We start from the raw sequence: 144,179 nt of genomic DNA, 5'->3' as shown, positions 1-144,179 counted from the left end.
CCACTTTCAGCTTGGCCTTCTTACCAAAAGTCTGAGGGCCTGATTCTCCTTTGCATCAACCCCCATCTTTGCAGACAAAGATGCATAAAGTAATAATACAAACGAAGAAACAATGCAGTCATTCAAGCTCCTGCTACCTTATTGGCAGAGCCCGTGGGACCTGAGTTCCAGACCGGCAGGGCTTTACCCACACACACACCTGCCCCTCGGTGCTGGCAGGGAGAAAGGGCACAAGGCCAGCTGTGTGGGGCTCCCGAGATGTTCTGGGTGTTCAGCCTCTCAACGCTAGAGAGGAGATCCCGGGAAGGGAGCATTCTGTCACCTGTCCTGGGGCACGAGAGCACCTGCGGACGCCCGGACACAGACACTGCAGCGCCCCACACGAGGCCAGGAATCCATTCCTCTCCCCTTGTATTCATCCAGCCACTCATTCCTCCACTCTGCGGGCATGTGGCAACTGCCCTCTCGTGTCCCCTCCTGGGCCGGGCTCCCATGTAGATCCAGGGAGCAGTGAGACAGTCCTTTTCACGAGTGGCCCCCAAGGCCAGAGGAAGCAGAAGCTTGAATAATAGAGCTGTGGCGACAGGATACAAAGCAGGCCCCGGAGCGGTCGGGGTCCCGGGGCTGTGCTGTGGGGACAATTTCCCACCCTGCGGGGAGATCTGCTCCCCCGCATCCTGCGGGTGCTGCTCAAATCCTCCCTCGGTGCTGGAGGCCCTCCTGACCACGCCCCATCGCCCCCTGCCCTGTCCCCTGACCCTGCCTTCTGTCTCTTCAAGGTACTTCTTACCACCTCCTAGGCTCATACTGACTGATTGTCTCGCCCAGAATGGCAGCTCCATGAAGGAGGGAACCTTGTCCTCCTCTCCTCTCCGGGGAGTTTGGCCCAGAAGCTGCTCGGTGCCTCTTTGTTGAAAGAAGGAAGGAAGGGAGGGAGGCGGGGAGCGTACCGTGACTCACCAGCCCTGGCAGATCTGAGAAGGCCTTCCAGGTGGAGGTGGCCTGGGGCCGGGTCTTACAGCAGGAGCAGGATTCCCCTGGGTGGAGAAGAGAAGACAGTCAGACAGAGGGAAGGGCTTCTACAGGGTGAAGGAGACGGGAAGGAGCCATAGCCTATGTGCTGAGAGCTTGGAGCAGAATTGCAGTGGGGGGAGGCTGGAGAAGATGGGGGATGGGTCCTGAAGGGTCCTGAGGGGCCGAGCCATGTCCCCGAGCTGTAGGGAATTGTCTAGAGCAGTTCAGCAGAAGACAAGGGAGGGCGGGGTGTGCTGGAACAGAGAGATGGAGCCTGGGAGGGAAGCTTATTGGCAAAGAACTAGTTGATTTAGCAGCTTCCAGACAGTGCCAGCAGGGCAGGAGGAAATTCAGGGGGCCAGGGGGTCCAAGCACAGAGGTGCAGCCCAGGTAGAGCCTGGGAGGCTTCATGGAGGAGACACACTCTGTGCGGGCCCCCAGACCACACCAGAAGGAAGGAGGGCTCCTGCCCGGTGGGTCCTGGGCCTCTTGATCAGCAGGGTGAGAGGCAGGAGGAAAGAGCCGGAAGGAAGGCACCAGAGCATGCTCTCAGCAGCTGACAGCCCCCCTGTGGGCACACTCACCCCACACCAAGCTGGGCTTGGGCTCAGTATCAGGCCAGGAAACCCCTGTGTAGACGGGCCCACGTCCCCAGCAAGCCTACCCCTCCCCTCTGCCTGGGCTGGCCTTGAGTATCCTGGGCACCCCCCACCCCTTGCCTGGTGCCATCTCAAGGCTGGGCACTTGCCCCAGACACAACTCTGCCACCCACTCGGCTCCGGGGCCTCTTTGGCTCTGTCCCAGGCCAGGCCCTCCTCCTGTTTGGAGGCCACTGGGGTTTGGGTCTCTGGGCTGAGCGGAGCCTGAGGGGAAGGGAGGCAAATGGTCTGGGTCGCCTCTGGGCTTGTATAGCCCCCTCGGCTGTGTTGCTTTCTCCATCCCTTCCTTCCCCCTCCCCACCCGACACAGGAGAGGGGCGCAGGATTCACCCCAACACCAGTCCCTTCCCTCAGGACCCACCCACGACCAACATGAGGCTCTGGAGGCCTGGGGAATGACACAAACTCCGACAATTAGCAAACCCACGGACGTCACCCCACCCAACTTTGGGGAGTAGGGGAGACACATCATCTTATATATAGCACTGCTCCTTATAGCTCTAAAGTCACTTTTTGGTGCAAAAACATTAAAAAAATGTATTATGTATGACTTGATATCACATTTGATATATTTAGATAATTTTTCAGAAAAGAAAACCAACAAAACCTCTCCGGGAAAAAAGAAATTCCCTTTCTCCCAAATGTGCAGGTTCTTCTCGGTGCCTTCCTGGCTCTTCTCTGGATTGCAGAGAGGTCGGGCCCCCGCTCCCGGCCCCAGGAGCCCGGCTCTGGGGACAGGCGAGCAAGCACTCTTCCTCGGGTGCACACGGCCCACCGAGAGGTGTCAGATTGATTAACTTCTCGATGGTAGAGAGCTCCCTAATGTTTTTCTTTGCAATGTCTCGGCTCTAAACGATCGTGACCCAAGGCAATTTACAGTTACTTCCATTTTTTTTAATGAAGTCTGATTTAATAGTCGGAATGGTTAATGGCCTCGTCTGTCACACATAATAAAACAGAGCCTAATTGTATTTTAAAAAGGCCCTTTTGGTATGAACAGAAGCAACAACTTGATTGCATTCCGAGAGAGGGTTTTGGTGTGTGCTAAGATGGCTTCCCAAGGGCACCAGCCACGTCCCCCCGGCTTGCCACTCACCCTCCCTCCTCCCACGCACAGTGCTTTCTTCTACAGGAATTTCCCAATTCCCCGAGCCGGTTAAGGCCCGTGGCCATCCCGCCAGCTTCCCCCGGACGCCCATCATGGGCTCCCGGGACGTTACACACCCTGCTGTAATTACAGCCCTGCATGGGAGAAAATGGCCTGACACCCATTTTACACCTGGGAAAACCGAGGCTGGCTTGCCCGACTTGCCCAGAGCCCCAGGGTGGTGACTCAGTGTCTCTCGTAGCCACTGCTCTCAGGTCTACCCGCGGACATTCTCCGAAGGCCAGACACCCCCCTTGCACTCCTCCCCTGTGGCAGAGTGGGGCCCCTTTGAACCGGGTCGGGCGCCCTGCCCTCTCAGAGTCACTGTGGTTGACAGTTGAATGCAAAGCCCATGAGGAAACTGAGGCAAATAGCAACAATTCGCCCGAGAGCACGGAGTTTGTCCAAAGGCACCAGAGGTAAAATTTGGGGTCATGGAACAAATAACACACTTGCCTTTTATAAAATACAAAAGGAGCCTGGGAGACACTGAAGTCTGACAGGGGAGACCCCTACCCCCCACGCATCTGCTCTACGCGGCAACCTCTGTCCCGGGCCCTGCCCGCTCCGGGGGGTCGCTGTGCTCCCTGCGTGAGCCAGGCCTGGAGCCACGGGCACCGGGTACCCGTCGGCTGAGGCAGGTGTCACAGGCAAAGGCCTGAAGAGACGGTGCAGCTTGGCAGAGGGGGCGAGCTGAGACGACAGTGGGCGCACAGTGGCCTCTGCCTGGGGCTGAGACACAGTAAGAGCACTGGAGCCGGTGTCATGGGGCCACGGGGTGGTGTGCCACCACCCAGCCACGTGACCTCTGGCCTACGTTCCCCTCGCTGAGGGCCAGCCTTCCCACGGTAGAACACATCCTTGCCCCTCAAGCCTGCCCCTCCCTACCCCTGCTGTGGGGTCGTCCCTGTCTTCAGTGGGAGTTTGGCCAAGGGCAGATAAGGGTGCCGGCAGGCTCACAGCCTGTCTGGAGTGAGACCAGCTTCCTGTGGAAGACATGCCTGGCCGGGGGTGGGGGTGGGGGGTGGCTGGGCCTAACCGAGGCACGCACCCCTCCAATCCTGGGAAACGGGGCCTGTCTGGACAGTCCTACCCTCCATCCAGGTGCCTCGTTTAAATGCTGGTGCCCAAATGGAGGCTGAGGAGGAGCGCGAAACATGTGGGCTCTTGTCCAGTGTCTCTGGCCAGAAGGGTGGGTGGCTGCGAGCGTCGTCCAGGCAGGGCTGAGGCTGCTCCCCAGAGCTGGCTGGGCAGAGGGCCTGAGGGCTGGTGCCAGGACTTGCAGATCGTGTCTGTGGGCAGGGCCATGGCTGCAGGCTNGGAGTTGCACGTGGACGAGCCTTCTAGCCCCTTGCTGCTCCTGTGTGTAAGAAAAATATCAGCTTGGAGTCGGGCAGACCAGTTCCGCCTGCCCAGCTTCCAAAATGTGTGGTTTCAGCAGGGGTCAGGCCATGGAGGGGTGGGCTGAGCACCCAGGGGCACCCAGGGCCGCCCTCCCCCAGCCACACGGAGAGTCTGTGAAGAGCAGAGATCTCTATGCCTTCAGGGCAGGTAGCAAACAGGTGGGGAAAATGAGGAAGGAGCGTGTGTTCTCTCTCTGTCTCTCTCTCAGTCTCCAATCTTCAAGCTCAAAAGGACAAAACAAAAGTGGGCACCAGGAATGGCTGCAGCCGTGGCTCTGCTGGAAAGAAAATTAAAATGAGCCTCTGCAAAGAGAAAGCTTGATGATGGCTCTCACTGTTGCCAGAAGTTCCAACTGGGCACAGGGACAATTCTCCTCAGGGACACGCGAAGGGAAGATTTCCTCCCAATCGGCTCTGGCAGCCTTCCTGCAGCTATAAGTATAGTAAGGAACCTCGGGATGGGGCTGGCGTCTCCCTTCCTTCCCTTCCCACCCAGCCCCAGCCTCATTAAACACACCCTCAGTCTCCTCGTCCCCTGCCCCCTCTGTCGCCCCTCTCTAGCAAAATCCCAGGGCCGGGTAGATCGAGAGTCCATCCTCTCGGTTCCTGCACTCAGAGAGGGAAGAGAGCTGGAGAGAAGCACGCAAGCAGGCTGTATCAGTCAGCACCAGTCACGCTGCCTTAACAACCAAGCCCCGGCCTCAGGGCCCCACCACTGCAAAGGCGGAGATCAGAGAGAGCAGGTGCAGGTGCGCGGCAGGTGGCTCTTGCCCAGGGTCGTCTCTTCAGCATCCAGCTTGATGGAGCCGCCTCTGTCTAGGATAGAGCCAGTCTTGGGGTAGAGAGGGAAGGGAACATGGCAAACACACCTGATGTCACAGAGCTTCTGCTTCGAAGGGACACACGTCACTTCCCTTCCTAGCTCTCTAATCAGTGCAAGTCTTCTGGCCAAGCCTGATGTCATTAGCGCAGGAAAATAGAGTTCTCCCTCCGGGGGCACTTGTGAATATTTTTGAAAAAAAAAAAAAAAATACAGTCTACCAAACGGGCGGGGGTACGGTCTCTCTTGCAGACCATGCCACTCACCTGGAATGGACTTCCATCCGGCCTGTCCATTCAGTCCCCCACAACCTCCCTTTATCTGACCCTTCTCAAATGCCCAAGCTCCCCACTACACACAATTCCACTCCAGCCAATGACTGTCCTTAATTCACAGAAGAGACAGAAGCAACCAGAAGAAACCTCTCAATACTTTCAGCACCAAAGCGACCAACTCTGCATTCTCTCCCCTCCCCAGACCCGAGCCTTCTGTTTGCATCCAGAGACTCTCCCACTCGTGCACTAGATGCCAGCCCCTTCCCCGACTCTTGAATACCTCTCTGTCTCCCCGACACCCTCCTATTTTTCCTTCTCTGATGGCTCATTCTCCTTAGAATCAAACACCCGTGGCTTCACCTTCATCCAAACACCTCCCTTGACCCTGCCTCCCCCCCAGCTCCCACCTCACACCCGCTTGTGTTCATGGCAAAATTCCTACAAAATGCTGCTCTGCTCGGTCTCCAATTCCTCAGCTGCCCAGCTCTTCTCACCACCCACAGAAACCGGCCTTCCTAGGCACCCAGCACACTCCACACGGTTAATCCGATGGTCAAACTGTCCTCACCTTTCTCAGCCACCAGCAGTATTGGATACAGTCATTCTGTCCTCCCTGAACCGTGGTCTGAGCAACACCACCATCCCTTGTTCTCATTCTTCACTGGCCACTTCCACTCGACCTCCTTACTAGTTTCAACTCATCTTCCTGACCCTTAAATGTCAGAGAATCCGGGGCTTGATCCTCACACCTCCTTTCCATCCATACTCGCTTCCTCAGTGGGCTCACAGACATTTGGCATTGAGCGCCACCTGCATCCTGATAATCTTTACACTGACATCTCTGGGCCCATCATTACCCCTGAACTTCAGATTCACATATGCAGCAGCTGCCTGAACAACGCCTCCATTTGGACAAAGTTAAACATGTCCCAAACCAAAGTCTTGATTTTAACTCCCAAACCCACTGTGTCTACCCGCCGTTGTTGTGTTCACTGTTGCCTCAGTTGTTGTGGCTCCGTTCTTCAAGTGATTCAGGTCAAAAACTATGAGTATTCCTTGACTCCACATTCTTCAACTAGGCTCCTTGCTTCTGTCGTTGTCCTCCTCCAGGACGGAGTGATTCTTCAAGGCCATGTTCAATCTAGGTATCGTCTTCCCCAACTCCCCCAAGGCTTCCATTGGAAAGCCCAGTGCTCCCCACCCCCCATGACCTACAAAGGCCCGTGTGATCTGTTCTATTGCTACTACCTCTCTGTCCCTCCAGGCTTGCACCTCAGCCATTCTGATGTCCCCAAACTCCCTAAGCAACTCCCGCAGGAGGCCTTTGTACTTGCTTTCCCCTCAACCTGGAATGTTCTTCCCCCAGATACCCAACATGGCTTGCTTCCACAAGTCTCTGCTCAGTAGTCCCTGCATCAGAGAGGTCTTCCCTCATCGTTCCATATAAAACAGATTCTTCACAACTTCTATCACTTTATAGTCCCCTGCCTGGCATGATTTATTTTCACACTGTTTATCATATGTGCCCCCTCTTTTTTTCTGTCATCTCTCTCCCCAAAAGAGAATGTAAATGCCGAGCGAAGAGATCTTATTTGCTCTGTTCACTGATGTACATTGTATGCACCTCTGTACATTGATGTAGTCTAGAACAGTGCCTGGCATGGAGTAGGCCCCCAGTAAATATTTGTTGAATAAGTGAATGTGTGAATGAATCCCTGGGGGACACAGCAGGGCACAGAGACAGGAAGTAACTCACTCTCACGCAACACAGGGCCTAGGCTATTTTGAGACTTCTATTTTGTGAGACATTAAGCTTCTTTACTACTAAGGCTATTTTGAATGGGGTGTCTGTTCTTTTCAGCCAACAGCATCCTAATTGAATCACTGCCATATGGGTCACTGGGCAGGGAGCAAGAAGACCCAGGCAGGCGAATCCTGCCAGCAGCCAGGACTTGAGTAGAAGTCCATCCATGGCAACATGAGGTCAGGGAGCTGGCACTTTGGATATGGTTTTATGGACCTCTCCCCTGGGTTCACATCTAATGTGGTGGGACAGTGTCCCAGATTTCAGCTCCATTCTAGCAGTGCACCACAAGACCCCACAATCAGCCAGAGCTCTGGGTCTCTGGGTCCCTGGGCAAGGGGCTTAGAGAGAGAAAAGGTCACAGTAGAACTCTGGTACTTTCCCCCTCAACACCATAGAGCAGCCCCCTCAGCCCCGGCCCTTTCTATTGCAGGGACAGATCAGTGTTAGCCTCCTTCTGGAGAGAGTGGAGCCAGAACCAGGTAATCATAGGCCATCACTATGGGCCAGGCATGTTACAAGATTTTACCATTTAATCCTCACCAGGAAGGGAACATACAGTGTGGGTTATCTACTGACGCTACTATTCTTTTTTCCATTGTTAAACTTCTCTGTTTTAAACTCACTCTGATCAGGCCTTTACTGCCATCACTGCACCAGATAGACTCCTGTCATACACATCAATGGCCTCCAGGATGATAAATCCAGGGATGACTTCTCAGTCCTCACCTAACTTGACCTCACAATATCAGCAGTATCTGACAGGTTGACTGTTCACTCCCCCAACACCATATTCACGTCGTTTTCCTGTTTCCTTCCAGGCAGCTCTCCATCAGTGTCCTTTGCTGGGTTTTCCTCATTTTCCCCAACCTCTTGAAAGAGAAGTACCCAGAAGCTGCGTCCTTTTACCTCTTCTCTCTCTTTTCATACCATTTCCTTGGAGATCTCATCCATCCCATGACTTTGTATTTAGCCACTGCTATGGACTGAATCTAGGTATCCCTCCCCACTATCCAAATGCATGTGTTGAAGCTCTAAATTCCAGTGTGGTGGTATCTGGAGGTGGGGTCTTGGGAGGTGATTTGGTAATGAGTATAGAACCTTCATGATGGCATTAGTGACCTTATAAGAAAAGGAAAAGACCACAGTCCTCTCCCTCGCTCTCTCTTTTTTTTTTTTTTTTTTTTCCATGTGAGGATATAGCAGGAAGGTGGCCATCTGCAAGCCAGGAAGAGAACTCTCACCAGAACCTGACCCTGCTGGCACCTTGATTTTGGACTTCTCTGCCCCCAGAACTGTGAGAAACAAATTTCTATTCTTTAAGCCACCCTGTCTATGGTATTCTGTTATGGCAGCCCAAGAAGTCACCCCTATACGTGCCCATCCAGTGTTCTTCATCCCTTTCTACCTGGTATCATTTCTAATCTGGTATCATTTTCTCTCAGCCTGAAGAACTTCCTTGAGCATCTCTTCCTATGTGGGTCTGCTGGCAACAAATTCAGCTTTTGTTTATTAGAAAATGTCTTTATTTTGTATTTATTTTTGAGACCTACTTTTTCAGGATATAGAATTCTAGGTTGACAAGGGCTTTTTCTTTTAGCATCTTAAAGATCTATTCATGGTCTAGTAACTTATTTTTCTGACAAGGAGTCAGTCATCATTGTGCCCCTTGATGAGTGTTTTTTTTTTCTCTTGCTATTTTTAAGATTCCCCCACCCCATCTTTGGTATGCTGGCTTAGCAGGTTAAGTATGTGTATTTAGTACTTTTTTTCAAAGCTTGCTTAGGATTCACTGATATTCCTGCATTTGTGGGTTACTGGTTTTGAGGAAATTCAGAAAATGCTGGCTACTACTTCTTCAAATGTTTTTCTGTCATATTCTCTCTTTTCTCCTTGTGGAATTCCAAATACATGAAAGTCACACTTTTGGATACAGGTCATTGAGACTATCTTCTTTTTTTTTTCAATATATTTTTCTCTGGGTGCTTCATTTGGATACTGACCTGTCTTCAAGTACATAGTTGTATCCAATTTTTTAATTTAAAAATGTTTATCTTTTTATTTAGAGAGACAGAGAAAGAGAGAGTGAGAAGGGGAGGGGCAAAGAGGGAGACAGAAAATCCCAAGCAGGCTCTGTGCTGCCAGGACAGAGCCCAGTGCCAGGCTTGATCCCACCAGCCTCAACATTATGACCTGAGCCAAAATCAAGAGTCAGACACTTAACTGACTGAACCACCAAGGCACCCCCAATCTTCAGAATTTTTGATTGCATATAGGTATAATCCAGTTCTAGGATTTCCATCTGGTTCTTTTTGAGAGTTTTTTCCTATTTCTCCTGAAATTTCCTGTCTTGTTACCAGTTAATCCATCTCAAAAGACTTATCACATTTATTTTAGAGTCCTTGTCTACTGATTCCAATATCTGTATTATATCTGTGTCTGCTTCTGTTGACTGGCTTTTTCTTTGACTATGGGTTGTATCTTCCTATTTTGTCAAATTTCTTGTAATTCTGGACTGTATATTAGACATCATGATAAATTTATTATAAGGCTCTAGATTCTGTTATCTTCCTTTGAAGAGTATTGTCTGTTATTCTAACAAGGTGTTAAATTACTAGCAGATCATCTTAAACCTGAGATGGCCTAGTTTTGGTACCTACTTACAGTACAGAAATAAATAGTGGGTTTATTTCACTTTTGTCCTTAGTTGTAGAATGAATCTCAGTCCCAGGATATACCTTTACTCCTAAATCATGGGCTTTCTGGAATTTCCATGGAAAGTTTGACACCAAGGCCCCACTTACTTGAGTGCAATGGGAAGCTTAAGTTTCTGCTCCATTCTTTCACCTTTCCAGCTGTTGCTTTCCTTGAGGCACCTGGAGTTTTGAGCCCCACATGCACAGTTAAGGAGTCAGGAAAGGATTTGAGAAAAGTTTATATACATATTACAGGGCTCCCTGCCCTATAACTCCCCCTTTCAAACTCAATTTCCAGCTTCTCTAGAAGCCTCAGCCAATAAGAACTCTGCTTGAGTTCTTCCACTGTGTATTGTGTGGGCCAGTGAGCACCCTCAGGAAAACAATTGTATAAGCGTGGGTCTCATTTAATGTGTTTCACTTCTCTTAACGGTTGAATCTCCTCCAGTAGTTGTTTGCTTTAGGTCACTCTCCCATGCCTCCAGAGTTGTTATCATCATCAGCACAAGAGTTGGTCTGAGAGAAGCTACTCTGTGATTAACAGAGGCTGGGGGTTCAATCTCTTGGCTTTAGATACTAGCTATCATCTGACAACTCTCAAATTTATATCTACACCCCAATTTGTCCTTGATATCCAGACTTGTATATCCAACAGCTTCTGTAATGTCAAATGGGAATTTCAAACTATACATAAACGTAAGTAATCCCTTGGTCATTTCCCTCACAAAATTACTCCATGTACAGTCTTCCCCATAAGTAAAACATCTGATAATTGCATAAAAATAAAATGGAAAGGGAAAGTGGGTAGGAGTATAAATGAAACAAAAATCAGCCATGAGATGGTGACTGCTGCATCTGGGCGATGGGTGTCAGGTTGTCTGTTATTCTATTCTGTGTTTCTAAATGTCTGAAATATCATATAAGCAAACCACTTCTCACCACCTCTATCATGACCGTCCTGGTCCAAGTCCTCATTGTCTCCTGCCTGGGTTATTTCACACGGCTTCTAGCCTTGCCTCCATACAGATATGCACTCTCAGCTCAAAATCCATCACCAGCTTTCAGGCTTATTTGCCTAAAGCCCCACAAAGACCTTAGAATAGTCTTCAAACCTCATTGTTACCTCTCTGTCTTTATCTTACTCTTCTTGCTAATAATTATTTTGCAGAATGTCTCCAAATTGGAGTTTTTCAACTGTTTACCATGATTAGATTCAGGTTATGTATTTTGGCAGAAAGCTGGTTGTGGCTGAGCCTGGGGGGCAATGTGAAAAGTAGTGTGTCCTCTGTGGCCATCTGAACCCCTTATGCTCCAGAACTTCTGTGTGCTACTTCCTCTCAAGGATGTGTCTGAAGGGGACACCTGGGTGGCTCAGTCAGCTAAGCGTCAACTTTGGCTCAGGTCATTATCTCACAGTTTGTGAGTTCAAGTCCCACATCAGGCTCTGTGCTGACAGCTTGGGATTTTCTCTCTCTCTCTCTCTCTCTGTCCCTCCCACACTCGCTCATGCTCTCTCCCTCAAAATAAATTAATTAATTGAAAAAAAAACCATGTCTGAAGAAGAAACCATCCCAGTAAAATGCCCATGTCAGGCCCACAGAGGAGAAGGGTGTTGCCAAGGCCAAATAGCTATTGGTGACAAGTGGGTATGAGACCCTAGGTCTCTTGGGTTCCAACTCAGTACCAAGTCATTTCTAGTTATTATAGTCTTGAAACCAAATCCCACCTGCCTCTCGTCTCACTCTCTAGGACTTCACTTTTCCCCCGCCCCTACCTGTTCGCCTACGGGCAGCAGCACAGATTCGTGAACTCTTGGGTCTTTTCTCTTCAGTCTTCCTTTCTTTCCTGCTTCCCACTCCTGCCTTGAAACTCAATTACACCATCCCTCCTTCTTGGAGACCCCCCTGGTACACATGTGTGCCTGCACACACACACACACACACACACACACACACACACAGCACTAAGCTCTCTGAAGGACCACCACCACAGTATCTCCACCCAAATGACCTTCTAGGGTGACTCTTTACAGGCCTAGCCCCTTTCTCATACACCCACCAACATCCTCCTCCACCCATAAGGCTCAAAATTTGCCCCTCCTGTGTCCCCATTACTTTGAGTTCTTTTTGTTAACTGATCTAATAAATAACAACTCCACCTTGCATTGGTAATGCGATGTTTGTTTTATCACGGCTCTGGGTGAAAACATATGAGGCAGGCTTCTCAAGCTGTTTCCTTTCAGATCCACTGAGCACGGGTGCTAGGGCACTCCCTACTATACTGCCACTGCCCTCCAAGACTCCCAGAATGGGACCCAGATCTCTAGACTGATGCTAGTTTTATGTTGCCTATTCTAGTCATTCTTACTGTAATATTAAGCGAAGAAATCACTGGATTAACCCTGTCCCAGCCCATAAATATCTGCATGTGAACCAGAGACTTTGAAAGTCACTAACAAGGATGACTAATTATGGGAATGACAGTCACTTGGCAGGCAGACAGGAGTGTTTTTCTGGGACAGGCTTTCACCTAACTCCAAGGATATCAAATACATCTCTCCACCCTTCCTGAGGTGTTGCTGGCTTGAGGGGTCTTGGGACTTAGCTAGGATTTTGTACCCTCGGAGCCTTCTTGTATAGACTCTATCTTCCTCATGCACGGACAACTCTTTAATCCCATGACACCGTGTACTTTGACTTCAATGACGCCATGAGGAAAAGTTGCATGGATAGACCTGGGTGCAGGCAAATAAGAAGCCACAGACCTCAAGCTGGAAATAACTCCCTCTGTGCTCACAGCAGCTTGGGCCCTGGGCTCTATAGCCACCTTCCTTTGTTCAGTGCTTTATACAGGGTGGCCACAAAGTAACACAGGTGAATATACGTAACTAAAGGCTTTATTGATAATGTGCCACATGATATGTTCAGTGACATTCCGTGACATGTTTCATGTGCTATCCTTCATCAGCAACGCATAGCTCAATGTGCTGTGCAAAATCACAACCAACACAGTGCTCTAATGCGACATTTCCATCCATCCTTTACAATGTGCTTGTGATATATTGCCTCAGATAATTTGTATCTCTAATATTCCCTGAATAAATCTGTGGCTGTAGCATACCCTAAAAGAGGTAATCTCAAGAGAGCTCAATCTGGAAAAATGAATGAACGAATGAACAAATGAATATATAGCATTATCTACATTTTTAAACTTTACGGCCCCTTTCTAGTTTGTGAAGCACTTTTACAATCATTATCTGTTACTCGCGGTGTTCCTGTTCTATCAGCTATAGTCTGGGAAAAGAACCCAAGATTCGCCATAGAGGGTGCCCCAAACACAATAGCCCAAACAGCTGTTCTGTCCAAAAAGAGTAGAAGCTATGTAGGTTTTGCTTCTTCCTTCTCTGAACAAAGCCATGTCCATCCTCCACCCTGAACTTGAGGCTGCTCTGATCACCAACCAGCCCCATCTCCCCAAGGGAGATGACACTGTAGAGCAGGGAAGGATCAGGGAGCAGTGGGCAAGACTAAGGAGATGGGGGAGGAGGTGGTTACAGGAGGTCAGCTGGGAAAACTCAGCTGCTGATCCTCCTTCTTTCCCATGAAAACAGGAACCAAATCCCCCAGATGGCAGTGATGGGGCTGAGCAGAACCAGGAAGCTTCTAGCTCAAATCCCAGGTCTGCCACTTAAAACCGGGTGACTTTGGGGGAGTTGCTCAACCTGGTTGAGTCTCTATTTCTGCACAGCTCCACAGAGATACGAATGAGAAGACAGCCTCTGACCTCATGGAGCACAGGAAATGTGACTTGAGTAGAAGCTCTTAAATCAATGGATCTAATCTATTATTTTCCAATGAGAGAGAAAGGCAATGCAGTGTCAGGATTGAGAACTTAATCTCTGCCTTCAAAATGTCCTGGGCTCAAACCCCTACTCTAGCACTTACCAGCTGAGTGGCCCTGGACAAGACACTTGATCTGTGTGTGATTCAGTTTCCCCATCTGTGAAACGGGAATCTTACTAGGAGTGTTGTAGGGATTCAGGGAAATAATGTATGTAAAGCCCTTAGTATAGTGCATAGCTCACCGGTTACACCCAAGACTATCTACATATCTCAGTGAACCTTGTTTTCTTTGAAATATTTCTGGACTTCTCTTTTAAGAACTGATATCAGAATCAATTTACAAAGCACAGGGAAAACCAGTTTCATTGCTTCAGTTCCACCTTTACTGCTAACACCCAATAGCACCTTATATGGGAATCAACCCAGTAATTTGTGGCTATTTCCAACAGTCTGCCCACTGACCCAGTGCCCATAAAGAACGACTAAAGGTGTCGAGGGCAGCGCTCATGAAAGAGTTCTCAGTAATGTGTGCAATGCTAGCATCACCACATGGGAACAAATACTGTCCTCTGGCACCTCTGTGGCCGATGGTGGTCTGTGGGGTGGCGAAGTTCTGCATGACTATGGATATAGGCAGTTTTTATACTGTAGGCTCACAACTTATGCGTCTAGTCTCCCTAGTTGTTCCCACATCCCCACACTTGCCTTTATTCAGTTCCCTAAAGCATATGGCAGATGTCAGTTGGTAAAGGGATGTCACAGTTTTTCAGGCCAGAGGCCAGCGGCATCAGTGGGGATAGGGGTGGCATTGTATTATCCCTCCAGTCTGGAAACTGAACTGGGCAGAAGAAACCCGCAGGGGATTGTGAATGAGACTAGCAGGTATAGATTTGTGTACCCGTAAGGAATGGCCCACCCCTTCCCAGGGAGCCAAAGAAGACCCAGAGGCAGAAAGGCAATGAAGCACTCTTGTATCTGTGCCAGGTCTCCCAGACTTCTCTTCCCTCCAGGTCAGAGCTTAAGAACAGGCCAGTGACTCCCATCTTTTAAGAGCTTTGTTGGATGGCATCCAATGTTCAGCCTTGTCTGGCTGTAATTCTCTTCGAATCTTCCGAGGTCTACCCATTACTGAGAACTTCTCTGACCCTCTCCTTGCCTGATGATTAAACATTGAGAGGGATGGTATTTTTCCCACATACCTGTTATTTGGAAGGAGATTTCTTCTTAATTCTTCAACCCAAGAGAACAAGCTACCTAATTCCTTTTGGCTCAAGGTCTGAGACACACTTGAACATGGAGTTGAGTGGACTTGCTGCAGAAAACCTTTTAAAGAGAAGGCTGAGTGTAATTTAAATGTGTAATAGATTTCTATCCCATTTGCCAAAAGCCATCCTAAAGAGGGCTGATACAGTCTGTTAAATGCTGCTAATTATATAGTGGAAACACGTACCCTGGCAGACATGAAGTCAGAGGGCTCCCGTCATCCCGGCCACGTAGACCAGCTCATCTGAGCAAAGTCACAGAGGAGCCCCTGGAAAATACTACAGTCAGGTGACCAAGGTGTGTGGGATGGCTTCTTATCCTAGAAAGAAAGTGCCTGACCCAAGAATACTAGGAACATGAGAAGAAAAGTGGCCACCATTCCAGCCATGTCCCAGTTCATTCCAGAACCTCTTGGGCTTTCTTCTTTTCCACTCCTCCCCTTCTCCACCACTCACCCCTGCACCCACCTTCCCCCCATGCTCACATCTCCACCATCCTCTGCTGTGTTCTCAAGGTCAAATGCTACACCCTCTCTGTCTACAGTGGCCCACCTTCATTGCTCCTGCTGGGACCCTATGGCACTTCATGCCACAGCCCATGTTTTCGATCTTCTGATTCCACACTGCTTTATAACTTGTGTTGCTTACATCCATGACAGCATATCAAGACCCTCCCAAGCAGGTAGTGCCTTTCTCCCACAGGACCCAGAGTGCTAGGCACAAAATCAGTATTTAAAAAGACAAGTTGACCCATGAATATATTTGGTTTAGAAATGTAAATAAAATAACCCCAGGCATCAGCAAGAGCAGCCATGGTTCACCCTTGCGACCGTCGCACCGTCACCTGTGGTCAGTGCCATCTTCCTCGCACGTGAGTTGGGGGGTATGAATCATGGTTTTCTCGTGCCCAAACAACTTTTGGGCCTGCCTTGCTCTCTGAAGACAGTAATTATTGACTCAGAGGCTTTTCTGTCGGAATGAGCACTACCATCCCCCAAGGACCGGAGCACCAAGGGGTGTTCGCTAGGACCCCTCAGCAGTATCCACAGCTTCAGCTGAGACCGGTCTTACCTCTAGTCCCCAGGCCCAAATGTATGATAAAGAAGGTAATAACTGCTTGCTGTCTATTAGACAGCCTACACTGCTGTAAAAGAAACTATCTCTGAAATTCACAGACAGGCTTCTGTGCCCTTCAGGGACCACGTCACTTGTATGAGCTAAAACAGGTTAGTCCCCGGTCTTGTCCCTCTACACTGCTCCCACCTGAAATGAACATTTTAAGGCTTGACAAAACCTGTGATCACAAAAGAGAAAATGAGAGCAGCTCATCAAGATGGAATCCTGCAGAAGGAAAAAAAAAAAAAAAAGTGGTGTTGGGGGAAGCATACCAACATTTCGAGGAAAACAACTTAAAAATTAATGGGCTCTCAGGAAAGGAAGGCATCACAAGAAAATCAATCGGGCTAGGTTCTCTGAGCACCTGTCAGTTGATCAAAAATATTCACTGCCTGCCTATTATGCATAAGGCACTGCTGGAAACGCTGAAATGGACATGAAGATGTAGCATATATAGAAAAAGAAATGTTTGGGAAAAAAACAATTTTAGCCTCTGCTCTTAACGAGCTTTAACGTTAAGTGGTACAATCAAATCTAAACCACTCTTCTTGAAGGCCCCCTGTACATACACACTTGCTGTCAAGTTTCCTCTCTTAGGTGCCCTAGATGGTGTCCCCCAGGGCCCCCAGCCACCCAGGGCTCTCCGTGTGAGTTTCTGTGCATGTGTGCTCTGCCAGTTGCTGGTCTGGGAGCACATCATTTTCAACAGCAGTGGTTAGAGAAGACTTCACAGAGGAGATCAAACTGAAACTGGGTCTTGAAGAACGGATAAATTTGGAAGGCCAGAGAGCTTTCCAAGGCACAAAGAAGCTGACGATTTAGCTAAATGTCAGGTACATATAGGCCTAATTAGAATGTGATGAAGGCTCTCTCACCGGTATAAACAGATTCTGAAGACAGTGCTCAGAGGGGGCAACACAGTGAGGGAAGAAAGGAGAGAGGTCTGTGGTGGGGATGATATCTGAAGCAGGCTTTGAGGAATGAGTAGGGTGACAGCCAGCTGTCAAGGGCAGGGTGTTCAAGGTCCTAAGTAAGACCAGAACAGGCAAACAATGCAGTTCAAAAGAGCAAGTCCAGGGCAAGAATGTCTATGTTGGGCCAATATTTTGATAATCCTAAAGACCCCATCTTCCTGTGGATGTCTCCCCTGTCTGGAGTCTTTCCACTAAAGGTAGGCCATGAAGATTAACAATGGCAGGAAAGGAAAGGATATATACTTGGGTAGTTAACACTATTTAGCTGTGACCCTCAGAATCTTTTATATTGTATTATTCTTTGGCATCTCTAGAAAGATGATAAGGAATCTTGGGAGTCAGGTTTTATTGAAAATGAAATGGGAGCGTTAAATTATAAGGGCGCTGTTCACATACTAAGGTAAAGCTTGGATGACTCTACGTACAACTTTTCTCTAAGCCAGAGACAGAAGGAACTTAGCTCATATAAGATATAAGGAGAGCCCCTTTGTTAGGGAGAAAGTAGAGCGACTCCTAAGGCAGGGAGAGAGATTCAGAAAGGAAGAGTGGGTTGCAAGGAAGTTAAGAACACCTGTGACTGTGTCTTCATTGCTGAGGTCAACCCCCATGTATTTACGTGGGGGGGAGAGGGGGGGCGGGCAGAGCAGTAGAGACGGAGGGTGAGACGGAAGCTACATGGTAGGCTCATGGACTGCTCTTCTAGGCAGAACCTGGGAAAGGCTGCAAGCACTCAAGAGAAGTGCTACTTGTGTCTGAGACACACCCAAAGCAGCACGGAGGCACTACTAGCTCACCATTGGTAGAAGGAACTTTCTAGCTAGTCTGAGAAAATACTGTTGGCTTCCCAAAGCTTAAACAAGGTGTTCAGGACATCCCGAAGTTCCAACCTCCTCCTCCACCCCCCACCCCCAAGGGCCATGCAAATAAACAGTCTTAACATTGGAAAATGGAGGTCATTGAAGGCGAAGACCTTGAGATGAAAGGCAATGGCAGAGCTGTGGTCAAGAGCAGGACATGCCAACACATATGTGAACAAAAGCCAGGGAGCCACTTACATCACCCAGCAGATTCAGCAATGAGAGGCCAATGACAGAGACCGCAGCAAGACTGTCCAAGGACCTGAGCACAAGCATTGGAGAACCCACTTCCATAACCTCTACTCTCCCATCTGTTAGATGCCGTCTCAGGGAGGAAAAGAGGAAGAGGCTCTGAAAAGCCAAGCGTTTATTCTAAGGAGGCAGTCTGAAGCCCAAGACAGACTAAGGGAATGAGTTATCTTTGATTTGCAAGTTTAAGGCCATCCACCTCTTCCCACACCCTCCCAAGGCTTGATGGAGCTCATGAGGGATTTTAAATTAGTGGTATGGAATGAAGAAACTGCAGCTTTGTTTGCACAGTCTGAGTCTGAGCGTGTGGGAGGTGGAAAAGGAGCAAGGTCTGAAAACCCACAGGGAACGTGGTCTAACGCAGTGGTTTGCTGGCTGACAATCGCTTCGGGCTTTCTAAAAATGCAGATCCCAGCGTTTCAGTCAGAATCCTTGGGGGAAGGGGAGAAGGGTGTGGGGCAGGGAAGCTGCATTTTAGCAGCTTTTCTTGCGACTCCAATACGGAAAGCACAGTGATGCACTGGGCCAGGAATCAGCCTGGCACAAGACATCCCTGCTTCCAAGTCTGAGGGAAAAGACCAGGGCAGTGCCCAAGGGCAACCACAGCAAGCGCCGGTGGGTGCAGTAAGGCAGTGGAACAGGAAATGGAGCTGGCTGGGATACACTGGTCTCAATCCACTTGACGACACACAGATGTGACAGGAAGTAGCCATGCAGGTTGCAAGGGAAATCTTGTCTTCATTTTCCTGTTGTTTTTAAAACTGAGTTACTGAGGCTGTGTAGGCTGTGGGGCAAGTGGCAGCTGGCATGGAAATCTGGGAAGGAATTTCTGATTGGGAGCATTCTGGAGCTGTGCAGAACTAACCAGGGCTCGGAGCACAGGGCTCAGCCCTGCAACAAGACACCTCTTCTGAGCAGGACTTGGTGGTGAGGAGAAAGGGTTTGGAGAGTCACTGGGAATCGCAAGAGGTCACCTAAGAGACGGTAAAAGACACAGCTCAGCGTGGGGCTTCTCAGAACCTGGAGACAAGCTCAGCTTCCTTTGACAATTTTAGTTTCCACTCCACATTTGGTAAAGACAAAAATACCGAAAGACATTCTTTGGGGAGGGCAGTAGAGATGGGCTGGAATGGAATGAGATATAATTTTTTAACTGTACCTATGTATTGTTCAGAAGTTTTGGTTTTTATGAAAAACGTTCTTACATAACCATGTAGCTTTAAAAAAAAAATACCCAAAGCTCATGATCACGTTTTCAGATTATATGTGAAGGGTATGGTATTTCTGAATATATTTATAAGTTGGAAAAAATAAAAGACAAATCTTGACTTAGTAATTGCCTAAGCAATTTATCAAAACATTAACAAGGAAGTAATCGCAAATGTCTTAATGTGCTATTACTGATTCACTTGACATCTTGAATACTCTGTATGTCCAATATACTTTCTATACTCATATTTGAGCGCTTAAGGATAGTTGATCAATAAAATTCCACTGCACACTTTTATTTTAGGATCCTTAAGATAAAGGAATGTTTGCTGCCAAAAATACACTAATCAAAGTATATACAATTTAGATACATAAAATTAATCAATTTAGATACATAAAAAACCATGCATGAAATGCATGTCTAAATTTTTTCTATTTAATTTTAAATCCCAAATTTTAAGTAGACCAACACAGATCTTTTGTATTCTTCAAAGCAAATAAAAAGATATTACATGTCCATTATGGCTTGTGGAATGGATTAATGTATTTTAAGATTTTTCTTCTGATTTTCAATAGTTCTAACTGAATGTGCAGTTAGAGAAGCTTCAAACATTTCCTGTTACGTATATATACACATCCAAAGTAAAGAATGGAAAAAATACACACCAGCGTTTTTCTCAGACTGCTACATTCTGAATGAGTTTTGTTGTTGGGTGTTTTTGTATTTCATAAAAATAACGGGTATAGTAGAGAAAACAAAGATGTAAAAAAAGTCCCATCCACTGGGTTGCCAGGAAGACTACAAAATAACTTGAGTGTAATCAAAAGGAGTCGTGTGACCATTAACTGAGTGTGGGGAAGGGGAATCCATTTAAATATCTATTTCAGGAGAAATGTACTCAGTGCTCTGAAAAAAATGTGGCAAATAAATGCGGGACACACAAAAGCTGGAGGCTGGGGTCCACTTTACTTTCCAGGGCTACCAGACACAGCTGTTCCACCAAAGGGAAGCGCACTTCCTAACTTCCCCTGCAGCAGAAACCCAGGCTCTCCAGACAATGTTGGATACTTGCAATATAGAAACAGGACACGGATGATTGCAGTGTTTCCTTCTTAAAGGTTGGTGCCAGAGTTACAACATACCACGATCGGTCAAGCAGATCATTGCTAAAGCAGTGTTATTGGTGAAGTTCCCCCGAAGCACTCCACGCTTCTACCGGCCACCCTGGAGGACAGCGGGTACACAGACCCCATCACTGCACTTAAGAAGTCCCAGAAATGTTTGGGAAGTGGCGCTAATGAATGCAAGTGTTTATCATTAAAATTTCTTCTGAACTGAATGCTTCCTGTTACCTCATTTATGAGGTGGATTCTTCTAGTTCTGTACAAGCAAGGCTCAGAGTTTAGCAGGTGTTATTCCTGGTCATGTGACAACGGCAGGCGCAACGGCGACGAGGAACCTAAAGAGCAGACAGAGAACACATTCCTTTGGGTTTAATTCCCCTTCACGGGGTATGTGAAAACAGGCTTCTACGGAGTGCTCTGGGAATTAAAACACACTTGAACCAAACAGACCCTGGCTTCAGATCTCCAGCTTCTCCACGCTTTCCACTCCTCACCGGCGAACAAGCAGAACGGTCCGGCAACACAAAGCATGGGTGTGGGGGAGCAAGTGCGCTTGGGGCCCCAGTTCTTCATCCTTCCTTGTCACCTTCCCCTGTGCCATTTCACTCGGCAGTGCCCTTCCATTCTTACCCGGTGGCCACCTCCTGCGGACTGCTGATCAGCGGGGAGGAGGCAGGCCTGAAAGGGGCTGGTGGGCTTGGGCTCTGGTGCTGCTGCCCTCGGCCACCTCCACAGAAACATGCCTGGGCTGGCCGATGGAGGACGACAGGAACATAGAAGGGCGGAGTCGCTCCAGGCAAGGCCAGCTCTGAGATGAGCCAGGCAAGACGAGAAGACCTGCCCAGAGACGCCAAGCCTGAATCACTGATCAAACTCCTAAATTAATGCTTACCGCTGCATGCTATTGGACTTTCGTGGCTGTTATACATTACTTTGGTGGCAAGAGAGAATTGCTACAACAGGTTTTCATTCACGTGACACCTCAGGATGTGACATCTCTCCCAACTTTTCTGAGAGAAGGATCTGGGAGTAGAGACCCCGCAGTTACCCTCCGCTCTCCCGCAGACCATGAAGATTCACTCATCTATAACCGAGCACCCACTTTGTGCTAATCCTCGTAGCCACTCTGAAAAGTCACTTCCTCATTCCAGGGAATCTGAGGAAATGAGGAACTTGAGGTAGTCTGGTGACATGATTTATCTAAAATCACCGTTAAGTTGGCCGAATCAGGGTCCAAACCCAAGACCTTGGATTCTGAGTCTAGTGCCATTTTCCGTTACATCAGAAATGATAACCAAGGCTGCAAACTAGCAGAATGGTACTCTGTCCAATAAAGACAGAAAAAGTTTAAAGAACACAACTTTTTATTCCATCATCCAAGATAACTAAGTATTTGACCATTACAGCATTCCACCCCTTACTCAGCATTCTTGTTGCTTAAATGGCCCTTAAGATATTGCTATTCCCAGCTGAGAAACACCCAGACGACCTGAGGCTAAATCATACAGATCCTCTATTTCCCAGTTTTATCTTAAGGATTTTATGTTCAAGCCCCCTCCCCAGCCAATCACTAAATATGTAAGTTGTAAATTTGAAGATCAGTCGTTGCTTGGTGGGAATACTAATTAGGGAAAAAAAGCAACCCAAGCAAATATAAATTGGGGAATAGCGGAAACACAACATATGCACCAACTTTCAAAGGTGGTCTCTTAAAGAATGTAGTAACAAGCCAGATCCTAGGACATCGCTCCTGTTTGTGACTTCATTTCTTGAAAAATATAGACACAAATCAATTAAATGTTGTAAGATAAGGCCGTTTTCTGGGGGCTTATGTGCAGGGGGTGTTAGGGGCTGAGTGGGAAAGGGAGAAACGGCACAGAGGAGAGAACGAAGCTGACATTCAGCAGATGAAGACCGCACCACGAGATAAATTATATAGACATTGCTAGAAACTCCAAATTTAGTTTGCCAAATCTAGCTTGACTGTATTAACATATTTGATTTTATACTTATGTAAAATTTAAGCACCTGGGTACTGACATGGTAAGAGATGCTTTAGGTAAAAAGTAGTTAAGCTTTCAGAGTGTAACAGTCTGTCAGTGATTGTCACTTGAGAGTTTAAAAACTGACTTTCCTCTGCCGTGTACTTCCTTTATACAAGTATCTTGCAGTGGAAAAGTCCCCTTTGACAACTTCAGAGCATAGGAAGAAACCACAGTGGTTTGCAGGCCACTAATTCTGTTACAGATCAAAGCACTCAATTCTCTCTATAAAATTCAATTCTTTAGACAATGTGTTTGTGATTGACTAAGTACGTTTTTAAAATGTGGTGCCACACATGCTACTATTCAAGATTTTGATTTAAAAGTTGGGACGATGTAGTTTGTGGTTCTTGGGTAAAATGAAGACAACTAATCTGTTTTCTCAATATAAAACTATTTTCAATATAAAAAGGCAACCTAGACTACTTTTATTCCAGATGTTAAGCTAGGCTTGTTTAAATCGTTGTTTTTTTCCCACTGCAGCCCAAACATACTTAAGAACAGCAATCATTTGGAAGTGGGTCATCATTTGCATTAAAATCTTATTTACATGGCATTTATATTTAAAAGTGTGATCAAATATAGTTTACAGATCAGGTATCTCATGAATAATACTAACGAGATTTGAAATCAGAGTAAATTCTAGCTTAAGTTCAAGACAGGTGGTCTCAACAGAGAATTCCTGTCGGGCAGTGGTTAAGGCCTCTGATTGCTACTTTTCATCAGAAGAATCTACACACACACAAAATTCTGCATAAAATTCCAGAGGGTTCTCTAGATTAAAAATCTCCAGCTGTGAGCAAAAAGTTGTTTCAGTTAATACACACACACACAAACACAGTGTGTTTCAATTCCCCGTGCCCAAACCAGCAGCCCATCCTTAGCCAGGGTTATGCTGGGAATTTTACCCTTAGCCCCAGACTCCCTGCAAGGCAGCACAATCTCACCACAGATTATGAAAGTCAAGCTGTTGTAGTTTATCTATGGCTTTCACCTTCCAGATACATAGGCTCTATTATTAGATGTGGGCTTCCAGTAGCATCTATCTAGCTTGTGGCTGTCCATTTTCTGGTCACCATACTTCACAGTGGCTCAGGGATGTTATCCAGCTTTCCTGCACAAAGTCACAAGCAAGAGTCTGGCTCCAAGACCACTTTTGAACAGCTTCTGAAGTCCTCTCCATCTGTCCACATTCACTGCACCCTTGAATGTTGCTGTAGACGGTATTTTGTCCATGCTCTTATCACACATCATTCAGAAGCACCTTCTTCTTCCTCTGCGATCATCTTTCCTAAATTACTTTCAAAACTTTTTCAGCAATCTTATTACTGCATAGCATTAAGGTAGGTGTGGAGGCAGCCAACAAAACTATTGAAGACATAACACAGAAGCGGTGGCCAATCCCTATCTAGAACTCCATTTATTCCATAACCAATCATAAGGTCGTGTAGCTTGCCCTGGAGCATAGAAACACTGTACTCGTGTGCAGCTTCCTAAAGGCAGGTGTAGTCTGCTGTTTCTTACCACTGAACTTGTTACCCATATGTCTGATTCAATGCCCTTGCCTTCTAGTGATGTGGTTGATTTTGAAAATGTGGACTTCCTATGTGCAAACCAACATGTTTTTTTTGTTTTTTTACACAAAATAACCATCAGTGAAGCCAATTCTACAAATGTTTCCTTACCTATTTATCACAGAAGAGAACAGCTTTCATGTATGCCTTTGGCTTTCTCTTTGGGATTCCTACACTGGTGAACTTTTAATTTTCAGGTTGGGCTCACCTTTCTCTTTTGATGAAAAGGAGTCTGTTAAAAAGGAAGCTGGACAACTGCGTGGTACAAATATGTTCCTGAGTAGCAAATGAACACGGTCTTCAAATGAACATAGATCAGGTGCTTAAAATGACAGCACTGGAATACATCAGTTTCACAGAAAAAGGCCTGCTTCCTGAACTAAGGGGCTTTCGATCTATTTTGAAGCAAGGGAGGAAAAAGGATTTGGCAAACGGTGATAAAGCCCGAACATACAGCAAGCTTCTCCCCTGCTCTTCAGCCCTTTGATGAGCATGGGCAATTATGGACACGAGGGCTCCTGTGAAAATCTCCCAGCGCGGACGACCAGTGTCGCTAACAGGCTAAGGAGCCAGGAATGTTCCCAGGGTGAGGGGACAATGGAAAACCATCTCTTCTTGCCATCTGTCTAGTGCAGTGATGTAGTTAATGCTGGAAGATTCCCTTCACATGGTTTATAGAGTTCCAGGGAGTGGCAGCTGAAGTAGGATTTGTTTAAGTGGGTTTTGTACCAATACAAAATTGTTGATGAAACCGAGCTAGTTCCTAGGCTGTTTAACGCCAACCAGGGTAGTCTGTACTTCAGTATTTGAGGTCCCTTTTGTTGCATCCTAAAGCGTGTCTGTTTTAAATGATTTGAAGAAAGAAGTCTGTTAACCAGAGTGTTGATTCATCCTAGGAGCTGAGCTCTTGTAAGGCACAAAGGAATTGGCTGATCTAAAAAGTTTTTGGCGTTTTCAATTATTTAGCGACAATGTAACTAAAATTATGAGTAAACTGTGTCTTACTTAAGATTTTTCAATGGAATCTTTTTTAAAAGGTTTTGTTTTGTTTTTTGTTTTTTTGCTAGGAGTACATTTTGAGAGTAAACATGAATTTCACCTTGTAGTCTGTTTTTGTTTGCAGCACAGTTGATGAGTACTGGAGATCATGAATTGGGCACAAGCAGGCTGAAACTAAAATGCGTAACTTACCTGCACTGTGGGGTATGTGTTACGTGTGTGCTGTGGGCTGTGATATTAAGTGGTGTGTATCTGCCTGCCAGGGGAGGAGAATAAACTTTTTATATAGCACAAAACTTAAAGACAAAGACGAGCTCTTAGCATCACACTGCCATTATGTGAAACACACAATTTTTTTTTTGTTTCCATATAATTTGGGGTGTGGACAGCAAAATATAATCCCCTCTAAGAAAGATCAGTTTAAGATAAAATCAATTAAGACAATTAAGAATTAGTCCCATAATAACATGGTAAACAACTCAAATGGCTTTTTTTCTTTAATGCTAGGAAAAATGTTCACCTTTCAATGGTGAAAGTACTGTTAACACAGGTAGAGAGCAAACAAGGTAAAAAGTGAGAGCACATACAGACACACACAAATATATATAAAAATTGACCAGAAATCACAGGACATTTAAGCAATGTTTTCTTAAGTAGAACTATTTTTTTTTGTACTTTAAATAGACTAAAATATTTGGTGTGGGCGGAGGGAAGGAAATCAGTATTTCACAATTTTAACTTGAAAACCAGCTGCAATAAAGCCTCAGCTCATCGTTTAAAAAAGAAAAAATGGAACCACGTCGTACTTTTGACAACCATAGGATTAAAGCTTACAAAGAACACACCTACCATCTACGTCACAGTGCACAGAGGGCGCAGGCTCTGAGGACGACCACGGGGAAACGACGACAGACTCTGCATCCCTCATATACTGCATTACAAAATTAATGCTGTATTAGAAAAGTCTCACCTCCCGTGCTTGGCATTCTAGCTGGTAAGCACCTGAGGGGTAGGGGGCTATCACAACTGAGGGCGCCGCTCAGTCTGGATCCGGACACCCACTTTCTTCCCCTGCCAGTGGCCGAGGCATTTAGTAATCTCAGTATGACAGTCACTGAGAATAAACACTACATTCTAACTTCTTGAGCAGGGCAGTCTGGGGAATGTAGCAGAGGTCAGAGCATCAAAGGCCGTGTCTTCCCTCAAGCGAGAAGACATCCACACCACCACTCAGTTTTCTCTTACTGTGAAAAGTGTAAATTTCAGATTAGCATTAACCCCACAAGACATGATTTGTACTTCCATATACACACAGGCTCTGAAGAACTTAGCGATCTACTTGCCTCTTCTGTTTCACTAACCCCCCGGTTACCTTCCCTGGGGTTACTAAGCGTTAGTCTCACCACCACCACGGTGGTGCCATTTGCTGTTATGAATCTCACATTCCATCCACAGCAGTGACTAGAGGACACATATCCAAGTATCGGAAATGTGGACAAGTCCCGCCGCAGCTGAACTTAACTATTACAAGGTTTCAGGGAGGGAGGGTTAGCGGTAAGAACGCCTAGGGGACCGTTCCTCCTACTGCGCCCAGGACTCTCCCAGGTTTGGAACTGAGAGTCCTGCACGCAGAGAACACCTCAGTCCCAAGTGTCCCAGGGTCATCGGTCACCCTGAGGATTCCACTCACTCTTCCCTTAGTATCACTAGATAAAAGCTAAGAATTTTCAAGATCATAAAGCTACCTGTGAGGGCATCCACTAGAAAAAACCCTTGAGGCCACTGCCAGTGGCGGGCTCCCAGGAAGTCCACGGACTCTTTCTTTAATGGTGTCAATTACAAGAATAGTTGGTAGTACCTAAGCAAATTAGTGATCAATGTATAAAAGTTTCATTCATTCTTGAAACCAGTTTTCAGACAAATCCTCTAAAGCTGCTTCTGGTTTTGTCCAGTTATATAGTATTTCACTGACTCGCTCTGAGATTTTCAGGGCTAAATGAATAATTCAGTTTTATATGTCTTTTCATTTTCTTTTTTTAGGTGAAAACACTCTTTGCCAACTATTTCCCACATTCTTGCTTCATATATTGAAAAGAAGGCTGCCAACGGGAGATATTCCCCTCAGATGACGAAGGCCCGGAATTGTTAACTTTTCACAGCGTTCTGCCAGAAGGTCTGGCCTTGGGAAGTGATGGCAAAGAGTGTTCTCAGATAGGAACATTTTTATTTTGCCTACGACGCTGTGATCTAGGTCAACAACTGCACAGCTGCTTTCGGCATCGTCTCTAGTTTTTCTTGTTTTGCCCTCTTGCGTAAAAATGGTTAGTGTCGCAGCTTCACTATCACTAATAAAAAGATGCAAATATTTATGTCTTAAAGGTCAGGGTCAGAAAAGCAAAAATGAAGCCTGAGGTAAAGTTGGTCTAAAAAGTGACCAATTTGGGTTCTGCGTCTTGCCTAGAAACAGGATTTTAAAAATTAAATCCATGTAGATTACCTACTTGCTACATGTGATGACTTCCCCCAATTTAAATTAATCTGTGTATGGTAGTTACATAAACCGACAAATGACTACATTCTTAAAGCAGGTACATACATTCACCAGAAGAGCACCCTATTCTCACCAATGTATTTTTTTGTTTGAACAATCCAAGAACATGAAAAACGAAACGGACGTATTTCTTAAGGGACTTACTAAAAAAAAAAATGAAAATGAAAACCTCTTTGGAAGAGACTTTTAGTAAGACATCTATCCCTACAGACAGATGCTGAGAATCAACTTTCTGCTACGGCATTATAAAGGGTAGAACTTAATATAGAACCAGAAATATGGCAAGTTATCTAGTGACTAACAGTGTAAAATAGCCAAAAGCTTTAAAGCCACGGAGAGAGAGAGAGGAGTGTGAAGTGTGAAAAGCAAAATATATAATGAAGTATTTTTAGAGTTCTAAGACTTCACTTTTGTCCTTGTATCAGTATATTATGGAGTTCATGGTTCAATAAATAATCATCTTTAATTAGAAAGAGGAAATAAATCCTTAGCTCCTCAATGAAAATTCTGAAAAAACAAAGAGATTTCATGTTTTTGAAGGGTAGGAGAACATCATTTTGTAGGAATTTTTCTGGAGAAAAATCCTCAGGTCCTTTGTGTGGTGCTGACAACCCCTCTCACTCCCATCAACAACAGCGTTATTCTCCCAAGGGCCCTTCCACCTCCACCAGTGCTTGAAATGTGGGGTCAATCACGGACCTCATGGCAGCAAATCAATGGACACTGAAGTTAACTTAGGCTAACATACTCTGGTCAGAGGTCTGTGGATCAGAGATGACCCAAAGAACTTTGGAAAATCCGTTTCTGTTGAGCACAGCTAAAAAAGTCAGGTCTGAACCACCTTCGGGCTGCCCTTAACCACAGGAGAACTTCACTTAGTAGTGCTACCTCCCAGGTATCTTCAGCAGCTTGGCAATCTTAAGTCAAGAGGAAAATAGCAAATGGCAATCTAACATTAAAAAAACAAAACAAAACAAAAACCCTACTAGTACCTTTCAGAGACCACTGGACGTATAATAATTTAATGAATGGGTGTCTATCGTAGTTTTATTTGATGTTAATGAATTCCAGTTATGATTCTTAATTATCAAGATACCTAAAAATGGCATACTAACTGAACTGCCAAATCAGGACTCTGGCAGAATAAATAAATTACTCTGAAGGTCTGAAAGGAAAAATGTCTGCAAGCAAATTAAGGAACTCGCAGTGAGCTCTGAGATTTAAACAACAGAATTATTCAGGGATGTTAAAATGTAAGTAGATAAATGACCCCTTCTGTTAAGGTTTTCTTAGGAGTGTGTATGCATATGTAAATCCATATACACACATAATAGAATTTGTTTCCTGCTAAAAAGATTTAAGGCAGTTATGTTATGTATAAAGTTACCTATAATATCCAAGATAAAATCATTCCTATTCATGAAATTACATGAACACAACAGACAAGTTCTTACCATAAAGACTATCACGAGGCCGTCTAAATCTAGGATAGCTGACATTTCCTGGTTGAGGCTCTGAACACAGGAATTCCACTCTAAGAGATGATTTGTCCCTCAATCTCCACATATAAAAGGTAGTCTGAACAGATAAAATATTCATGAAAGCCTGAAAGGGTATAAAAGGAGCTCAATAGTAGGATTCTGACCACTATCATCATTACTCTTGATCGTACTAACAACCCAACACGCTCCAAGGTGGAAATGGGCTGGTGTTACAGGAAAATCATTGGCTGCGACTGCTGGAAAAGTTCCAAATCCCAAACATAATTTAAAATAGAATCTGTAATTCATGCTATTTACTAGTCACAAAGATATTTAACTAGAAAGAATTTCTCAGCCATCTGTAAGATTTAAGTGACTGACCAACTGGAATAGCATCAACCTCCATGGTGAAGAAATTAGGACCCTGGGTATGAAAAGCACCATCGTTTTTGGTCTTTAGTAAAGGTCAATGATGTCTGCAGATAAAACACGGTTGGCAAGAGGGCAACCAGCAAGATCACAGGGATATGTCCCATCATAAGAAAGGGGGGAAGAATACAATTCAGTTGATGAATTATTAAGAATTTAGCAAAGTGAAGCTCATGAAGGAAAGAAACTGGGCATAATTTGTCAAGTCTGAACATTGGTGAGCTGGATCAGAGTAAAAGATCACGTGTTGCTTATGTCCACAGACTACCTAGTTATCTAGAGAGACAGGGGAGATGGTGTGGAAGGGGGCAGTCTGTGAAATTACCATGTGCAGCCATTTAAAGCAAAAGGACATAAAGACAAATTTTAAGCAAAGTGAACATTCTCTTGTGTTACTTTATAACTCACCATCAACCAGACCAGGGAGAGTGCTGATTATTGAATAAATGTTCAAAAGCATTTTGCAGGGGGGGGTGGACAGAAAGATCTTAAAGGTTTATTTGGACAGCTTTTGGAAGAGGTAGAGAAACCAACTGGGTATATATAATCCTTTCCTTGATTTCAATTAGCAAGAGACCAGACTGACTGTTCTTCACCTTCAGTGTCTTAGTCTTGATTGAAACCGACCTAAAAGGCACAAATAAACTGAAATTAAAGTAATTTTAACCAAGAAGAAAATCTGACACATTTAAAGGCAGAAGAATCAAGCAAAATTGCATATGGTTTAAAGTTAAAAAACAAACCAAACTAGATATTAAACAATTTGCAATTATATACCTGGAATACAGAATTAAGGATACAGAATACGAGTATTTCGCTTTTGACAAACATTAGGCAGATTTCCTTCTGGCAAAGAGGCAGGTCCTGAGAGAAGAAGTAACCCTATAGCTTGAGGGCCAGGACTAAATCCCAGTCATCTTTTCTTTACTAAGCACCTACCACTGGATGAAGAGCAGACATCCACAAATGTTTACGGAATGAATGGATGGCATTCTGTATAATTAGTATAACTGGCGTTAGCTCAAACCGAGTGAGGAAGGTTCCCTGAAGTAGGAGAAAAGAACACAAACAGGGTTGTTCCAAAAAGTGGGCCGAGGTCCAGTTATGTGTCCTAATCCTACACAGCGCTTACACAGACTTTTGAAACTTTTTATTTTTAAGCAGTAAAACTCTTTTTTAAAAAGAAATCTATAATAGAACGCCATTACAGGACAAAAATGAAGCTGCCACTGGTTAGACCAAAGTCAGTGGGAACGTCACCGGCCTCTGATGCCCCACGACGTCCCTCTATAGACCCCTACGTGCAAACCACCATTCATCTTAGAAATGTGACAGAAAATATGTTCATTCAGTTCTCATGTGAAACAGAGAAAATTACCAGTGCCATGGAAGGGGAATTCTAAATAATGTTGCTAACTTAAATAAAGACAACAATCAACAGAGAGAAGAACTTATCACTCAGAAGAATGAAAACAATCCCAGTAAAGGGGGTGGGGAGGGAAAACAACAAAAACTAGGCCACAGCAGACAAAACAGAATGTAAACACAGCATCTCCTTAAAAAGCACGTAAAATCATCGAACAGCAACAGAGTCGACTGCTCGACAGGTGCAAGCTCCCAGTACTACAGGTGTTTCCGAAGAGCTGAGTCTCAGTTTAACGTCGCACAGAAGAACCCCAACACCGTCGCAGAGATGCAATCACTGCTGAGACGATACACTTGGCACTGCTTCACGGGACACAGCAGCGCAAGAGGAGCTGATTGCCAGGACTGCCTACCACTTTCAAGGTTGTTCTCTGTCCCTGGAACCGTTCCCCAACATCACCACAGGTTCTCAAGTAAGCTCAAGTACCCCGTGTCCTGGGTTATTTCCAGACGGCCCGACAGCGGTCATACCTGAACACATGAAGCCATCTGTCACAAAATAAGGCCACCCTCAACTATTACAAATTATAGACCCCTTCTGATCCTCCAGTTCCGATCTGTGTAGAGACTTCTATGTAAGCATTCATACTTAACAATGAGTTTCCCTTGAAATGAGCCTTCACATTTGATGCCGTTCTCTTTGCCAGGAACGCCCATCTCCCTGGCTTCCCCCACCGTCTGCTCCCTTCCCGCATCACATGTCAGCTCAAGCGTCACCTCCTTGGAGAAGTCTTCCCTGCCATGCTCTACCACAGTACCCTGTTTATCTCCTTCATAGACAAATAAGCTGAGCAAGGGCCATGGTAACTGGAGTCTCAGCCAAGGCAGGGACCAGATCTGTCTTGTTCACCTTTACCCAAGGCAAAGAAAGTTCCTGGAGTACGTAACAGGTGAACAGCTACGTACTTGTTGAAAGAATTAAAAACTCACCATACCAAGTTTACATGAGCACATACGTGTACAGACAAATATAGGAAAATGGGGTACATCTAATAGAAAACAACCAACCAAACACTGACAGTACTGAAAATGATACCTGTAGAGACAGCTAAATATGGTTTCAAAGAACAAGTACCAAAGATGTCTTATATCTTCAAAAATATGAAAATTTACTAGTAGGGGGTCAGGAGTGGCTGTTTCCCATTTCTAAAGTGATGCAAGCGAGAACTGTTAAAACTGCAGACTTAACGTTAGACACAAGGATTCTCTTCCACTGAGCAGGCCACCAGCAGAGCTCCCAGGATCTGTCAGAGCATAAAGGTCATTGGTTCTAATAGTCAATCACATATTCAGGATCAGTTAAGAACACCTCTGCTGTAGATAATTAAAAGCTAAAAAAACTTGCTAGTAAACTGCTTCTCCCTCAATTTTTAAAATTCTGAATTCATAATTAGGTAAAATAACATACACTTTATAAATTTAATACAACATACTTTAAAAACAGATGGCCCTTATCTGCTGATCGTACCTCAGCATCACTTTTGTGGGTATCGCGCCGAAGCAACTGCATTTACAAAAAGGTCTATTTCCTAATACAATCTGGAAACTAAGTCAGCGAAACCCAAAGAGCACTAGGTCTGCTACTGAAATATTTTAAAAGAGTCTTTAAAAAAGAGTGTTTATATCTAGAGCTTGGCTTTAAAAAAAGGATAAATATACTGAAATCACTGTAGCACATCCCTGAAAATAAGTATACTGCCATTTGTGTTTTTATGAGGTGCAAGGGTAAATCACCCGACTGCTTGGTCACGCAAGTCAATTACTGCCCGCTGAAATCTGTAAGACAGAGGGACTGACTCTGTGTGAGCTCGTGCTGTGCCCCAGAACTAACTGGCACCGGCAGCATCAGTGCCACCATTACTAGTGACAGGTGTCAGGCCACACAGTTTTGGTATCAGGGCAAAAGCGGGGATGGAGAAGAGGGCTGAAAAGATTTTCTGCAAAGTTTCCTTATGGTGAGAGTTAGCAGTAAATAACACAAAAGGACGGACTGTTTAAGACCCACTGAACACATTAAGGTCAAGGATTTCAAAAGTTAATCCACTTTTCTTCCCCCAAGAGTTTATTTTTTTGGTAAAAGGCAGAAAAATTAGTTTTTCTACAAGGGAAATCTGCTTCTAAATGATAATTTGAAAATCTTGATATATATTATATATTAAAAAAGACACACAAAAATAACGGAGAAGTGGGAATAACAGAATAGGTACTGTGACTTTATAAAGGCTTGCCTAAATCAAGAAGCAGCACACACACACACCTAATTTCTGCAAACTAAAAATGGATATAAACAGCACAATACTGTGATACTGGACCATGATGCATCACCTGTACACGTAACTACTACTGTTATTCATAAACCTTTGGGACACTCAGTTTTAGGCCCAACAAGACATCAGTCAAGTCTTTAAAGTCTTCTCTTTCTCCTTTATGGGAGGGTACTTCTAGACACTAATCTTCCCATCTAATATTCGAATATAGGAAACCGATTCCACAAGGTGCTTTACTTGACGAGGCCTCAAGTGCTGTTTTCTCTCTGGAATTTTTGGACAGTAAACAGTCCGCAGGGACCACACACAAATACTATGACAGAAGAGTTGTTACATGGAGTCTTTTGATGGCGCTTGCTTGGTGCCGAAGCTTTAGGACATGCTCGAACAACGCACTGAAGGGGATCCCATCTGAGTCAACACTTTGTCCAACCACTGCAGAGGCCCGTTCAGATGGAGTTCGATCCAGCAAGGAGTGCTTGTTACCGTCTGCCTTCTAGTTAAAAGAATACAAGAAAATCATTATGAAATTAAGAGAACATGGCTGTGTTTAGCTACATGCATTCAGAATTCAGACAAACTAAAAGGCTGTATATACTAAGACCTACATTCTTTTGCACCAGCATTCAGTCTGGATAGTGATTACTTTGAAAATGATTTAATCTTCAAAGTCTAACAAAATACTTCTAATGACTTTTTTTGTTTTGCTTTTAAAGACATGAACAAAAACATTCTTTTCTCTTCAGATTAAAATTAGGAGGGTGACCTCACTATTCACCATCCAAAATGAGACATGTTTAAGAGTAAATGAGGGGGGTTTGGGTAGCTCAGTTGGTTGAGCATCCAACTTCTGCTTAGGTCATGATCTCACAATGGGTTCGAGCCCCGGGCTCTGCGCAGGCCCCTCAGAGCCTGGAACCTGCTTCAGATTCTATTTCCCTCTCTCTCTGCCCTTCCCCTGCTATTTCTCTCTCTCTCTCTCTCAAATAAATAAACAAACATTTAAAATAAAAAATAGTGAATGTAGTTACTAGTAATAATCACACCGGGATAAGAGACTTCAACCAGAACTGCCCCAAGCAAACCAGAATATAGTTACCTTACTTACTACTCAGCTATAGAACAGAGAATACTCAATGGATTGGAACATGGTTCAAATTTCACGTGTACCACAACAAAACAGAACTCTGATCTAAGCTTATCAGTGAATGTTAAGAGTTGGGGTTCAGCTTTTCCCTGGCAAAGTCAGAGGACATCCCTGTTAGAAACACCATGGAGGCTTTTGAATAAGAAACACCTTTAGTACTTGGACGTAATGGGAAACTCTGGGAATTACACATTGTTCAATGACATCCTGTCACTTGCACATACTGACTTTAGTTCTTATTTATTATATACAGTAAGTTGGTGAGTCTGCTTGCTTCTTCAGCATGACAGCCCTTCAGACATGAGAAAAGGCCATTATTAACTCTTCATCTCCAAGCGACACACGCTTGATAGAATTTACAACTATACTTCAAAGGATGTGGTTTTCTACAGCAGATGGTGTCAGTGCCCCACTAGAAGCTTTGGATTTTTCAGTGTTCTCTAGCCAACTTCCAACCGCACGTATCGGAATTTCTGTGCCTGAGAACCTCTCTGCTCCTGCCACATGTGTATCAGACCGCAAATGCTAGGAAACTCACCTCCCTGGGAGCAGCCTTACCCAATGACAAGGGATTGGCATTTCAATGTCCAGTTTCCTTTCCTTCTGGGTGAGATAATTCTGTATGTTCATTACTATTTCCCAAGTTCTCCTGGGGGAATATGCTTGAATGACCCGCCCAATAGAGTAGCTGGCTTAAGAATGGTATTGGCTACCTTCTCTCCCCTACCTCACTTCCCTGTTTCCTCCTTCCTTACCAGTGTTTCCTCCATTTCCTGAACAAACTCCTTGCATTTGAATCCTTGTCTCAGGGTCTGAGACATATACTAAGACATGTTGATATGGGATCATTCCTAAAACATGACATGTGGAACATAATACAACAGTATCAAATCTGATCTGTACAGACTCACTGTCTGACTTTGACACAGTTACTACATTTTGGTTCATGCAGCCTAAAAATGGACCAACACATATCACAAAATTCACTCACTTTATCCATAAAGCAAAGGCAAGACTGACCCTTCTTTATCTTCCCTTCTATTCTTTCTGTTGTTCTCTACATAAAGTTTCTCCTGCCTTCTACCTCTCTCTCAGATCAGGCATCCTGCAGGATTTTGCCAAGATCTCTCTTAATTTTGATTCTGTCATTTGCTGACTTCTGGGTATTTTCTGTTTGTTTCCAATCAGATCATTTGTTACTAGATTAGTTTAAACTTAGGGAATAATTCTTAATCTGGGTCGCTGAATGGGGGAACAAGTAGGTTTAAGAAGGTTGTCACTATACTTATTTGGGCACAGGAATGTACCTGAGAACTTATTTATCCCATTCACTCACTTCAGTACCAGTCCACTCTACTCTGGCATATTTCTCAAGTACAAATTCTTTGCACATCTGTATTTCCTGTTCACTACATTTCTTGATTTTTTTTTTTTTTAATGCTGGCAAATATGCTGGTGTTTAAAAAACTGAAAGATAGTTTTAGAAATCTAACCATTAGATCTACCTCCTCAGCTCTAGCGTCATTAAGGATAAAAGATTCCTGGTAACTACCAACAGTCCACAGATATATGAGTATCTGACATTATTGTTAAAGGAAATGCTAAAGGAAACTACTGTATTATCCAAAGTAGATATATCTGACTCTGTACCCATAAAAACATATTATGTGTTACTGCTTCTCATAATTACAGATTTTAAATTCTCTCTGGGTTGATGAACAGCAGAGTCTGCCATGCACAAAGGGCAGTACCTCCCTGCACCAATTAAAGCTGTTGTTAGCAGGAGACCCACAGACATACATGGACTTTTCCCTGAGCTCTGCAGTTCACATTTAATCCAGCCAAATTTCTGCTACCATGTTCTGTAACAGCCTAATCTTTTGAAGAAAACAGATGTATGACCTGAAAGCCTGATATCAGATAGTAACCATTTGAATTTAATTTTTAATATCAACTCGGGCTGATTAAAGTCCAAGGCAAAAAGGAACTCAGCATCCTTTAAAGGCATCATATCTCAAAAGGGAAATGATTAAAACAAAAGAGAAAAGAAAAATACACAAAATTAAGTATTCTACTAAAAGAACTTGGGCAAAATAATGACAAGTCTTCTTTCTAGGATATAAACATTTAACACAATATATATTTTTATAAAAGCATTCAATTAGCAGACTTCAAGTCTCATGATCTCAAGAGGCACATACCTCCCAAAATTTGTTCAAGATAATCAGGTGCAAATGAAATGAAATACATTTTGAAGAAGGGTCCGAACTACTGGGCAGAATAAGAACCCTAGTACTACACTATATGAGTATCTTCATATGCAGGTGCTCAGTGAGCAGTATGAATGGGAGAAAGGCTAAGTATTTTACTTAAAATTCTAGCCTTAAAATATGCCAAGGGAAGTCTTCATTTTCACTGATGTGGAATCCAACCCACGGTTTAATTTGGTAATAACTTAATCTATCTTATCCCCTGATGACAAATTAGCTTCCGTAAAACTCAATTATGGAATTGTTACTAGTACCCTTGGAGAGGGTGCTAAGAGTCAAGGAAGGCTTTCATCAAGTCTTGTCTCCACCACTTAAAATGCATCCATGGGAAAATGATCAAATCTCTTCTAAGCCTGTTTCCAAATAAGTATTCATTTGAACCATTTTTTGCAATCTTATATATATTTAAAAAAAGATGACAGAAATTCTTAGCCATGCTGAAATGAATGAGGTACTACATGTAAAACATAGCACAAGACCATGGGGGANGGAAGGAAGAGTGGCGTGGGGGGTGGGGATGGGGAGGGATATACCCCCATCTATTATGGAATAAAGTTCCACCTCTTAACCTTATATTCAACTGGTCAACTTATCTGTCCAGCCGCCTTCTTCTTTACTTTCTATGCTCCAGTGACACTGAACTGCATTCTGTCACCAGGATCATTGTGTCCCAACCCTTCAACACCTAACTGAACTCCTGTGCATCTTTCAGAAGCAGACTATGGGCCAACTCTACCAGAAGAAGGCTTCCTGGAGCCTCAGTGAAAGCGCCTCTGCTTCCATGAACTGACATGAGCCTTCAAATATACCCTTTTGGTGGTATTTAACACCCTGCATTACGCTACAGTGCACGTCTGCACAGGTTCTAATTCTGTCTTCTGTAATGTCAGCACAGGAATTTGCAGTAGTTTTGAATGTAGTGACCTCCAACCCCCTTTTGTTATTTTGCATACGCTCTGCTGAGTCCATAACCTTAAGGAAGATAGATACAAGTGAACTCCAGAAGATACAAAGGATGGGGGAAAATAGAATTATACATTGTGGAAATTCAAGAACTGAATGTGTATTCCATACCGGTATTCGGCTCCCCACCCTTTCACAAAACTCATTCTTATGGTGCACATTCTAGTTAGTTGATACACGGCTTCAAAACCCTGATTAACAGACTGAGCCAGAAGAGCAGCAAATTCCTGGTTGTTGAAGATCTTCAGGTTACAACCTAGGATTGAAAAAAAAAAAAGTGTGAAAAGAATATCATGATCAAGAAGATAATTTTAAAGGGGCTACAGATCTTAAAATGCAAGGACGCCAATCATCTCCTGATTCCTAAAATTAACAGCAACTAGAGAAACTCAGCAAGCTGACACAACAGGTTTGTTGCCGCAGGCAGATGTTATCTGTACCTGGTGGGATTTTACACACTGTTGCCGGGTGCCAGCCGTATCTCTGATTGCAGTTGGGGCTCTGCACGAAGATTGCACTGTCACTTAGGCACTCTGCAAAAACTTCTCCGCCTATGTAATACAAGCGGACTCCTCTTCCTGAAACAAAATACATATGGGATGAGTTTTATAATGTCTCCTGTTTCAGCATGACTCTGGGGGAGTCTTCTTGGAGGAGTATTAAAATGACAGAGGTACTGTGATAATCTTTTCCATAGCAATGCTTTTCTGAGGTCTAAGGTCGAAACGTACCACTCTATATTTTTCCAAGTATTTTTTAAAAATGATTTTATTGATTTGAAACAATACATGCTTGTCAAAGTATGAAAACTATGTACAAAGGTACACATATAGTAAAATAAAAAATTTCATACAAATTTTATATTATTTTAAAATAAGTATAATAAATGGAGTTCAGTTTAAATGAATTAACTGTTTGGATAAATATGCCTTCGTTATAATAGACAGTATTTCCTTAAAGATCCCACTAATGTCAAGAAAAAAAGTGAATAAAATCCTCAAGAAGTTAGAGTCATTTACCCTTTTTAAAATTATGTATTAAGGTGACCACCAAATCCCTAGGCAGATAACCAGAAACAGGGGAGAAAAAATTATGCTGGAAGATTTTAATATCCTTCTTCAGAAGCTGACAAGTACAAACAAAACATCAGAGATATTAGGATTTAAAAAACCAACTATGAAAGGCAGAGATCTCAGAGAGCACCGAAGACTCTCACTGCTGGTGTGTAGACATTTTTTTCTATTATTCAAACACGAATCTAGGTGCTGCGGTTAAGGGATTTTTCAGATGTAATTAAGGTCTCAAATCCACTGACCTCAAGAAAGGGAGAGTCTCTTTTGGCGGGCGTGACTTAATCAGATGATAGCCATTAAAAAAGACTAGGCTGTCCCTGGCAAACGTGATTCAACGTGTGAGCAAGCAGGTTCAACAGCAGAGATTCTCGGCTGCTGACCATGAAGATGGAGGGTCCATGTGGCAAGGAATGCAGGTGGCCTCCACTAGCTGAGACCAGCCTCAAGCTGCCAGTCTGTGGGAAATGAGGACCTCAGTGCTACAACTTCAAGGAAGTGAACCCTGTCACAATCCTGTGAGCTCAGCAGAGGCCCCCAAGCTCCAGAGGAGGGCACAACAAAGTCAATGGCACAATTTCCTCTTGTGAGATGCTGAGGAGACGCCTAACCCATGCCTGGACTCCTGACCTGCAGACACTGTGAGATCATAAATCCGTGTTGTTTCAGGCTGGAAGGTGTGTGGTAACAGGTTACACAGCAAATGAAAACTAATGAAACATTTAATACATAAACACAGAACCTGATGTCCTGCTCTGTGACCACAGAATATCTGTAACACAACCAAACATATACCTGACCATGAGGAAAAGATTAAGTCCAAAAAGCAGAGATTTTCCAAGCTATAGTCTCTCATCAAAACCACCCAATAAGTTAGAAATTGAAAGTAAAAAGAAGATCCAATAATTTCAGCAATCTAAAATTAGGTAGAGAAGGAAACATGGTAGAGGAAACCTGTTAAATTTTTGTGCAGAACCCCAGTTAAAACCAGAATTATTTTAGTTAAGGTAGGGTGGGTATTCGGAAGCCTTCCTTACCCACCAGACACCTAAGATTATACAAAATTTATACATCAAGCAAGATTTGAGAAATTCCACACAAAGCAACGTTAACAGATCCCTTCAGCTACAGCACGTCTGCAGAATGATACTCGTTCTTCAGTGACCAGCATTCTTTCTCACAAGAGGTGATGGTTAATTCATTAGAAACAGAAGCAAACTATTGTTAAAAGAGGTTACTTTATGGAAACGAGAACTGTGTTCAGGTATATTAGTCAAACTTTTTCTACCTCACTGCCAAAAAAACTACCGGAGACTCAGTTGTTTATGTGAATTGCATCCACAGAAATTTAGCACATTATATATTAAAACTGCAACTCAAAAAAACCTATTAATTTGCTCAAAGCTCTAAATAATAAATCTATTACATACTGACATAAGTAACATGTTTATGAAAAATAACTACTTCCCTCCGTCTCTCCCCCCCCGCCCCAAATCAGTAAGAATAGCAATGTTTTACATTTTTGTAAAACTCTCTAATGTCTGGCTTAAGAGAGTTGGATTCTCATCAGATTCTACATGTAATCTCTTGCAAAATCACATGCCTTGTTGCTTCTGGTATATTTCACTGTACATTCATGAGTGAATGAGAGTGAAAAAAAAAAAGGCAAACAGCATCTCGGTACCATTATGAAAAGAGTTTGACCTCACAAACTTTCTGAAAGGGTGTCTGGGACTACCTAATTTTGAAATCCTCTGAATTATTTTTTGAACTATGTACTAAATAGTAGTTCTTGTTTAAAGTATCTTGCTTCAGGGGGTCCTGGATGGCTTAGTCGGTTAGTGTCTGACTTCAGCCAGGTCATGATCCTGCAGTTCACAGGTTCGAGCCCCGCGTCGGGATCTGTGCTGACAGCTCAGAGCCTGGAGTCTGCTTTGGTTTCTGTGTCTCCCTCTCTCCCTACCTCTCCGTCCTCTCCCACTCGCACTCTCTCAAAAATAAGCATTAAAAAATTTTTTATAATAAAATGATCTTGCTTCAGATTAATGGTGAGCAGATTCAATTATTTAATATATTATTCCCCGAAGAGGGAAATACTAGGAGACATCCACAAACTGAAAAAGTCACGGTTTGTTAAAATGATAATTCTGAAATCGGAACATGACAATTTTCTGACTGGTGGGAGGTGCAGCAAAGTAATTTTAACACATATTTATTGAAGGACGTCCTGGAATCAAGAGTGCCCAGTAAAGAGGAGCCAAAGGTAAGAGTTTGCAGATCTATGAGAGAAGCGAATCTATGAAAGCAGCAAAGCTGTGCACTCAAACTGACAAGAGACAAGGCAGGCGTTTCTGCACACGACCTTTAGATGTGGTAAACCGCGTGATGCTCACATTATGAGTATACGGCATTGGTTCTTCACGCAAGGTAAAAACACATACCTATATGTCTTCTTGTCATTTCTACGGTGGCATTTCGGTTGACGTTGGAGAGCAACCCTAGGCAGAACCTCTCTGAATTTGATGGATCTGTGAAACCGTCTACAGTGAGTGAGGGCTGTGATGCATGGAAGGTCTCTCCAACCCTCTGGTTTAATTCATAATATGCTATTGAACACCAAAATGCAGGCTCTGAGTAAGTAACTGGCTGCAAATCTGGGGAAAAAAACCAAACCCATAAAAGCAAGAAATGTTGTGTGAACAGTTCAAGCCAAGAAAAGACTGAATATCATCAGATATCTGCACATGCTCGATGGCAGCCTACATGGGCTGCAGCTCGGGAAACAGACTTAACGTCTACACCACAGACTCCAGTCTCCATTAGATCATACCAGACTTTCAATTTTTCAAATTTCCCCCATCTCATGAGGTCATCTAATCTTTAAACATCTTTTTTAGACTTTCTGGTGGGTCATGTTCTACCAGTAGTTTTATCCTAGTTCCTGTTCAAATGTAAAAACCATCACGGGTAAAGTGAATCAACTTACATAATAAAACTAATTTTTGGTAGGATAAAGTGGAATAAAGCTGGAGCAAGGACTGAGTCAAAAGCCACAAGAAGAAAAATTCTATCATAATCACAGAATACAAAATACGACATATTTTTGACATTGTCTATTTTAACATGAGATTCTCGGTGAGTTACCCTAGTTACAAAAATAGAAAACCCACGCATATACAAGAAACAGAAAGTAATAAAACACAAAAAGCATGTAAGTAGAAACAGAATATAGAATCAAAAGAATCTACATATTTCATGGGAAAACTAGGACCACATGAATTTAACTTCTATAATTTCGATTAAAAGACACAAGGAATATCATGAAAATTTTGTAGAATATATTCCTAGTGTAGAAGCTGAAGAGAAATTGGGAAATACTGAGGTAAAACGAAGGCCAAGAATAAACTGCACAATGTACACACACACACACACACACACACACACACACACAATCTCCCATATCCCATGCACATTTGTGGTGTGTGTGTGTGTACAAATAAATAGATATACACCATTTATATTAGTAATTGCTATTACAAAATATCATAAAATAAACCCCATATAAATCTAGCCATAATGTCATAAAACTTTCCATAAAGAATATGATTTCCACGGATAGAAAGATGTATTCCGTTTCTATACTCAGTGTGACAGCAGAAAACAGTTTTAATAGTATTAAGGCAAATTATCATTTTTAAAAAGCATGAATTTGAACAATCATTTGATTATTCATTGATATCTGTTTCTCATGTATATGAAAAATAATGATCAGAGAAGACATTTAATTAGCGGATATAGTAGAAAATGGTGAGGGAGGAAGTATTTGCCACTTACCCAAACTATGATTGACAGGGGAAAGAGTAGTAGGAGATAGTTCTGCCGGAGATCCTGAAACAAAAGGATTCAATTTTATAACAGATATGCAAGTACTTCCAGAAGTCCTGGCCAAATAATTATAAAACTGATTATATCTGGTTGTAATTATCACAAATAATACAGATAATTTACATCCTAACAATTCAAAATATGCAATTGCTATATGTGTATTCGATTTTAGAGGCTTCAATATATAAAACATATAAGAGGATGAACAGTCATAGCTTCTAGCCACCCAGTTCTCCTTCCCAAAGGCATTCAATGTTCCTAGTTCTTTGTGCACCTTTCCAGAAACAGTCTATGAACCGCACAAACACATGTATACTGTTCTGTGCCCTTCCACCATGATTTTTATTTACAGATGGTAACAATTCTGAACTTTGCTTTTATACTACCGTACTCTGTCAAGGATGTTGATGTTTCCTTAATTATCACTCTCCCTTCCTCCCTCTTTCTCTCTCTCTCTCTAAATATATATAAGCTGCATAACCTTACGTTATGGTGTATTATGATCCTGTATTCATGGATACTCAAGACTATTTTCAATCTTTTGCTTTATGAACCAAGATTACAATGACTGACCTTGTACATTTTGCATACTTTCAATCATACCATTCTCTTAAAAGAGAAACCTCCAGGTCAAAGGTTATACATCCACAATTTTGCCAAAACTGTCATCTATATAGACTGTACCAGTTTACATTCCCAGTGGCAACACAGTGAGAGGATTCTTATGTGTTACGACTGACAGGTGAAAACAGGGTTTTAACTAGTTTAAAAAAATTTTTTTTCTTATGTTTATTTTTGAGAGAGAGACAGGGTGCGAGTAGGGGAGGGACAGAGAGAGAGAGAGAGAGAGAGAGAGAGAGAGAGCGAGAGAGAGAGAGAGAGAGAGAGAATCCGAAGCAGGCTCCAGGCTCTATGCGGGGCTTAAACTCACGCCGTGAAATCATGACCTGAACCAAAGTCAGGACACTTAACTGCCTGAGCCACCCAAGCACCCCTTAACAAGTATACTTCTAATTTGCATTTCTCTTATAAAGACATGGAACAGCTTTATTAAACTTTTTTACACTGTATTCCTTTCTGTGAACAGTCTATTCTTTTGCTCACGTTTCTACAGTGGTGCTGATCACTCTCGCTGATTTACAGAAGGCTCTTTATGTACTAGGGATATCAGTTCTTTTATGATGCAGGTTACAAATATTTGGTCATCTGTCTTATGACTCTTCATAATTTTGATTAAGCAGAATTTTAAAAAAACTTTCATGTGTTTTAATTTATGAATCATTTTGGGGGGGTGTCCCACTTTGATAAAACGGTTTTGAGAGTTGGACAGTCCTGACTTACTCTTAACCTTAAGGGAATACTTCTAGTACTTACCCATTACGCAGGACGTTGACTTGGGGGTGAGAGATAAAATTCCTTATTTAGCATTTTGCATCAATAATCTCAAACAATACTGGTCTGCAGATTTACGTTCTAAGTGCAATGTTACACTGCCTCATGAAGACAATCTAGAAGCTTTGTGTCTTTTTTAAGCTCTGGAACAGTTTACATTTACATAGCGTTGTAATAAAGCATTTTTAGTAGTTTGATAGAATTCCTGTGTAAAATTATTTGTAGCTAACAATTTTCTAGGGTTTACCCTAAGACATTTCTCTTTTTCTTCTATGAAACTTCACTGTTAAGATAGCTCTATTTCTGTGAGTCAGTTTTGGTAAGTTATATTTTCTTAGCAATTATCCATTTCTTCCAGTTTTATGTAAACAGGTTAAACCTAATCAAGAAAATAAGGAGAGGGGGCACAACTACATAAAATACACAAACACAGAAGAAAAAAACAGAGTTATTCAGAGACTACTTCACTCATTTCCATGCAATTGCATTTGAGAGCACACTTGTTGTAACGTTGCTAAATAATTACAATTACAGAATACGTTTTGTTTTCTGATCATCTTCTATACATGTTTTGGGAAAGTTATGTTGAAAAGCACGACCCACAGACCCCACACTTCAAATAACACAGCAACAGAGCAGATGCAGAATAAGAGAGGTCAGACCACAGCCCTGCGCAGACCTCCCCTCCCCCACACCATTCTAACCTCGACAAAGTACCAGGCAGTACAGGTGAGACGGCAACCCCCACACAACAGAGGAGTCAAAAACTAGAGAACAGGTGATAATTATTTTTTTGAAGGCAGAGCAATCTTCCTGAAAAAAATCAAGTTCTTGAGTTCTTTTTTTGTACTTCGGTTTGAAAACTCTGTTGGCAAGTCACAACAGGTCCAACTAAGAAAGGTCAAAATATATTTAGAACAATGAACTAGAACTCACCGTTTCCTGAAGCTGGTATAAAATAAACAAAGCTACCATGAGAAATGGAAGCAACTGCCCAATTATTCATATCTTTCAACTATTGATTCCTCTATTAAATACCTGTCTGTCACTTATAAAAAGTGAACAGATTTAGAAAGAACGGTTCATTATAATGACTCCTAAAATTTTAAAGAGTTAAAATAAGCTAACAATTTAGAAACTTTTTTAAAGAGGCAAATTAACTGATAATTAACCAAATACTCATATATGCATACCGCAACAAGTCTGCGACTTCCAGTAATGAGAAGTAATGAATATCTTCAGTGTTCAGACACTGGTTTCCAGATGCTGAAGCATCTAGAAGAATCCTTGTGTATCTTTGCATACAAGTTTGCCTATAGTTGCAGGATACCTTTTCCAATAAGGAAATTTTAGATCAAAAAGAATGTATATTACATTTTTATAAGTATCAGAGTACCTCCCAAAATGACTGGTCCCACAACTTACGAGCTAGTGTATCTTCACACTGTGTCACCATCTTCTGACAGCTGCCTATTTGATAGGGTTAGAGAGGCTGCTCTATATTTTATTTTTTGTTATAAATAGCACATTTGTGTACTTCTGTCCATTTTTCTACTACCTACTATCTTACTTCTTGATTCGTAAGCAGTTTTAAATTTCAAAATCGGGCATTTGGGTGGCTCAGTTGGTTTAACCATTTGACTCTTGATTTTGGTTCAGATCATAATTTCACAGTTTGTGAGATCAAGCCCCACCACTGGGTTCTGCAGTGACAGCAAGGAGCCTGTTTGCGATTCTTTCTCCCCAGTCCCTACACCTCCCCCAGCCCCCGCAGGTGTGCTCTCTCTCTCTCAAAATAAATAAACTTTAAAAAAATTAAAATTTGAAATTGGTTATTAAGACTGGTCATTCATNATAAAAAAAAAAAAAAAAAAAAAAAAGACTGGTCATTCATTCGCAACTATTTCACCCAAGTTTTTCGTTTCTTTTGACATAGCTTTCAAGGTGACATTAATGTTTTAAAATCAGACATTTCTTTTTAGAGCAGGTTTAGGTTCACAGCAAAAGTGAGTACAATGAAAGTACAGAGAACTCCCACATACCCACACACACATACGACCTCCTCTGCAGCGAGCACCTAGCACCACGATGGTCCACTTGCTGCTAATCAAGGACACCAACACATCAACACATCACCTAAAGCCCACAGTTTATTAAAAAAAATTTTTTTAATGTTTTATTTATTTCTGAGAGAAACACAGCGTGACCAGGGGAGGGTCAGAGAGAGAGGTAGATACAGAATCTGAAACAGGCTCCAGGCTCTGAGCTGGCGGTCAGCACAGAGCCCGACGCGGGGCTCAAATCCACGAACCGTGAGATCATGACCAGAGCCAAAGTCAACGCTCAACCGACTGAACCACCCAGGCGCCCCCACTTTTATTTTTTAATATTTTATTTATTTCTGAGAGAGAGAGAGACAGTGTGAACAGGGGAGGTTCAGAGAGAGAGGGAGTCAAAGCCCACAGTTTACACTAACTAGGGTTCATTCTTGGGCCATTCTATGGGTTCTGACAGGCATACAACATATATTCACCATGTAGTCTCATCAAAAATAAAACTCCCCTGTGCTCTGTCTATTCACCTCTTCTTCGCCTCCAACCCCTGGGATATCACATATCATTGTTTGGTCTTTACAGTTTTCCCTTTTCCAGAATGTCACATAGTTGCAATCATAAAGTATGTGGCCTTTTATAGTTTGGCTTCTTTCACTTGCATTGTGCATTTAAGGTTCCTCTATGTCTTTTTGTGACTTGGTAGTTCATAGCTTTTTAGTGCTGTGTAATACTCCATTCTCTGGATATATCACAGTTTATTTATCCATTCACCTACTGAAGAACATCTTAGTTGTTTCCACGTTCCGGCAATTATGAATAAACCTACTATCCACGTCCGTATGCATCTTTCTGTGTGTCCATATGCATCTTTCTGTGTGTCCATCCACTTTCAACTCTTTTGGGAAACACCACTGAGTGTGACTGCTGGATCATATGGTAAGAGTATGTTTAGTTTTGGAAGAAGTGGCCAAAATGTGTCTTCCAAAGGGGCAGTACCGTTCTGCATTCCCACCAGCCATGAACGAGAATTCCTGGCGCTCCGCATCCTCTCCGTTCGGCATTTGGTGTCACCGGTATTTGGATTTTGGCCATTCTCACAGGTGTGTGGCGGTAACATTTTAAATTTTATTTATTTAAATTGGTTGGTATTTTTTCTGATGGTTTTAAACCTTGCATATTACTTGTTCAGATTATTTAAAAAATTCCTCATTGTCATGTACTAAAAATTATAGGGTTTCATTTTTAACATTTAAATGTTTGCTCCAAATGGAATTCATTTGGTATGAGATGAATTATATGTTTAGGATTTATAATTTTTTTGAGAAGTGTTAGTTTAGATTGCTTGAGCAAAATTAATGGCTAAAAACATAGTACTAATTTTGAGTATGTTAGCCAACCATAAATGAACAGATCTCACATGAAACAATAAAAATAGAATTATTTTCAAAAGGCACATACAAAAGGACAGTTAAAGAGGTCTTACGGGGATTTCACCTGAATGCCTTTGCTCTTCTATTACAGTAGAACCCTGAAGAACCGAAATTATCTACTCTTGTTTTTACACCAAACATGCTTAAAAAGCAAGCTTTGAAAAAAACAACCTAATTTACTGAATCCAGACCAATCTCTTCCACAAACCCTTCGGGAAACTGGGAATCATGGGGTACTCCTTCAACCTTAGCCCTACCTCATTACCAAGCAAGCCCTACCACAGCAGTGAATCTCATTTCTCCTCATGTCATGAAAGCAGCCAAAACAAGTCCAGTGCAGTAGTCAAGAATGAGGTATCTAGAATCTGAATTCTAGGTGCATTTTTCTGCCACTTTCTAGCTCTTTTTCTATGATGTTCACTGCAATGTTGTTTTCATTTTTATTCTTGGTAAACACTGAACCTTTTAAAATTAAGAGTATAATTACTACTAGATGATGTAAATTACATGGAATGTCTTATTTTTTTAACCGCTCTTTAACTTTTTATAATGAACACCCACTTATAGAATTCAAAATGTTGCAGCATAATTTCAGCTGTAAAATATTCTCCATTTGACATAGAATGGTTGAAATATTAAAGCAAAAAGGAAAAAAAAAGAAAGACATGTAATCTGTCAATTCCAGCTCAAAAAATTATGTTCTATGCATTTTTAAATTTTCAACAAACATAAATTCTGTTGATGAGAATAAAGATGCTTTTGTTTTCATTAATAACTTCTACATGGTTTCCCTTATAATTACAACACAGAAGATGGAGGAAAACCCTGACTCCTAAAATAACCGTGAGAAAATACTGGAAACACACACAAAATTCTATTTTCCTTTAGAGTTACCAAAAAGCTGGAGATTGGTTTATGAAGTTTAAGTGCACTAGTTTGCAGAGGGGGATGAGGTCTTCCTATGTAAGCAGAGAGCAGGAACAATTTTCATGGCTGAGAGCATCCACCAAGTCAGGACACAGACATGCATAGGACTGGGCTTGCCGAAAGAAAAACCAACAAACATTTTAATGACCACGCATGGGTAAGTGGAGTCTGAAAGCCCAAGCATGGATGTAGTCCTCTTCCCAACTCAATTCTAACCCACAGGCCGTTAGCAGAGTACGGGGGAGCACGAGGGGTTCGGGGCAGGGCTGGAAAGCAGCGAGAGACCCTGCAGCCTTGCCACACTCCTATCCGAAAACCTGCTGAGGGAGGAGGCTGCCCCCACCTTCAAGCTTGTGGTGATTTGACATTAATTAAAACATCAAATCATCATCCATCCAACTCAACTCCTAATCGTGTGGAAAAGATCAGCTCCTTAACTTGGCAACCAGAGAGAAAAGCGGAAGGCTTTCCAAGGAGAATACGATCGGTAGGACTCTCCAGCATTATTTCAGCGACCAATTAAAAACCAACATGAGGCATACAAGGTAGCAGGAAAAACTGACCCTTCATGCAAAGATAAAAGTCAACAGAAGCAGACCTACATGTGAAGCAAATACTGGAATTACCAGATATAGACTTTAAACTGGAAACTGTAAAACTGAAAAATAGATAATCTGAAATGAATTCACTGAACTGGCTTAAAGCAAACCAAAAGTTAGGCCCTGTTATACATCATTTGAATTTCAACAAAGAAGCCAAGGTCAATTAACAGAGAAAGAAACGTCTCTTCAACAAATGGCACCAAAACGACTGGACAAATGTCCAGGGGATGGAAGGAAGGGCAGAGATGGTAAATATGTAGGTAAACACAAAAGGTTATTTTTTAACCCTTTAAAGAAACCACCAGCACCACCTCGAAGTCTAAAGCAAAAATAACACACTTCAGGGTTTATACACACATAGGAGTAAAATAAAGAACAATAGAAGCACAAATAACAGAGTTTGGCGAATGGAATTAGTGCTGTAAAATGCTTACGCTGCACATGAAACTGTAAAATGTCACAACTTAGCAATCTAAGGAGAAAGTGATCACACTGGGATATACATCGTAATCGCTAGAACACTCTGAGAATACTACTAAGCAGTGCTGTTAAAAAGTCAAGAGAGTGAACAGAATGGATTCAAACACAAACATATTTGATGACTGTGAAAGAAGGCAGGCAAATTATACATAGAGGAACAAAAAACAGGGATGGGACAAAGAGAAAAGAAACAGCAAACTGGTAATCCAGACCCAATGATAGGAATAATTACATTAAATAAAGAGAGACTAAATATTCCAATTAAAAAAAAAAAAAGACTGATAGAGTAGGAAAGACAATGCTGTCCAGAAGAGACACATTTTAAACATAAAGATACAAACTCAAAGGATGAAAAGCTGACCATACAACCACTGAATAAGAAATGGTGATGTTAAAAGGAGACACATTTTATAACAAGGGTCAAATTCATCAGAAGGACATAATAATTCTAAATGTGTACCTGGCAATGACTGGGATTCAAAATACATGAAGCAAAAACGGACAGGCATAAAGGAAGAGAAGGACAAATCCAAAATCCAAGTCGGAGACATTAACACTCCTCTCCATGACTGACAGTACAAGCAGGAAAAAATGAAAGAGGATTAGGAAGAGCTAAACACCACCATCAAGCACACCCTAAGTGATATAGAGAACATGACATGTGCAGAACAGACATTCATTGCAACTATACATGGAACTCTTATCTACACAAAGAAGCCACACTGTGGCATAAAACAGTTGTTAGTAAATTTCTAAACACTGAAATCATACATGTTATTTTGGACCGTAATAGAAGTAAGTTAGAAATCTATTAAGTATCTAGAAAACTCTCACAATTCTAAAAAACCAGAGTTTAAAGAGGGTTCAGTTTTGCTCTAAATGGGGGTCCTGCGCCAGTCAGAACTCAGTACAAGCACTGAGAGAGGAGTAGATAGCGGGTAGGAGCCTGGTAGTTAAACCAACTTTTAGCACCTCATGAATCAAATATGCACACTGTCATTACAGGAAGTAACTGACATGTATCATTTGGAACAGGCAACATTTCCCCACGGAAACGGGATTAGAAATATTAGCTTAGGTTCAAAGCAAGACCCCAAAACACGGAATCCACTGTAGTTGATTCCGCATATTCTCCCCTTCTCAAATTTGACCTTTATCATAACCAATGATCATCTCCACCTCATTGCTCCTCCCCTGTGTCAGCCTTATGATCAAATAGAGATCTGTGCACTCACTGGAATCCTTGTGGCCTTCTGTGTGTCGCTTCTCTCAATATAATGTTTCAAGGTTCATCTTTGTTGTACCACGTATCAGTACGTCATTCTTTTATATGGTTGAATAATATTTCATCACATAGACATACCTCATTTAATTTATCCATTCATCATTTGATGGACAATTGGGCTGCCTCCATTTTTGGACTACTATGGATAATACTTAAGTGAACGTTGGTGTACAAGTTTAGTGTGGACGTGCCTTCAATTTTCTTGGTTACACATCGAGGAGTGAAATTGCTAGGTCATACTGTTACTCTATGTTTAACGTTTTAAAAAACAACAAACTTTTCCAAAGCAACTGAACCACTTTACATTCCCACCTGCAACAAATGAAGACTCCAACTTGTCCGTGCCGTCATCTTTTTATGAGTATAGCCAATGCAGTGGGGTGAAGCGGTACGGTACTGTGGTTTTGATTTGCATTTCCCTGATGACTAATAATGTTGAGCATCTTTTCCTGGCATTCATTTTTAAATGTCAGAGTGGCAGTTGTCCATGATGGGGCAAAAAGGAACACGACTGGTTCAAGAATACAGATCTTTGGCATACAGGCGTATTAGGAAGATGTATTTGGAAAGCCAAATATCATTTGCAGCAAGGTATGTGCATTAAGATGTACTGTTATTCCCAGTGATCATTAGATTATCTGCATTTCTTGGTTATCTACTACTCTGAACAGTTACAAGTATAATCTGCTATAGCAGAAGCTTCTTTATCTGGGAGTCTAAATAATGGAAAGATTTAAACAACAGAATTATTGTGAAAGCCAGGCCCCAGGCCCCCACTCCTGCCAATGCTAATTTGTTTAAAAATAACTTAGATTATCATAACTACAGAATGCTTTAGTATAAACTGTGTAGAAAAGCTGATGGCGTAATTTGACAGGCTGTGATACTAAAGCATCCAATCGTTAAGATGGCACACAGGGAGAAACAGAGGACACCAGACAATCACCATGTCAACACAACTACTTCACCTGCAACCTAATTCGTTCTGATGGCTTATACATTTTATTACAGAAGAACTGTTTTAAGGCTTTGACACATAACATTTATTACACACTAAAACTTTTTCTCCACTGTATCTGGAGTGGATAGCTAAAAATTAGGAATTCATTGAATCTGCTCAGGTACAAGGTATTTTGTGTAAACCATTTACTATCATGCAGAACTCACTCTTAAGTTAAAGGAGTACGATGGGGTGCCTGGGTGGCTCAATCAGTTAAGCATCTGACTTCGGCTCTGGTCATGATCTCACGGTTGGGTTCGTGAGCACAAGCCCCATGTCAGGCTTTGTGCTGAAAGCTCAGAGCCTGAAGCCTCTTTGGATTCTGTGTCTCCCTCACTCTGCCCCTCCCCCACTCATGCTCTATCTCTCTCTTCCCGTCTCAAAAATAAATAAACATTAAAAAAAAAAAAAAAAAAGGAGCACTGAAAAGCTGATCCTCATCCCTCACCTGCAAATTCCTCAGAAAATCTGTTACTGGGTTCATTATGGCTTTTCACCACAAACACATTTTTTTCACTGGGTAACTAAAACTTTAAACAGAAGTACAGAATACTTAAAAAGGAAAGTAGTTTAGTCCTCTCAAATTTTCATTTAATCTAAGGAGAGAAACCTGTAACAATTATTCTGCACAACATGTGTTAATTTTTCATTGACAACAGGGCTCTCCCTTCAATGGTTCAAATACAATTATATCAAAATAGAAGATTCATTTTTGGATGCATATCCCAACTTCTCTAAATTTAAGAGTTATAAATTAGGGGTGCCTTGGGGGCTCAGTTGGCTAAGTCTCCAACTTTGGCTCAGGTCAGGATCTCACTGTTCGTGAGTCCAAACTCTGCATCAGTCTCTGTGCTGACAGCTCAGAGTCTGAAGCCTGCTTCAGATTCTCTCTCCCCCTGTCTCTGCCCCTCCCCTACTCATTCTCTCTCTCTCTCTCTCTCTCTCTCTCAAAAATAAACAAACATTAAAAAAAAGTTATAAATAATTCTTGTGGATTCCAAATAAGGCAAAAATGTATTATCTCGCTGTTGAGGAATTTTGAAAGGTAAGTTTTACCTGTATCCATACTTTGGTTCAACTGTTGATCACTTGTTTCTCCATCCTCACTGATATATCCAGGAGGTGGCGTTTCTACAAAAGTTCAGAACAAATCAAGCACAGTTGCAATCTCATCTCACCACCTTTGTCCTGCTACCAAAGATAACCGAAGAGTCACTCTGAATAATACATACAAATATTATATAACATGATTATGAAAGGCTATTATTTGGTACTAAGGGCTGAAAATTCAGGTTTTGATCCAAATTTTATAGGTGAATCCTTAATGCCTACTTGTAATACGATCAAGCTCTTGAGGCATATTTTCTCAGCTATTATTTACATATCTGGCTCATTCCCATATGGATATTTTCTGGGGCAAGAGCCAAAAACAGAACTTCAAAGACACCTGGTTACTGAATCAGCATGCTTCAAAGTCATTAGTACCTACAATTTTTTTTTTTTTTTTAAACTAGTGGCCATCATGGATGGGTATACATAAGAGCTGATTAAAGGATGTAACACACAACATACCACACACATGAAATTTCAGATTACAAAGTAATATGGGCTTCACATTGGGTTCAATGGGGCAAGATACAGTAACATGGTTCAGGACTGATCTAGCTTGAATTACAACTAAAAGGTATATTTCTCCAGGAATTTCTAACCAGTAAATCCTGAGTGTCTGAAGCAGAAATTTAAATCCAAACACAGACTACTGCACAAACCTGAGGTAAAATACTCCCTGAAAATAAGAAAATACGATCTAATGTGTCATTTCCAAGATGCTTTATGAACAAAATGTTTACATTCAGGAGGCATCTGAAGAGCTGAATAAGCTTTGTATGAAATAAATACATTTATATAATTTTACCAAATATAACTTTAAGGAGGACAACTAAGTTTAAGTGATTATCAACAGTTCAACATTTACATGGCTGGATAGTTATAAGCAATTCAGGATAACGTAATTATCAAAATGGAGAGGGAGAGAATGTGGGTTAAAGGGCTCCTTTGTTTAACCCTTTACACTCTCCCTTCAACAAGCTAACTGTAAATTTGAACTGAAGTTTCAACTCTTCATTAAGTGTCAATACCCTAAAAGTGCTATTGATGAAATTCTCAGAATAAAGTATCTTCAAATACTCAAGCAATAAAGAACACAAAAATAAGAATAATGGACATCAATATGCACTATCTTAAAGGTTAAAGCTAATAAAAGTAAACAGAGTTAAGCTTTGCCAGTTTAACTGTCTATGTCTCAAAGGTCTAAACAGGAAGAAATACTGAACTTTTAAATACCTTATCCTGTTTTACTTTTCTCCATTATTATCTATAAAATAATAAATAACAAAGCTATTACCATTTTGGAGAAAATACTAAAATTTCCTTTGAAGTGGAACAAAATGTGAACCCTTAGCTTTCACTGTCAGTTGGAGCTGTGTAAAGCCCCATTGTTCAGAAAAACAAATAGGTGTGATCCACTTTTGATTTTCTGCTTTGTAAAATAAACCAAATCTAAACAAAGAAAGAAAGGAAAATAAACCCAAGCATCTCCACAAGTAAAAACCACTAACCATTTTGATTATCAGCCTTCCAAATAATTACTGGGTAGGTGTCTTACAAGACTGTATGCTTACGTCCCGGTTTCCTAGTATTGTTGAATAATAGGAATTCCTACATCAAAGACTTAAAATGCGCCCCCCACTCTCCACACACATAACCACTTCCAGCCAAGTCTTTCCTTAGCAAGTGACCTGTTTCATCCCTGCCCTCCCTGCTGGTCTTCACATTCCCCCCAACCCCACCCTAGGCCCTTCCCTCCTAACTTCTCAAAAAGTGTGTTTCCTAGCAACCTAAAAAGCAGTCTTAAACCCTCCTTTGGAACAAAAGAATTGTAAAGAAATTATGCACATTAAAACAATCAGGAAACACTTTCTACCTTTAAAATTAGCTATTTTTAAAAAATCTTTAATGTTTTAAAAATTGTCAATGAAGAAGCATTATTCCATGAGACATATTAAAGAAATCTTTTTTTAAATATACCCGAAACTAGGTTCCTTATGTATTTCCTGCTGGACGTCCAAAATGAGAGTGGAATGGAGACATGTTATACAAGAAGAAAAAAAACGTGAGACACTAAAATATCCGATGTATAGCTCCACCCTCATTCTAATATTGTACCTTTCAGTTCTGCTGGGGGGTGGGGGGAACCCCAATAAACAAAAATGGGAAACACAAAGTAAGAAAGTAAGAAAAGCTAGAAAATACTAGCTCTCCTAAAAACAGTGAAAACTAAAAACGCATCGTGGAGTATCACTACATCACATAATACAGTAATTTGAGCAGGATTTGAGGACCATGTAGTTAAATTCATTCATTTCTCAGCAGAGGTGACTGAGGCCAAGATGAAAAAGAAATTAGAGGATTTATGATTTTCAGTAGTACAGAAGTGTAGCTACATCTGTAGGAACTCAAATATCGTATCTCCTGTAAGGCATATTACATTTCTCTTGAACAATAGCAAACTCTATTAAAATGATTATTTGGGTGATTTGCAGTCACACCTGCTTCAGGTATACCTTTTTCCTGAACCAGTTATTTCGCTTACATTCTGCATCTCTCTTAGCTTCAACAACTAAGACAAACTTACTAAGATCTTTTCTTTTCTGCTTCTCACAGTACTTTGATTAAAGCCACTGCAAAAGAAAATGAAATATAAAGTAAAACTTTTCTCCACACAAAAGTGTTTAAAGTATGAGGCTCATACATTTCACAAAATAATCAACCAACAAAGTAGATGTTTCTATTCAAAACCCAAAAGCATTTTTTTAAAGTCAAATCACAATTTACTAATACTTGAATGTTTGAACAAAATTTGTATCTATCCCAATTTTTAGGGGATGCAGAAGGTGAACGTACCTGGGATGTAATTACTCTGTGGCTCAATCCCCGCTGGGAAATTAGTGTTTTCTGGAATGGAGTGGGTGTAATCGTCCAGAGGAGGCAGCTCGGTCAGGATCTCAGTGTGCCGCGGCACTAACACCGGAGGCAAAACTGTAAGAGGAAAAGGAACTCGAGTTAATGGCAAAGGGTACAGGATGGGCACCAGGGAAGCACGACAGACCAGACCTTTATGAAAAAATTTCACACACATAAAAAAGGAATTAGCCTGCTTAATTTTTAGAATTTAGGGTACATCAATTTGGCATTATACTAGTTCTTGAGAAACTGACAAATCTGATTGGTTTTAATTTGCCATGTGGTCCAGAATCTAAATGTCCATGTTTCAATTTATCTCATACTCTGAGGAACAAGGATATTCCGGTAATATTATATCACCGTAAGAGTTCATATATCCCCGTTGGAGAAAGTTGTGGAAAGATCTGTGAAGTCAGATTTAGACCATTTCTGGAACGAGGAGCTATATATCCTTTTAAACATTTTCAAGTACACAGCTAAGTAAACTAAAAGTCTTGCTACGGATTTCACTAATGTGCTTAGATACAGACGATGCAATTAAAGTACTTCAAAAAAATACCAAAAGAACAAAATGACTGAAAACAGCTCAGGCAGCAGACGTGTAAAGAGGTGTACCAGTTTAGTTCCAACCAAACTGTGAATCTGGGGATTAGAATTTCCTGAATAGGGGTGTCTGGGTGGTGCAGTCAGTTAAGCATCTGACTTCAGCTCAGGTAATGATCTCGTAGTTCGTGAGTTTGAGCCCTGCGTTGGCTCTGTGCTGACAGCTCAGAGCCTAGAGCCCTCTTCAGATTCTGTTGTCTCCCTCTCTCTCTCTCTCTGCCCCTTCCCTACTCACGCTGATGCACACACAATCTCTCAAAAATAAATATTACATTACCAAAAAAAAAAAAAATTTCTTGGATATGTAATTTTGAGGTCAAATAGTATGCTAGCCCAAGAAACTGACAGCTCTTACCCTCAAAAGGTTTATTTTCCCATATTTGAAACATTTAAAAAGTATTTTTAATGATCACCAAATAATACACTAAATTTCAGGTAATTTCTTGGAATTCTGTACCAAAATTTCCCAGGGTCAATTACATAGGAGTGCCTACTTTACTTAAGTTCAAGTATTTAATTTAAAACAAGGAAAACGAATCTAATTTTTCTACCTGGTGTCTCAACTCTCTGGTAGTGGTAAGGGTTTACACATACTTCATCCTTTTTAAGGTTAAAAGCATATTCGCAGTTTTCAATGGCTTTGAGTTCATGGTGACTGTGAAGGTCAGGCCAGCGCCACAATCGGCAGTATATCACATGCGGCAGTCCTTTCCGATGAGACACTTGCAGGCGGCCATCCAGAGACCTGTCGAGAAGCAAGGGGAAAGAAACGTGGGAACTTTAAAAAAAAAAAAGTAGGTGCAGTTGACTGGGCTAAATTAATACAACAAGAGCATAAAGAAAGGAATGACAGACATTTAGTTAGTTTTAGTGAGTACAAGGAAGAAAAATGTACTATTTAATGGGTCTAATATAAAATTAAGCAGCAGCACTACAGATGTTTCTCATAAATATGCTACATAAATGGCTCAGATGTCAATGAATGGCTAACCACTCGGGAGGAAATTGATTTTTTTAAAAAAGGATCAAAGAGTATGCTCAAAAAACTTTTTGTCAACTTCTATCTTGAGTAAATCAAACTCTTATTTAGGGATGCTTTGAAGGGCATTAATACTGTAGGTGACTGAGTTATCAACAAAAGGAACTAGTGGGAAGAATGGTTAAGTACCAACAATGATGTAAAGTAACTTACTCAAACCAATGTAATTCATTACCCAGTTGTGATTGTTTTGAGTACCAAGGTATATTCCTACAGCTCACACGTATATGCAGATGGTGATGAGTATGATGGGATGAAATGGACAAATACCAATATGCTCAAAAAGAGAATAAGGTGACTTTTAAAAAAAGAGAACATAAAAAATGAGTTAGCCTCGCGTAAACTGTGATAGAAGGGGTTTGGTAAATATCTACGTACTTATTAGTATAAAGAAGATGAGTTTTAGACGATAGCAAGAAATTTAGCAAAAACTCGTTAGGTATCTACTTGAATATTAGGCCAACAACAGATTATAATCTAATCTCAAAATCAAATGAGAATATAGTTATTATCAAAGTTCCTATTCTTTAGGGGATGCAGTAATTTAAGGAAGATTCAAAACTAGAATTTCATTGATCAAAACAGCAGCTGACACATTTAATATATATCATTAATACTGGCATGCAGGTATTTTAAATGCCATGCCTTATTTACATTAAGGAAACATCCTAGGCAAAATGATAGTGAGCAACCCATTACAGGTCTTCCAAAACAACCCCCCCGCCCCAAGATTGCTAGGATTCCATAGAGGGCAGAATATTCACCTGGTTTGTTCAGAGAAGCTGTAAAGGCCTGCTGTATCCCACTGATCTATCGTATTTGGTGTACTCAGTCCCCAAATTTCAGAGCAAGTGCTGTGCATAAATTGAAAAACAAAAAATTGATGTGAACATGGAAGCATGGTTATTCAAAATACCATGATGTAAAACATGGGAAATGCACAGAATACTTCCTTCACCCAGAAAATATATACATCGCTTCACTTTTTCACAGGCTTTTAGTGCTGGTTTCTATATTTTCTATATGAAGGAAGCCAATAAAATGGAACATGTGACTCCAGATAAGTTATGATTATGTTTTAAAAATGTGAACACCAATGCTCTCTAGCTTAATGAAATCATACCTATAATGCCCTTTCCAATTTCCACTACTCACAACAAAAGGTCTAATACCTATGCCATTAGCCTTACTAACAGTGCATTATTTTACAATCTAGTTCAACAACTTATCTAAAAATGGATGTCAACTGGTCTTTTTAATACAGGAAAAGTTTCACTTAAATTAGATACATATTCACAGTTAATATTTTCACATTATTTGTCTGAGAAACTCACATATTCAGTTTTACCATAAGTTATTATTGCTCTCTTATTACTACAAAGGAGAAGGAAATGCATTTTGACGTTATTCTAATAGAGCATAATACCACCTTAAAAGTTTTGAAAACCTGTTGTGAGGACTAAAGATATGTGAAAGTACCAAATTCTTAAACGGCAGTATGAATATAAAATATCTGCTGTGTCTAGTTTTCAAAAATATCAATGCACCTGAAAGACACAGGCCAGAAAGATCTCAAACTTTTTCTTCATCTCTTCCACATCTCTTTCCAGAACATCAGCAGCTCAGAGATAATTTTTCCCTATTTTCCCTAGCACAATGTATTTCAAAGTAACTTCTTATCTGTGGGAGGTGGGGAAGGAGAGCTTCAAAGGCAGTCTGGAATGGAACTCTTCACTGGTCAACAGGTCAGAAGTGGTACTTTTACAGAATCAAAACTCAAACTCCATCTCTCTCATATTACAAAATCATCAAAATTTCCAAAGAGGAGGAAGAATCGTTTCAAAACAATTGTTGAAAATAAAAATCAAACAATTAACTCCAGGTGCACACTGCTAATGAGCTAAGTGAATCAACATTTCAAAAGACAATGGTGAGAAGTGCTGTCTTCCTGTGGCCGAAAACACACCCCCCATGCAGCAGGGCTCCAGGGGCAAAGGACACATTTCAGGCCCTGCCTTGGGGGCCACAACTTTTACAAATAAATTTTTAGATACTCCCCACCACCCTTTTAAGATACTTTACACATTCTCACGTTTTTTAGGAAAAGTCAGAAAAAGCCAAGAAACTAGAAAATAATTTAAATCTTTTTTTCCCCAAAGATGTACTGACTATAAAACCCATGACCATACATGGTTCTTATATCTATCAAATATCTATTGAAAACATAGAACACCATGTAGTTTAAATCGTAACAAAATCACCTACATTCTAGAGTGTTATGAAATCTGAATGTAAACCACAGAAGGGAAAGTATACAGCTTACTCTTCCGCCTTTGAAAATAATCCAAGGAGAATGATGAACAAAAGATTAGATTAAGAGGCTATTCTGCTCTTATGAGAATAGAATGACAATTTCACTAAAGGAATTCTGACACTGACACAGAACCAGAATCTAAAAGAGAGAAAAGCTTAAATTGTGCTTTTATTCAAGGCTTGAAATAAATCAGAAAATGATAAACGGTCCTTGTTCAGAACATGCAATCAATCAACAGGCAGGCCAACCCAGATCCCAAGCCTAACTCAGCCACTTCCTAACTTGCCTCACAAGGTATATTCATACAAGCCTCAGTTCTACTGTTTGTTGTAATCTCTCTCTCCAAAATTGGAAAGTTTACTTAAAAATAATAAATTTGCTTCTAGCTAGTAAAATTCTTGCTTGTTTATGTAAGAAAAAGTATTTTTTAAAAGAATCAATTTATAACAAAATACATGAAGCATCTGGAATAAATGTAAGTATAAATGTGGCAAAGCTACACAAAGAAACATTTTAATTATTACTAAAGAACACAAACGCAAACTAAGCAAAGAGAATACCGAGTATCTTCCTATTAATGAACACAACATCACAGTGACATCAATTCTGCCAAATTTCTTATTTGATGCAATCTCAATAAAAAGCTCAAAGTTACTACAAATATACCAAAATAAGTAAGAATGACCAGGAAAACTTTTTTTAAAATGTTTTATTTATTCTTGAGAGAGAGACAGAGCACAAGCAGAGGAGTGGCAGAGAGAGAGAGGCAGACACAGAATCAGAAGCAGGCTCCAGGCTCTGAGCTGTCAGCAGAGTCCAATGCAGGAATCGAACTCACGAACTGTGAGATCATGACCTGAGCTAAAGTCAGACGCTTAACTGACTGAGCTACCCAGGAGCCCCAACCAGTAAAACATTAACAAAGAAGAGTACAAAACTCTGAAAGACATTATAAATTCTCAATGGAAACTGTATACAATTAGCAAAAGAGTACACAAACAAAATAGAGGTTCTGCCTACAGAAGTCTTAATTAGGCAAACCTTCCTTCAGATAAAAATGACAGCTTCTGAACAAAATATCATAAAATCAACCATTTGAAAATAGTAGCGAGAGGGGCGCCTGGGTGGCTTAGTCGGTTAAGCGTCCGACTTTCGCTTAGGACATGATCTNTAGTAGAGAGAAACCAAAAGGACCAAATCAAAGGAAAGTCCACCTTTGCAAGAAGGGAAAGTGGATGAGATGCATTTATGTGCCTCCATATCCAAGGGAGCTAAGCTAGGCAGGGCAACTAGACCTTATGCAGGAAACCACAGTTTTACTGACTCACACAAACGATCAGAGAATGGATCTAGGGCTGCCAGAGAGGCTGAAAAAAGAAGGGGGAAAATCCTGTAAAGAAGAAGCCGTGGGGGAAAAAAAGAAATCAAAATATGAGCATGAACTCTGCCCAAATCCCCGACCGGCTTCTCAACTACATACATGGGGAGACTATGCAGCCTGCCAAAAACATGCACTTGGAAGTCTGAAAACCCCAAGTCCTAAAATCTCTCTCAACTATTGCTTTTATATCAGAAGCAGGCAGTTCAGACTTTGCGGCCAACCAAACCTATCTGCTAGAACAAAAATCAAAACTCTTCAGAAGGTAACAGAATTTAGTCTGTACAATATTACATCCCAATAACCAGTATAAAAGCACAAATTACTAAACATATGAAGAAATAAGAAAATGTTACTCCTTAGTCAAGAGAAAGAAGAGCTGAAAGAAATAGATCCTCTAAATCCTGAAACAAGGATTTTAAAGTAACTACTATGAATATGTTCACAGACGTAATGAAAAGACAGGAATCTCAGCTGGGTGATGAACACTATAGTAATGAATCAACGGCAATTCTAGAACTGCAAATTACAAAACTGGAAATAAAAAATGAACCTGATGGTTGGAGAAGACACAAGCGTCAGTCAATTTGAAGACGAGGCAATAGAAATTATGAAAGCAGAAGGAGCAAAATGAAAAAGACTGAATAACAAAATGAACAGCCTCAGTAACATATGCAGTTCCGAGAGGCAGCAAGAACCAACCAGAAAAACCATTTGAAACAATAACGGCTAAAACATTTTCAACTTCAGTGAAAAATTAAACCTATACTTCTAAGAAATTCAGTGACGAACAAACAGTTTAACTACAAAGAAAATCACACTTGGGCACATTATTGTCAAAATGTTAAAAAGATAACAAAGCAAATTTTCAAAATGACGAGAATTACAAAACTCTTGGCACAAGAACTCCATCTCAGCTCCTGCACTTAAGATGCTTAGCTAAGCTCTAGCAGGGCTTCTAGGAGCAGGAGGTCAAGTCCCTTGTAGGACACAGAGCCTTTGGAGTTTCTGTTTGGAAAAGGTCAAGGCAGACAAAAGAATTTACCATTTGTTCCAGCCAACACTTGTCCATAGGCCCCTGGCTTCCTTTTTAAAGCATTTATTTTAAAAACTTGCACTTGTCAATCCTTTTCCTGTCTCTTTGGGATGTATTATGTACTCCTACAACTCAGGAGTGTCTTTCAGAAGGACCTGAAATCCATGCCTTTGAAATGTAATCAGTCATCAGAAAGGACAGGGCCTCTGTCACCAAGGCTACCCTCAAAGAGAGGGTAGAAGCCTAACTTGAGAAAAACCATTTAGCTGACACAGATGGCCTCTTCACATTGACACTGACCAACGAACCCACCTACCCTTTTCTTTTTTTTTTTTTTGGTTAACTTTTCAGTTCCCTAACTCTGGTCAAGCCTCTATTCATTCCACTCCCCTCCCCCGCCCTACTCCCCCAGTCTCCCAGTCACCTCTGCAAATCAAAATTGAGCTCAGCTCTTCTCCTACCACTGTGATTACTGAATAAAATGTGTTTTTACCACCTTTAAAGAGTATCTGGCTTTGACAGCAGCTGGAGTAGAACAATCTACATATACAGACGTGAACATATGAGTAACAACTTCTCATCAGAAGCAGAAGCCAATGGGGTGCCTGGGTGGCTCGGGCAGTTGAGCATCTGACTTCGGCTCAGGTCTCGATCTCATGGTCCGTGAGTTTGAGCCCCATGTCGGACTCTGTACTGACAGCTTGGAGCCTGGAGCCTACTTCAGATTCTTTCTCCCTCTCTATCTCTGCCCCTCCCCCACTTGCTGTCTCTCAAAAAGAAATAAGCATTAAAAAAAATTAAAAGTGGGGCACCTGGGTGGCTCAGTTGGTTAAGCGTCTGGCTTCGACTCAGGTCATGATCTCACAGTTCATGGATTTGAGCCCCGCGTGGGGCTCTGTGCTGACAGCTCAGAGCCTGGAGCCGGCTTCAGATTCTGTGTCTCCCTCTCTCTCTGACCCTCCCCTGCTCATGCTGTCTCTCTCTCTCTCTCAAGAAATAGTTTTTTAAAAAAACATTAAAAAATTAAAAGAAAAAAAAAAGAAGTAGAAGCCAAAAGACAACAGAACATCTTTAAAGTGCTGGAAAGGGGGGCGCCTCGGTGGCTCAGTCGGATAAGCATCTGACTTCGGCTCAGGTCATGATCTCGCAGTCCAAGGGTTCGAGCTTCGCGTCGGGCTCTGTGCTGACAGCCAGAGCCTGGAGCCTGTTTCAGATTCTGTGTCTCCCTCTCTCTCTGCCCCTCCCCAGCTCGTGCTCTGTCTCTGTCTCAAAAATAAATAAACATTAAAAAAAAAAAAGCTTTAAAGCTTTAAAGAGATGAAGGGAAAAACATAAACCAACCTAAACTCTATATCCAACAAAAATATCCTTCTCATGTAATAAGTCGAAAACAAAAATATGTCAGGTAAACAAAAACTGCAAATTCATTTGTAGCAGACTTTGACCAAAGAAATGCTAAAGGGAAGTTCTTCGGGATAAAGAGAAATGGCAACTCCAGGTCACTGAGGAAAACTAAGAGAACTAGAAAGTATTAAGTACGCAGGTAAACGTAAAAGACAATTATTCTTCTCTTAATTCCTCCAAAACGGAGATGACCAGTTACAGTAAAAATCATAACTCTAAAAGTAGGTGGATGCAATTTGTATGACAACAGCAACAGAAACAAAAGGACGTGTTAAAAACCGTTACTCTGTAGCTAAGGTAAGGATTCACATTGTCATTGGTAAAGCAACCCCTGCCCCGGAAAAGGGGAAGAGATTATAGAAAAAAGGCATACAGAAGGTTAAAATGAAACACTAAGGGGTGCCTGTGTGGTGCAGTCGGTTAAGTGTCTGACTTCAGCTCAGGTCTTGATCTCACGGTTCGGGAGTTCGAGCCCTGTGTCGGGCTCTGTGCTGACAGCTCAAAACCTGGAGCCTGCTTTGGATTCTGTGTCTCCCTCTCTCTCTGCCCCTCTCCTACTCGTGCTCTGTGTGTCTCCCTCTTGAAGATAAATAAACATTGAAAAAATTTTAAAATAAATAAAATAAAATGAAACACTAAAAATAATTAACCCCAAAGGAAGGAAAGAAGATTAGATGATAATAGAAAACAAGAAAGTGTAATGAGTAAAAGGGTAAATCCAGCCACATCGATAATAACAATACATAAATACACCACATACTCCACTAAGCAGCAGAGACTTGTCAGAATGAATACAATACATAAAACATCTACAAAAAAGATGTATTTCAAATATAATACATTGATGAGCTGAAAATGCGGGAATAGAAACACACAATTCATACAAGCAATAAGCTTAATAAAACATAGGATCAGAAATATAAGACTTTAAGACTCAGAATATTACCAGAGATAAAAAGATACTTCATAATAAGGCCAATTCATGAGAAGACATTAACAATCCCATGTGCATCTAAGAATACAGTTTTTTTTAGGGGCGCCTGGGTAGCTCAGTCAGTTAAGTATCCGACCTGGTTTTGGCTCAGGTCATGATCTCATGGCTTCATGGGTTCAAGCTCCACATCAGGCTCTGCACTGGCAGAGTGGAGCCTGCTTCGTTTTCGTGTTTTCTCTCTCTCTCTCTCTCTCTCCCCTTCTCTCTCTCTCTGCCCCTCCCCCACTGTGTTCTGTCTCTCTAAATAAATAAATGTAAATATAGTTTGAAAATACACAAAGCAAAAACTAACAGACCTAAAGGAAGAAACGAACACATCAACAATCAGAAATTTCAGTAACTCTTTGGATAGTCTGCCAAAAAAAAAAAAAAAAAAAAATCCACATCATTGAAGAGCTGCATAGTACTATCAACCACTTGATCTAAGTGACATGTACGGAATCCTTCTCAAGCGTACAGGAAACAAAAAGCAAAAGAGATCATATGCTGGGGCCATAAAAAAGGGGTCAATGAGGGGCACCTAAGTGGCTCAGTCAGCTAAGCATCTGACTCTTAAGGGTTCAGGGGGTGGTCTCAGTCATGAGACGGAGTCCCAAGTTGGGCTCCGTGCTGGGCATGGAGCCTGCTTAAAAGTCTCTCCCTTTGCCCCTCCCCCGGCTTGCTGCAGACTTGCTTTCTCTCTCAAATTTTTTTAAGGGCCAATTAATTTGGAAATTAACAACACATTTCTAAATAACCCATGGATCAAAGAAGAAATCACAAATTAGAAAATACATGACAGTGAATCTATGGTATAAGAAATTGGAGAGGGGGTGCTAAATCTAAAGTAATGCTTAAAGGGAAACATACTGCTTAAAAACTACATTAGAGGGAAGAAATATTTTAATGGCTTAATCAATGATGATATACTTCTAATCAGGATAGTATGGGAGGTCCCAGCCAGTGCAGTATCACAAGAAAAAGTAAAAAAATACTGGACAGGGAAGAAATAAAACCACTTTTTTTTTTAAAAAAGCCAAATTCAAAGAAACAGAGAGTAGAATGATAGTTACCAGGTGCTAGATTGTGGGAAAAATGGGGATAGGCTGGTCAAAGCATACAAACTTTCAGCTCTAAGATGAATAAATTCTGGGGATCTAAAGTACAGCAAGGTGACTATAATTAACAATACTGTACTACACACTGGAAAGTTGCTAAGAGAACAGATCCTACATGGAAAGTTTTTAAGACAGGAGATCTTACAAAGCTCTCTCTCCCTACATAAAAAAGGTAAGGGATGGAAGTGTTAACTAACTTTACTGTGATAATCATTCTGCAGTAAATGTGTATCATGTTATCACACTGTACACCTTAAACTTACATGTTATATGGCAATAATCTCAAGAAAGATGGAACAAATACCCTGAGTTTTGTGGACAATAACATAATTTTTTATACATAAAATTTCCGAAGCAATTTCTAGAATTCATTAGTAAATTTAGCAAAGCTACAGGATATAAGGACAACTTATATAAATCCATTATATTTCTATATATTAGCAATAAACAATTTGAAAATTAAAATGTTTAGTTCCATTTATGATAGTGTCAAAAAACAAAATATTTAGACAAAAGGTTTAATGCAAAATATATAAGGCCTGTACACTAACATCTAAAAACGTTAAGTAAACCTAAGTACACAAAGACCTACCCGGTATTTAAAGATCAAATGACTCAATATTAAGATGCCTATTTTCCCTAACTCCTTGATAATATTTGGTCTATGTTTTTTCAAATCCACTGCAATCATGATTTCGGCAAGATATTTTTGTAACAATTGACAAGCTGATCTGAAAGGCAAAGGATCTCGATTGGATAGCAAAACAATCCTGAAAAAGAATTACTGATACAACATGGATAAGATATATTTATCTCAGAAAGACTCAGTTGGCTGAAAGAAGATGAACATTAAAGACTAGACCCTGAAAGATTACATTCACATGAAGTTCTAGAAAGGGAAAAAAATAAATTGAAAGTAAAAAAAAAATTCAAATAGTGGCTGCTTCAGAAAAACCACTGGGAAAGTATATGAAAGAATGTTCTGGATGATGAAAATATTCTGTGTCTTGATACTCTGTACATACATTTGTCAAATCTAATCTTATTGGGCACTCACGATTTATGTACTTTGCCATTTGAAAACTGTACCTTAAAAAAAACACTAACAACAATACACCAAGGGAAAAAAAAACCCAAGTAACTCAAACAATGAAACTCAGAATGGAAAGTAGCAACAAAAAAATATTCATATAGTGATTAAATGTATGATAAAGCTCCCCATAAACTGAGAGGGAAAAACCTCTAAAATATCCTATTAGGTGCAAAAAGCAAGTATAGTATATACAGTAAGGTACTCTGTATAAAAAAAAGAAAGAAAAGAAAAAAGACAAATAGAAATATCTATAAAAAGCTGGGTATGCTTACAGGAAAGTAACACACACACGCATGAACAGAGGTTATCTGAGGTGAGAAGAAAGTCTTTTCAATGTTTGTTCTGTTTGTGTGTATGCACGCATGTGTATGTGTACACAAATGTAAATAAAATTTTAAACCACTGAATATATTGCCTTTTACCACAATGAAACAAGTGAAACAAAAGAAAATACTGCCATGGAATTAAATGCAAGTCAAGTCATCTTGACATTTCTATAAAAAGATATGCTTCTAACCTTAGTTAACTAAGCAAAGTACAGATTGTTATTTCCTACTCTGTGCCATCTCAGCTCACTCTGGGCACCACTGCAGGAGATGATAACGTGCCAACTGGAGCCCTGTTGATTCTCTTCTGGCACAATGTCTTCTCTAACATGGACCTTTGGAACCCACTTTCTTCCAAATCCATTTGTATCAACAGCCCCTTCCTGGCCTCCTTTTGACTTAATTACTAATTCCTCAGGTTTGCCTAGCTAAGCAGCAGGCATATTTTTAAGACCTACTGGAGTCTAGGGGATTTAAGTCAGGCAGTTTTAATCACTCCCTCTTCCTTAAACATTGATTCTTTATACCCACGTATTATTTTACCCACAAGACCCTGAGCTCCCAAAGATCTCTGTATACCTACCACCTACTAACAAGGTACTGGTGACTAAATTAGTATTTTTATAGCAAAATAACCAGATCACAGGGGCGCCTGGGTAGCTCATTGGCTGAACATCTGACTTTGGCTCAGGTCATGATCTCACAGTTTGCGAGTTTGAGTCCCACATCGGGCTCTGTGCTGACAGCTCAGAGCCTGGAGCTGCTTTGGATTCTGTCTCCCTCTCCTCAGCCCCTTTCCTGTAGCGCTCTGTCTCTCTCAAAAATAAACAAACATTAAAAAGAAAAAAACTGGATCACAAAACTCCTAATCATACTAAAACATGTATTTTAAATAACAGTGCATAAAAATGGATCTCTCAGATTTTCAGCTTGTTAATCAGGAGTGGCAAGTTGTAATTTCAAGTATGGACAGTTCCTAAAAAATATTAAAAAAGAAACAAATGCAAGAAAAACATTAAAGAAGTAGCACTGATGGTAACAACTATATAAAAGGTCTTTCACACATTCCCTATCTCAATAAATCTAGAAAGTCACCTATTTAAAATACATTATTTTGTATTACATGTAAAAGAAAAAATTCTTCTAATGTTTTTTACAAGATGCACCCCGAAGTGAAAACATGGTCATCTGAGAATCAATGAACTTATGCAGCAACAATTACCTTCAAGAGTTAGCTACTACATGTCAGGTACTATGTAAGACTTTTAATATTATGGGACCTATAATAACCTGCAAGCTAAGTATTACTATTTCATTTTAAATTTAAGAAAACTCAGCCTCAGAGGGAAAATAAAATAACCTCACCAAGGTCAGACACCTAACAAGAGACACGGCCAGGATTCTAGTCCACATCTTACCAAACAATGCTTTCCATGCTACCAAGAGCTTTCTAAGCTTTTACTTTAATACCAACTTATATCAGCACTTCTAGAACTAAAGCCTAGGGATACTCGGGCACCTCCACTATAGTGCTTGCAAGGGTCTGTCTGGTTCCTACAGTAACATTTTAAGTTACATTTTTATTCTGAGAAAATAGTAACTTCCATCACCAGGATAAGCTGCCCGTCTTTACTGCTTTATCACCTCAATGTCTGGGTCTGGAGCTGTTACAAGCACTTCAGCACCAAGGGTAAACAGAGAGATCACCTTAACATGTAAATGATGACATCACACCGGAAAGGCCAAATGATATCAGGGTGTGTGCTCTTTGCACTGTATTTCATAGCAGTTGTACAGAAAAGGAGAATCTAGCAACACAGGCACACGGCAGTACACTAACCTCATAAGGACTTTAGTCAGGGGTGACATGTGTACCACAATCACAGCGGAAACAGAAAATCAGTATTAATGAAAAAACAGCATCATTCATTAAACTAATGTTAGAATTTTCTTGGTTACAGAGCTCAGTATAAATCAGCCTTCTTTGATAAGCTTACATTCATACTAAATTATGTTTCTATATATTTAAACAACATTAAGGGAAGCCACAAGAAATGTCTGTATGGTACCTGAATGTGAAAAGCATCTACCTGCAAAACATTAAGTTATTTATAAGTAACAGTAACACAGAAGGATAGGTCTGAGAATGCTAAACTAACAGATTGAAGTCATATATCCCAAAAAAAGCACAGAATTTTATTATTATTATGACAGCACTATCCCAAACACATTAGCTCAACATTTCCTAAACTTATTGGACCATCTGACTTCAAGACACTCTAAAAACTCTTAAGTGTTAAAAAATACCAAGCAAAGTGGTTAAAAACATGAGTATGTCTCAGATAAACTCTGCCTGATCAAAGTTTGAGATTGTTCACTAAAGCAACTAACACAGGCTGCGACAAACCATGTTGAAATAGGACGTACTAGACCACGAACCGTCTACAATGCTGTCCCTGCGTCAATTCACAGACAGATGAGCAAGCATGTGCATGAGAGAAATCTCATGCAAAGTCCTGTAGTTCTTCGTATGAAACAGTTTCTTAAAGGCAGAGATTATCCTGTCAACTATGTTACTTTCCTGCTTATACAGACTGAATTTTAAAAAATAGGTTGGAAAAGTTATTAAAATCAGGACACTTAAGTGCCAAAAAAATTGCATGGCATACAATGTATCACTGATCACAGAACAGCCAGATTAGCTAGGTTTTCTTGTTAGCAAACCTGGCAGAAATTCCTAGAATTCTCCTACTAAACACATTTACAACAAACATCAGTAAAACTAACACACTGAAGCTTTTCTTCACCTAAGAATAAACCAACCTTTGAAAACAGAAGTTAAAAATGTAACTCTACCGTACAACTGACCGACTATATACATGCAGAAGTATTTTACACGTGCATCTACGTTAACAATTTACACTTCGGTTCCAACAGACATTATGTTTGTTAATTAACACACTGTATTAAGAACATGTAGTTATTTATTCGTATACCACTTAATGAGTATTACTGTTCTTGCCTTATGTGCATGATTTACTGAAGTGGCTCAATCTTACTGTTTTACCAATTTACTCTTTTTCATTACCTTCTTGCCTACAGAGTGTATTTCTTCTACAAATCAAAAGGAGTAAGAATCCAGGCTGTCATGGTGGAAAGACTAAAAGGCATGTGGAACACTGAGTAAAATTAAAGGGGTTAACAAATTAGGAGAATGGCATCAACAAAAGAAACTTCACTCAAGGCTCCAGCTCTTATTTCCAGATGTACTCATGAAATATGGACTTCCATGGAAAAATCTAAAATAACCTGTCCATAATTATTTCTACTTAAAACAGACCAACCCTTTCATTTCATACAGGACTAGCAAAGACTGAAGTGTGTGTTTTAAATAGCTCAGGAAATCAAGAACTGATCATTGTAGCAAATAATAATAATAATAAATAAAGTCTTGGGGCACCTGGGTGGCTCAGTCAGTTAAACATCCAACTTCAGCTCAGGTCATGATCTTGCGTCCAGTCCATGGATTCGAGACCCACGTTAGGTTTTGTGCTGACGGCTCAGAGTCTGGAGCCTGCTTCTGATTCTGTCTCTCCCTCTCTCTCTGCCCCTCCCCCACTCATGCTGTCTCTAAAATAAACTTTAAAAAAGTTTATTTTAAAAATAAAGTCTCTATATACACACCATGCCTGTCTGTATACTTCATCATCATTACATAGCTGAGGGCTGGGAAACAGAAAAAAAGAAAATGCCTACCTCCAGATTGGTTTTTTGCCTTCTTTCTATCACCAAGAAAGGAGCATTAGAAACACTCTTGTCCTTAACAAATTAGCAAAAAGTCCAAGTAAACAACTAAAAAATTTTCATTGGCTACAGAAAACTTAAAAAAATACCAACATTTACTTTAAGTATTTACTACGTACCTGGCATTTTCAAAGTACTTTACATATGCTCTCTGATTTATACTCCTATCAACCCTATAAAGTGAATTAACACCACCATTATTTTCAAATAAAAAACACAATGTGAGCAGTTAAATAAGCCAAAAGGTCATAGAGCTACTGAAATAAAAGCCAGGACTTATATCCATTTCTGGCTGAAGAGCCTAAATTTTTCACGGTACACGTTTCTGCAGAATGATAGTAGAAATGAATAGCTTCAATCTTTTAGAGGACTATGTATTGACTATATTTTCTTATTTTCTGGATTCTTAATACCCTGGCATTTGGAGCCTTGGTGGGGAAGTTGCTAATTCCAGGGCTAATTCCTAGAGACAGCAAGAGACTCCCTGGTGAGCGCCCCAGTCTTCCATTAAAATTAAGCACACCGGAGCCCACACCCGAAACCGTTTCATCAAACTCTCACACATCATGCCACTATTCCTCCTGCCCTAAATCACCCTAAGGCTGGGTACTGGACAGCTAGGAATGAGCCCTACAGTCCAGAACCTGCCCAAACCACTCAAACTACCCAATCCTAATCTCACTCAGCATACCTACCTGGCATTGCCCATTACCTCCCTGGAAAACTCCAACAATGGTTCTGGGCTGCCCTTGGTCCTTGCCCCTCTATCTATTAACCCATCTTATTTATTTATTTTTTTTATATATTAACAACTAAGTTGCAGATATTTCAAATCTAGACACAAACATGCATATATTAACTAGAATTGGTTGTTCACTTGTGGGCTTTTTTTTAGGTAAAATTTACATAACGTGAAACTCATCTTAACAGTACCATCTTGTTTTATCAATTGTATAAATGGGTTAACCCTCAACCCTGTCAAGAACATCTATCCAGAAAGTCCCTGCCATCCCCTCTACCATCCTCAGAGGCAATCATGGATCTGTGGGTATTTTTGTCATAGGTGTCATCTCTTCCAGAACTTTTATATAAATGGATTCTTATAGTATATTCTCCTTTGGATCTGGCTTTTTTGACTCAGCCTTAACAATTTTGTGATTCACCCATGTGACAGCAGTCTACTCTTTTGGTGCTGAATCTTCCATTACATACACAATTTTTTAAGTCACTTTTTACTGATGGATCAGACTTGCTGCCAGATCCGAGATCATACGAATAAAGCTGCTATGAACACTCAAGTAATATATGTGCCTTTTTGTGGGCGTGTGTTGTCTTGGGTAACTATCTAGAAGTGGAATTCTTAGAGGTCATTGGGTAGATGCGTGTTTAGTTTTAGAAGAAATGGACAGAAGTCTCCTCTCACGTGTGCAGTAGTACCATTTTATATTCCTGCCTTCAATGCAGAGTTTCTGGTCGCTCCACAGCCTCATCAACATTTATGTGGTCAGTTTACTTTATTACAACCATTCTGGTGGCTCTGCAGTGGTATTTCAGAATGGTTTCAATTTTCATTCTCCTGATTAACAATATTGCACTTTCCACTGGTTTACTGGCCCTAAATGTATCTTCTTTTGTGAAGTACCTGAATCTTTGGCTTGTTTTAAAACTTGGGTTTTGTTTTTTTTTGTTTTTGTTTTTTTTTTTACTATTGAGTTACAGAAATTCTTTGTAAATTCGGATACAATCCTCTTGTCGGAAATATGTTTTGCAAACATTCTGTTCTACTTTGTGATTTGCTTGTTCATTTCTTAACAGTGTTTTGTTTTTTGTTTTTTGTTTTTTTTTGAGGAGATCCCTTTACTGCTGATGAAGACTAACTTGTCAAATTCCTCTTATTGCTTTCTATACTCTTAGAGAAAAAAAAAAAAATCACACTAACTTTCACCTATCCCCAGCTCAACTCACAAATATATTCTCCTATAGAAGCTTTTAGATGACAACTATGTTCCATCTAGAATTGATTTTTTTGAATGATGTAAGGTGGGGTGCAAGTTCTTTTCTTCCATGTGGATAGCCAGTTCTCTAGCATATAGTGTTTTGGCATCTTTGTCAAAAATCAAATAACCATGTATCTCTTTGGAGTTATCTACTCTTTCCCATTTATCTGTTTTTATGCCAGAACAACCCTTTACTGATTACCGTGGCTTCATGGAAAGTCTTGAAAGAAGAGAATTTAAGTCCTCTAACTTTTCCTTTTCCAAGATTGCTTTGGATATTCTAGGCCCTGTGCATTTCTATGTTAATGTTAGGGTAAGTTTGTACATTTCCACAAAAACAAAAATACCTTTTTTAGGAGATGAATTTGAATCACACTAACCTGGAAGAAACTGACTTAATATTATTGAGTGTTCCAACTCATAAATATGCCTGTCAATTTACTGCATGGTAGTTCCAACATGTAGGTCATCTCAGGGCTGGTATCCACTGGCTTCCTGATGAGAAAGCATCACATTTTCTTTGTTCTTCACATGCTGAGTAATTTGGGACTGTACGTTGGACACTGTGCTTGGTATGTGATGGGGATGCTAGATTCTATTTCTCCAGTCTTATCTGGTTTTGTATCAGCAGACAATTAATTTGTTTGCAAATTATGTCACTGGACAATTCAAATCCATTATTTGCCATTAGCGAGGTGGCACTACGTCTACCCTGCATATGTGAGGGTTTAAGGGTCAACCTGATGATTCTGGAGTTCTTAAGGAGAATCCGGGACTCTGTTCCGTACCTTTTTCCTTGCTAGGAGTCTCCCCTTTACTCTTCAGTCAGTGTAGTTGTCCCAAACTCTGACCTCTGATTTTCCAGGACAAAGAAAAAAAAAGTGGCTTTTTGATTGAAATTTTGGCTACTCTGCACATTCTGCATGGATAAAAAAGCTTCTTAAAAACAGAAAATTCACCCTTTCTTATAAGAGACAAATCCCCTCCAAAATATGTCTATTTCTGTTTACTTTCTAGTGCCCTATGTTTTCCTTTTTATCTTGTGCAGTTTCTAGTTGTCATCTGAGGGAGTCATTCTGGTAAAAGTATACTTGTCTGTATAATTCTCCATTTGTCTTTACTTTCCCTCATCAGGGTTTTGAAACTTCAGTGTAGAGATCTTGTGTGTCTTTTAAAAAAGTGTATTTTAATTTTTAATGATACTACTTTTAAGTCTGATACTATTCATAGCATTGTTTTACTATCACTTCCATTTGTTTGCTATTAATATTTACCAAAAAATTGATTTTTATACATGGGACCTGTGAAGTGCAGCCTTGCTAAATTTACTCATTTGCTTTAGTAGCTGTTTTTGTAGATACCTTTTAAAAGGTTTCTTACATAATCATGTCATTTACAAAAAGCAAGAGTACTGACCCAATCTTTCAGATCTTTAGGCCTTTTACATTTCATATTCCACTGGCTAGGTCCTCCACTAAAATAATGAACTGAAGACACAAGAGAGGACATCCTTGTCCTGTTTCTGATCCTGGGAAAAAACTCCATTTTATGATTAAGTGTATTCTTAGCTGTCAGTTTTTCTTAAATGTCCTTTATCAGACTGAGGAAATCTCTTTACATTTTAGTTTGCTGGCAGTGTTTATCATGAATGGATGAGTTTTGTCAATTACTTTTTAGCAAGTGAAGTGATCGTATGGTTTTGCTCCTTTGTTAGTGCAGTGAATTACATTGTGTAATTTTTGAAATTTATAAATTAACCTTGCATATTGGGGATACATCTCACCCATGATGTACTCTTTTTGTATATTGCTGGAGTAGATTTTGTGGGGGGGTTTTTCATCTATGTTCATGACAAATCTGTAAATTTTCTTCTTCGGGCACCATCTTTGCCAGGTTTCGACACTAGGGTTATAAAATAACTTTTTTTCTCAGTTTCTGTAAGATGGAGGTTATTTCTTGCTCTAACATTTGGAATTACCCGTAAAACCACCTACCTGTACCAGTTTTCTTCATGATAAAGATTTTAATAATGAATTCAGTTTCTTGAATTGATAGAAGGCTACACTATTTTCCATTTCTTCTTCAATCAGCTGGGATAACATTTTTTAAAGAAGTTGACCATACAAATTTAATAGCATAAAGTTATTTATTAAAGTATATGGATATTGTGCTTTTAATAATGTCTGTAGGATATAACAGAAAGATCCCTCTCATTTCTAACAGAGGTAATTTGTGTTCACGGCCTCTCTCATCTTTTTTCTCGTCATTAGTCAAAGAGGGGTTTGCCAACTTTTTTATCTTTCTACAGAACCAGCTTTTGGCATTGATAATTAATTCTGGCTCTTTTCTAGTCACTGAAATCGTCTTTTTATTATTTTTCCCTTCTACTTACTTTCCATTTTCTTTGACCTTTTTTCCTACTTTCTTAGAAGAAGTCTTAAGTAACTTAAAGCTAGAAAGTTACCTTTAAGCACTGTTTCAGCTGCATCCCATAGAGCTGACATGCTGTACTTTCATTATCATTTAATTTGAATTATATTCTAACTTCTCTCATGATTTTCTTCTAACCCATAGGTGAAAGAACTGTGTTGTTTAATCTCCATATTTTAATAGATGTTTTATCAGCATTGAGTCCTAATTTCATCCTGTTGGCAGAGACTATATTCTGTTGACTTCAATCTTTCAGAATTTATGGAGACTTGTGCCCTGCAAATAGTCTTTCTGATGAGGTTACCTTGAGCACTGGAGAAGACTGTGTATTATACTGATATTGGATTTAGCAGTCTATAAATATAAAGTCAGTAGCTAATATTGCAACTTAGATCTTCTATGTCTTCACTGATTTTTTTGTCCTAACTGAACTCTCCACTATAACTGTGGATTTGTGATTTTGATCCATTAGTTATATCAAGTTTTACTACACATATTATGACACTTTTTTATTAGGCAGCTACACATTTACATTTATGGCTTCTTGATGTCAGCACTTCAGAGATGTCACTGTACAACATATGTATCAGTGCGAAGCCCTTACACATGTATCACTTAAGCCTCCAACAACCCAGGAATTAGGCGCTATTAATCCCACTGGACAAATGAGGTAACAGAAGCACCAAAAAAAGTAACATCAAGCAGCCAGTTGCATTCTTAATTACCAACACTATACCCTGCCTCTTATATAGCTATTAAAAAGAAACAAGGAATGAAAACATAGCAAGACAAAATGAAAACAGTAACTTTGGTATAATATCCCAGAGAAGGAAAACATTCGTAGAATATCCTTACTTTATAAAAACTAGACCTTTCACTACAAGGTCTACTATTTCACTATAAGGTCTACTAGACTTTTCACTACAAGGTCTATTTTTTTCTCAGGAAAAAAATTCTTTCGACAAGTAAATTGGCAGGGCCACTCACAAATCAAAGTAGGAGAAGACAATAGAATCCCTAGAGTCAAAGTTGATACTCTTCTTCTTCGGTTTGGTCTAGCTCTTCTTAGAAGGACGACCAGGGAAGGATTGGAAAATTACTTCACCTTTACCTCTAAATGTTATGTTGAAAAACACTACTTTGGGACTGTGCCCGATGTTTCAACTGCCTTTGAAAACCCTCTCCCACACAAATAAAACAGTCCCCACCACAAAAGTCCCTACAATTGATTTAAATATCAATTCTAAAAACAGCCGCTCAAAATATTTCAAGTCCATCCAAAACCAAACTTTTCACTTAAAATAAAAAAGCTAACGATAAAAGGGCTCAGGAATATTTATTTAAATAAGGTAGCTGATGGATTTTCTAAATTCATTTTAATATATATGTTGTTTTTAACAATTTAAAAAAGTATCATAAATGGCAAAAAAAAATCCTAACAGAAGATACAAGTACACATCATTCCAATCTTTTAAAAGATTAAATGCCTAAAACAAGGACTGCAATACAGAATAGAGTTCTGTAAAACATTTTTGTGATGCTTGTATTCAGTTGTGAAGAAAGCTTTTTTAATTTGACAATTTAAAAAATTAGCATTCGGGGCTCCTGGGTGGCTCAGTCAGTTAAGCGTCTGACTTCAGCTCAGGTCATGATCTCACAGTTCATGGATTTGAGCCCCGCATCGGGATCTGTGCTGACAGCTAGCTCAGAGCCTGGAACATGTCTTCAGATTCTGTATCTCCCTCTCTCTCTCTGACTCTCTCCTACTCATGCTGATGCTGTCTCTCTCTCCCTCTCTCTCAGAAACAAATAAAACATTAAAAATAAATAAATAAATAGCATTCTACAAAATAAAAATCAACTCACATTTGTATCATACTTTGAGGATGACAATATGCTTTTACATGCAGAAGTTAAAATATGTTGGTAATATATAAAGATAAATGTATTGTTTAAAGTGTTCATGCAAATTATACAAGCCATCACATAAAAACTATGAGGAAAAAGTTCTTTCTAGTTACTTAAATCATTTTGCATTATAAATTTTTGTTCAGTATCTAATTCTGAACTTTCACATTGTCCTTAATACAAATATAGCCTCCCTTCACCCATTCTGGCACTGCCCTGGCAAACTCTGGAGTAAATTGAGTCAGGGATAAATTTTAACTTCTTACAGACATACAAAGCCATTACAAATAAGCCAAATTCATAAAAGAAAAAGGTACGGAGTGAGGGGGTTACACAAAAGTCTTACATATTTCAGTGCTAATNGAAGGGGCGGGGGAGGGGGGGGATGGTAAAAGAAGAAAATTTTAATTATAGTAACAGTCTCTTTGCAAATAAAGCCTCATTGGATAATCTGACGGGTATCATGGTCAAATACTCTGTGTTGAGAAAGCAATCTTATGTGTTGTGCAAATGGAACGTAACACCCCTCCACTCTCCTCAGACATTCTACCCATCGCCAGCACCTCTCAACTCGTACTCCCAAGTTTTCACCACAAGAACAGAGAGGGCTTGCCCTTGCGACAAGCCAGACTGGGTGGGCTCCGCCCTCTCCCGTCCTTTCACCCCCCAACAGGCCACTGTCCATCTGCTCTCCTCCTTGCATAACTTTTTAGAAAGACCCCAGGGCTGTTCTAGTCACTCCCAGATATATGGAGTGACAATAGATCTCTCTTCACAAACTAACATATTACCCTGATCTAAATGAAAACTGCATCCTACCAATTTTGCTAACCCCACCTCCTCCAGGATTCCCCAGCTGTTGTTTCTAAGGGCCCTGTAGGTTCCGGAGCAGTAGGAAGAGAGGGCTGACCAGACTGAAATCTGATGTGATGGCAATGTGGTGGTGAGGCCCCATGGAGGTCAGAAGCCCAGTGCTGCCTCTCACCTGCTACTAGTTCCTGGTGCAGGCACCTCCCTGGCCCATCTGCCTGGGGCACTCTTGACCCTCCAGGCTGGTTCTCTTGATCATTTCAACACAACTTCAACTACCTTAGTAAAGCCGACCTGGACCATGGGAAAACGCACATCTCTGATGCATCAAACTCTGAACACGCAGGCCGTTCTCACCGCACCCACTCTTCATTCTACTTACTGATGTAGGGGCGGATCCATCTGGTCGCCCACTTGGTTGGCCATGTTCAGGAGGAAGTCAGGTACCAGTCTATTTCCCAAACCTCAGTAAGACAAATGGATAAGTTGCCCTGAAACCTCTCCCTATGGATGAAAGAAAGGGGGAATGCCACAGCACATACTATTCTCTCCAAAGAAGTTCTCATATGGGATCCCTCTTCCAAGCTCCTGCATTTTTTTTATATAGCCTACAGGTGACTGACGGGTTGACTGGAGCAATACCTGTCTCGTGGAACCCCTTGCACAAATCCTGCATCTGAATGGTATATAGCACCTCAGTTTTGAATCTAGGTTACTTCCAATCTATTGATCTCAGATTTGGAAACTCTGGAAAAAATACCAAAGAATTCTCATTCAAACATTCTGTTACAATTCTACTTCCAGGTAAGATATAAGCAGGTCACAACAGGCTAATGTTACTGTTGCAATGACTAAGAGAGGAAAAATAACAACAACAACAAATTGTGCAAAGACACTGGAAAGCTACCCATGACGTAATGAGATCAGGATGAACTAAAGTTGTAAGAAGGAACACATCGAGGTTAACTGAGGACTGACTGCGTGTCGTTCCCTTCCCAGGGCTCATTTGCAGATTCCAGGAATAGGGTTAAGGGTCAGGCTTGGTCTGGGAAGAGAAACTCTACCGAATAACAGAACTTTGGACAATCACAGGATTCTCCTCCTCAAAGATGTTTGCCAGATTTTAGAGCTGCAATCAATAGTAGGCTCATGAGCCAAACTCAAACCATGGAAGAAAGAAGTGACTCTCCCACGGTACTTGAGGGAGTAGGTGACAGAGACCTGCCAGGCTTTCAGTGAAAATCCCACAAGTGCTCTAGTCAAAGAAAAGGTATGAGCCAGCGCTAGCCTGAACCAAAATAAATGGCAACTGAACCCCAACCCTGCTCAATCCCAGATTAGATTAAAGCAATCAGCCCCTCCATCCACCTGACATAGGAAAGATCGAATACTTTCTGGGTAAAGCATCATGTGCAGCACCTAGAATTCCCTTATGTGCAACATATGGCATATAATAAAAATTACACAGCACGTAAAGAGGCAGGAAAATGTGATAATCAAGAGAATGAACAGACAACAATGAAAGCAGACCGACAGACGATCCAGATATCAGAGCTGGCAGACAAACTTTCAAATAACTATTATAAATAACAGAGGGGCGCCTGGGTGGCTCAGTTGGTTAAGCATCTGACTTCGGCCCAGGTTATGATCTCATGGTTTGTGGGTTCAAGTCTCGTGTAGGGCTCTGGGCGGACGGCTCGGAGCCTGGAGCCTGCAGCCAGCTTCAGATTCTGTGTGTCCCTCTCTCTCTGCCCCTCTGGCACTTGCACTGTCTCTTTCTATCTCACAAAAAAAATGTTTTTAATTATAAATAATGTTAAAGAAAATTACGGAAAACAAAAATGGATGAAGATTTCAAGTGAGAGTTGGAATTTACAATATCAAAGGAACATATCGTAAAACAGAACTATATGGTATTTTAAACTAAGAACTTACTAAATGTGTTTAACAGCAGACTAAACACAGCATACAATAGGGTAAGTACACACCAAGTTAGGTCAACAGAAAGTATCCAAATTGAAAAAGGGCAAACAAAAGAAACCAAAAAGAATGAAAAGAACAGAACATAAGAAACACGTGGTATCGAGTCATTTGAGCCCAAGTACCAAAGAGGATTTACAACAAGATAGCAGGATACCCTAAACTGGTGTTTTACTATTATTTTCCACCTCCATAGACAACGTGTGGTGCTTTCGGTTTCGGGTCCCTTAGAGGGTGGTCTATTTTCTTGTGTACCACTAGTGGGGATCACATCAGCCTGGAGACACTCTACCACAGGACAGGAAAGAGAAGGAGTAAACAGTATGGTTAAATGTTGTCCCCAATAATTACAATTTTCCCAGAGTATGGTCAGTAACACAGAAATGGTCTGGGCAAGCTGGAATGGCTCCAGATACAACTGGAAACAGACCAAGGATGCTGGCAAAACAAAAGATGGTTGTAATTTCTTAAATGCCTATTATTTTCACCAGGTTGATAAATGCATTCTTTAAAGCCGAGCCATTACATTAATGGGACAAAAACAAAAGTGGAGAGGATGCTTATTGCATCAGGTGTTAAATGTTACATGTATAGACATTAATTCATCTGGATACAACTCAGTAATTTTATGAAGAGACAAAAGTCCCAGAGCAGGTGGCTGTTTTCCCTGATAAGGTAAATGAGAAAAATGTCCTATGTAAGAATATATCATATACACACAAGAGCTCTATGCCAGCGTCCTGCAGCAGAGGCTCCCTCAAAAAATCGAACTGTAAATGTAGGTACCACATAAAGGTGAAGGGTCCAAGCAAAGCAGATTTCTAACTGTGTTTCACAGTACCCTGCACCTCATCAGAACTGCTTTCACAACTATACACAGAACACATAGAAAATGACAAATTGGATGCTGAGGCTGATAAAAGGTAGCTATTACCCATAGTTTCAATGTCCTAATTTGCATCTATAAAAAGCTTCATTGTTCTAATTGATCTTATGACTAAATGTCATACGTCTGAATAAACTAAATTACACATAATGCAATGTCATCAGGCAGAAACTTTTTCAAAGTATAGACAATACAATTCGATGCCTACAACTTAAAAGTCTTCTTAGAAAAAACAGAAGGAAAATGAAAATGTGGATTATCTGTGAATATTATAAACAAATCACATTCATGAGGTTACAGTGTTTTACAATTAACAAAGCAAAGTGATGTTATTTCAAGGACCCAAAAACGGTACTGAGGAAGTACTCAGGTAATACCCACCACCCCTTTTAACAGGTGAGGAAACAGTAAAAAGTCAGTCACATACCTCAGGATCCACATTCATCCAGTCCTGAAGCTGACTCATGGGCTACCTACCAGACTTCAAATTCAGAGTTCTCTCACACACATTATGGCTGACACACACACACACTGACAAGGTGCATGTATCTTACATATGACTGAGGGAAAGGGGGTTATTCTTACTCTCTTCTGAAAAATTAAAAGGAACTAGTTTAAGAAGAATTGAAGGATACCACTGCTTGGGTTTAAAAGACTTCTCTTTAAAAATTCTTCCTGTGTTTTATATATAGAAGTAAAGGGGTAGGAATATGAATGTAGAAATAAAAGTTGACAATCCACATTTACTTTAAGTACTCTGATGTATAAAACTTTACAAGATGAAAAACAAAATAAAAAATCAGTAACAGCATTAAAAAGAAACACATTATCCTGGAAGGATGATGAGCTGGTAATAGTGATTTCCGAAGAGGCAAAGTGGGTGAGGAGATGCAGACACCAGGGGAGGGTGGCCTTTCCTACCCTACCATGCAAGGGTGGATTCTGATTTACGTACACGTTACAAATTTGTTTTTAAGGAAAATACTTTTTGTTTTTAAGAAACATACCTTTTGAAAGAAAATACAGATATAAAGTACATGTTTCTAAGTAATGTTAACAAAATAAAAACACAATTGTCTTTTAACAGAAAAACTGGCTCCAAAGGTTAAAAAAAAAAAAAGCAAAGTATAGTTTATGTATTGCCCCAAAGTCCTATTTAAACATTTAATTATGCTGGCTATAAAAGTAAAACATACTTTTATATATAAATATTAAAAAAGGATTATAGAACTTTCATTTTTTTTAGATTATCCATAAATAACCACTATTAATAATTTGGTATATTGTCTCTAAAGATTCATGGTTAACATTTTTAGACATATGCTTTATCAAGTTAAGGAAATTCCCATTTCTAATTTGTCAACATGAATAAATACAGAANTTTACTTAGAGAGAGAGTGGGCACGTGAGTGAGCAGGGAAAGGTAGAGAGGGAGAGAATCCCAAGCAGGCTCCATGCTGTCAGCACAGAGCCCAACACAGGGCTTGATCTCACAAACCACAAGATCATGACCTGAGTCAAAATCGAGAGTTGGAAGCTTAACTGACTGAGCTACCCAGGTGCCTCAGAGTTACCTTAACTATGATTGTGGAGTATCTCATATTAATAGGTTTCCTGCAGTTGAAATCATCCTTGCCTTTCTGCAATAAACCTTTCCTAGTCATGATGTTGTTTTTAATAACTCCACTTTTTTAAATGTTTACTTATTTGGGAGCGGGGGGAAGGTGCAAGGCAGAAAGGGAGGGAGACACAGTATCCCAAGCAAGCTCCAGGCTCCGAGCTGTCACCACAGAGCCTAACGCGGGACCAGAACCCACAAACAGCAAGATCATGACCTGAGCCAAAGTCGAACGCTTCACCGACTGAACCACCCAGGCGCCCCAATAACTCTGGTTTCTGATATTTACTTACAATTTTTGCAAATATTTTTATAAGTAACACTGGTATAATAAGCTTTTCTTGTACTATTCATGTTCAATTCTGGTAAAAAAAAAAAATGGGTTGGTTAAGTTTCCTTTATTATCAGAGTTAAGAACACTAGGGGTCAGGATTGGGATTTTTCTAATTCTTTGCTATTACAAACAAAACCGAAATGAACACCAACAACCTCTGACCATATTCCTGACTGTTTCCTTAGGATGACAGATCAAAAATGTGAAAACACAGTCAAAGCACCACTGTAGGAAAGCCTTATAATGCCCGTCTATGAAAAAGAATTCTTTACTCTGATACATTTACATATAATGGATATTATAAAATTGCCGTTTTAGACCTCACAGCCCCTTCCCTTCAACTTCAGAGTCTCCAACCCTACAACAGTTTAGATTTTGCTTTATTGCAGACAATATGCATTGAAAGCCTTTTTTTTTCTTCTGATTGATATCATTACCCAAATTGCCAACTGCCATTCTAATGAATGGCAGGGAGGGAGGGAGTTGTCTTCCATTCCTTGGTCTCAAAAATGTTTGAGACATAAAAACCTTATGAAACTTTATTTTTAAACTATTCAGCTCTGCTCCTCGTGGCTTGGAAAGGTGAAGTTCTACCCTGAATCACTCTGTATCACCACCTGCCACAAGAGGGAAGGAGCAGTGACACTTGTGTGGGACTACAGCTTCTCTCCCTTCACAGACGAGGCCATGAAGGCAGAGTGATTATGTGAGGGATGGGAGTGCCACGGGGCCACGACGGTTTCTGTCCTAGATTTAGTCCCGCCCTAACATTAAAAGAAGAGGGGTCGAGGGGTAAAATATTAACAGTCAACAAAACAGATATTTGAGCAGAAAACATTTGCTGATTTTAAAAATAAGGGATTTGTTTCGTGTCCTTCATCAGAGGAACTAGTTTGTATTTTTAGGTTCGTAAAACTTTAAGGTTTTTGAACAACTTACTGGCAGTTTTAAGTACATAAACTTTTTTTTTAAGTTTATTTTGAGAGAGACAGAGTGAGTGGGGGAGGGGCCGGAAGAGGGGGACAGAGGATCTGAAGCAGGCTCCCCGCCGCCCGCACAGAGCCCGACGTGCAACTCGAACTCGCGAACTGCAAGATCATGACCTGAACTGAAGTCGAAGTCTCAACCAACTGAGCCACCCAGGCGCCCCTTAAGTACGTTAACTTTTACAGTAAAACCATTTTGTGTCATATCTTAAATAATTCTGCCTGAACTATGCCTTGGATTTATCCATTATGGAACTTTCCCACCCCTATTCCTCAATCATTACAGTCTACATAAGTAAAGAGTTGCCTGAATGTTTAAGGACACTTAGTAGTTAAAGAAATTAATAATCTGATACAACAGAAGTGTTCTACTACTAAAAACAAAGCAAGTTCTATAAAATATATGGCACAAACCACAGTATAAGAAACTTAGACTTATCGAGTGACAACAACTAATATTAACAAATCTCCGCTTCTTCCACAAACAAAAACAAAAAGCCACCAAATTAGACAAGCCAAATTTGTACACTTCGAAGCACTTTTGACAGTAAAAAACACGGCAATGAACACTACTTCACTTTCATGTAAAAGTGTAAAGAAATGTTTTTTTGTTAATGCTGAAAATCCCTAGAAGAACCCTAGAAAGATCTTTAAAAGAGGCTATAAAAACAAGAATGGGAAATAGGAAAACAATTCTGACTAAGGTGACCTCCTCATATTTTAATCACCAGCTCACCACCCTCTTTATCTCCTGAAAGGAAGGGGCTGCGTGCGCTCTCCTCAGGCTCGGGCCTGTCAAGACGGCACTGCCCGGGCCACCTCAGCCTGCGATCACGCCAAAACCACGGCGCTGCATCCTTCCTGCACACACGGCTCCCTCGGGGGAGGAAGAGAACCTACTAGCCAGTCTCCCAGCCTCCACTCTCGACAGTGTCACAACCATCCTCCTCACTGCAGCCAGATGCAGTGCTTAGACTCTTCAGTGACTCCACCCTCACCCACACTCAGGCTCAGGTCCAGGTTCACGTTGTAGTTCCTTACTCCTTGCACAGCCTCAGCCCAGCCACATCCCACCTCCGATGTCCAGCCTCCCAAGACACTAGCTGGCTCAGAACTCTTCACTAGAGCCCCCTGACTGTCCCTCTCACTACCACAGTGCCACTCTGGACAAACCAGGCCTGTCTTGACTAAATCCCTCCTGTACACCCATCAAGATTCAACACTGGCACCAATTCTTGTCCTGAAGGAAACTTCCACAGGCTGCAGAGTAGGCAAAATTCCTCTCCTCTGGACATAACTCCCTGAGCAAACATCTTTCTTCACACCTATGATACCTCATGAAATTATCTTCTTTATTTTGTAAAGTTTATCCCCCTTTCTAAAAACAACTCAAAAGCAAAGACCAAATTTTAACTCCTGTGAGGAAGAGCCTCTCACACACGTAGTGGGTGCTTAATAAATGTTTACTGAACGGAAATACCAGGCACTATACAATGAACAATTAGCAGGTGCAGCTTGACTTATCCTTGGCCAATTCACTACCAAGGCCTTTCAGGTCTACTCCATCCACATCTGTCCACTTCCTGTGTCAGCACAGCCAGCATGCCTGTCCGGCCTCCAGCATGTGTCATTCAGACCACTTTACTGGCCTCCTGATCCCCTTCCTTCCAGGCCCACTATCTGGAACACAGACATACACACACACACACGCACGCGCGCGGTTTAAATTAAAAATCGGTTTAAAACCCGTGTTTGCCTTCTATTGTATTTAGACTAAAATTCATTCTCCCGCAGTGCCTCACAGCATCCTAGGTTAGTGCCTGACCTCGTCCAAGTTTCAGACTCATTTTGTATTCTTCCATCTCCCCCGGGCTCCTTCTAAATCCTCCATACGATAAGCTAGGTCTCACCTGGTGTCTTCACACTGGCCCCACCCTGTCCTAGCGGACTCTTCCTTCAGCTAGCTGTTACTTCTCGAAGCTCGGTTTAAGTGTCACAAGCCAATCCAGAGCAGCTTTTTTTGCTCTCAGTCACTGTCTTCTTTGCACTCATTACCATTTCAACTTATACCATTTGTCCACTTGCTTACTGTGCAGATCTCTGCCTCGGAAGAGCAGGAACTTTGTTTCAGTCACACTGTAACCCCAGGGGCCTAGAAACAGTGCCCTGCACTCAGCAGGCACTCAGAAGCATAAACTGAAGAGGGACTCTTTTAAAGATATATGTGAAACAAGTAAAGTAAAAGAAAAAGGTAATTCATCTACCAAATAAGGCAGGAAATGTTCTACTGTATTTGCAAGTTGATAGGCTGGTGTTACCAGGGTTTCTTGTCAACAAGCATCTGACTGCATTCCCCACAGCTCGAGGGAGGCCTGTGAGGCGGGACGAGCTCAGGTTATTTATGCTAGCCTGCACGGCTGTCACTGCTACGGTCATTTGAGAAAATGCTGTGGGCTGCCACGCCCCAAACCCTGCATGGTATATGCGTAGTAGTGAATCACTTAAAAAACACCTACTTTGTTAAAGAAACAGTATTTCTGACAGTGGTACTTGTATCTAAGTAATTAGGTTTACTCTAATAAAACTTTAACCTCGTAAGTAACAGGCCCTTCCTGTACAAGAGGCAGGTAGGTCTCTGAGAGCGGTTCGGACTCCCTAGACACCTAAGAAGCTGCCTCCTAGACTGTTCTAAGAAGTAATGCTGCAACTCAAGCAAAAATGATGGAAATAAAATTCATCACAGTGTTAGCAGCCTCTGTTAATCCTTTACTGACCAACTTCTTGACCGAGGGGAGAGAAAACGGTCAGTCACCACCGCACTGGTGACAGGAAAAGCCTTTTGACTCTGGATTCAAATGTCACTCAATCATAGACACTAGGATAAGCTATAGTGAAGCACTTTGGCAGTGAAGGTAAATGAATACAGTGAAGGTTAAAACTAGTCAGACAAAACTGAAACGACAGGTTAAAGACAGCCGTCATCTTTTAATAAAATCACGATTTACAGGGGCTGGAAGGGAACAAAATTTCAGTGCCGTTCGTTTGGATTCCATTAAGCAACTGAACAGGGTGACCTTCGAAGCACTGCTCTAACGACACTTACCTGGGTATGGTGACACACTTAGTATTACAATTTTGAGTGGTGATGGCTTTCTCAAGCTCATCTAATCGTCCTGTTTTCTTTAGCTTCTTCACCAAACTTTTAACGGCTTTCTCACACCACTTTTCTTCTTGTCCGTTCTGCTCTCCTCCACCCGCCCCTCCAGAGCCACCAGCTGACTTCTTCCATCCCAGCAGTCTCTTCACGACCGGCGGAGTGAAGGGCAAGATGGACGACATGCTCTTCCCAAAGGCCGCGGCCCACTCTGAGAAAAGACACTTCTCCGCCTAACCTAGAAGAGGCACAGAAACACAGAAAGGATCGTTTAGAGGCTAACTTTAAAATCCAGTAAACATCTCAATGTTGTATCTCAAGCAAATGTGAAAAGGAGACAGAAATTCAGATTGGCACAGCAGACTTTCGGAAGTGATCTTGTTCTCCTACGAACAGGTCTTTACTACCTTAAGTGAATTGTAGAAACAAACCTAAAAAACAAACCATCATAGTACCATCAAGTAAAATCTAAAGCTGTAAGAAGGGAAAAGACATCAAGTGGGAAGTAAACCAACAAGAATTTAAAAATAAAAGCAAACAGAGTCTGTGAAGAAAAGGTCTGGTTCACTTTTACCAGCCCTTAAGAAGACTTTCAATTAGGTCTCTTTGTGAAACTATTTTTTCCTTTTTATCTAAGTAACAATATGTGCCGTGGCTGAAGTCAAATATATTTCCTCTTCTCACACTGAGGTACAATTCCTCAAAATCTTTTAACTTTTACTCTTGCTATTTAGATCTCCAGTAATGGGCTCAAGATGGTCCCCCCCGCCCCCCGAAATATCCAGAATAGGTGTTAGCTACTGATTACAGAACAAAAGGATTTATACCACACCCGCTCACTTTGCTCCAGCCTTAATAATTATCTCCCAAAGATAGTGGTATAGTGCCTGATGAGACTGGTAGTAAACTACTATGTAATCATGTTTCCCTTTTTGTACAACTCTTTCTTTTCTCCAGTTAAAGATCTCAGTTTGTCATGTGCTTAGTTTTCTCTGCGACTACCACAAACTTTCCCCACACTCTTCATAAGCCCCATAATTTTTAATGCAGATAGCTTTAATCTCAAAATAAGAGACAAGATCATTTACTACTTGAGGATGGAATCGGAGTTGAGACTTGAGAAGAATGAAGATTTAGAAACGTAGCTCTAAGAAACATCTACAGGAAACCAGCTAGAATTATGGCGGCCCACTTGATCAGGCATTTGCCAGGCTACAGTAAAAGGTATTCCTTCAGAGGAGGCCCACTTCTGATCAGGATGAAGAAATGACAATAGATGATCATTTTCACCTTAACAAGCAAAACAAGCCAGGTAAGGCTACAAAATCATGGTTTTTCTGAACCTGTCAGAGCTCAGGATGTTAAAAAAAAAAAAAAAAAAAGGAGTTCCACCTAGGTAGAACTAAATTCCAGAAAGTGTTGAGCCATGAAAGAGAGGCTGCCAAATGGTTTCCTTCCTGCTGGAGTGGCTAAGGAGGAGCCACCCCACCACAGAGGAGGGTAAGGAGAAACCAACCTCCCCTTTCATAAATTTTAACAGCAACACATATGCTGACAAGACATACAAAAATTCCAAGGATTTCACAGAGCAAACCTGTACCACCCAACGGCTCATCTGCACAGGGCCTCACTGCATGCTTGCCTAAATATGCTGAAGGCTGGGGGACGGGCCTGGAAGGCTGAGAGATACCCTCAAATGCAAGTAATCTGTCCTCTGACAAGGAGGGGGAAAGAAGGGGCAGAAGGGAGAGAACTCAACCCCCAAGATTTCAGACATTCAGCTGCCAAGGGCCGAGGTAGGACAGGAGAGCTACGAGAAAAACTTCCACTCAGACACTCCAGACACTGAACTACCAAGGGAAAGAGTGCGGAGAGAAACCCCAGGGCAGTGTTACCAGCACAGAGATATCTTGCCACACACAAAAGCCTGGGGCAGGACAAGGGCAAAAAGAACTCCAGAACGAACAAGAACAGACAATTGGGCTGTAAACCAGAGAAATCACCCAAGGTTCGAAAAAGCTGAAGGCTCAGATATAAAGCACAGAGAGATAAGTGAAATCACACTCTGACAACAAATCTTGCAGAAGGTCAAGTCTCAATCCTGCTCTCAAAACACTTGAACTAGCATACTAAAGTTGGAAAAAACCCTGAACTAGTTCAACAACACACTTATGGATTTAACCTCACTGTCTATTAAAGTAACATGAGAAATAACAGGCAGTTTTCGGGAAGTAAATAGTATTTACTTCAATCTGTACTGTTTTTATATAAATATTCCGCTTTCGGTCAAAAAATTACAAGATACGCGTCTGGGTGGCTCAGCTGGTTAAGCATCCGACTCCTGATTTCAGCTCAGGTCATGATCTTGCAGTTGTGGGATGGAGCTGTGCATCCAGCTCCATGCTGACCGTGAGGAGCCTGCTCGGGATTCTCTCGCCCACTTTCTCTCTGCCCCTCCTCTGCTCCCACACGCTAGCTCTCTCTCGTGCTCTCTCTCTAAAAACTAAACTTTAAAAAAAATTGCAAGATACAGGGAATAGCAAACCACAGGCAAAAGATGAACTTATTATATAATCTGATTAGAAAGGGCCCAGATGTCGAGATTATGAAACAGACTAAAATGACTATGACAAAAACACTAAAGAAATGGAGAACTTCATTACAGACACTGAAGCTAGAAAAGAAACGATTACAGGGAAACGTTAGAAATGAAAAATACAGTATCAGAAATTAAAGATTTCTTTAAATGGATTTAATACAAGACAGTAATCAACAGTGAACTTGAAAACAGGACAAACTAAAGTACCCAAATTGAAACTCAAAGAGAAAATAAAAAAACAAACCTAAATATCCAAGACCAAATGTCTATTAACTAGAGTTTAACTGGAGTCCCAGAAGGAGATGAAAGAGAGAACGGGGCAGAAAAAATACATAAAGAGATAATGGCCAAGAACTTATCGGCAATGATGGCAGGTATCAACCCACAGGTACAAAGGAAACAGTCATAGTCAATGGGCTGAATGTTAAAGACAGAAGTAAAGATAAAGGTGGAGTGTCAGCTAGGATGACAGTTAAAAATTCATGGAAGATCCAGACAGAAGGGGACTGTGCCCTTATTCATAAGCTCTTCTCCAAGGGCCTCAGCTGAGATCTCTTGAGAAAGACTGGCATGGGGCAGGAGATGGCAGAGAGCTCTTCCCCCTTGGCAGCATCTCAAATGAAACAAAAGCCTTCAACTAGGAGGGAAGAATCAGGAAAGCCTCCCTCACCTAGGGCCCAAGGAAAGAGCCCATGCCTCAAGGGGAAGAGCAGAGCAAAAGCCATGGTTCTGTTGGGGGGCGGGGCAGAACCTCCTTGCCCACCTACCACTCACGACAAGCCTTTCCCCTGGTAACAGGAACCGCAGTCTAGTGCTACAAGGCAGGAAGCAATGCCACCACCAGTCCCAGACAAGGATACACTGATGCTGAGAAATAAGCAGAAGAAAAAGCTATCTGATGCTAGCACAGGAGCAAAAAAACTGGCTGGGGACCCAAGATCCTGCGCTAACACAAAGGGAAGGTCTGCTACTCTTGGATGGGGAAATCTGTAAGACATATTAGTAAGTCACCCTCAGCTATATATACAGAAAAGGTAACACATCATTACAATGTAGGGTTTATCAAAGGGAGCAAAACTGGTTTGATCTTAAAAATGGGTAAATGAATAAATGAATAAATAAATAAAGCCCCTCACTTATAGTAATAAAGGAGAAAAACTTTACGATTCTCCTAACTGGTGCAGGAAAAAAGAAAGCATTTGGCTATGTTAATTTAATATCCATCCACAAGTAAAAAGGCTCAGCAAACTGGAAATGGAAAAGAGGAAGTTCTTTATTCTGAAAAAGGACATCTGTGAAAAACCTAGAGCTAGCAACATATGTAATGGTGAAATGTTAAATCCCTTTCCCTTATGATTGGAAGTAAGACAAGGACGTCCACTGTCGCCACTTCTATTTAATAAAGCCCTGGGTGTTCTAGGCAGCCCAGTGAGGCAAGAGACAAAAACAAAACAAAACAACCATAAAGACTGGAAAGGAAGCAGCCTACTCTCTGGTGATAGGACTGTCTCCATGGAAAACTGCATGGAATCCGCATGGTGGTAAAGTTGCTGTAATAAAGCTATACAATTGCTAAAAAAAAGAAAAAGAAAAAGAAATATAATTCTCAAAAAAGGACTTTGGAGTTGCAAAAGACCATTCTCAAAATGGTCTTCCAACTGAAGATACTTGGGCCTTGGTACAGTTTGCTAGAAAATAATGGCCACAACCTAATAAATCATCCTATTCATTCCCTCAAAGGTGAAGAACAATTAATGAGGCTAAAGGTCCCCAGCCTCAATTCAGGACACTATCCCAAGGGTCTCCCAGAAGAGACCATAGAGTATGCCAAATTTCATAAATGTATCTGAATAGGTACACTTTTTTTTTGTTTTATTCATTTCTGGGAGGGAGAGAGAGAGAGAGAGAGAGAGAGAGACAGCGTGAGCAGGGGAGGGTCAGAAAGAGAGGGAGATACAGAATCTGAAACAGGCTCCAGGCTCTGAGCTGGCTGTCACCACAGAGCTGGACGCGGGGCTTGAACCCACAAACTGTGAGATCATGACCTGAGCCGAAGTTGGACGCTTAACCAACTGAGCCAACCAGGCGCCCCCATAGGTACACTTTTTTAGGGACATCTCCTGGAACCACATAACAATGCTGCCCCGGCACTCTTGAGAGCCCCGCTGTGGTTTAGACACTAAAAATGTGATGGGGGCCAATAAGCAGGATTTTGTGACTTTCTTTAGCAATACGGCAGAAATGGCGAGAAAGTGTTCTGCCCAGAGACAGGGATTTGTAAGGCCAAGTCAAGAACAGAGAGAACTTGAGGAGCATGGTGAAGCTGTCTACAATGGTTGACTCTATATACTACCCATAAATAAGCACGCTAGTACATAAAACAACCGCTTGAAAAACAAAGCAAACACACAAAATTCCGTCAAACACATGTAATGATGTTTGGGACGATCAGGCAGCAAAAGACATACCTGCCTACCTGTGGCTTCTGCTGGATTCCTCCTCTGCCACAAAGCACGCTAAAGGGGAGCCAGCTGTATAAACCTCGGTACCACGTGACATAGTCTTTTTAGAGGACAGAGCACACGCTGATTAATTCAACTTTAGAAGGGAGAGGGATCACAAAAGAAGACACCAGAGCAGAAGCCTAAGAGGAGAGAGAGAACATCAGGCAGCAAGTCCAGCATGTTTTCCAGAGACAGGAAACATTTCAGGAGTTACAACAACTGTAGGTATTGCTACAAAATGGGGCACAAGGCAACAGCGTGGTGGGCAGGACACAGGGGCGGGGAAGGCCAGCCCAGAGCACAGAGCCGAAGGCAGAAGTTAGAGCTCTGATGAGAGCAGACTCCTTCGGTCATTTCCAGCACAGTTCCCGGCCCTGATGAGGACATTCCCCAGAAGAGGAGGACTCAAAGGCACTGCCACGAAGTAACCAAACTGAACAGCACGTAGTGGCACACAAGCCGCTGTTGGGAACCCAGAGAGAGATGCAACTCTGAAGGCTACGGTTTACGGGGTCAGTGCTACAAAGGCCTTTATGAAAGTCGGGTGCTCATCACATGACCAGAAGGCAGCAGAGAAGACCACAGAAGGGCACAAGAGTGTGCCCAACCAAGGCAGACAACCGGTTCCTGCCGAAAAGCAGATGCAGCCAGTCTCTCGGCTTGGTTTCTTAGCACTCTGCAGGGCTGGTCCAGCCCCACACCAATTTTATCCTTAGAACAAAACTCTATTTTTCATGGGGGGGGGGGGTCCCTGCTTCGTACAAAACTGACAGAAGCAAAATATGACAAGAATGTATCTGAAAGTATCTGTGCCTTTGGTTCAACTGATCCATTTGTGAGAATTCAGCCTAAAAAAATGAATAAAAGTTAAACTTCGGCATAATCAGCAAAACTGAAAGGGCTTCTCGGTGGTAGGAAGGGTCTCAGGAACAGGTGTCGGTTACACTTCTGCTGAGAGAACCGTTTCGGAGTTCAGATGCATTCTTGGGAATCTAAAAGTTTTCTATAAAACCTTCTGAATTTTTTTTCTTCCTAGGAATCCATACATGAAATGTTGAAGCCTATTCTGGGTCATCTGATAGAACCTATAGCCTAGTAGAATCACACGATCTCAGCGCCCCATGTCTTAGAATAACAGTTATGACCACTCTGGAACGAGGTAATCACTGAACGTTAAACAGCCTTCATTTGTCATGTCTTTGTGACCATGGCTGGCTGACACGTGGCTAATTATCTCCGAAGAATTTTTAAATTATTCAGCAAAATATTTCTCAGTAATGCTGATAATACATTTCAACCAGTTGCATGTTTTAAATAGCTAAGATATATTTAGCCAATAGTCTTGAAATGTTAATAGACTGGATTTAGGTTTTTACAAGGAATCCATGTCAATATGCTCCAAGTTGAAGACAAAATGGAATAAGAAAACTAGATTTATGATCAAGTTATTGAAATATGAGTCATTTACAGAATATACAGATTTCCAACCATTCTGTGCGGCAGCAAACTCTGTACTGAAATTAGTTTTTTCAACATCTGCAAGAACTGACAAACAAGTTCAGATACTAATTCTGTTCCTAATTCCAGCAGTAAGTGAGACTTACAAAGCAGGATTCATTACAATAGGAAGGCTTTATCCGTACAGCTCAATAAGAAACCTTATCAAGTGATACATCAGTAAAATTAGGATCCTAAGATTACTCACTGGAAAATTTTAGTTAAGTAAAAGGTCTGAATATCCTGAACTCAAAAATAAAGCCTTCAAGTTATTAATTATTGTATAACAGTTTTACAAAAAGAGGATTCTCTATGTATTTTATTCAACTGTATATACTTCATCTCTTTGAGTCTTCAATGCTGTTCTTTGCTTATTGTTTTTATTCTAATAGAAACCCGATCACTTAATAAGTCTTTTAAAAAAAACCTAAATCCTCAGAATGTTTTCTGATTTTCTTATACTGTCTCTTAGAGGACACAAATTTTTATGTTAGACTCTTTTAGGACACACTTTGCTTCTTTCTAAAGTTATCCCTTTCTGCCCCTAAGCACTGGGTGCTTATTACTCTATGACACAGCATGTTAGTCTCAGAATCAGGTAAGCATTAACTCAATGCTCCTAAGCATCGAGTGAGGCAGGTACCATTATTCACAAATGAGGGATCTGAGGCACAAAGGCCCCTGATGCTGTAAAGATATTCCTCTCTAGACATTCTTGTGGACGTTTAAGTATTGCCTTTCACATTTAGGTTTCTAACATACCAAGACTTTGCTTTCGGTTAAGGCATGAGATAATGACCAAACATCTCCTGTAAGGACAGCCTACTTTAGCAGGGCCATTTATTAGTTTATCCCTAGAAACCAACGTCTGACTGCAGGCGTCGTATTCTATTTATTGTGCTTGTTCTCACCTACACCAGAATCACAAAATTGTATTTACTACTGCTCGCTAGCAAGCCGATCATCTGCAGGGTGAGTCCCTCTCTCCTCATTTTTCACATTAGTTATCTTTAGTTTGTGAAGTCCCACCAAAACCCCATAGGATTGTGATTACAAGTGCAATGAATTTACATCAATTTGTGGAGAACCAACATATTTATAATACTGAGTAACCCTACTTATGCAAATGAGATATTTCTATTTATTTTGGACTTATTATCCATCAGTAAGTCGTAGAATTTTCTCCAGAAAGGTTTCACACATCTTGTTGAATTGGTTTATTCTTCCAAGTATCTTGGGTTTTATTGCAAATGGGTGTTTATCTTAAAAAAATTAACTATTTCAATCATACCAAAAAAAAATATGGAAACACCCTTGGGTCTCCCACCCAGCTTTGTCAACTCTTAGCACTCTGTGGTATTTTGATCAGACAGAAGAAATGAGACACGATAGAGGGCTATAGCTCAAGTCCCCCATGTATGCCTTTCACTCCCGTCCCCTCCTCCTTACTTCTCAGACATAATCATCACCCTGATTTTGCCCCATCGTCACTTAAATGGTTTGGGTCCACATTGTACCTATAATACAAATGTTTGCACATTTTATAAATTTTATGACACATTAATACAGTTTGTGCCACTTTGCTTTTTCCACTGTCACTATCCACACTGATATGTAACCCTGAACTCTAGCTCATTCATTTCAGCTGTCATACAGCATGCCATTGTGTCACTGTTACAGCTCACTGTCCATTCTCCTTTTGATTCCTATTTAGATGATTTCGCATTCTCCGTTCTCACAAGCTGCCAGGAGCAGTCTGATGTCTACCTTCTTACATGTACGGGAGAGCTGATCAAGGGCAGAAACTTGCAAACTTTTTGATCAAAAAAGAAGACCTGCAGTGAGAAATACATTGTACACCATAACAGTCTCTCTCAATTAAAACATTTTACTGTATGTTATCCTCTGCCATTTCTCTAAATTGAGTGTCGTGGACCATTGGTGAATGTGAAATCAATTTAGTTGGTTCTGAAAAATTCCTTTTAAAAAGCAAAAGAAAAAATAGACAAAACTTAAGAATATAAATAGAAAAGGAAAAAATAGAAAACAGTACACTTAATTATTTTAAAATTGTAATTGTTTTTATCACATGTAAAATATATTTTCCAAGAAGGTCTGTAAAAAACATATGAAAGCCACTGCCTTCGGCCATATGCCAAGTAGAAAGGCTGCAGAGCAGGGCCTGCACACAGACTCTACAAATACTGTCAGCATGGCTCTAGCCACTGTCATTCCCACCAGGGAAGTAGGAATGCTTGTTTGGCCCCACGTCACCAACATTTGACATTATTTAGTCGCTTGGAACCTTTGCCAAAAGGATGGGTGTGACAGGGAGGACTGCTGATGTTTTGCACTTCCCTGACTACTAAGGAGTCTGAGGATATTTTCATGTTTATTGACTTTTCAGGATTCAATTCCTTTGAATCATTTGTTCAGAGTCCCCAATTTTTCGTAAATCACAGGATTTATTTATATATTCTGGATAATAACCTTTTGTTAATTACACTTGCCATGTATCTTCACCCAGCAAGTGACTTTTGATGGCTTTTTATATGAAGATTTCACTTTAATGTGCTCAAATTTAATCAGTATTTTAAATATTATGTAGACATGGGTGTCTTTTTTTAATGTTTTTTTAAAAAAACATTTATTTTGAGAGAGAGAGACAGAGTGCAAGCAGGGGAAGGGCAGAGAGGGAGGGAGACACAGAATCCAAAGTAGGCTCCAGGCTCTGAGCTGCCAAACACAGAGCCCAAAATAGGACTTGAACTCAGGAACCACAAGATCATAACTTGAGCTGAAGTCGGGTGCTCAAACAACTGAGCCATCCAGGTGCCCCTACGTGGATATCTTCTTAAAAATCCCTCCATATGTGGTCATCTTTTAAAGCTCATAAGGTCTAAAGTTTTGCTTTTCATATTTGTGTGTATGTTGTGAGGTTGGGATCTTCCCACTCCAACAAAGATAACTAAGTATACCACAGTTACCATCTACTGAACCTTCCCTAGCAAATACAATGCTACTTGTATTTCTGGGTTTTCTTTTTTCTTCCATTAATCTATATTAAGGCAAATACCATTATGTCTTAACTACTAAAGTGAAGGTATGTCTTGATATCTGAGAAAGTGAATTCTTTTACCTCCTGGGATTTTAACTGGAATGACACCAAATATACGAGAAAGAAAACTGACATATACAATAGTGTCTTCTATTCATAAACACAAGTATATAGATCTCCCTATAATTATATGAGCCTTAAAATTTTCTCCATTAAGGTCCTATACATTTTGGCCTTATCCTTTTTTTTTTATTTTTTTAAATGTTTTTCTTATTTACTTCTGAGAGAGAGACAGCGTGAACAGGGGAGGGTCAGAGAGAGACGGGGAGATACAGAATCTGAAGCAGGCTCCAGGCTCTGAGCTAGCTGTAGGCACAGAGCCCGACACGGGGCCCGAGCCCACGAACCGTGAGATCATGACCTGAGCTGAAGTCGGACGCTTAACTGATTGAGCCACCCAGGTGCCCCGGCTTTATCTTTTCCTAGGTATTTGGTAGTCTATGTTGCCCTTTTAAAGGGTGACTTTTTAAAATTTAAATTGTTGATGGTATACAGAAATGCAGGTATTTATGTATTAACTGTTTAAAAATCAACTTTATTGAGGCTTAGTTTATATACAATAAAATGCACAGGTGCTAAATGTATAGTTTGAGGAGTTCTGATAAATGTATACATCCACATATCCATTATCCCAATCAAGATATAGAACATTCCTTTTTTTACAAATACTTTATTGTCAAGTTGGTTCTTGTGTCCCTTTTCTATCTACCCTCCTCACCCGTTACCAACTGATTTCTATCAAAGTAATTTTACCTGTTCTAGAAATTCATATAATTGGAATCATGTCATAGGTACACTTCTGTGTCTGTTTTTTTAACCATGCCCTTTGCTCAAATTAAGTAAGTTCTCTCATACTCCTAGTTTTCTAAGAATGAGTACAGAATTTAATCATACGCTATTTTCCCCTTCACCCATCAAGATTATCATTTGGCTTTTCTCCTTTGCTGTGATTTCATTTATGGGATTTCTTATGTTTAATCATCTTTACATTCCTGAAACATACCGTAACTATGGTTTTTTGTTGTAAGCAAATACTAATATTTTACCTAACATTTTTATTGCCATGTTCATTAGCGAGATGTGGCCTATTATTCCCTTTGCCTCGTACATCTGTCCAACCAGGGGTATCAACATTACAGTAGCCTAACAAAGTTGTGTTTTCTGTTATTTCCTATAACATTCTGTATAAAACCAGAATCACTGATTCTTCATATGTTCCATACAACTTGCCCATCTGGGGTTTTCACTTGGGGTTTGGTTTCTTGGTTTGGGGTTTTTATTTAATTTTATTTTGGTGTAGGTAGTTGTCTAATTTAAGTTTTAAAATTATAATCTAGTCAAGTTTCTTATTCTTCAGCCAATTTTAGTAATTTACTTTACAAGGAATTGTGCATCGTTTTCAAATTTAAAGGCAAAAAGCTGTTCACAGTGCTCTCAGATTTAAAATCTCAATTTGTCTGTAGTCATATCCCTTTTGATTTCTAATGCATTTGTGCCTTTTTTCCCCTCCTCTATCAGTCTTGGCAAACGTATTCTTTTCAACTTGGCACCTTTGGTTCAGTTGATCCGATTATAACTTTTTTTTCCCATTAATGTTTCTCAACTTTATTTCCTTCCTTTTTCTAACCCATCACACTGTATAGTTAGCTCATTAATCTCTAGGTCTTTACTAACAAATATTTCCTCAGTAATGCGATTAGTGCCCTTGTAAAAGAAACCCTAGGACTCCCCTTTCTCCCCTTGCACCATATGAGAGTAGAGCAAAGACAACGGTCTATGAAGTAGGAAGCAGATCCCCACCAGACACCAAATGTGCTGGTGCCCTAAACTTGGACTTCAAGCCTCCAGATCTGTGAGAAATAAATTTGTTTTTATAAGCGACCTAAGACTATGGAATTCTGTTACAACACCCCAAAATGGATTAAGACATAAATTCTAATGCCGCGTGTGTATTTTTTACTCCTTTACTTTGAAACTATGTTATGATACTTTTAGGTGTATCTAGTAATAAAAAGCATTTAATTGAGTTTCTTTTTTCTCTTTTAAGTTGTCATTCTCCTTTAACCAGCAAGCTTTATGAGAATACTTGGGCCAATTTTCTATCATCTTGTTTTGTGTTTTCTAATTCTTCTGCACCTTCTTTGCTTTTTCCTCCTTTTCTGCCTTCTGTTAGAATGATCAAATTCCTTCATTTCCACTCCCTCACCCTTATTTGGTGTCGCACATTCAATTCCAATTCTTTGGGGAGGGGGGAGGTTACCCTTAAACATTTTTTTTACTGGAAAACTTTCATCAGTAGGTTCCAGGTGAAAACAGCAGCATATTAAAAAACCACAATCAAGGAATTAGAAAAAGACAATCTCGTGCAAATAGAGAAGGGTTAAAAAAAAAAAAAAGTAAAATGTTGACAACTGGAAAATGAATGGATGTTTGTCACTGTGAACAGATCAGAGACTAACTTTAAGTGAGGTATGGGGAAGCATCCTGCTTTTCACAGCAGAATCCTCAATGGGTTAAGTAAAAGACAGCACGAGTCACAGCAAAAATTGAGGGCTAAGAGAGGAGGAGACGAAAGAGGCAGGATTGGGTGAGAGATATCTGGGAAGCAATTATATCCTGTCCTCAGCTATGTCACTGGGTACCTGTTCCTCTCCCTCTCCAGAAGGCTCAATGTTTATTCTCAGCAGAAAGTAAAACAGTCACACTGGACTAGGAGATGGAGATCGCCTGGGGATCATGAGGAAGAGAGAGGAGTAAATGAACATGACTACATTGCATGCTGAATGCAGACTCCCAGACCGTTCCTCCACTGGGTTTCTGGCTCCCAAAACACTAGCAGCCAGACCTTTACCCATTTAGTCAGACCAAGACTCTTCTCTGGGGTACCTGACCCAACCAAGGAGAAAAGACGTACAGATACTAATACTGAGAGTTTACCAACAAACAGCTCACACAGATTACTCTACACTGAAACTGAAAGGAGACAAGCCTCCCCCACAGGCTCAGTTTCCAATCAGCCTTCTGGACCCTTACATTTGTTGTCAAGGATGACTCTCATTATCTGGTGAAACAATGGCCCAGACCTAAAAATGCAACTCAAGAAATGTGAGACCTACAGAGAAATCATTGTAAAAATCAACACAGCTAGAGAAATGAGAGAAGACAGAGAAACCCTGAACCAAGAGCAGCATGCTTTACAAAAGGAACATTCAAGAAATAAAAGAATAGCTTTGGATAGCTAGATAGTTCTTGATAGTAGAAAGGGGAGAAGGGGGCAGGCATCAAAAGCGTTGGAAGTAAGGTAGAGGGAACCTAGAAAGTAAAACAGTAGGATAGGAAATAGCAGAAAAAGTGAAGAGAACTGAAGGACTAATTCAGAAGGTCCAAAGAGGACATCAGAAATAATGGCAGGGCAGGGGTTAATCAAAGAAATCAAGAAATAGTCCCTGAACCAAAAGACGGAGTTTCCAGATCTAAAGGGCCAATCAAGACCTCAGGAAAAGAGAAGAAAACATACCCACTTCCAGGTTGGTGGCTGTGAAACTTCAGAATGCTAAAGACAAAGAAAAGCCTAGTCTCCTGGGAGAAACAACAGGTTATTTAGAAAAGAATCAGAATAGCTTTGGTTTTCTCAAGAGTAACAGTGTCTAAGTGAGGTCAACAGAGCAACAGCTTCATAATTCTGGGGGGAAAATTACTTTCAACCCAGAATTCTATTACCCAACCAGGGTAGAATAAAGGTATATTCAGGCATGTCACATCTCCAGATATTTACCCAACACATTCCTCTCTCAAGGAAAGTCTTGAAGGATATGTCTCATCAAAAGGAAGGAGAGCCAAAATAAGAGATCTAACAAAGAAAAAACGTGAAGGAAGGAAAAAACCTCATAAGATAACCAAGAATGAAGAGAGATCCCAGGATGACTACTGTGTCCTAGGTGTACAGGCAACCAATGCAATTGGAGCAAATTCAAAAACATAGCCAAGAATAATGCCAGGCTTCTCTCCAAAGTGCACAGACATCATAAAAGTCAATGGAAGCAGGCCTTTCACTGATGAGACCCACAATGATCATGGTAAATGGTTAAGAGTAAATGATACAGCAAAGAATCACGTGATACCTCTCTTTTAACCATCGCCTTAACAGATTTCTGCTCCCATAGACTACAATGCAAAAGAAAAAAAAACTGCCAGAGAAATTCTCATATATTCATACATGTCTGTATACACGTGGAATTTCTTTAGACCAGTGCTCCCCAACAGAAATAGGATGCAATCCACATATAACTGTAAATTTTCTACTCCCCACATTAAAAAACAAAAGTAAAAATGTAAAATTAATCATTTAAATTGAATAATTAATGCCACTATATCCAAAATTACTATCTCAATGCACTATCAGTACTAAAAATTAAGATACTCTATATCTAATTTTTGTTCTAAATGTTATAAACCTCCTGTGTAGTTTCCACTTGCAGCCCATCTCAATTCTGACTCACCATATTTTGAGGGCTCAGTAACCACACATGATTAGTTCCAGAAGGATACACAACAAAGCAGCTCCAACCAATGGCTCCATTTCTGGAAAGTGGAACTGGGGAGCAGGAGGTGGGAGATCCAAGGGTGACTTTTCATTATTTACTATTTTGTTTCTGTTGAATTTTGTACCATATTCATGCATTACCTACTCAAAAATAAATAAAGTCCATTCCATAGAATACATACATAAATGTAAATATCCTTTGACCTACTTCTAGAAACCTACCTCATGTATGTGTAGAATGATGAATAAACTAAGTTTATTTGTTGCAACACTGTTGTTAAGACCACAAGACTGGAAATAACCTAAATGTCCATCAACAGAGGACTGGTCAAATATATAGGCACCCATACAAAATAATACTGTAAAACCAAAAGTAAACGGGCACTCATTATGTACTGACATGGAATAATCTACAAGTGATTATATAAAATACATAACCATTTGTACTAAAAGTAATATATGTACAAAACTTCTAGAATATTACACAAAAACCTAGTAATGTTACTAGTCTTTGGAAAAGCAACTGGGTGGCAAGGGGTAGGCTCGGAAGGAGACTTTACCATATATCCTTTTGTACCTTTTGAATTTTGAATGGCAATAATGTATTACCTATTTTAAAAGCCCCTCATTCTACTTCTAGCTGGTATCTGCTTTTTATTTACCATGTTTGGCCTTCATGTGATATGTGAGTTCATCTATAAAGACTAGTGTTTTTCTAGTTCCTTCACAGAGAGCGTTGAAGCTTGTTTTTCCCACAGGCCAGATATTTTAATGATACTGGGATAGTTTTTACACACACACACACACACACACACACACACAACATATAGTTCCCAGAGTCATATCATTACAACTTCATCCCTAGCAACTGGATTCTTTAACTAGTAAGTTCCCCAAAGCCAGCTTTTCCTGAACACTGACTGATTTCCAAGTTTCTGGTACTTGAGAACACTTCTCTCCCTCTCCTCTCTTCCTTTCTCCCCTCCCTCTCTAGATCAACTATACACATAAGAGAAAAAATATATATTGTACCTAAGGAAAAGTCTTACATTGTATTCAACATTTATAGCAGGTAGAACGGGCCTAATCTGTGTCTGCTTTGGCATGTCTGTGGGATGTTAAGAAATCTAGGTAAAGAAGAGTTTAGTCAATAATGGCAAACACTGGAAAAAAGTAGTATGATAACTGAAAAAGACTGCTAAACTTGGCTGTTCAGAATTCACTGGTAACTTCTGAAAGCGGAGTAGGAAGCAGAATATGAAAGAGTGGCAAAAAAAACGTTTCACAAGGTGCAAGTCTAGAACAAAGGAAGTGATTAAATATAGAAAGCAAATGTAGTTTTCAAATATCTTCAAATTACAATACAAAATATTCCCCAAATACCTATATGAATTTTTATTTCAAAAGAAAGTCAAGTTAGATATTTCAACATAAAATATTTGCAATGTGATGGTACTGTCTCAAACACCTAAGGTCCTTCTAGAAAGAGTATAAAATTGCCATTAGACTTTCGGCAACCCATGTTCAAACATGTACTACACAGGTAGACCAAAAACAAAACAAAACAAACATCTAATGACCCGGATTTTGATAACGGTTTTAGTCAAAGAAATGAGAACAGAAAACATTAAGAAACTAAAAAGATAGATAACAACTAACTGAAAGACAGCTTTCTCAATTCTCACTGTAACTATGCTCTTTTCCAAAGTTGTGAGCCAGTAAGGAAAGGCCGTGCTCTTGGAAATAAAAGGTGGCCCCACTGGTGAACGATAAGCGTCTTTTACATTAAAGCAAAGAGAAAACATTCATGTGTTCAATTTAATGGACTGTTAAAACCTAAAGTGAGAGCATGAATTTAACCCTGAAAGTAGGTCATTAGCTCAAGGAAAGGCCACATTACACAGAGACTACTGTGGAAAGAGACTACCTATTCTTGGAGTTCTGTTCCTTTCCCCTTGAAAAAGTTGTATGGAACCTATATGTCTATAATCAGCTTGTAAACATAGATTTACACACTGGTTTATCATTCCCAGATGATATTTTAAAAAAAAAAGCATCCAAATATTATTAGGAGACCACACAGGCCTGGACTCAAATGGGCACGAACAGTCATACTCCAACTGCCCTTCCAACTCCCAGAGTCTGTCTTGACCTTCAGCTGAAGCAGCCACTTACAGCCACATCAAGTGGGTACAGTCCTCAGGGTGTGAAAGTGCAATCAAAGCGAAGTCTAGAGTAGGGATATTCAACAGAACTTTCTATTAAAATTAAAGTTAACATTTACTTCCTCAGTTATGGCTGTCATAGTTCAAGTGCTAAGTAGCCACCTGTGGCTAGTGTCCACCATATTAGTTCTGGTCTAAAGCCAAGGTTTTTCTCCACGATCTCAGTGCTCAGGGTTTCCCTGGGGAGAGGACAACTGAGCAAGCAGGGCTTCTGCAACCGCCCATCCCCCTAACATTTTGAGATTCTGCATAATGTTTTGTGCCTTCTGGTTGCTGTTGTGCACATGGGGGACAGGGGATGGTGCGCATTAAGTCTGAAAACTACTGGCTTCAAGCAGAAACAAGGTACAAACCTCAGACCAAAACTGAACCCTCTGATACTTAGAAACAGTTTATAAATAAAAGTTTAAATGGCCAGCTTACATGAACTACTGCCTAACCAGCTCTCTGTGAAGTAAAAGGCTGGTCTAAGCATGGAAAATTTGCATTCACTGCCACAGATAGAACATCTTTAGTCAACAAAAAAGTTTCCATAGTTCATTCAAATCAAGGGAGAAAGCTCACGGGCCCTGCTTCCATTGTAGCATTTATCAGTTTATTCTGCGAACTTTGCACATCAGATTCACTGCCCCATATTTTGTAAGGAAGGACAGGACTTAAATAGAGCATTTCCTTAATATTTACAAAATTTAACCATTATCTCTTTACAGAATTTTTGGAAGAGCTGAAGTAGCATGTGAAACTGTACTTCACCTTAAACACAGGCAAATTACAAAATCACAGATTTCCCATGTTACTTGCTCAGATGGTATCTCTTTTGAATCAAGGTAATGAACTTGATGGACTTCCAATGGCTCCCCGCAAGATTATTCTTCCATACTAAACGAATACATTAAGCCTGAAACGATGCCCTCCTCCTAAAATGTAAGTGAGTTAGGAGTAGGACACCAGATTTATGGAAATGCAGGTTTTCAGATGCAAACTGGACACATGTACTGAACAGACAGCAAATGAGGTCTACACTTACTTTCCACTGCTCTTGTCCTCAAGCCAAAAAGGAAAGAAAAAGAAAAATTACAGGACTACCTAGAAGAATTAGTGACCATTTCAAATTACTATGAAATAAACTCACAAATTTTAATGGGATTAAAGTCACTCATTATAGGATTTCTTTTCTTAAGAACACAAACTAGCAGTGCCTGGGTGGCTCAGTCGGCTGGGCGTCTGACTTCGGCTCAGGTTATGATCTCATGGTCCGTGAGTTCGAGCCCCACATCGGGCTCTGTGCTGACAGCTCAGAGCCTGGAGCCTGCTTCCAATTCTGTGGCTCCCTCTCTCTCTCTGCCCTTTCCCCACTCATGCTTGATCTCTGTCTCAAAAATATATAAAAACCCTAAAAAAAAAAAAAAAAAACACAAACTCAAGAGATGTTAATTACCAGGCACCAGTCCCACCACTGTGGCTGAGTTCCATCTAAGAGGAACCTGTACACTCTAGAATGTAAGGCGGGTAAGTAAGTCACAGAATTAGCTTAATAGTTCTGGCTATCTGGCCAAATCAAAGGCAGTGTCTAAATCCATCCAGCATGGCAAAATTATATTCTCTGCACATGAAATCACTGAAACTGAAGCTGAGAGCTATCCTTGACGTGTCTAGCTAGAATCAGCACTGAAATATGTCCTAATTGAATACATCGCAATTATAACAATCTGGAGTAATGATCAAAATTGATCTGAGACAAGCAATAAGCCTCAAACTGCATTTTTAAATGAGTAAGACTGAATTACTTGTGTACTACTGATAAAACAAACAAACAAAAAACTAAGGCTAAGTGTTACAAGGTCACCAATTAACATTGAATAGAATAGATAATTTGGAAAGTAACTCTCTAGGTAGGAAGGAGAATAATCTAAAAAAAATATTAAGGCTAAATACTGGGTCAGAGTCACACATAAGAGGCAACAGACAGGCTAGCCAACTGTCAGTACTTATTCAGTCCTAGAAATCTCTAGCACACTCTTTAGTCTCAGTGAAACATTTTACCTGACACCCCCGCAGACTGACAAGGAATGACCTACTCTAAGAAAAGGGGTGGCATGGGGTGCTACAGAACTCAGATCACCTTTCTTTACTACTGGCCTCGCATGAAAGGCTTCTCAGTCTGAACAGTGGTGCTCTAAATGGCAAAACAAATCAAAAACATCTTGGTCATAGTAGGTACTGTGGATGTTTCATGAAATAAGCCATGCCATACGGCTTATTCTACCCCTTTAAGAACAACCTGAAGTATACTATATAGATTACTGCACTCTTAAAAAGATTTTCCCAAACATGGCTTAAGCTAATTGATGAACATTCATTACTGTGCTTTCGGGTCCGGTCCTGCACTGAATGGTCCCAGACATGCTAGTTAGGCTCTGAATATTTGTTCTGTGTCTTATAGATTATCTCTATTATGCTCACCAGGCTGTTATCTGTTTTCTTCTTTTGAGACAGACACAGGCTAACAGTTCCCCATCCTCCTACCCCACCCCCAAATTCACTCCTCTTAACCTCCCACATTACCCACGATTACTTGTTTCTAATCTACTATGGGTTTAGAAGCTAGATAACTTTGTTAGAAACATCTGAAATAAATGCCAACAGGTTCTGATTAAGGGTCTCAATGGCTCTCCTATCACTAGAACTTTAGGTATGGACTTAAGTCAGCTTGGCTGCCCCAGACCTTCTTTGCTTGGTGTTTGCTTCTCAAATGCATTTTACAATAGGTTGAGAATTAAGAGTGTAGGCAATCATCAGGATTAGAAAGAGAACCACTGAAAGCTACAACTAGAATACATGGCGCCTGGGTGGCTCAGTTGGTTAAGGGCCCAAATCTTGATCTCGGCTCAGGTCATGATCCCAGGGTTCATGAGCTCAAGCCCACATCAGGCTCTGCGCTATTTGTGTGGAAACTGCTTGGAATTCCCTCTTTCTGCCCCTACCCAACCTGTGCTCACTCGCTTTTCTCAAAATATATAAACTTTAAAAAAAAAAAAAAGAAAGAAAGAAAAAGAAAGCTACAACCAGAAGAGAGCTAGAGATCATCTGGGAGGCCCCTACATCTGCGGCAATGTTCTAGGTACTTCAACCACAATCACTGAATCCTCATAATAACCTGAAGAGACAGGTATCATTACCGCCGTTTTCAGTCAGAAAAACAAGGCTTAGGAGTTAAGCAATTTGCCCAACATAGTAACCAAGAAACCAACTATTAGTGTCCGTCTCTCTGACACCACAACCCCTGGCCATTCCACTACTTGAGATTGCAGCCCAATCCTTATTCTCCATGTAGGTCATTGTCTTTGCACTTTACTTCCAATTTTTTTCACTGGAACGTGTCTGCTTTCTTTCCGGAACGTGCAGGTTTGCTTTCTTTCTCCAGCCAGTTTCTATAACTAAAGGGCAGTAGATAGTCAAACTAAAGCCAAATGATGTTTAGCTCTACAAGTGTTGACCTGTTCAGCAGCAAACGTGTTTCTGAAACACTGGCCACATCCCCACAAAATACAGACTGTTCCCGGTGACGCTACAGTTAACAACCTGACGTCCTCTACAGTAAAGTATGCAATGCTGGCATACTTTAGGGACCTGCTCAGTAACACATCAGCAGCTCCCTCAATTTGTACAATAAAGTGATTTTCTTAGTCTAAAGACTGGAGGACGGGGCACCTGGGTGGCTCACTTGGTTAAGCGTCCGACTTCGGCTCAGGTCATGATCTCACAGTTTGTGAGTTGCAGCCCTGCATCAGGTTCTGTGCTGACAGCTCAGGGCCTGGTGCCTGCTTCAAATTGTGTCTCCCTCTCTCTCTCTGCCCCTCCTCCCCACCTCTCTCTCTCTCTCAAAAATAAACATTTAAAAAATTTTTTTAAATAAATAAAAAAATAAAGACTGGAGCACAAGGCAGGAGACAGAAGGAGTTTCTACTTTTTAAAATTCCGTTAAGGAATGACAGGATAGTTGTTCCCTGTTAGATACTTTATTGCCGAGTCCAAGGCCTGCCACTCAGCAAAGCCTATTTTACTTGTTGAATAAATGCTACTTGTTCAATAAATACAAGTTATTTGTTGAATAGATGTATAATCTCTCCTGAACTGGTTTTGAAATCTTTGGATTTATTTCTCACTTCTAACATACCCTTGCACCACTTAGTGGAAAACAACTTTCATCTTGCAAAAAAACCCAAAAAACTAAAAGCTTAACAATGGTTCCTCTCCTCCCACCAAAAGACAAGGGATCTAAAAGACATGCCCCTCTCCATCCTCTAAAAATGACTCTCTCGTCCCAAGAACATGAATGAGCCCCCATCTGCCCGACTGCACTAAATACAGCTTTTATAAGCATTACAAAAACACCTGTATTAAAAAAAAAAAAAAAAAAAGCTGCTCTAAAACAAGGCTGTTGGAGTCCTAAAGTACAAAACCAAAAGAATAACTAAGGAGGGCATTCAGACGTTTATAAAAGCGAAAACTGAAAATATCACCTAAATATAAAAACTTAATAAACCGGTGTTTGATCAGCAGGCTATGCGGCCACATCTCTCTCCTCAACGTGAACATTATAATAATAGGATTCTAATATTTACAATATGAAAATGAAAAGGAGGCCTTTTGCCATCTTGAAGAATAACCTTTATTCCTATTAAAGAGTGACTGCTGATATATACAAAACCAACCCCAACTACTTAGTTAAAACACATACCCAGCCTGACAAGCCACAAACAACAGGAAATTACCCTGCATGGTTTCTCACAAGACTATTATTACACGAACTTTACAGGTCATGTAGAGATTTGATCACTTTCAGCTAGGCACAAGTTACAACCATGAAAAACCAAACTTTTGCTGAACACCTACAATGTGAAATCACTTTAGAAGACACAACTACAAAGCATAAAAGCAAAGCTCTGAGAGCAATTTCTTACCAAACAAGCCCAGAAATGGAGGTTTCCAATCACACTGATTAAAACTTGCCAATGAACTACTTTAAGCTCAATTTTAACATTAAAGGTACTAAGTGGGCACTTGGACTCAAAATATTCTTATTTATTACCACGACTAATTTTATGGCAAAACTTAAGTAACTTTAAAAATAAAATCAGTGTTACTTTTCAAATTTAATACAAATGTTTGCTAAGTGACCTTCTGGTTGAGAAAACTCCTCCAAAATCCAGTATGGTTTTTTTTTAAGCAAATGTAGAAAAAATCCTCAAACTAGTATAGATTTATGAAATCTACATTATTTCTCCCATCTATTATATTTGCTTCACTTATCTATGTATTTACATTAAAACGCCTCAAACTTCATTTAACTGTTTAACTTACACTTCCATCTAAGAAAAACTTTTTAAAGGGCGTAAAAACTCGATTAGCAAATTATTTTCAGGGCAAACAGCAAACTAATTATCTTATTTGGCTCAAAGAAAAACATCCTTACGATCGGTGATACTTAATCCTTATATGATCCTTATATGATCGATTTTCATATAAAATCAGAAAAAATGAAAAGGAACTAAGATTACAGAATTATGAACAATTCTATAAATTAAAATTTCAAGGAGCACTTTTGAAAGATGTAATTATTCCCAAGTTAAATCAGCGTGACCATTTATCTAGTAAAAGATACTTTACAAGTGTCATTTCAGAAGTTCAAAGCAGCAAAACTTGGGACACTCCAAACTGTAACAAACAAGACAACGATTCTGATGGAAAATGCTTCCAAGTCCGTTTTACCTGGAGATGCTTTTCTAACTAAAGGTTTACTTGACGAGAAACCGGTAGTATTCAGCTTTTCAGAGGTCAAGAGGAAGGAACAACATAACCAACCTAGGTATTGTTTTTCTTTTGTTTGGGATCAAAAGGAAACCATAACCGCAAAAAGGTTAGGTAAAAGACCAAAGTACCCAACCGGAGGACAGTATCGCCCAAGAGAGAACAAAACAAAGTTGCAATTTGTAAACCAAGTTTGAAACACGCGAATCAATTAGCGTGCTTTCGAAAGGCGTGTGATAAAAACTAATAGACTCCACTCACAGAGTAACTTTCACAAGTGAATGCAGAAGAATCTCGGCGAGTATCAGCCGTGTGCGTGCTTGTGAGAATNACGCTCCTAACACGGCTTGCCAACAACTCCCGAAACCAGAGCTCCGCCCCTCCAGCTTTGAAAATCAGAACCACAAACTACCCAGCGCGTTCACGGCGGANCGCTGATTGGCGCCCCCGGCCGCCCGTTAGGGCGCGAGGCACGCCGGCCGAGCGCACCGCTCGGCGCGCACGGAAGACGGGGCGAGCGGAGGAGGGAAGGAAGGAGGCCGAGCGCCCGGGAAGGGTCGGGACGCGAGCGGGGTTCGGAGAGTCGCGGGCCACTACCTCCCCACCTTCTTTCCCTTTGGCCGCCCCGCCCTCCCGGCCGGACCGGCGGCGCGCGCAGCCAATCAGCGCGCGCGGTGCTCGGGGTGTGAGCCGCGCGTCGGGGGCCTCGAATCGGAAGGGAGACGTCGCTCTCTGATTGGTCCCGCCTCCCCCGTAGAGCGTGAGGCGAGGCGCGGCCGGGCGGGAGGGCTGCCGGGCGGCCGAGGACGAGGCTGGGTGGGACGCCCGCGGTTTCGGTTGACTACGTCTCGGGCGCGCTCCCACGAGGCTCTGGGAAGAGAAGGGGAGGGTAGGGATAAGGAGCAGGTGAAGGGAAGGCACGTAACGCGCCGCGCTGCCNCCTCCGTGGGGAAGGAAAGAGATGGGGCAGAAGAGGGGTCCGCAGAAACCCGGGGACCCGACCCACCTTGGACCCTCCAGGAGGCGAGTGAGTGGGCGGGGTCCTCGTGGTGGTGAACGGGGCGGGGTCCGAGATGTAAATAAGCCCTAGCCAGGGATTTTACGGGCTTTAGGAGCAGGGTAAGGGATACCAGGTATATTTAAGTAGAACAGGAATCTTGCTGGTCTTCGTTAAAAATGGTGCTAGTAATGCATGATCTGAAAGGTCCTCGCGAAATCTCAAAGATAAGCGCGTAGCACGATGCCCCTTAATTGCTGGATTATCTTACCTTCCTCTTCAATTCTCCACTGATGAGTCGATGTTTTTAGGCCCCAACTTCGCACATCTGCGGTACAAGGCCCTAAGCTGCTGGCTGTCCAAAGCTGGTGGGTGGGTGTCCGCACCCCGGAAATCTTGTCGCTTGTACCCTACGGACGCCCAAGCCTATGCTGAAACACTGAACCCTATTAATTGCATCAAGTATTTATTAAGCACCTATTATGTTTGGCAGGGGGCACCATAGAACTAAAAATGAAAAGAAACAGGTCTTGTTCCGGTAGTGAGTGCCAAAGACAAGACTAGAACTCTGTTTTCTTGGCTCCATGGCCCGCACTCATTCCCCTCAATCCTTACTTCGTGGCTTCAATTGGGAGCACAAGACAAAGGAGGAAAACGGCACTAGCAGTACACATCTGTTTTCTACCAGGCCAGATGACCATTTCAAACAGCAAGTCTTCTTGAAACAGACTTTCTTTTCAAAAATGAAAGCTTCCCCGAAGAGAGTACCTCTAAATGGCCATTCTTTGTGTCTTACAGGTTTTCCAGACTTTCAAGCTTTGACCAGTGGAATTCACCTGAAATGATGGCTGTTTAAATATAGTTATGTGGTGATTAAATAAAGTAATAAATATGAACATGAATCGCATAGGGCTTTGAAATTAAAAGAAAGTCAATAGTCGTTGTCATCTCTTCCTTTCTGTTGCCTTCTAAGATGAGCCTACTGAGCAGAAATGCTTCAAAAGTTTGCCTCCAGGGTGGTTTCTACCATTGTCACTTTAGAAGCAACTATATTCACCTCTTTTAAAAATAAGCTTGTGAAGGAGACCCGGGAAGCCAATTGGTGGAGCTGTTCCACCTAAGAGTTCTGTTTCCACTTCCCAGAGACTCCAGGGAGGATAGACTAGGGCAAAGGCTGTTCAATATAAAAGTAAGAAGGCTGTTTTTTGGTTTTTGGTCTTTCTGCTAACACAAGCCAACAGGTTTAATATGAAATAGCTTATAAAAAGCTACCCTGGGTCACACAAATATTTTCTCCTTTGTGATCTGGTTGTGCATTTGGGTGTCCACGTGGATGAGTAGGAGAAGAAACAAAAGGGTGGCTGGGATTCCGGAAGAATCAGCTCCCAATGTGGGAGTTAGGTGCCTTGGGTACATTAATTGAATGGATAATATGCTTGAGGTCTACATTAGACCGTCTCTCCAAAGTGTCAGAATTTGGGTTCCTAACTCTTCCCTTTAGGAAGCTTTCCAGGACCTCTAAGATTGAGGAAAGGGGAGGAGGGGCAACCTGACTGCAATGATGTCCCCAAAGGGCTTAGAAATGGGAGCATGCTTACTGCCCCCTCTGCTAGAAATGTGTCTACGCTAAAGTGGGTCAAGACAGAAACTAAAGGCAGATGGAGCAGAGATTGTCGTGGCAACAATCAATTTGGAAATCCACTGGGGTACCTTAAGACAGACCGATCAGTAAGTCCCTGTTGTATAAATTATGCTGAGTCTTATTTTCATTTGGCTAGACAAGTTTAACCCTTCATTATGCATGACATTTCAAAATCAAAGCAAAATCAATTCAGGGATGCCTAGGTGGCTCGGTTAAGCATCTGACTCTTGGTTTCAGCTCCCATCATGATCTCACGGTCTGTGGGTTAAAGCCCCACATTGGGCTCTGCGCTGATAGCACAGAGCCTGCATGGGATTCTCTCTCCCTCTCTTTCTGCCCCTCTTCTGCTTGCTCGCTCGCTCTCCTCTCTCTCTCTCTCTCAAAATAAATGAACTTAAATCAATCCGGAATCAATTTAAAAGTAGTTAAATGTATTGGAAAGGCACAGAGGAAAGATAGTAATGGTGGTTGCTTCTGGAAAGAGATCCATGGAGTCGTGAGTTGGATAAATTTCATCACTAATTCTTCTGCAGTTTGAATTTTTAAAAAATCTATCCTTTTACTGAGATTTCAAAAGATATAACTCAAGTTCCATCTCCTCTCTGATAAATCTGTAAAACCCTTCCTGGTTTCTCCAGCCCAAGGGATATCACTCACCTATGAATTTTCTCTCATAGTCAAAATGATTTACATACCATGACTTTGATTAATGCCTTGATCAGTTAGTTTAGTCTTGAGCAGTTTTTAAACTTCTCATGTGTATGTTTTGTCTCCCCATTTGGATTGTAAATCCCTGAAGGACAAAGACAGCATCTTGTTCTCAGTTGTCTCCCACACTGTAAGATTAAAAAAAAAAAACAAAAAACACTAAGTAATTGAAAAAAAGGTGAAATAGAGCATTTGTATAGCAGAACTATGCTCTGTGTGGGTCAAGAATCTGCAGACATTCTGCACAGCTTTGCCCCATCTACTGAGTGGCCTTGATACAACTATTGAGTATCCTATCTGCATCCAATCCATGTATTCCCTCATCCTGGTGGAACGAAATTGCAGCAAGCATACTACATCCTAAAGAAAGATCCAGTTATTTGCAACTAAAAGGACACCAATCAAGTGAGATAACTTAAGTAGAAATTGCGAAGAACAAAAGTCTGGGGTTACTTTTGTTACAAATGACAATGAAGAAATACAATGTCAGCTGGGTTTTTATCTCAGTAATAATGTTTCAAATGAACTTATGTTGAAGATGTGTACACCTGCCTCTGTGTACACACAGTCATTATTCACATGTTAGTTTTTATTAAAAATAATAAAAATTTAACGTCTGATGGAAATGCTGGAGACAAGAATAAAGTATGCGTAAGAGCAAAGAATTAAGTTTGGCATTTATCTGTTATGTGCCTATCATAAAAACATGGTGGAAAATTCTCATTTTACGGCCAAACTTTCTCAAGAAAGGAAGACATTCACTTAGGGATTTTTAGATTTAAAGGGAGAAAGGAATTGAGAAGTTGGCACTGGTTGAGAAAAACATATTTAGTGAAAACTAAAAACATATGTCTCATCATTCTCTAGGCATCTGATAATTAATATTATATTTCGTATCTATACATTTAACAGCATAAATAATCATTGGATCCATTGATTATTAGGTAGCTAATCTAATGATTGCTCAAATATTACTTGGTAAATCATAATACAGTTTTAATGCAATGAGCACGCCCATAAAGGCGTTTAAATATTATTTAAGATCCACGTATTTGGGGAAAAACTAGACAAAGGCCCATGTCTCAATGCGGAAAGAACAATGTACAAATTATTTAAAGTTCTATTGTGAAGAAGGATAATTTGGTAGTCATATGTCAACAATAGGGCCCTATGCCTTGATTATAATTGTCTGTGTGTGACAATATTGACTGAGCCAAGCTGCTGCTAGGCAGGATTAGTGTATGAAGGTATAATGCTCTTGGAAAATTTCAAGCGTGTTAGCATAATTGCTCTGACGAAGAATGAAGAGCTTATTTAACATAACTAACGAGAGTAGACAATAGATGCATAATCAGTGTCCTAATGATTGAATTAATGAGCCCCAGTTGTTTGTCCTTACTGTAAACAGTCCTCGGCTATGAAATAGGCATTTTGCTGAAGAAGTCTGACAATTGTGTTAGCTGATGAGTGGCCAGAACATCATTAATGGTGGGAAAGAGCCAACTACTATTGGGCCCTAAAGAGGTCAATGGTGGATTTCAAGGAGTAAATTATATAGCTACCTAGAAGTTTCCTATCAGCTCCTCCTTGCCTTAAAGTATGTATACAGTCATAGAGCCTGATCAATGCTCTTATTTTCAGATAAAGAAACCAAGGCCCAAGCTTCTTCAAAGTCCGCTGGCCATTCAGTGCCAGAAATTATACATAGTATCTACCTTGCCTGCTCGGACACTGCCGACTAATTCTTATCCCTGTTCCTGGTCGGCACCCTCCCCGACGCCTTTGCTACTCTCTTCAATTTTCCTGTTCCCATTACCTTCTATGCACATATCCTGACCAACTATTTCACAGTGAAAACAGGGGCACGTTTCCTGTCCCCACCTAAACCCCTAGCACCAGACTATACGTCTGTCTCTAGATTTATCCTTCCAGCCACGTCCTGCGAAAACCTGCTCCTCCTTCTGGAAAAAGGCTATTCCTTCTGTTCCCTTGGCCACCTCGCCTAGGTTAGCACATGCCACCCATCCCAAACACGCATCCCAACCACACTCTCCTATCACCTTTTTAAATTTCTCTTCAAAACTCTTCTATCTGGAATTATGTCCATTTATTTCTGTACTGATTTATCATTTGTCACATCTTCCCACTAAATGTAAGCTCTATAAAAGCAGGAAACATGTCTGTTTTGTTCACCACAGTATCTCTACTCAAGCATGTCTAGTTTGTTCACCGTATTATCCGTAATTGAAGCATACATGGAGGCTCTCAATAAATATTTTTTAATAGATGGATAATTTTCACTCAAGTTTACTCAAACTCAACCTCAACTCAACATTGATCATCACCTTCTGTTTTCCTCTCTGAGTGTGTTTTAGCCCAGTTCTCTGGAACATAGAGCCTGATGCAAGGATGCTGACCTTACATTGACCAGGAGAGAAAAAGTAAGGAAGACTGGGGAGCAATGCATAATGATGCATTACTGTGCTAACCATTGCTTCGGGCTAAGCCTTGAAAAGATACAGCCAGTCTCCTGACAGGTGCGAACACTTGGCCATATAGGACATCTGCAGATAGACAATGAGGAAAAGTCATGCCTTAGAGCAATCTGAGGAAGGGAAGAAATTTATCTTCATGTCACCTGTCTCCTATTGGTCAAAGCTTGTCCCAAAGGGAGCTCACTTTCCCATACGTCCCACTGCATTATCCGAATTCTTCAATAGCCACTCAGAAAGCCAGATGCCTTGCCCTGGAGTCCAGGAGTGGTACAAGGAGACTATAGGTATGTGGCTGGTTGGCTTTAGTCAAGCCAGAAGGGACTTAACTAAGTCCTTCACAGTGGCAGCTGAGACAGAGCAAGAGATCCAGAAAATCTAAGACACATAAACAGAGCCTGATATAGAGCAAAGGTAATTTTACTGGCACACAGTAAAAGTAGGATCAGGTCTGTTTTAGTCACTGCTAATTAAATTTTGGTTGAATGAATGGAGGCATATATAAATGGCATCACCATCTACTGACTTTTTCAAGCTGAAACTTTGGAGTCATCACGATCGTCCTTTTTGCTTAATTCCTATATATCAAAATGAGGACAGAATTCCTCCTGGCTCTAATTCCTCCGTGTATCTCAATCCAATGCCTTTTCTCCATACTCACTGCCTTGATTCAGACTTGATCATCTTTTGTGGGAATTATTGCTATAGCTCCTTAACTGTAGTCATTCTGTCTCTAGCCTTGCTCCCTTCCAATTCATTCTCCCCCCTGCTGCCAAAATTTTCTTTCTTTATAGCATATTTTACAAATGCAAAGCTGATAATGTCACTAAGTTGATTAGGTTGATAGTTTTCTTTTTTTTTTTCTTTCTTTTTTTTTTTTTTCTTTTCAGGATAGACTCAAGACTCTCTGGCACAGGGGCACCTGGGTGGCTCAGTCAGTTGAGCGTCCAACTTCAGCTCAGGTCATGATCTCACGGTTCATGGGTTCGAACCCCGCATCGGGCTCTATAATGACAGCTCAGAAACTGGAGCCTGCTTGGGATTCTGTGTCCCCCTCTCTCTCTGCCCCTCTCCTGTTTGTACTCTGTCTCTTTCTCAAAAATAAACATTGAAAAATTAAAAAAAAAAAAGACTCTCTAGTACAGCCTATAAGATCCTTCATGATCTATCCTAAGCTAGTCTCTTTATCTTAATAGCTTACCCCTCCCTGCCTTGCTCCTTAGACCTCAGCCAGACTGAATTCCCAGCAGGACACCGGGCTGTCTCATTCCTCAGTACCTACCTATGCTGTGTTCTTGGTTCTGCCTGGAATATGTTTGTGTCTGATGAACCTGTATTCGTGCTTCAAAACTATTTCCAAGAAATACCATTCAGCCGTTGATGCTTCCATCCGTCCTCCACCCACCCATCCAGGATTCATGGTAACAGTCAGGTTTTTCAGTTGCAAGCCACAGAAGAAACTGCCATTACTGACTCAGGAGAAAGGGCGTTTGTGAAAGGGGTGGCTGACACAAGGGATAAGAAGGCTAAGAAGGCTGCAGAGACAGGCCAGACGATAAGCAAGAACAAGGAAGTCTGGGCAGCAGCTGGGGTCAGAGCCAAGATTACAGTGCAACATGTTGCAGGAGGTGACCGTCGCTGCCACCACCATTCAACACAGAATACCTCAGCCTACACTTCCAGGTCAATGGCGCTGGACTCTGGACCCCCTACCACTACCAGTGCTGTTGCTCCAGGAACCCAGATGTCACTGCAGTGCCTGTTATTGTCATCAGAATGGATTCTGCCCCCACCCTGCTTTGCATTACCAGAGCTCCGTCTTCCAAGCCTGGGGCAGATCCATCAGGTTTACGAAACTTAGCATATGTTTCTTGCTCTAGTTGCAGGCAGGGCTGGGCAAGCAAGGAGTTGACTTTTTTTTTTTTTTTACTTCTATATTGTAATTGGGATCTGCTTCCTTCCAGTAATCATTAGACTACCCCAAACAAAGAAGAGTGGGTCAGATGCTAGGGAGCCCCCAGATGGCTTATGTTCACCATGTTCTCAACTTCACTCAACAAATAAATTGTGCATCTGCCCCGCCAGGTTCTCTTTAATGCATTAGGGATACAAAAATGAATAAGGTGACCGTTTCATGCCCACAAGGACATCTATGGTCCAAAAGACAAAAAACACACATTGGCGAAGATGTAGAGAAATTGATGGGAGGAAGGTAAAATGGCGCGGCCACCATGGAGAGCAGGCTGGCAGTTCTTCAAAAGATTAAACAGAGTAAACGTATGACCCAGCAATTCAACTCCTAGATACACAACATATGAGAGAAATAGCAACATATGTCCACTGAAACATTTGCTCATGAGTGTTCACAGTGATGCTATTAATAAGGGCTCAAAAGTGGAAACAACTCAAATGCTCATCAACTGATAAATGGACAAATAGTGGCACGTCCATACAATGGGATATTATTCAGCCATGAAAAAGAATGAAGTTCTGGGGCGCCTGGCTGGCTCAGTAGGTAAAGCGTGAGACTCTTGATCTTGGGGTTGTGAATTTGAGCCTTATGTTGGGTGTAGAGATTTCTTAAGAAATAAAATCTTTCTTTAAAAAATGGGAATGAAGTTGTGAGACAGGCTACCACCTAGACGAATCTTGAAAAGACTGGCAAAACAAAAGGAGTCACAAAAGGCCACATACTGTGTGATTCCATTGCTGTCAAACATCCTAAAAGGCAAATGTATAAAAAGTAGATCAGGGGTTAGCTAGGTCTGGAGATGGAGGGGGCCAAATAGGGAGTGACTGCTGATGGGTTTCTTTCCAAGGTAGTAAACATGTTCTAAAATTAGATTGTGCTGATGATAGTATAAATCTGTAAGTATACTAAAAACTATTGAATTGCATACTTTAAACAGATACATTGTGTGGTATGTGAATTATGTCTCAATAAAGCTGTCTTTGAAAAACAAGTAAAATAGAAGTCTCCCTTTTCCTCAAGGGTTTGACGTGCTCCTTGGACAGCCAACTAACAGAGAAACAATACGATTTCAATTAATGGCAAGCCTCTTCCTCACCCCACCTCTTCTTTCTTCATTCCTCGAGAGGGATTAGGTCCCTTCCTTCCTGTTACAACACTTACACTTTTGTATTGTCTTTCTGCGAAAAGTGAGCTGCTTGAGGTAGTCTGCGTCTTTGAACTTTGGGTCACCAGGGCTAAAGTTCAATGCTTGGCAAACAGTGGGCTTCTAATAGTTGTTCACTGAATGGTGAATAAATGACAAAGCTGGGACTAGAATGTGGGTGTCCTGAGTCCCAGATCGGCACTCCTAACTAGGCCAATCTCATCCGTGTCTGAAATGAAGACTCCCCAAATGTAACAGCGAGCCAGGAAGAAGTCCACACAAAAACAGTCGCGTTTTCTACAAGCTGTCAGATTCCAGGTATGTGTTTATGCTTTACATCATAAATGTAATTTTGCTGTTTCCTTCCTGTTATGCTGTGTCCTTTGAATAATCGTTCCACTTTCTTCAGAAATGGCCCTCCCCCCTGGTTCCATTAGGGAGCATCAGTTTTGCTGACATCTTCAGCATCTTATAATTGTGACTTCTAACCAACTGCCTGGTCAACAGTGAGTGGGGCTTCCTGGCCTAAGGCCCAGGGTTTCCAAGGCCTAAGTTTTAGAGATTTGGCTTTTCGCTAGCTGAGAAGCACCAAGTAGAACTACTCCAAACAAAGATTATTTGGAAAAATAATTTTTACAGTCTACTGAGGTATAACTTTGCAACAAATTTTCTCTACTACTTTTTAAAAACAGCTTTATTGATCTATCATTCACAGACCATATAATTCACCCACTTGGGCTACACAATTCAATGGTTTTTAGTATATTCACAGAGCTCTGTAACTACCATCACAAGTTAACTTTAGAATACTCTCAGCGCCCCAGAAATAAACCCTATACCATTAGCATTCACTCTCTGCTCTTCCTCTTACTCCAGCCCTAGGCAACCACTGATATACTTTTTTGCCTTTATAAATTTGCCTATTCTGGACATCGGACTCATAGAGTATGTGACCTTACGTGACTGTCTTCTTTTACTTCGGTTGTTAACAAGGCTCATCCATGTGGAAATGTGTCTCAGGACTTCATTCCTTTTGGTGACCAACTAATATTCCAGGGTGTGGACACGGCACACTGTTTATACATTCATCGCTGATGGGCGTTTGAGTTGTTTCCATTTTTTGGTTCTTGGGACCGATGTGCCATGAACATTCATGTTTCTCTACTACTTTCTAGATCATAATTACTGTGCTCTAACATCTCCTCCCCTATTCTGATGCTCTGTCTCAAAGTATACTGCCTATCCGTTTACGAGATTCTCCCAGGATTTTTACAAAGTATCATTAATGAATATCGAAGGGCTGGCAAACATGTAACTTTGCCACTGTCGGAGTTGGCTGCCAACATATAAAATATTTTAATGAAATAACGAAATGATCATCTCTTCAGTGACACTTGCTGACTTCTTTTCAAAGTTGTCAGGGAGCCAGGTTTTCCATTCATTCAATAGAGTTGTGTGTTCCCGGAGAGTCGGTCACGTATTAGGGGCTGTGCCCGGTGTGGGGAGAGAGGTCCTTGCCCTGCAAAGTCTTCTATTCTGTTAGAGGAGAGAGCCTTGGAGGAGGCAGCGCACCTGGTCCTGGTGAACAGGGGAGGCTTCCCAGAAGAAGAAGCAACCAGAACTAAGATATGCAACTAGGAGTTAGCCAGGTGAAGAAGACAGAAAGCAAAAGAAAACACAATTGCAGAGCCCAGATGTGAGAGGAGTATGTGTGGATGGAGAGGAGAGAAAAAGGAGAAGGGAGGTGGGAAGAGATTAAACTGAACAAGGTAGAGAAGCCACACCATTCAGGGCTTTGAATGCCAAATATAGAGCCCCACAGCCTGAAGGGAAAGGGTTCAAAATTCAGCAAAATTAAACACTCACTGAGTGTTTGACCCTCTAAAGAAAAAAAAAAAAAAAAAAAAAAAGACACCAGAGTGCATTGAAAAATATATAGTATGAGAAAGAACTCATGAATTGTTCCTTTCAGTCTTCTTTTTAGAAGCAAATAGGTTTCTGGGGCGCCCGGGTGGCTCAGTCAGTTAAGTAAGCGACTTTGGCTCAGGTCATGATCTCACGGTTCATGAGTTTTAGCCCTGTGTCAGGCTCTGTGCTGACAGCTCAGACCTGGAGCCTGCTTCAGGTTCTGTGTCTCCCTCTCTCTCTGTCCCTCCCCTATTCATTCTCTGTCTCTGTCTCTCAAAAATAAATAAATGTTAAAATTTTTTTTAAAAAGAAGCAAATAGGTTTCTCTTTTAATCAAAAATTTCACATTTGCTATCGAGTCATTATAATAGTGATGTTTAAAATTGTTTTATTTTATTCTTTAAGAAATGTGTTTAGACCCTCTTGTGTACAAGAGATTATTACTCTGATCTCTGAGGTTGTAAAATGGTTCATAATGCTGGCTTCTTAACTTCCAGGCATGAAGTGGTCAATCAAGTGAGACATGAAAAATAAAAAGACCCACAGAGAGATTTTGTATATTATACACATTTAAGGAACTATTTATTTAGAGGAACAATCATTACACAATAATTCAGAGTATCATCACTAATCTCTCTCCTTAGCACAATTATAATTCAATTAAGTTTTATTTATTTTGAGAGAGAGAGTGTGTGTGTCTGAGCACAAGAATTAGAGGGGAAGAGAGAGAGAGAAAGAGAGAATCCCCAACAGTCTCCTCACTGTCAGCATGCAACCCAATGCAGGGTTTAAACTCACAAATAGTGAGATCATCAGCCGAAACCAAGAGTTGGATGCTTAACCAATGAGCCACCCAGGTGCCCTGTTCATATAGAATCTTTTTTTAAATTTTATTTATTTATTTTGAGACATACACACACACACACACACACACACACACATATAAAAGGAGACAGAGAGAGAGAGAGGGAGAGAGAGCACGGGAGGGGCAGAGAGATAGAAGCCCAAGCAGGCTCCACATTGTCAGTGCAGAGTCCCACTTGGGGCTTGAACTCATGAAGTGTGAGATCATGACCTGAGCAGAAATCAAAAGGCCCCATTCATATGACTTTTTTTTTTTTCTTAAAAATTCTATACCAAAAGACCTTCAACTAAGATTTCCTTAAATTTTTGCTTTGGAGAGTTTTTATCCTCTGGTTCAATTCAGGGTGGAACACGGGGAGTACACTAAATAAACATTTATTAAACATTATAGCCAAATACTATTCTGTGGGCTATGGAGAATATAAAGAAGGGGCAGGTCTGGTTCCTTCTGTCAATGAACTTGAATTCACCAGAGAATATGGGAGGTAAGTGTGAAGGTCAGGGGAAAGAAGAGAGTGAAACTTTACTGTTCATTCTAGCACCGTGCAAGGCTCCTAAAACTAATGTATTTCATCTCGTCTTCAAATGACTCCAGAAAGAAGGAATTTTTCTTATAAACAACAAAGTCTCCTTAGAGGTGAAATAACCTGCCTAAAGTCAGTAGGCTACAGAAGACACATTTCCAGTTGAGGTAAAACCCAGAGAATACACACCGAGTGCAGACATGTGGGCAAACTCCTAGTCCAGCTGGGCAGGAATGGGGCTGAGCGCTCTCATAACTGACCTTCAGGGGTCTCATTTGCATATCTACTCTTTAGTTCTGGGGAAGGTGATGAGAAAACCTGGGGCTTGGACAGCCAGCCGCCAGGGAAATGAGGGTGTGTTTCTATAAGGCTTTGGTTTGACTTCTGGGCCTGGGGGGCGGGGGTGAGGGAGCACAGGGGTAGGCTTTGTGCAGGACTGGGTTCTCCGCCTCCCAACTAAGCCTGTATGAATCCCCAAGATGGGGTGCATCGAGGAGCATAGGGGAGTGGAGAGGGTGGGACAAGAGTTGCAGCCGGGAACAGAGTGCTTTTGCCTGGAGAGAGGAGCAATGAGTGTAGCTCAGAGAGGGTCCAGAGAGAGGTGCATGTGGCCAGAAGGCTGCATTTCAGAGGGGCTGGGATGGAAGTGTCCCCAGCAAGGAGTTACCAAAGACTGCGAGACAGTCAGGCTTACTGATGCCAAGGAGCTGTTATTGTACAATTTCAGCAGGGCCTGAGTGAGAGTCACTCATTCCAAAATATCTACCAAGCATGTACCACATGTGAGGTGCATTCTAGATACTGGAAAACAGCAAATGGAGGTGAATGAAACAGACCAAAATCTCCATTTTCTCAGGGTTTGCATTCTAGCTGGGGGAAAATAGAAGATACAGGAAATGAACGGTAAATATTAAGGAGTATTAAGTATGATGGAGAGAAATAAAGCAGAGCAGGAGAACAGGGTGGAGGGCCATTGTGGTTTTCAGTAGATTGGTTGTCCACACTGAGAACATGACATTGGAACTAAGGCTTGCAGGAGGTGAAGGAGCCTGCCATGTCTTGCTGGGGAAGGAGGCTCTCAGAATGAGTGCAAAGGTCCTGTGGCAGAGCGTTCCAAGCAAGCCAGNGGGGGGGGGGGGGGGGGGGGATGAGCAAGGGAGAGAGAGTGGGGGATGGAGCTGTGTTAGGGATTGTGCCTCCTGATCTGACTAGAGTGAGCATTTCAAGCATGCCCTGCTATGAAGTTGCAGGTGTGGATTAAGGGGGGGGAGTTGGATTAGCCAAGGAGGCTAGGTTTTTGTCATGTGACAATAAAGGATTGGAAGAAGGGCAAGAAAATTGAGGAGTAGTTACAATGATGGATTATTCCGGTTATCATTGTGTAACCAGCCACATCAAAACACAAAGGCATAAAGCAATCACAGGTTCTATGTGTCAAGAATTGGGGCAGGACACGGTGGGGATGGCTTGTCTCTGCTCCACGATGTCTGGGGTCCCAGCTAGGAAACTTGAAGGTTGGAGAGAGGGCTGACTCAAGCTCACGCTGGCATCATCTGGAGACATCTTCAGTCTGGCAAGTGATGCTGACTGTTGGCTGATGCACTTGTGCATGGTCTCGTCTTGCAGCCCAGCTTCCCTGCAGCCCAGAGCCCCTTAGACAGCCCACGTGACCACTTAAGGCTCCCAAGGTGAGTGTCCTAAGTGAAAAATGGAAGCTGCTAGTGTCTTAAGGCCGAGGCCTGGAAATCGGCACAGAGCCACTGCCACAATGTGCTACCGATCAAGTGGTTGCAGAGCCCAGATTCAAAGAGAAACAATAGAGCCCCCACCCCTTGAAGGAAAAAGGGTCAAAGAAGAATGGTGTTTCAAGTACAAAACTAATTGAACTCATCCGAGGAGAAAGAAAAGGCCATAGGGACACACCTAGAAGAACATGCCGTCATTTAGAAGTAGGAAATAGGAAGAGAATCCAGCCACAGAGACCAAGATGGTAGGAGGAAAGCCAGGAGAAGGGAATGATTGTTTCAAGAAAGAGGGAATGATCCACGATGCCTAATGCTGCTGAGAGGTCAGCAAGATTACACTGAGAAGTGACTTTTGGACGCAGCGAGGTGGAGAACAGTGACGTGACAATGGGAGATTTGGTGAAGCCATGGGAATAAAAGTCTGATAAGAAAGAGTTGGAGGGAGAACAAAGGAGAGGAAGTAAAGCAGCAAAGATAGGCACGTCTTCTGAGTTTTTTATAAGGGGTACCGGAGAAATGGGACACGCTGGGGAAGGGAGACACAGGTTCTAGAGAGGATTTTAGTAGATGGAACATACAACATTTTTATAGGCTGAAGGGAATGATCTAGCAGAATGGGGGGAAATCATGGCAGAGGAGAGAGGGGATAACGGTGGGAATGATACCTTTGAGTTGGTGAGAGGATTTGGAACCCAGTGCACAGTGGAAGGTTTAGCCTAAGGTGGCAAGATGGACGGTTCACATGTCGCATACCTTCCCAATGGGGGTGAAAATTGGTTCTTACTCTTTTTAAGTGTAAAGTGCATATACTTACAGTATGTGAACAGATATACAGTGTATCTGTGGTAATAAAATTTCGTGTGGGAGGTTGTGTAATTAGTAAAAAGTATATCTTAAAAGACTACCTAAGTGGGGGATGGTAATGAAAACCAATGGCTGTGAAATACTGGTCTATTATAACTGAAGAGAAAGTAGACTGTATGAGTAGATATCAGTAGGTATTTCTCTAAATGCCAGGTAAGAAACATGGAAGGAAATGTCTGGAAGCTCTCTTCTAGTAACATCTCTTTTCTTTGTGAAATAAGGAGCAAGAAGAATCAAATGTGAGGGGGAGAAAGGGAGTCTTTCAGGTTGGTCAAGAGATGCGAAAGTTTGAAACCAATGTTTTGGCGGGTAGTAGAGGGAATTAATTAAGGATTAACTTGATGTTGGTGGAGCTTTCAATGTGAGACCCATCAGCATGCTTGTGTGCTTTTCTCCAATGACATTCACCAGATCATGAAGAGATTGGGTTTCACGAGGATTGGGATTTTACGAGGGGAGTACATCGGATGGAGATATGGTCAGGAGTGTAACCTAAAGGGTTAATGGCCAGTAATGGTCATCAGTGCCTTCCCCACTCTCAGCGCTCCCCATAACAATACATATGTTGGCTTTTTATACCAGGCACCTGCAACCTCCATCCGAGGACTTCCTGCTGATCTGTGTTGTTGGCATGCCAGAAGTGCCGGTAAGTCAGTGTCCCCAGCAATGACCTTCAGCCAGTGATGGATGGGATATCCCTGTTTCCTTGTCCCTGAGGGAAAAATAACTCTGAGGATTATTCTGCATGCCTGTTCAATAAATGTCCTTTATTCACTTCATTTTCTTCCCTGTAGGACTTCCCTCTACCCCTCCCAATGCTTCCTGGGATCACCTCCCAAATAAACTACTCACACTCAAATTCTTGTTTTAGAGTCAGTTACTGAGAGGATCAAACTAGGACAATGATGAACCATAGTTTTTAAGCTAGGTGAAGTGAGAATTAAGAATATGATGTGGGGTAAGGAACCCAAGTGTTGATAAGACAATGAAAGGTAATTAGATCAATGGATTGGAGGACCCAGTAAGGTCCAAGAATCTCGAAGTAAGAGTACTTGAAGTAGTGATTCAAGAGTGGGACACTTGATATTGAATTATGCCATTATTGATATAGGTAAACTTTACTGTATAACCTTGGGAATGTATGACTGGTGAAGTGGACGGTAAGTTCATTGAGGGTGAGAGATCAAGGAACATAGAGAGCAAAATGACCTATAGAAGACTGATTATTTTTCATTTGCCTTCTACCTCTCCTAGAACATTTTTCTGAAGGTTAAATGACCTAACCCACACAAAGGCGCTAGTATAGAGCTCCGTACATAGTAAGCGCTTAACAAATGTAGAAGTCCATATGATATGGGCATATGACCCAAACCACACCAGCAATCTCTCCCAAGGATTATTATAACTCAATCCATTGAAGAAGCACTGTCTTTCCTCTTTGGGTGTAAGGTTGGAAAGCCACAGCCACCTATGGCCACCCAGACTATCCCATAGAAAGAACAAAGGAGTTAGGACAACCCAAAGGCAGAAAGAGAGAGAAGCTGGAGAGAGAATCTTGGCAGTATTTGATTCCCTAGAGTCAGTTGTCTCTGGAGCCAAATCTACGCTGCTCTCTCTACACTCAGTCACTCGGTTTCAATAAGACCTTCATAAAAACTTTAATTTTGCTTTGCTTAAGCTAGTTTGAGTTGAGTTCCTATCACTAGGTACAACAACAACAATTACAACAACAAAATAACTGATAAGGGAATTCACCTCTTGCCTCACGCTGGCCAAAGGGATCTAACCACAAAGTTCATACATGGAAATCTTTCCAAGCCTAGAGAGAAGGAAGTATTGCGAGGTTTAAAGAATATCTGAGGAAGCCACGTACCTGAGTCTGTCTCAACTCACCAATTTGCCTGCAGAGTGGGCATTAGGCCTTGGCATCTCATTGGGAGACGCTGTGAGAGTCAGCCTTGCTAATTTATGTTGCCGCAGAGCCATTGAAAGCGGCATCGACCTCACCTCCCAGTGTCTTCTCTGTGATGCATACAGGAGGAATTTATTTTAGAATTTGTGGCCAAAATCTTTACTTCTCTCAAAGAACTGGCAAGGGTTTTCTTTGTGGAAAGAGAGAACTAAGTAATCAATTGTGTTTATTCACGTTGGTCACCTAGAAGCTCAGGGCCAAGAATACAGTCCAACTTTGGGACCTTATAATCTGTATATGTGAATATGTGAGTTTTATGTCTTTCTACTAATCTTAATACTCTATTTCAACTTGTATTTTCCTTAAGACATAGTTACATTTTACTATTTTATTATAAGTGTTTTATAAAACTTCCTCAAGTCGTTTAGAGAATTGATCAAAGCATAAATAAATAAGCGCATTTGCTGGTATTCAACCTGGGAAATACCCTTTTGTCTTTTGATTGTCAAGGATGGGGTTAAAATGTCCAATGGAGGTGGCAAATCTTTATTCTACAATACAGCAGAAATAGATCACTCTAAAAAAACAAAACTAAAATAACACAACTGGGTTCAAAGAGAAAATAAAAATTTCCATGACCCAGAAAGAAAAATAAAAACATCAAAAAGTAAACAGGGCAAAGCCATGGCTTTCCGGGCTTCTGGTCTAGAGGCACAGCCATGGCCAGGAGGTCAGTTCCTGCAGAATAATGGGGACCAAATGTGCTCCACATGAGATGAAGTATTGAAGCCAGAAACACCTACCTGACTGTGATGGGAAGCTGGAGAAGACAACTGTTGTTGGCTAATGTGTGAGCTCTCAGCTTTTATAAAGGCAGGAAGGAAGTGGAGGGAGGTAGGAAACAGAAACAGTCCCACAAGCAGAAAGTTAAACAAGCTGCCCACTGGCCTGGTGACTGGATCTGAAATGTCCTCAGTGTCATCATAGGGCAGGAGCCCTATGTATATAGGATCTGGTTTTAGAATCAGATACCTGGACAAAGGTGGGGGAAACTACTAAGAAGCACTCACAAAGGAACTAAACAGAGAAGAGAAATAGAAGCAAATCTCCCTCTCAAAATGAGTTTACAAAACTAAAATTGCTGCATTTGAAGAAATCTAAGGTTAAGAAAGACTGCACTCAGGATCAGGAATTAAAAATAAAAATTTGTTCAATTAGAAATAAATTTTAGAGGCTATTTTAAGAAAAGACTTAAACATAAGTGTGTTTAGTATGCTAAAATTAGATAAATTAGATTGGTAAAAATAAAGACAAAGAAGCAAACAGGCAGAAATTAAAACAGCTTTACACAATGAAATTGATCAGAAATTTTGACAGAAAATATACTTTGGGGGAAGTCTGGGGGGCTCAGTCAGTTAAGCGTCCATCTCTGGATTTTGGCTCAGTTCATGATCTCACGGGTTTGTGGGATTGAGCCCCGCATCAGGCTCTGGGCTGCAGCACGGAATCTGCTTAGGATTCTCTTTCTCCCTTTCTCTCTGCCTCTCCCCTGTGTGCGCTCGCTCTCTCTGTCTCTCTCTGTCTCTCTCTCTCTCTCTCTCAAAATAAATAACTAAACTTAAAAAAATAGATTTTGTAATTAAAAACTTAATAGGTCACTGGGCACTTCTAAAGAGCAACTTAGTGAGTTAGATGACGTTATCACAAAATTCACCCAGAATACAAAGTTTTAAAGAATAGTTAAGAGACATGTAGAATAAATTGAGAAACTACACAGTGCACATAAAAAGAGTTCCAGATGAAAAGAATGGAGGAAATGAAGCAATAATTGAAGAGGCAGTAGCTGAAAGCTTACCAGAATTAAGCAATTTTACATGACCTTTTTTTGCAAGTACCAAGTAAAAAAAAATGTAACTAAATGCAGACTTAGATACTTAACAGTAAGACTGCAGAACATCAAAAATAAAGGAAACATCTTTAGGAATTATTAGAGAAACAGATCACCTAAAAATAAATGACAATTAGAGGCTTCTTATTGGCAATAATATACACCAAAAAACAATGGAATAGTATCCTCAAAACGCAAGAAAAGATATTTGGTAAGCTAGAATTTTATACCCAGCTAAACTGTGATTCAGGAGCTAGCAAAATACAGACACATACACATAATCTGAGCATTTAATGCCCACAAATCATCACTAAAAGGGAATAATTGCACTTTTTAATTTAAGGAAGTAAGAAATGAAGAAGAGAAAGAAAAAAGGAAGAAGAAATGAAAGAAAGAGAAGCGAAGCCTGGAATACAAGAAAAATATTGTGAGCACAGAATGAGAAGATATGTTTCTATCAATTTAACAAAAAACTGACTGTAATAAAAATAAAAATAACTAATGATATATGTTTACAAAGAAACAGTAAATTGAGGGGTGCCTGGGTGGCTTAGTCGATTAAGCGTCCGACTTTCGCTTAGGTCATGATCTTGCGGTTCGTGGGTTCGAGCCCCGCGTCGGGCTCTGTGCTGACTGCCAGCTCAGAGCCTGGAGACTGTTTCGGATTCTGTGTCTCCCTCTCTCTCTGACCCTCCCCTGCTCATGCTGTCTCTCTCTCTCTCTCTCTCCTAGAAATAAATAAAAAACATTAAAAAAAAAAAGAAACAGTAAATTGATCTTCTAAACAATAATACAAAGATTAGGGACACAGTGTTACATAGGTAAAGTATACTCATGTTCATATCTTCTTTAAAGAGGGATAGAAATATTGGCTAATTAGTTAAATATGTACAAATGAAACATTTAGAATCACCACTTTAAAGAATAAAACTAATACCCAGAGCTTCCTAAAAGGGGGATTTAAAAATAGAAGATTTTATCTATAAACAGAAGGAATGGAAAAGGAAAGCAAAGAAGAATACAGTGAACAGAAAATACAAATTAAGATGGTAGAAATGAGTTCAAATATATCAACAATTTAATATAGAGAAAAGGATTAAATTTATGTATTAAAAGCCAGAGATTATCAGATTGGATTCAAGAAATCTATCTATATGTTGCTTATAAGCTATACCTAAAAAAAATCAATGTAGAAAGGTTAATAAAAGGATGGGAAAAATATACCATGCAAATATGATCCAAAAGAATGTAAGGACGGCAGTAATGACATCAAACGGAATAAAATTTAAGGCATCAAAGGCCATATAGGGATATATCACATAATGATAGAAGTAACAATCTAACAAGACTATATATTAATCATGATCACCTAACCACACAGCCTTTATTTGGTATATTTTTGTAAATATACAAAATAAATACTGATACATTCACAAGGAGAAATGGACAAACCTGCAGTCGTGGTGTGAAACATTAACCTGCCTCTTTTAGAAACTGCTAGAAGGAACAGACAAAATATTAGAAGCATCAAAGAATATTATGAATATTAGGAGTGTCAAAGAACAGTATTAAGAAATATGATCCAATAGATTATTTAGAAACCCTGCTGGCCGGGAGGTTGGTTTACACTCTTCGGGAGAATACTAGAGCAAACAGTCACAGGCCTGAGCACTGGGACATGGGGACACCCTCAGCTAGCACACTGGGCCTTACTGATTCTGAGTCCAGGTCAGGGTCTCACAGGTGCCCACTAGGGCAGGGATCTAGCAGAGGGATGGAAGCTCAAGTCAGGGGCTCCTGGCTTGACTTAGCCACTTTGGGCAAATCATTTTGATTTTCCTAAACTCTACAAAATAGAGATAATAGTAACACAGTGGTTAATGTCTATGAAGAACTTAACAGGGTGCTTGGCCCATATCGAGTGTGGAAAGCATGATGGTAGTTGTAAAAATTACAGACAATGACCAAGAACCTGTCTTTAAAGAGGCAAGATGGTGGCAGTGGTCCAGCAGCAATTTACCAAGGAGTGCTTCATCACTTCATCACTTCATCACTAGGACCACAAGCACATGCTCTGGTACAAGACACACCCAGCTCTACTGTTCCCTATGTGCCTTTTTTTCTACTTTGTTAAACTGACATAGTAACTGTGCTTATCAAATGGGGTTATTGGGAGAAATGATTGCAGTAATACATTAAGCATAGTGTTTGACACATCTAAAATATTCAGTAAATGGTTACCTATAGGATCCTGTAGAGATCAACTATTACCATAAATAATATTAATAAGATTAAGTCATAAAAAATGATACAGGATTACCATAAATGAAGATGAAGAAAAGACCAAAGAATTTGGTTGGAAAATGTATCTCGATGTACTCAAGTCCAGAATGATAGCAGAAAACAATATGATTTGGTACTAGAAAAGTATTTCTCTTCCCCCAGCCAGACATCTTTGACATGATATAGGATTATCAAATTCAACCACTTAGTTTTTACTTTCCACATAACAATGGCCACATCACGGTTCCCTGACAAGAGCCAACTGATGAGAGCATAAAAATCTATAATTAGGGATCTTACTTGGATTGATAAAGGGAGTCATGTTACCAAATAGTGCCTGAAGACTAATCTTAATTTTCTAACACAGATAATTGCATTTTCTGTGTTATCTACACTTTCCCACTCATTAATTCTGCTTTTTGGGTTTCTCAACCCCTTTCTGAAGTGTATCTGGGCACATATGATTCTCCTCACTTTTCAGAAGAGTAGATGGAGACTAAGAGAGTTGAAGTACCCATTCTAAGATAGCTATTTAATTACCTAAAGTAGGTATCATCCTAAGGTGAAGCCAGGACTAGAACCCAACTGCCTGCCCGAGTCCACTGAACTAGACCTCTTCTAAGAGAAACGATAAAAATAAACTCGTGTGGATGATACAAAGGCCAAAGAAAGTAGGTCAATCAGTTCGATGAAAATGTTCCATACTCGGACTAACCATGTAATGAAGGGTAATAAATGACTTGATGTGTCCTCTTAACAAACAGTATTTGCCCTGGTTCGGGAAACACATGAAGCCTCAGTCATTAACCTATCAGAACTTAAATTGAGCAGAGAAGGAAAGTAGAAGCAAGGAACTCTTTCAAAGGGGAAAGAAACCTGTACAACAGGCTCACAGAACTGCTCTACGGTGTAGTGGAAGATTAATCTTATCCCCTCCCCCACCATGTCCCTTTCTTTATGAAACGGCACTTCCCTTCACTGCAAACTGCTCCTCTTCCACTTATAAGGTTCCCATAGGGACTACCATATGCTCCGATGACCTCAGTCTATGGCCATAGCTGACTGGCCCAAGTCAGGCCAATCAGAACCCTACCCGGGGCCACCACCGGCCCATATGGCATCTTTGTGGAAATTAGAAAATGTACCCCTTCCTCAAGATACTTTATCCCATCTGTGAGAAAATTGTTGAAATCTACAATGTTTATGGTATGAATGGTGCCCCTGGGTTTGTGCAGTGGCTCCTTATAGCAGAAATTTTGAACTTGAGACTCAAAACAGGGCAGTGTCTTCCCAGTATCAAGGATAATAGCATTCAGGAGTTTAGGACAGACATGGACTCTGCCACATGGAGAAGGCTGGAGTGCAGTGAGACAGAATGACGTCAGTGTGTGGAAAGAAGCCAAAATGCAGAACAGAGGGAGATGATTCTGGTCATATTTGGGGCGATGATCCCGATTGTTCCTGGAGGTTCCACTGCATTTCTGCCTCTCTCATTGTTCGGTTGTTCAACACTTTTTTTATTTTCCCATGAGTCAAAACATTCCTGTTTTTTGCTTATGCAAGATCAAATAGAATTTTTTGCGACTTGCAACTAATGCAGCTGTGAATTTAATTTCACTAATTTCCACATCCCTCAATTTTAAAAGCAAATTGGGGGAGAACACATTAGCTTCAATCTCAACTTGATCGAGTATGATTTTTACACAAAGGGAAATGGCTCTGTTTCTATCTATTCCAACCCAGTAAGTAGTTTCTCATTCTATGTCCATGCCTAAGAAGAAAATTACATGTTGGCTGCCCACTTTAATTGTTTGTAATCACTGAAATTTGCAATCCTATCCTGTGGCGTGTTCTGAGACCTCTCCTCATGGGGCATTCTTTCAGTGTGTTCCGTTGGCAGTAGCTGTAGCAATTAGAAAATTGGGAAATGTAGAAAATCCAGAGGGATATCAATTTTGGCATTTCCTTCCTTTAGTCAGTGTTGTTAGAAATATGGAAGGCCCTAGAAGAAATTAAATGGAACCATGGGCTTTGCTACTGAGTTTATCCTGCTTACACAGAGCTCACTCCGTTCCAAGAACACTTGTTATCCTCACTGGCACATCTAACTCTAGGGGGATCAGGGTCCAAAGAGTTTCTTCCCGGAGGGAGAGGAAGACCACTGGGCCATCTTCTTTCCTAAGTGCACATGATCCTTTCTTAGGCTTCTGTTTGTCAGAGTGGACTTTAATGTACAGTTACAGGCAAATATGCAGTATAAGAAGATGAAACCTTATTTGTGTACTTGCATACACAAACTTAATCAAATGCAACGATAAAGTCATAGGACTAATTCCATTTTGTTTTATTTTTAAAATTTTTTTTCACGTTTATGTTTGATACAACACACACACACACACACACACACACACACAGAGCATGAGCAGGGGAGGGGCAGAGAGACAGAGAGAGACACAGAATCTGAAGCAGGCTCTAGGCTCTGATCTGTCAGCAGAGAGCCCAATGTGGGGCTCAAACTCTTGGAGCCATGAGATCATGACATGAGCTGAAGTTGGACACTTAACCGACTGAGCAACCCAGGCGCCCTAGTATAAAACTAATTTTAAAACATCTTCAAAGTGCTTCAAAAGTTTATATTCTCTTTGGATATAGTAGGGAGCAATTTGGAAACACCTTATCTGGCAAATAAGGTGAGTTGTAGTCAAGCAATTTTAAGTCCAAAGAAAAGTATTATTAAGTTATAAGACTGGGTTTCTCTGTGGCTCAAAAGCTGTTTTCAAAAACATTTTCCAAAGGAAATCAGCAAAGATCTTTTCGGCAATGGAAGCATCCTTGAAATAATTATGTAGTCTTCTAAAGAGTTTACTCAGAAGAGGAACCACTCATTTGGATATAAGAGAAATTCAGTGATGAAAAGCATATGGGGCGTCTGGGTGGCTTAGTTGGTTAAACGTCCGACTTTCGCTTAGGTCATGATCTCGCGGTTCGTGGGTTCGAGCCCCGCGTCGGGCTCTGTGCTGACTGCCAGCTCAGAGCCTGGAGCCTGTTTCGGATTCTGTGACTCCCTCTCTCTCTGACCCTCCCCTGCTCATGCTGTCTCTCTCTCTCTCCTAGAAATAAATAAAACATTAAAAAAATTTAAAAAAAAAAAGAAAAGCGTAAACTAATGCATCTGCACCATATACAGCCATAGAGATATATATGTTTCTAGAATACTCACCACACGATTCTGGAAAAATTGGCAACTTAGAAAGAGTGAAGTTAGGTCTTTACCCTACACTATATTCTAAGATAAGTTCACAAAATATTATAGGAAATTTTATAGGAAAATGTTACATTAAATAATGTTTTTAAAAAATGTTCAATCTTACTAGTCACCCAAAAATTGCACATTAAAAATTGTGTAACTGGAATAATATTTCTAGGGATGCTAACATGCATGTTTACTTAATGGTCCTACACATGTGACTTTAATTGGCCTATGAAATCCATCTGTGTTGGTGAAGGGGAAGGAGAGGAGGTAGGGGTGTAAAAGGCACAAGGGACACATGGAATTCTTACTATAAGAAAAAGGAAGGGGCGCCTGGGTGACTCAGTCGGGTAAGCACCCGACTTCAACTCAGGTCATGATCTCATGAGTTTGAGCCCCTTATGAGGCTCTATGCTGACAGCTCAGAGACCCTGCTTCAGATTCCATCTCCGTTTCTCTCTGCCCCTGTCCATCTCATGCACTGTCTCCCTCTCCGTCAAATATGAATAAACATTTCTAAAAAATTAAAAAAAGAAAAAGGAAGAATTAATGATTTGCTTTTGATATCCAAAATAGAGTTGTAGACCACGGAAAAGGTCTTGAAAGGCAGACTTTGTCAAGAAAAACAGGATTCCTGAATTCCTGTAGCTCCGGTTTAACCAGGTTAGAGACTAATCCAAGAAGGTTCAGAGCATGCAGTTTCTTCTACCATAGAAGAACCGACTGCCTCTACCCTATGTTGGTTAAACTCGGAGGCCTGCTGACTTAGAGACAGAGAGGGTATGACACAGAGACAGCAGAGCCCAAAGTCAGTCCTGTTCTGCGCAGATAGGACAAACACAGGAGAAAGACTGATTGCTTCCCTCTCCACACATGCCAGGCAGACACTTAAACATCCCAACAGGGGCGCCTGGGCGGTTCAGGCAGGTAAATGCCGACTCTTGGTTTTGTCTCAGGTCACCGTCTCATGGTTCATGAGTTCGAGCCTTGCATCGAGCTCCATGCTATCATCATGGAGTCTGCTTGGGGTTCTCTCATTCCCTCTCTCTTTGTCCCTCCCCTGCTCACATTCTCTCTCTCTCTCTCAAAATAAATAAATAAACTGGATTTAAAAAAAAAAAATCCAGGCAAGTCTTGAGAAGCCCAAGGCCATTAGAGCTAGTAGCTCACTTCTGCAGATGCAATGTACAAAAAAACCCTACCTGTGGCAGCTTCAAGCATCAGGAGGCACTGAGGTGGGACCAGCGAGAGATGGGCAGTTAGACAAACTGTGAGCTCCTGGTTCTCCATGGCCTTCTTGTGGCAAGCCAAGTATCTGCAGGAAGCCAAATGCCTGAGTGGGGAACGCAACGGCGCTGTCGGGGTCAGGGGACCACAGAAGCAAAACGGGGCAAAATTACTTGGCTCATAGCTGTGGCAATGGTTGCCAGCACATAGTCCCAAGAGGCAAGGTGGGGGCAGGTGTCCTTCAGCAGAACCAGCTTCAGGTCACTCCAATCCCCAAGCAGCCAACACCTTATGGGAAACTAATCTCTGAGGAGTCTGAATTTATAATTTTAAACTGCGGGTTTAACTAGAGGACATGGGAGTAGCATTCATTAGTAAATCGCAGGGTTCCCATCATTTAGGGCTCATGAGGAATATCAGAGTATTTTTAAAGCACAGTGAAACACAAGTTTCTTAACTAAGTGTAACACGAGTAATTCACCACCCTGCTAAGATGGTAGCTTCTTTCGTTTTTTGAATCACGAGGTTTACTTTTCTCAATTATACATATATGTGTTTTTTTCTGATTTTTTTCTATATAAAGCATGCATTGCCTTTGAAATACAATTACCTTTCAATAAAAGCATGCGTTATCTTTGAAATTAAAAGTGCTGTATTTTTAAAGATGTTTGTACATTAAACAAGATCAGAGGAAAATCTAGGGTGGCATTTCAGTTAAAAGTAGTCTCTATATAGTTAAGTATACAACAAAAATTCTAAAGTTAACAAAGTTGGCTTTCTTGATTTAGTCACACTTTACCCATATGTGTATCTTTCAGTGTGTGCATGTGTGTGTGCCTGTGTGTGTCTAAGATGAAAACGAGCCATCTCCTGCACTGATTTTCAATCATCTGTACTGTAGAAGTCCAACACACCCTTGCTAATTAAGCATATGCTTGGTGGGATTAAAACTAGAGAAGAGATTTACTGTCCAATGAGGCTCGCTCGGCTCCCAGCACCGTCTGCACAGTGAGCTGTGCCTGGAGCAGCCTGGGACAGAGATTTGGTGATTCACTGGAACCTGGTAAAGAGTCGGTGAGCCTCTGACAGAAAACAGGATATGGTAATTCTCTCGAGGCTTAGCTCAACTCGGCTGTGGTTTCCTTGATATGCTCTCTGATTTCCCAAGACCAGCCTTCAGTTTTTATTGCTCTGCAGTGGTTTTTCCACACACACCCTGGTTCTGACAGAATGAATTAGATAATGAATTCATGCGCTTGTGACTTCTCTGGGAGACCAAGAGGCAACGAGCATCTTGCCCAAGGTCACACCATTGGCTGTCGGTGGAGTGAAGTCCTGGCCCAGGTGTCTGGACTGCTCATTCAGGAGTACAAGAATCAGACCAAGGTAATACCACTTGTTTACTTACCAACAGTCATGAGAGCCCTTTTCATTTTTTATGATCCATTTGAGGGCAGCTCAAGTTCAAACTAATCTAGTCCTACAAGGAAGACACCACAAATGATTTCTAACTGTGGGCAGTGTTGAATCATATTAAAATACAGGCATTCTCCTTCCTGGGATCCCCCAGAGGCAGCCCTTTCCAGAGCTTCCCTGCATTTGCCACTAACAGGGGTTTCTCAGTAAGTCAGCTATAATTTATTGTTGTTGTAATATCAGCAACAGTGCACAGAAGTAAAAACAAACAAAAAACCCCCATAAAACAAAAAAACCCATGAAAACATAAAATATAAAAACATTAAAAAACTAGTGGAAAGTAATTCTTTCTCACACTCAGTCAGTTCCCTCCCTCAGACACAACTGCTTTTGTCAGATTTCTGGATATCTTTCAATGAATACACACTGTATATATTTATATACAAATATATGTCATCTAAAAAATGAAGGATGCCATTTACATTGTTTTCACTTGCTATATTTTGACTGTTGTTCTACATTAGCACATATATAACAAGACAGCTATGTATTTTCAATACCAAATATAAGTGCTTTCTTTCTGTTCCTTTCAAGACTATGGCTGGGTGGATTTTAATAGTGGTCAGGACACAAACTCATGCACATACATAAACGTTGGATGCTCTCCTTGTATGAGTCTGGTAAATTATCATTGTATCCATCCACACCTTGGTGTTGGAGGGACTTTAAATGTCATATGGTCTGACTTTTTGCCCCCCAAAATAATCCCTTCCACATTTTTCCTGACTGTGTCACATAACCTCTACTGGAGGTAAGCTCCATAGGCATCCCATACGCTCCTGAAATAAGCCATTCTACCTCCATGGGGTTTATCATCTTCTTATATCCAAGTAAAGATTGACTTCCTTTCAGGAATCTGATGACTGCTACCGTGGCACTTCAGGTCTTGTCTGCAGAGTGTCCTTCTCAGGAAGCACCCAGGAATCCACATCCTCACCAGCCTGGGCAGGTACTTTGCTGCCATACTGCCTGAAAGAGAGGTCCTTGGACCCTGTGGGGCCACACAGTGGGGGCCTGGCCAAATCAGAGCAATTGGCAGTCATGCCTAAGGACAAAAGGATGTTGTTTGTGACTTTGCACATCCTTTCCAAATATTTCTCTATTTTCTTTGAAAACACCCAGAACAAATGTTATCCCATGGGTTAGTGGACATATTTCCTGAGCCAAAAAAGTACACACATCAGCCACAAGGCAGAAAGGAACAGGCACAAAAACAGGCAGGCTAGTGCCTCAACTGAAGGGACCCCTGCTCTTAGAAGTTCACGCGTTGGGGCACCCGGGTGGCTCAGTCGGTTAGATGTTGGACTCTTGATCTCAGCTCAGGTCATAAGCCAACATAGGTTCATAGGATTGAGCCCCACATCAGGTTCTGTGCTGACAGTGCAGAGCCCGCTTGGCATTCTCTCTCTCCCCCTTTCTTTATGCCCCTCCCCCTATTCATTCTCTCTCTCTCTCAAAAATAAATAAATAAAACTTAAAAAACAAGGAGTTCATGGGTTGTCTCTGCCAAGACAGTGTGACCACCATGATTCTATGATCTGAGGTTATGCTAGTGACTTGGAAAGAACTGAAGTGACAACTATCCACGTTTGTCATTGAGTCACAGGGGTTGGAGTAATGCACTCCTGATTTTGAGGAAGAGGCTAGCTAACTCTCACTCCTTGAAAGTGAAAATGGTACTAATCAGTGCATGACCGATAAGAATAACCAACCACAGATGTCTCTCTGAGCTGCAGGTGGCTTCTAAATTAGTTGCCAGAAGGACAAGGGACACGCCTGTATCAGACCTGCCCAGGTGACTAGGGGATGTCCTTATGCTGGGGTCACCACATGAGGAAAGCCATGGCCCAGGCAGCCATGAGGGTTCTGTGTGACTGAAGAGAGCCTTGAGGACCAGAGTTGAGAGGCGCTTGCACTGCCCAGACGAAGGGACGCAGAGGGAGTCGTCCACACTGCCGCTCCTGCAGAGGCATGGAACTCAAGCAGGAGGGCTTTTATCCTGGTTCTGGGCTCATCAATCTTCTGGCTACGGGTTCAGTTTCCAGTTACCTGGACACAGGTAAAGGGTGCCAAAACAACAGACAAAACTCAGAGTGTACCAATTGAAAAGGCGTATTTCCCCCTGAGTTAGTCAATAGGCACATGGCTTTCTAGGTCCAGCTTTATGAATTCTAGGTCCAGCTTTATGAAGAGTGAGAGCCTGCTCCTGAGCCTCTAGCCAACTGTAGATAAGTGGAAACAAACTGAGTTGCTGTGAAACCCCGTCTGGGCACTGGCTCTTCCTCTCCTTAAATGCAACACTCAGTTCTGTTCTTTGGGACCCATTCCTAAGCTCCTAGCTAACTCTTTGGCACCAGACTTTCATTCTTTCTCTCCATGGCTGCCATCATCCCAGTGACTTTCAACCTTCATGTCAACAACCTGACAAATGCGTTGACTTCTGCCTCCTCAACTCCATGGACCGCTCCTCTAGCCCATGTGAACCACCCTGGCGGTCCCACTTTCTCACTCCCGGCTCTCTGGAGAGCCTGTCCTTGGAATGCCCTCTCTGCCTCTGCCCCACTCTGACCATGTCAGCCAATGGCATTCCTTGGTGCAGAGTCTACTCCCTTGGCCTCCGAGATGCTACACTTTCTGCTTCTCCTAGAAAGAGCTATCTGACCATTCCTTTTCTCTCTCTGGTTTTATGACCTGCTATATTGGTTAGGAATTACATTTAGCTTCACAAAATAGTTACCCTACTGCAAGGACTTTTTCTTATATTATGAGTCGTACAGAAGTAAATAGTCCAGGACTGGTGCAGTGGCTCTACAATATCCCCAGTCTCCCAGGCGGCTTCTAGAAGCTCTCCTATCCTTAGCATATGGCTTTCATCTTCGTAGTTAGTCATGGTTGCAAAATGACTGTTCAAACTCTTGCCTCCCATCCTCTATCCAGGCAGAACAAAGAAGAAAGAAACCACAAGGAAGAAGGGTTGTCATCTAGATGAGGAAACGAAAACCTTTCCAGAAATTCCCAACACACTTCCACTTAGGTGTGCTCGCTACGAACTGTGTTGTGTGTTCACTCCTAACAGCAAAGATGCTGGGAAATGCATTTTAGGGGCAGGCCCAGTGCTGCTCAGGCTTAAGTCAGTAAAGAATATCAGATGGACAGCAAGTAGGCAACTATCACATTTTATTTATCCATGTGGTAGTTGATGGGTATTTATGTGGTCACCTCTTTGGGGCTCTTCCGAACCATGCTGTTATGAACGTTTTTGTACAAGCTTTTGTGTGGGTAAGTTTTCGTTTCTCTTGAGTCCTCCATTACTCCCCTCTGAAACAAGGATTAGTGCATTTTTCCAGCAAAGGAGCAGATAACAAATATTCTAGGCTTTGCTCTAGAGAAGCGACTCCTCTCTGCCCTTGTAGCACAGAAGCAGCCACAGACAATGTGCAGACAAACAAGCGTGGCTGTGTTCCAAGAAGATGAAAAAATTGGCAGGCCAGATTTGTCCCACGGACCCTATTTTGCCAACCTTTGCCATAAAACATCATCATGTTTATTTCCTTTGAAGCATATACCACAGATCTCAGATGGCTCTCTGTTCACTTATTTGATCTGCAGTCACCCCACGAGAATGCAAGCTTCATCAGCTGTCAGACAGTCAACGAACTCTTGAGTTAATACATGTACTCTAATTTGTTCCATTGATCCCATATAAATAGATGTTTGAGCTATTTTCAATTTTGTGGAGCTACAAATGATGTCGTTATGAATGGATCTGCCAATAGGTATAAATCTCTAAAGTTTTAATAGATTTGACACATTTTCCTCTTGAAAAGTTATATGAACACATATTTAAGTGCGTCCATTTCCCCGTACCCCAGCCAAAATTGGATGTTATCTAGGGGTAGCCAAACACATCTCATTATTGTCTTATTTGTATTTGTGTAAGTTTTATAGCCAGGGTGGGCAAAATATGGTCTGTGGACCAAATCTGACCTGCTATCTTTTTTTGTAGAGGTTTTTTTTTTCTTCTTTATTAGACCTTGATTTGTAAGAGCTTTCATTGATTTTTGTGTAAGGGAGATTATATATATTTTGCATAAGGGTGGCTCAGTCAGTTAAGCATCTGACTCTTGGTTTCAGGTCAAGTTATCATATCATGGTTCATGAGTTCAAGCCCCATGTGGGGCTCTGTGCTGACAGCATGGAGTCTGCTTTGGATTCTCTCTCTCCCCCTCTCTGCCTCTTATCTGCTCATTCTCTCTCTTTATCTCTCTCTCTCATAATAAATAAATAAATAAATACCTTAAAAAAATAAGTAAACCATCTGGGGTTGAAGCCCATTCTACCATTCACCAGTAAACCTGGGACAGTTGTTAGTGTTTTGATTTGTAATATAGGGATAACAATACTATTGTTGTGCAATTTTTTTTTTTTTTTGGAGAGAAAATACTGGATCACCCAGGTGCCCCCTTGTTGTTATGGTTTTTAAATGACTAAGACACTAAGACATTAAGATTAAGAACAGTGTCCAGCACCTAGTAAATATTCAATAGATATCAGATTTTGTTATTATCATCTTGTGGTCATATCTCTTTTTGAGCACGTTTTATAAAACTTTGTGGTTTTAATACTGTAGACAAGTTTAATCTAAAACCGTATCCTGGGTGTCTTTAAATTTTTTTAAATGTTTACTTATTTATTTTGAGGTGGGGAGGAACAGAGAGAGAGGGGAAGAGAGAGAATCCCAAGCAGGCTCTGCAGACTCGGTGCAGAGTCTGACACAGGGCTCGGTCCCATGAACCTTAAGACCATGACCTGAACTGAAATTGAGATTCAGTCCCTCAATTGCCTCACCCAGGCATCCCCGGCACCCCAAACCATGTTCTGTGCTGTGTTGTAATTCTTCTCTTGCTCTTTATCTGATTTGTACCTGATGTATTCCTTCTGATCTTTTCTCTTTGTAGTATTGATGCACAGGAATCTGAGTGGAAGGCAGACTATTATCCATCTTCAGATGGAACATTCTATTCCAGCTTATCATCTGCTTGAGAGTCCTGTTTGTGGGTCACCCTTAATTCTTCTCTTTTCCCCATGTGTACTTAGCACTTGAATGGGAGCACAAGGCACCGAGGGCAGGCTCCGAGGGCAACCTCTGCCTGCTTGGAGGGCTGGGAAGCGAGCAGCAGCAGCAGAAAGGAGCCTAAATGTGAAGCCAGCCTTCTGTCCTTTGCACACAGCTCATGCTATGAACGAGGACTACCTCCCAGTTTCGGATGTTCCCTCACTTGGAGGCCAACCAGTCAGCCTGAAGGATGTTCTCAGTTAGGAAATTCAGTGAAATGGAGGGACAAGAGACTTGTTTCCCTTCAAGCCCATCTCACTGGCCTTTTTTCTGCTGTGGAAATGGGTCCCAAATGACACATTTTCTTTTTCTTCTGTGTCTTCTTATCGCCCCTATTCTGTATCCACAGTAGGGGACCCTCTACCCGTATAGAGCAGCAGTCCACAAGACACCCTCACTTTAACAATTGCAAGTGTGGGGGTCCCCAAACTTACTGAACTTGGGTTCGACAATTCATTAGAAGGTCTCGCAGAACTGAGAGCCGTGACAGTCAGAGTTATGATTTATTACAGCAAAAGGACACAGGTTAAGATCGGCCAAGGGAAGAGGTGCATAGGGCAGGGTCCAGGAGAGCTCCAAGCACAGAGCTTCCGATTGCCTCCTCCTGGTGGTGCTGGGGACAGTGCGACTTTTCCTAGGAATGGTGCGTGATGGTGCCCATGCTAGCCTCAGGGCCCAGCGCTCTTATTAGGGCTTTGTCATGTGGGCATGATTGACCACCCATGTGACTAATCTCAATCTCCAGCCCTTCCCAAGGTCGAGCTGGTACCTTGTGACCCAAACCCCCCACCCGAACTCACATTGTTAGTCTATCTGTGGTGACCCAAGGCCCGCAGACAAACAAAAACATTCCTAGCAGGCATGACATTCCTAGGGCTTTAGAGATTATCTCCCAGAAGCTGAGGGCAAAGACCAAACCTCTCATTGGGCAAAATTAGATTCTTTACCACGCAGGCCCTTACCAACACTCTTATTTACATTTCCAAATCTGTACCTGTTTCGAATTAGAAGGAAAAGGTACCAGACCTCGGTGCTCTCCTTCCCTTGGGCTCAGTTTTCTTTACCTCTGGCAGCTAGAAGTCCTGGGGTCTAGAATATTGTTGGCACCTCAGAGGCACTCTGGAAATATTTGTTGAATGGATGATGAATGAATGAATGAATGAATGAATGAATGAATGAGTAGGTTTTTCATTTGTCATGTGACATCGTGATCATCCCCTAGTACTGGCATAGTTGACATTTTTTGGGGTGGTGGGGGGAATCTTTGTTCATTCTGGCAGCTTTCAAAGAGAGTGGAGACACAAACATGCATTTCGCCCATCTCTCCAGAAGGGAACCCTCTCATTTTCCAGATGAGGAAGCTCGTGTGCAGAAAGGCTGAGTCACCTGTCCTCTGGTGAAGTACAGAGACGGGGCCAGCATATAGGTTTTACAACTTCAAAAACTTCTGTTAGTCAAGTGCTTTAGTTCCTCTTTTCCTGACAGAAAAATGACAACAAACTCTTTCTTTCTGATGAGTCTGTTACCAAACAGTGAAATCCCCTCATCTGGGGCAGCCTTCACTTGTCTGGCCTGCCTTGTGCGGATGGTGCTAATGAGTCAAAAATTCATCCATTCTGGGGCTGGGGTAGAACACGGATTCTCCCTTTGAACAAGGGGGAATACACCATGTTTGCATTTATTTTGAAGATGGAGTGTCCAATTGAATCCCTCGAATATTCTATAGGATTATGGTGTAAAAAGAAAGTGTCCACCCAGAGGTGGTTGGGGCCTCGGCCAGTAGCCAGCCAAGCACTTGGCAAGAAATATGTTCTTCAAAAATACTTTTTAAGGACAATGTTTGACCTGAGAGTTAAGACTATGAGGAAGAGACAATAACAGCAAGGCCAGAAGACCAGAAAAAAAAGCCCCTAAAATGGTATTTCTCATATGGGATTCCTCCCCTGGAATCACCAGTTGTGCCCAAGTTTCCTGCTACATTTTTGACTCGAGCGTAACCACAAGTCTAACATTTACTGAGCACATACTATAGGTCAACCACTCTTCATAGTGACCAGGGGAAACTGAGGCATCGAGAGGTTAAATAACTTGACCGTGTTAACTTAGCTATTAACTGCCAGCAGACAAGATAACTCTACCACCTCCTCCTCGCCTCTCTCCTCCCCAACATGCTCACGCTCATGATGGTAACACCAGTTAAGTTCATTAAAATGATCTTTAAGGAAGTTACTAGTTTTCTACATTCCTAACAAATGGCCACAAATTTAGCAGGCTTGAAACAACACAAATCTATCACCTCTCCGTTTCCGTGCATCGGGAGTCTGGGTATGGTTTAATCTGGTTCCTTCCACAAGGTCTCACCAGGTTCAAATCAAGTTGCTGCTCAGCTACAATCTCATCGGAGGTCTAAGCTCACTGATTGTTGGCAGGATTCAGTTCCTGGTGGCTGTAGGTTCCAGGTTCCTAGAGGCCCTAAGGGATGACTGCTGTTCTCTGCCTTGTGGCCCTCTCTATAACATGGCCATTGCTTCCTCCAGGCCAACAGAAGAGCATGTCTGCTGCTTTAGATCTCTCTGACTACCAGACCTTCTTTCTCAGTGCTTAGGTCAGGCCCACCCAGGGTAATCTCCCTTTGAAGAATTTAAAGTCAATGATTAGAGACCATCAATAGACATCAGCATGGCCTATCTAACACCCACACTCAAAAGGAGGAGATGATACTGGGCATGTACACAAGGAAGCAAGAATCCTGAAGGTCAGCTTAGAATTCTACCTCCACAATCGATAATATTGAGGAGGAAAATGCCAAAGGGTAGAAGTAGAGAGAGGAAGGGAGGGAAGGAGGGGAGGGGAGGTATACGAGCCTCAGGTCTCTTTATAAAGCATAAGCCCATAGAGGCAATTCCTTTCTCAAACCCCCCCCCCCCCAAC

At 41.2% G+C, this 144,179-nt stretch overlaps 1 protein-coding gene and 1 long non-coding RNA gene across 3 annotated transcripts; one reads left to right on the top strand and one right to left on the bottom strand.

The window, feature by feature from the left end:
- Nucleotides 1-25,551: 25,551 nt before the first annotated feature.
- On the bottom strand, nt 25,552-87,203 carry SMAD2 (SMAD family member 2). 2 transcript variants are annotated; one of them, XM_077777715.1, is made up of 10 exons: nt 86,889-87,202; nt 58,155-58,244; nt 56,903-57,096; nt 55,689-55,823; nt 52,782-52,856; nt 42,505-42,558; nt 41,112-41,324; nt 38,041-38,178; nt 37,712-37,856; nt 25,552-33,716 (listed from the first exon to the last, which is right to left on the bottom strand). In XM_077777715.1, the coding sequence occupies exons 1-10, from the start codon at nt 87,122-87,124 to the stop codon at nt 33,593-33,595; spliced, it is 1,404 nt and encodes a 467-aa protein (XP_077633841.1). In that variant the 5' UTR covers nt 87,125-87,202; the 3' UTR covers nt 25,552-33,592. The 2 variants fall into 2 exon arrangements, with proteins under 2 accessions (XP_077633841.1, XP_077633842.1); XM_077777716.1 differs by lacking the exon at nt 41,112-41,324 and having other exon boundaries at nt 86,889-87,203.
- A 22,994-nt stretch (nt 87,204-110,197) lies between these two features.
- On the top strand, nt 110,198-111,168 carry LOC144242731 (uncharacterized). Its single transcript, XR_013338445.1, has 2 exons — nt 110,198-110,263; nt 111,032-111,168. It is a non-coding gene; the product is annotated as an uncharacterized LOC144242731 (long non-coding RNA).
- Nucleotides 111,169-144,179: the final 33,011 nt, after the last annotated feature.

This window comes from Crocuta crocuta, unplaced genomic scaffold, assembly GCF_008692635.1.
Source record: "Crocuta crocuta isolate KB4526 unplaced genomic scaffold, BGI_CrCroc_1.0 scaffold36, whole genome shotgun sequence".
NCBI lineage: Eukaryota > Metazoa > Chordata > Mammalia > Carnivora > Hyaenidae > Crocuta > Crocuta crocuta.
This window is presented reverse-complemented; position numbering and strand designations above follow the sequence as displayed.

Coding starts and splice junctions, on each gene's coding strand:
- SMAD2 (XM_077777715.1), bottom strand. CDS start 87,124: ATGTCGTCCATCTTGCCCTTCACTCCGCCGGTCGTGAAGAGACTGCTG. Junction 37,857..38,040: donor AGTGTGTAAAATCCCACCAG/GTACAGATAACA, acceptor TTTCAATCCTAG/GTTGTAACCTGAAGATCTTC. Junction 33,717..37,711: donor GGGTGGGGAGCCGAATACCG/GTATGGAATACA, acceptor TCTTTTAACTAG/AAGGCAGACGGTAACAAGCA.